Here is a 140560-nt window from a genome sequence, read left to right as displayed (position 1 = left end):
TCCAATCGCAAAAAGAGGGTAAGACATTGGGTTAAAGTCCTGATGCACCATGATGATACGATATTGGGTTCAAGATCCATCAATTTATGACCTAAAACATTTTTATATGGATAAGACATTGAATGTCAGTCTCAATGCACCATATTGATGATATAATAATGACTAAAGAAAAACTAGTGTGTTTTTGATGAGAAGTCATGAAATTTACTGAATTTGCTTCATTACGTAAAGTCAATATGGTTGTAGTGCATAATATGTCTGAAAGAGGACAAGTGATTGAATAATGCACTTAGATATTGAATGAGGTACTAAAGCTATCATTATTTGATATGCTCACATATTTGTGTTTCATTCATGAAGCATGAGAAATTTTGATAAATGGTAAAAATATAAATTCATTCTTTAAAGGGAATGAGGTGTAAGCCACCATGCTAGGCATGAGAAAGATTGCAAAAATATTAGCACAAATAATATGTTACATGCACAATTTTCTTCAGATTAGTTCATTCAATGATGGGATCATGACTCACCTAAAGGGTGAAGTAATTGAGAATAAATAAATCTGAAAATTACTCTTGGAGTAATAAAATTGAAATTTACTCATATAATAGTAAATTGGAAATTTACTAAAGCAAAAGGCGCATGACGTAGTAAACTTGGAGTTTACAAGTACTACTAATTTTATTAGTTGGCATGAATAATTTGATCATTCCAAAGATGTGCATACTGAGTAATGGACATACATTGAAAAACTAGAAGATTCTTCAAGAATTCTTTTGTTGTTTGTTCTCATGACAAGTTGATTGGATCAATTAATGTTGAGATTAAATCTCTAAATTCTGAAAGGTATAATAGGTGAATATGGGCTCATTCACCTATCATGTGATATGATAAAAAGATGCATCAATAAGATAATCACATGTGTGTTTGTTGTCAACTTGCAGTTTGACATTCACAAAATTATTTGTGCAAGATAATTGTAAAAAAAACAAACTTTCAGAATATGAAATCAAGATAATTCATCTTGATAATATTGATAAATATATAAGATGATGTGACATTAAATGTCTCACATAGTGAATCATTGCTTATGAAAATAAAGTTTCATATGTTGATCTGAAATATGATATTACATACAAACATAATTGTATGAATCAAACCATAAGTTATGATCAATTTTTTTTGTTAATTGATTTATGGTCAGGGACCAAATAGTTTTCATCTGATAATTTTGATGTGCAGTATATGATTAATGAATATACTATGATGCACAAAGATAGATTCTCCAAAAGATTGAGATATATGTTAGTTTGTCTAACATAAGGGGGAGATTAGAAGCAACACAAAAGTTGTAAATACTCCTATTGAATGTCCCTTAAGGATAAAGTCTATGACATGCATGAAGCATGATAGACTAATCAATTCTAAATAAAATAATCCTTGAAAAAGGGGGAGGATCAAAGAATCAAAATGATCATAATAAGGAGACAATGTGCTCTTGGAGAGCCTACGACATAACACTTTATGAAACCTCATGAGAGGGTAGCTACCTAAAAATAATGAAGTGATGAGATCTCAATAAGTTTTGTCGTGTTGTGAATCGATACAAAATGGTTTATCGTTGACGATATCTTTAATACAATAGCGCGCGATATTGTAAAAGATTATGAGGATATGAATTTTACATCTATTAAAGCATGCTTGTGTAGAAATCATTATCAAGTGGTAAGCGTAAAGTTTATTTGACTTGCAATCTAGGCACTAAAAGATGTCATACATCTAATATTGAATGTTGTTACTTGACAAAACTAATATGAAAATATCCAATGGGTTCAAAATCTAAAGCATATACATGTTTTTGGAAAACTTATTTATCATCCTCATAAGAATTAAATAGATTCAAAATGCATAGAGCATATACAAGTATTATCATGCAAGTTGATGACTAGAATTGAAACTCTTGGCAATAGATTATTTGCTTAAGAAATTGAAGTAAGTAACTTCCAGAAATCTTTGACCCTGAAGGAAAGATTCATAAAAGCAGATAGAAGAAAACATATTTCATCAAGGTTTTTCTACACTCATGAGCTCCCAAGAATGGTGATATCGACATGCAAGAGGTATGTTCAAATAACATTATTGTTGATTTATTCACCAAGTCTCTATCAACTACAACTTTCAAGAAGATGATGCACAAGCTTGAAAAATGAAGATTCTAGTCTCTAAATTGATGTTCTCATAAAAGGGAGTTAATACACGATGCACTCTTTTTCCCTCACAAGGTTTTGTCCCACTGGATTTTCCTTGTAAGGTTTTTAATGAGGCATCCATAACGTATTATTAGATATGTGTACTCTTTTTCCTTCACTAGATTTTTTTCCCACTGGGTTTTATCTAGTAAGGTTTTAACGAGGCACATAATCTATCGACATTCAAGGGGGAGTGTTATAAACAATTTGTGTTATAGTGAATGTCTAATTATGTGGAGTCCTTGTAGGATATGGTTAGGAGTCCTACTTGGGGACCAAGTAAGGTTTTCCCTATAAATAAAGAGTTTTCCTTCATTGTAAAGAAGATTGGTGAAAGATCAATAAATCCTGAATATACTTCAAGAGAAATAAGAGTCTTTTCTCTTCTCCGTACATTCTTCTTCTTCTAATTTCATATAGTTTCATAACACTTATAACTTATTTTCCAACTCATTTTAATTTATATAAGTATTACATTTCGATTCTGAATATATCGTCCATCATTCGTTTCTTTTTCTAAAAATATATTTTATACTAAAGAAGAATAAATTGTTCACGGAAGAACTAAATATATCTTTCATGTATTTATTTTTGTAAAAATAGCATCATGACTCACTTATATCCTTTTTGACTAATGGCCAAAATTGAATTTTAAGAAAATTTATTTAAAATGTATGTGATATTTTAGTATGGTCCCAATATTAGATTGTGACCCCAATTGAATAACTTCACTTAACCAATTTTTTGAATTATCTAAGACAAACTCTCACATGACTTTTTTTTTTTATTTATGCTTATAAAATTTATTTTTTGTGAAAAAAATTGACCTCCGAAAATCAAAAGAGATCAGTAGAAAAATCTACCTTAAAAGATAGTTCATGAGAAATATTGTTTAAGATTATTTCTAACGTTCGACTTCTATGGGTAGATTATTTTTTGCACCAAGAGCCCCAAAAATATTGCAAATCGACCTCTCAAAGGTAGGGACGTACACCATTTGGATTAAATCAAAAATCAAATCAAATCAAACCGAATTCTAATTAGGATCGATTTTTTGGATTCTTGATTTGGTTTTTGGATTTGTAATTTACTTTGTTTGTTTTTTTGGTTTGATTTCGGTTTTAAAAATTAAAAACCGAAAAATTATATATATATATGTGTGTGTGTGTGTGTATATATATATGTGTGTATATATACACACACATACATATATATATATATATATACCAAACAATTAAAAGGGCATTAGTGAGCTATAAAACATAGCCATAGGAGCAACAAGGCCAAGAATGAGAAACAATATTATCAATTTTGTAGCAAAATTTTTCATTTTCATTTTGAAGGATGCATGCTTGTGACTAAATATAATGCATAGTGTGTATATTAATCTTGGTCAAGCCACTTGGCTTTGATTAATTGTGTTGTTGCCACTTGAGCAACTTTGACACAATTTATAGCCAAAAATTTAAATTAGCATTTAGTGTTGAGGGCTAAAACGTTTGTCCTTGTTGTTATAATAATTGACAATTCAGAATATCATCAAGACATATATGTAATTCAAAGAAAAGTAATGTTTTCATATTTATCACTTGACGTTAGGGATGATCAATTATGACTTGAATAATTTTAATCTAATTTTTAGAATTCAGTTAGAGCTAAAATTCATAATATGCATGACATAAAAAGCAAGATCCATCTCAATTCTTAAACGTACTAGTCCTAGGCGTCCGAAAGAAGGGACGGGGTGAAGAGTCCTGTATAAGGGGCCTCTAAAAGATGAGTATTGTGATATTAATATTTTGAATATGATATGAAAAATTCTCACCTCTCGAGGACTTAACCGATTGAAACCTCCTTCCGCATTTGAAAAAACTATTTTTAGTAATTTGATCTGTAAATGATCTACAAAAATCAATTCTACCACCAAATTTTTAGTCAACTGCTTTCTTTACCTAATCAAGAAAAGTGTTTTCATATTAACTCTAGTTTTATAATTATTAATCAGCCAGAAATGGGCTAAAATCTGAAAGATGACCACATGGTGAGTATTAGCTTAGGTGTGAGAAGCAACTAATTTATGGTTAGGCAAGAAGGCTACTTAAATTATATAATTAGATATATTTCACTAATATATTATTATTATTATTTATACATTCAAATTAAAATCTTTCCGTCATATATTATAGAAAGATACATGTACTTTTATTATCGGATTCACTACCGTTTACAGTTTCTTCTCTCGTTTTATGTAGATATATGCATATGTTTTTAGAAAAATACTTTTTACTTGTAACAAAATTTTCTTTTAAAATAATTTTTTCTTGTTTCTGTTATATTCGATACATAATTAAAAAAATTTAATATACATATCAACACAAAACCAGAAAAATAAATAAATAAATTAGGAGTAGAGCGTTAGAATTACTGGGATAAGATTTTAACTCTTTTTTTAAAAAAAAAATATAAAAAAGAAATTAGAATTAATTCTAGGTATGGAATTAAAAAAACAAAAGGTATAATTTAAATATACTTTTGATACTTTTATCTCTATTTTATAAATTAAACTTAGTAATCAAGTTCCCATTTGCAAATAATAATTTCAGTGTTTTATGAGTGAATTTTCATGATTAAATATTAATTTTTTTAAAAGTAATAATAGAAAACTACTATAACTGACTGACAAACCCATTTTTGCCAATTTCCTCGGTCCAATTAATTGGTCGACATAGTCGTTTAGCGGTTGACAGGTGTGTATCGATCGATTTGGATCGATATTAAAATTTATAATTTTGAATTATTGATATTGTTCGTAATTATAATAATAGTTATTAAATCATTGAAATAGTAATCTTATTGATTATTGATTTATTTATTATTAATTATTATTAATTCAGTTATCAATTAAATTGTTAAGATTTAACATGAAAAAATTTATTAAAATCACTTTAAAATAAAGTGACAAACTAAATAAATTATACACAAGAGTTCACATATTACATCTTGCTTAAAATTGACACATTGTAAAATAATTAAGAGTGTCTGACAGTTAGAAATAAAAATATGATATAAATATAATTTATTAAGAAAAACTTGTATAAATATATTATATTAATAAAATATTTATCATATGTAGCAATAATATTTTTTTTCAATAGACACTTATAATACAATTTTAATGTATATTATAGAGAAAAATTTATAAAATACGATCAATACAAGTTTTATTAATTTATATATAAAATTTAAAATCTTAAATAACCGATAATTCAATAATTTTTTTTTTAAAAAAAAACTATTTTTTATCGAAATAATTAAACCAATAACTCGATATTAGTAAACCAATAGTTTGATTTTGAACAACTCTAAATATTATAATAATAAGTTACTAGAATCATTAAAAGTTATTATCATGTATTAAGTGTTTGTAAAATTAAATTAATCGAACTCCAAAACAATAACGAACGCAAAAAAGAATTGAAAATAAAGTTTCCTCGATGTACGTAGCTGCTTTATAGGCGATTGATCATCGTCGACGTAGTCTTTTCTTTTTGTTTCTCTTTTTGGCCAATGGTGCACGCCCAACACTTGTTTCTTACTAATTTATTTGTATAGAAATAAACAATTCGCCTTTCGAATAATTTACGTGATATATTTTGCTTTTGAAAATATATATTATATAAATTTTAATTAATATTATTTTTGCGCGAGTAACTTATAATAATTTTTGAATATTTAAATTATTTATAACTCGTAATATTAATAAATGTGTCAGATAAATTGAAGGAGAGAACGATAGATTAATTTAATTAATGAATATATGAAAAGTGTGTATTTAATTAATTAGTATATATTTTATTTTATTAGAACACGTAGATTTTTTACCTATATATAGTTTGTTCGAGTGACATATGAAAGAATTGGAGTATTGTGGGGAAAATTAATTTCAGAAGAAAAACATGCATTAGATTTCTTCATGAATAAATCTGTAAGTCCAAACTGATTTCACTATTCTTTTCTCAAGTTTGATTTTGTTGCTCTCGATGACTCGTGAAGTTAGAGTTTTAAGTTTATCGGATATTTAATCTTTTAGTTATTTAAAAATATTTAGTTTCAAAATAAATATAAAGTTTCCGTTAAAAAATTAGAATGTAGAAAACTTCTAGCTCCGATTGTGTAAAAGATTTTGGTTTATTAAGCATATCTGTTGGTTGTTTTTCCGAATCGTCTGTATTGTTTATTGCGATAGTGAAATAAAAAATTTCGTTAGAAATATTCACCTTCGATATCTATAATTATATCATCCTAACACTTAGTATTGGTACACTTTATACTAAAAGGATTTGATTTCATTTTGCAGTAAATATAATATATACGCTCCTAATTTGATTTTTATTGACATTTATATTTTTAAATTTCGGACATGCGCAACTAAACACATCAACATGGATATAAAATTAAATAAATAGACGCAAACTTCCTCAAACTCCCTACCTGACACTTGCGTTTGAACATACATGAAATCTCAGAGACCCAACTTAAACGACATATTTATGTAATTTTGCAATATTACTCTTCACAAAAAAATCATAACAATAATGTGTAGGGTAATCAATTTCAAGTACTCCATTATACAACTTAAAAAGAGGGAAAAATAGGCATATAAGTCACCCTCTAGTAAATATGTCAAAGTAGAGAAGTTAACTTTAATCATCATCCATTAGAAACAAGAACAAGGATGAATAATTATTAGTTTTATTGAAACTAATTTTGCAGGTTCCTCTGGTGCAGAAGCAAGGCTTTTCGACGAATACGACGATAATCACTAGAAGAAATTCAGGGTAACTTTTTGTTGTCCACAAATCATGTGGGGTGCTGGAAGGTCAGACATTTCATTCACTTTTGTGTTTTTCTTGATACTAGCTATCTGTATTGAACATAATGCATATTGTTAGTTAAAAAACATGAAAGAGGTTCACTTTTTGATAGCAAATTTTGTGTGATAATGCTTACATTGTCCTCCAGATGTTTCTTTTCCTCTAGCAGCAGTTTTTCCTGCAATAATTAAAGGGTATCATGGAAAAATTAACATGATACTAAAGATATCTGATAAGAATTGAGAACTAACTATTGATTACAATGCTTCATAGGGCTGTAGAAAGCATGTAATCCTATTAACTCCGTCGACTTTCTAGGAGCAAACCAATTGTATGAGATTTGAGCAAAAGAGAGGACTAGTTTATAAGTCCGGTGGTCAATTAAGTCTTTTAACATACTTTAGACCATCCTATCAAGAAACGGACAAGGACAAGTGGATGTTTTGTGCCCTCCTTTTCCACAATAAGCTAATCGACTATATTAAGATTACATTATCAACATGGTGTGCAAGCTCTAGAGACTAGTCCTCAGTTGAAGTCAAGGATAGTGTGTCCTATAACCCCGGAAAAGAGGAAATGTTTCAACTACAGAGTTTTACATGTTGCTCGGATCCTTCAAAAATTTCTGCCGCGGTTTTTGAAGGACTATCTTTGACGAGTTCGAGCAAACATAGGATGAAAATTGAAATGAAGCTATTTGTTTTCTGATATATGAAGGTTTGAATAAGAAAAACCTAAATCCAATGCACCTAGATCTGAGAGTCAAAGTTCCTGCTGCATAGAGATTTCGCAAGACAAAGATGGATAAATCAAACTCATGACTTCAGGAGAAACTAGCAATGGAAATGAAAATTTACCTTCTCATGAAGAACCTTAGCAGATTCAAGCATCAAATGTGTCTGCACAAAACAAAAGTATTTAGTGTTGCTTCATTCTGAGGTACTAATTTAGAACCAGATTATAATACTGAAGTCGAACATTATTTAGAAAAGAAATGTGAATTCTTGTAGAACACAGAATAAAAGTAAAACAAAAATAAGAGGTGTAGCCAGTGGCGGAGCCAAGATTTCCCGAGTTCCGATTGATGCAATTCCTATAGGGGCGAGGTACAGAGGAAAGTAGATAGACCTTTCTAGCTCTGAGATGTATTAGAGCAGTTTGAAGTTCGTTTTCCAAATGGATAAGGTCAGTCAAAGTGAGACCATCAGCATTTGTTTCCTCGAGTTGCCTATCAAATTGAGACGGAAAATAAGTGGTATAAGCTTTAAGAAACAAAAGTGAAGAATAAGATTAGTACCTTTCTGTTGTTTGTAGCAGTTCTCCCATTGTTGTGAACCCCGACACCTCAAAATGATTGGAAAATTTTCAGTGCAAACAATGTGAGTATGATTGTCCAAGATAATAACGAATAACACCAAAGTTATTAATGTGGATACATTGCACAATATGCAATGAAGCGAGGATAAGTTACTAATCAACCATATTAGCTTAACATGAATGAACAACTATGCACAGCCAGGATTTGACGAAATACTATGCATGTCAGCGTAACTCATTTTAGTCTAGCAACAATGAGATTTTTCTTTTTATAGGTACATTTTAGTTGAACAACAACACGATCTTTGCTGCACTATGATGAGAGTGAGCATTATTATAATTTGGCCTTCCCATTCAGGGAGCTGGAACACCAAAGTAACGTCTATGTATAAAAATTGTATTTGGGCATGATTTTAGGGGCAGATTTTCACAAAAGAAAATAAAACATTGCTTGTTCATGAAATTTAGTTAGTTTCTGAAAATGTCTTCGAGAAAATTTTAAGTTCCAAAAACTGGTCTAGAGCAATTTTTGGATGAAATTTCACTTCCACTTCATAACTTTGATTTTTTAAAAGATAAAATGAATCTTCATATTATTTTAAAGTGAAATGCATGTCCATAAGCAACTTCAAATTCCAAAAACTATTTTTCAACAAACTTCAAAAACTTATTTCTTTCAAGTTTCGACCAAAACTATGGCCAAACACTAGCTTAGAGCCTATTTGGATGGACTTGTTTTAAGTGCTTTTAAGCCAAGATAGTTTTTTTAAGCGCACTTGTTTTTAAGTTAACATAACAAAAATAAGCCAAAAATCACAAGTCAAAGATTCCTAATAGCTTAAATCTATAAACGATAAGTTATAAGACCATCCAAAATGATTCGTAGCAACTTCAGACCTCGGAAATAGTTCTGTCTAGATATTTATAAATCAGGTCTGCTCCCCTTTTTTAAAGGGTGCAAGTTCAAAGTTACTTAACATTAGACGGAGGCTAAGAGTAACCAAATTAATTGAGAACCTAAACATATGGACATACAGAGCACTTATTTCATGTAGCAAGAGAGGATTCTGATTAATTAAAATATATACGTTGACAGCAGTCAACTAATCAAATACCTCTGCGACCTGGATTTCTGCATTGATCTCTTTTTCTGCTCCAACATGGCTTTCATATCGTCGAAGCATCGCTGTCATACTGGAAAAAATATCATCAGATATGCTTGTTAGTTGTTGGTGGGTAAGTACTAGGAAAATATCATGAAGAGCAGATCATGTTGTATAGGTTTAAACTTAAAGAGTGCACCAGAAATTGGAAAACGAACATATTTTATGTTCATTTTCATGGGGTATGTAGGCACTAAACCATGGAAAATTCCTTCTTCATGGATAAATAACAAAAGGGAAGCCCTCTTTTAATTAGTAAGATAAGATATAGATGGCTGGGAGGATTCAAAATAGGTTTCCTAAAATCTGAACTACATGTTAGCGCAATGGCCAAAAAGCCGTTACGGCTTTGTAGGGTCGAAAATCTTTCTTCCGCTTTCAGTGATTTCCTAAAAGCTGAACTGCATGTTAGCACAACGGCCATAAAGCTGTTTCAGCTTGAAGGGTCGAAAATCTTTCTTCCGCTTTCAATACCTGTCTCAAATCGGATTCAATTAGTTTCTCCCTTTGTGCAAGCACTTGGTTCGCCTTGTTTGTGTTACATTTTGTGATCTTTTACTTCAATCTGCATTTTCCGGATAGCGGAGACCCAATTTTGATATTTGATTCGAGTGTAAGCTCTCGTTCATACATTCATATGAGATTTTGTGTCCAACAGCTTGGAACTGTTTGTATATGTAGCTCAAATTAACCCGCAAGAGGAAATCTGTTTTACGCTATTCTTATAAGAATTCGGGTGTTCGATAGGGGTGTGGATTTAGAGATTTGATCCTCTATAATCAAAATTTTAAGAGTGGGGCTTGGAATTAGGCAATAAAACTAAAAATATGCCTAATTTGTGGTGGGCTAATTAGAAGGAAAGCAATGCACAAATATTTAAGAGCAAGTTTGAATATGTAATTATTAAGTACATATGCATCTCCTTGTTTTTGGTGTAGCATGGTCATTGCAAATGATATAGAGGTGATGGTAGACTTCTTGAGTTCATTACACATCACGCAGTGACATTTAACTTGTAAATATCTTTAAAATCACCTTCTGATCGCGAACTTTTAGATATAAATATCTTTTAAGGATAAAAAGAACATATGCCTAAATTATGATTTCACCCCTAGTTTTTTTTTAAAAAAGATAAATTCAGAAGTCATTATATGTCTCGAATTTCTCTATCGATTTTGGTCAAAGTACCCAAAATCTATTGACCACACTTGGTACGAATTCCACGCCCGCATGCATGTCGAATCGACACGTGTACGACACTAAGAATTGGTGCAATTTAGCATTTAATAAACAACTACATATGTTTAGTCCAAAACTAATAATCACAAGCATGAATAACAAATATATGTCCAAAACTAATAATCATAAGCATGAATAACAAATATATGAAAAAAGAAATTGGATAAAAATTTATGTTTAAATGAAATATTAATTGTTTAATGTCGTCTCTTTAGAAGAGGCTCATTGTAATGGAAAAGAATGTCTTAGAACCTTACTGACGACACCAAATTACACATTAGTGAGACAAAGTGATCAACACGTTTTGCGCCTCGCATCGGGTTTTAAGCGCGCCTTTGATAACACTGAAATTAAGGTATTTATAGTAGTAATGTACTATATTCTTATGTCGTATGTTGATGAATTTATTATCTTAGTCGAAGATTATATCACAATATTTGATGGTATTCATCTAAATTCAAGTATAAAAAGAGGTTTATATGTATTATTTTGTTTTATTTTTGTAAGATTTACTATTATTTATTATTAATTATTTCTTACTTATAGCCCAAGTTTACTTGTAATCCAAGTAATACCATAATTAGTATTTAATAAGGAATAGATCTCGTCCGTATATTGGTAACATGATGGACGTATCAGATTAAATCATAACCTCTATAAATTGATCCTCTCTCTACTCATTAGCGTTAATCACATATTCTCTACAATAATTTCATCGCTGACGGTTGTGATAAAATAAAGTTAAGGCAAGAAGGTAGAAACCATTTATGACTAATGCTTCTGTCTTTCTCTGTGATGATGTCTTCCTCATCAAATATGTGCTCCTAACAATTTCTATGTAAGATTATCGTGTTCAAGATCGTGATATTATGTATTCAAGTATTTGATCTATGTGGCATCAAAGCCCGAATTGTTTGAACATATAATCTTTATAAATTATATAACTGCATCAGCCTTGGTAGGGTAAAAAAGAGTAATTACCGCCCCCATTCCTAAATAAATAAATAATTATGTTTTGTTTTAGATTGCATAAATTCTAAATATTTTAGTTTCTCCCATAATGTAATAATTATATTCTCTTTTAGATTGTGTAATAAATTAAATTTATCGTTATATTAAGTAATAAATTATATGTGCGTACTTAGTGCAAATATAGTTTGTTAGTCACCAAAGTGCTAAACTAGAAAATTAATGTTTACACATAATATTTATGTTCACTTGACATATGTGGATTAGTACAATTCATTATTTTTTGGCACCTTCAATATTCTAAGATAAACCAGGTCTGATTTTTCAATTTGATGCATGCATTATGTTTTAATAGTTTGTTAGTCATCAATGTGTCCAAACAAAAATGTTTAAAATTATTCGCATACAAAAAAATTTATGATGTTATGTGTGCTTTGTATTTATATAATTTGCTAGTCACCAAAGTGATCAAACTAGAGAAATTAACGTATACACATATCATGTTTATGATCATTTGATGTATGTATTATGTTTTTATATTTTGTTAGTCACCAAAGTGGCCAAACAAAAAATTTTAAAATTATTCGCATGCACAAAAATTTTATGATGTTATGAGTGCTTTGTATTTCTATAGTTTGTTAGTCACCAAAGTGGTTAAACTATTAGAGAAAATTAACGTCTACACATATCATGTTTATGATCACTGACGCATATATTATGTTTCTATAGTTTGTTAGTCACCAAAGTGGTCAAATTAATGTTTAAAATTATTCACATGCACAAAATTTTATATAAGTTTGTTAGTCACCAAAGTGGTCAAACTAGTATGCTTAAGAAAAATATGCACTCATAAAATTGTCATTTATCTATGAAGGTTAATTAAATGCCTATATTATAAAATAAATAGATAAATTTACTTTCACTATTGTTAGAACTTAAATTTTTTTAACAATGGCGAATCTCTATTCTACGAATAATGAAAAATTATGAGGTAAATTAATATTTTCAATCAAACATATGTTGTATATCCAAAGATGTCGGATATGTTTGCTTAAAATTATATAATTGTCTATTAAAGATTTTTAAAATGACATTTAAATTATGATAGTGTGTCATAGTATATATATCCAAAGGAGAATTACGATGTACTTTTATCGTTTTACTGAATTCACATTATTTTTTATGTGTATATGTCTATTTGCAATTACTCCTTTTCATTCGCATGCTCCACCTGTTACTGTGTTCAACGGATTGAACTTCTCTGAATGTAATGAACAAGTTAAGTTTCACTTAAGTGTGATGAATCTTTGACTTGAGTCTGCTGAATAATAAACCTACTGCAATTACTGATAAGAGCAGTAATAATGATAAATCTTTTCATCAATCATGGAAATGCTCTAATAGATTGAGCCTTATGTTCATGCGAACTGTTGCTAACAACATTAAGAGTATCATTTCACAAACAGAAAGTGTCAGGAAATATCTGAAGTTTGTGGAAGAACGTTTTCGTTATGTTGACAAGTCTCTCGCTGGTACATTAATGGTTGAACTCACGGCCATGAAGTTTGATAGGTCACGTAGTATACAAAATCATACCGAGATGATTAACATTGCATCAAGACCTCGAACCTTGAGGATGAAAGTGGATGACACCTTCTTAGTTCAGTCTATTCTGAATCATTGTCTCTTGAGTATAGACCATTCCAAATAGCTATAACACTATTAAGGATAAGTGGGATGTTAGTGAATTGTCCAATATGTTTACTCAAGAGGAGTCAAGACTTACGACGCAAAGAGGTCATTCCATTAACCTCATAGGTCAATGAGCTTGTAAAGGACTTAAAGTGAAAGCCAACAAGTTTAAGAAAAAGAAAACACTTGCTAAAGTTTCATAGGATGCTTGTAAGGAACTCAAGGTTGATGCATGTCACATCTGTAAAGAAAAAGACAATATAAGAAAGATTGCCTGAAACGTAATGTTTGGTTTGAAAAGAAAGGTACATTTGGTGTTTTTGTATGTTTCGAATCAAATTTAGTAGAAGTTCCTAATAATACTTGGTGACTTGATTCTAGTGCAACTACTCATGTATCCACTATGTTGTAGGAATTTACTACGATCCAAATTTTTTTAAAAAAATCTCTTGTACATGGGAAATTGCATGAAGGCTAAAATTGAAGGTATAAGGACTTATTGACTTATCGTTGATCTTGGGGATTGAACATCGGCTTGATCTATTACAGACTCTCTATGTTCCTTCAATTTTTAGGAATTTGATTTCTCTTTCAAGACTTGATGTTTCTGGATTTAATTTAAGTCTGGACATGGTTGTTTCAATGTTTATATAAGAATACTATTTTTATGGTTCTTGTGTTCTTATTGACAATTTATATAGATTAAAACTCTATAATAATTAGAGTAGTTCACTAAATGAAAGTTCTGCTTATTTGTGGCATAAACATTTGGGTCATGGATCCAAAGAACGATTAAAAAGATTAACAAAGAATGAAGTTCTTGCAAATTTGAATTTTTCTGATCTTTGATATATGTTTGGATTGCATTTAAGGAAAGCAAACCAAACATACCAAGAAAGATGTCACAAGGAGCACTCAGCTTCTTGAAATAATACACACTGATATTTGCGGACTCTTTGATGTTCCATCTTTTGATGGAGAAAAATATTTTATCACCTTTATTGATGATCTTTCATGTTATGAATTTATCTATTTGTTGAATGAAAAGTCTCAAGCGGCGGACACTCTCAAAGTGTATGTTAATGAGGTAAAAGACAATTAGATAGAAAAGTGAAAATCATTAGCTAGACCAGATAGAGGTGATGAATATTATGGAAATTGTAATTAACCAGAACAATGTCTAGGTCTATTTGCAAAATTTCTTGAGAATGATGAAGTTGGTGGGAGTGTTGAACGACAAAGTGTGAAAATTAATGAGGTAAGCGTAAATATTTCATTGCCCATGAATGTACCTACTTCCACACCAATCACAAATGTTGTTCGTGTGAAAATTAATGGGGTAAGCGTAAATATTTCATTGCCCATGAATGTACCTACTTCCACACCAATCACAAATGTTGTTCCTCTTGTTAAAGAACACTTTGACAAGGAAGTATGTAGCTTAAAATTTATGTACAATCGCCATAACTTGCATTAGTACTTTGTTATATTGTGGTATGTATGATGGATATTATAAAAGATATCTATTGTATGCGCAACTAATGCTTATTAAATATTAATGTTATATGGTTATTGGGCCAAGTGGGAGAATGTAAGAATTACTATTATTTATTATTAATTATTTCTTACTTATGACCCAAGTTTACTTGTAATCCAAGTAATACCATAATTAGTGTTTAATAATGAATAGATCTCGTCCATACATTGGTTACTTGATGGACGTACCAAATTAAATCATAACCTCTATTAAATTGGTCCTCCCTCCACCCATTAGGTTTAATCACATATTCTCTACAATAATTCTATCGCAGACGGTTGTGATAACATAAAGTTAGGGCAAGGAGGTAGAAAACAATTTATGAATAACGCTTCCGTTTTTCTTTGTGATGATGTCTTCCTCATCAGGTATATGCTCTTAACAATCTCTATGTGAGATTTTCGTGTTCAAGATCCTAATATTATGTATTCAAGTATTTAATCTTACAATTTTAACCAACCGAATTTGGTATGGCCTTTATTACGATTTGCCTAATATTTTGTTTTTTCTTTTGATGTAGATATGTTGAGGTCGAGGACGAATCCATTTCATCAGTAAAAAAGAATGGTACGATTTTAGAAGGTCAAGAAGAATGTTTACCCATGCTAAAACCAAAAGTATTCACGGATTGTTGCATGTTGAAAAAACTTCAAGATATGGTTAACAGATGTTTAAAGAGTCATATTGAATAATTTTGGGATCTCAATGACTCAGTTGAAGATTGGGTTGGGGGCTCAATGTCCTTCGAAACTCAAGTCTAGTACATTGCACTTTGGCTTTGGTTGTTCCCCCTTGTGATCCTACCAAAGCACCTAAGAGCTACTTGAAAAACCAACATAGGAATATGAGGCACAAACTCGAATAAAATTAACGATCTAATTTGACGCGTCGGGCAATTTATTGAGCAAAGTGCTCCATGTTGGCAAAGTGTTGTAAGTGGATTGAACGTTACGCATACATTAAGCCACATAAATTGAAGCTTCCTAAAATTATCAACTCAGACCCACACCTTGTGAAAAGCTTATCAAGCAAGGGGTGTGCTAGTCTAGCAAAGAGAATAGAATCTTAGTTTAGAAAATTTCATCTTTTTCTTAGAATATTAAGGGTTTATATACATGTTTGCATGTGTGAGAACAAGAGACTCATTTCAGGGAGGAGATAATTAGATTTTGACGATTGAGAAACCCATTAATTCAGAGGTAAGAGAATACTTATGCTCGAATTGAACTTAAGTGTGTACTTATATGACGTGATTCCTTACATTTTACATCTTTATATATTAGGTGTTCTATTATGTTTCTCTTGGATGATTGACTTTATCAGGATAAACACGTGTTTACCAGGTTGTTACTCAAATGTTATGATTAGATTTCGATTGTTCCAGTATTTGAGTTATTTATCTAATCTCACCATATAAAAATTAGGTTATATTAGTTCCTTTAGTTTAGGAGAGTTAGTTGCACTCTTGGGATATTTAGGTGATATATATCATTTAATAAAATCATTCAACTTTTTGCACTCTTGGGATATTTAGGTGATAGATATCATTTAATAAAATCATTCAACTTTTGTTTATATTCTCGTAAGGGTAAGCCTATCGATCATTACTCTTATTAGTAAAAGATCTTTCTTTTTGGTAATATCCATCGAAATGTTATCTTATTGTTTTGAGAAAATGGTCAAAACCACGTCTAAACTATCACTTTTTCTTAAATTTCACACCCTAACTATCAATTGTTCTTTGTTCCTACTTGAACTATCATCATTTATGTCTTAAAACACACTTCAACTATTTGTTGTTCCCTTTACCTACCTGAATGATAATGACAGTTTAGATAGGGAAAGGGCAGATCTGGTAGTTAAAGTGTGTTTTAATGCATAATGGTGATAGTTAAGATAGTAAAAAGTAACACTTGATAGTTGAGGTAAAAGTTTTTTTTAATGACAAGAAAACCTGCAGCCGCTACCCTTTGAATGCGCATAGAGTAAAACCTCCGCTCCTATGCAATAGCTCACAAATCACATAGAAGAGGTAACCCACACTAGGCAAGCCCGGAGCGACGAGCTCGATCCAGAAAGTAAACCTCAACTAAAAACTTTCACACCTTTTATTTGAGGTGTGGAAGTTGTTAAAAGTCTATAATTCTTGTGTTTTTTTGATCATTAACTCTTCTGTTTTTATTAGATGATTAGTTTGAATTCTATTTACATCAAATACTTTACCTCAATCAAAGTCTCTCGTCAATTGTGGCAAACTTAACTACTTTTTGGAGATTGAACCAAAGTTTGTTGCATATAGGATTGTCTTATCATAGATATACATCTTTGAGATACTATTAGAACTAGATATGGCTGAGTACAAATGGATCACCACACCCATATGATCAAGTTCAACATCGAAAGAAATTGGTGGTTTACCCCTACGAATGCAATGTTAAATCGGTGCACACTTGATATATTGCTACTTATCTTCCAACACGTTTTGATATTACATTTGCTCTAAACAAGTTATCCCAATTCATCCGTGTCTCGAGCTTGCAGCATTGAAAGGTGATAAAAGCATTGTTCGAAACTCAAGTCGCCAACAACCTTTTGTCTACAAATACTTCATCATTCTGACATGAACTTATATATGTATGCCGATGTTAACTACGCGATCCAATTGATAGATTCTCCACTTTAATGTGACGTGGTCAATATGCACCTGAGCAAGATGCATCTCAATTCTCATTTTTGATATCCGCCCACCATATTAAATTGCCCATGCACCAACCAAATGTTCAACCCTGAACATAAGAAGGTGTATAGTTCCACATCAGTCCTTAACTTTAAGGGGTGGGTGGTATGTTCAATATAGTTTGGACAATCCTCATCTTTTGAGCTAACTTTGGAGGTTGAGTTAGGCAACCCAAAATCCATTGTTATTAGGATTAGATTTAGTTTGATCATTTGATTTTTTTTTATCTAAGCTTAGTTATCCATAAGATTATATTAGGTTAGTGCCTGTTTGGATTGCCTGATTAAAAGTAATTTACAAAATAAAAATTAAAAGTCTATGAGTAATGCTACCCTACTTTTCATTTTTGACTTATTTTTAAAAAAATTAGCCTAAAAGTAAGTACTTAAAAAACACTTGCTCAAACACCTACAAAAAAAAGTGCACACGCAATAAGTTAATCCAAACAAGCACTAAATTCAAGTGAGTTGGTTACACTCTTCATGTTTTAAAGTGATTAAAACTCATTCAATTGAAGTGAACTGTTGCCCCAACAGTATTATGTTGACATCCTTCATATCACATGCAAAAAAAATAATGTAAACTCTCTTATGCATATCAATAAACATCACTACCAAAAACTGCACCGCTAGTAAATAAACGTGTCAATTCAACAAACTATTCGTCTTCCTAACAGATCAACACGATAATCGAGGGAAAATTGATATGCATATCTAACCTGTTATTGCTGGAGAATTCATGGAGTCTACCACGATTTGAGATGATAACAACAGCAACATCGACATCGCAGAGAATAGAAATTTCTTTAGCTTTCTTCAATAAACCCTTCCTCCGTTTACAGAACGCAACTTGCCTGCAATTTTTATCTTGAATTCGCTTAATTTCTACCTTCCTTCGCCCCATTTTTTCGCCGATTAAAAGCCCTAATCCACAAATTTCATATGTCTAGAAGATTCTCCAATCATCGCCGTTACTCCCAACCCAATCTTTCTCTTTTTTTTTTTTTGTGTGTGTGTGATGTTACAGTTACCATTTTTTGTTCTTTTTCTCTCTGCACTCAAATTAAATCTCTTGGGTCCCTTTCAGTCCTCAATTTCTTTTCCTCTTCTCCTGTTTTTCTTTTTACTTTATATATCAGTTATTACTACTAATTGTGATAATTTGGTGCAAGACAAGGGGAAGATAGATGGCAAATTGACTAGTTCTAATTTTAGCTTGTGATTGAAAAATAGTGAGAAATATCTCTGACATGTTTTTTTTTTTAATTTACGTAAATTTTATAATTAATTATTTAGATATATTCTAGAAATTTTATCAAGTTTTGATGTGATTAGATTGATCACATGTGTCTCGAGATATATCGAGTTAAAATTAGGTGTAATTTATTTTTAAAGATATTGTATTCAGATAGATTTGTATATAGCTGGTATTATATTTTATAAAAAATTTCGGTCTATCGATACATGCATTTAGTGTGGAATATGGACTAATGATATACGTGTATATGAGATATATGACAAATTTCGTTTGTCCCCTCTCTTCGTTTTAGTATATTTAATAGCAAAAGTATATATATCTTTTAAGTGTATCTTTCTCGATATAATATATAAATTATAATTAAAAAATATAATTAATAGTACGATATATAATATTTTAAATATAAGAATTAAGGCATAATACATAAACATGATTCTTAACTTGACGTCAGTTGAAATTATGATTTTTAACTTTGAGTGTATAAAAAAACACCTAAACTTGTATAAATTTTAATAAGTAAACACACATGCCCTACGTGATATAATACATATAAAATATCATGTAGGACATAAAATTGTCATGTATGGTGACAGAATGAAAGTGTCTATTTATTTAATTTTAAATGTCTACTAATATATATCTAAAATTAAATATTAAACAAATTAAAAATTATATTTATATATTATACGAAGAATTAAACATCACCCAAAATGAGTGAATCCGTTCACAAACTTAAAGGATAAGTATGTTAGGGGTGATGTTAGTTTTGTACGATAGAAGAAAAAGATAGTACTTCTCTGAATTTCAGCTCATTGGATGGAATTTGGTCCAGAGAAAATTAAGAACAATGAAATATTAAACAATTCTAATTAATGAGTTTTCATCAGATTATCAAAATGATTTTTAAATCGATAAGTTTATAATTAAATTATTTTTATACAGTAAAGAAAAAAAAGAAAATTGTAAGTTGAAAGGAATATATAATTTTTTATGTGAAGAAAAAAAGGCTTATTATATAAATTTTTCAGGAACTTTACCCTCTAAAAATTTAAGTTTGAACAATTTATTAGTCGTGCTTTTAAAAAATATATATTATAATTTTTTTAAAATATAACTTAAATAATTTTCACATCTCAATCGAATTATTAAAATTAAATTAGATCTGAGTTGATGAATTACTCGTAAGGTCAATCAAAAATAATTAGTTCAACTAGAGCTCATTTCAATTCCTATAAAGCCTTCATCCTCCTCCTTCAAAACAATCATCATTCACTAGCCACCTTTGTCAACTTTTGCTTCATTCTATTATTTTTAAAAAAAATAACTTTAATAAATGCTATAATTTAGTCACACAACATGACAATGACAATATAAATAGGTATAATATATAAATATGTTTTAAATTTGATTTTAAATTATACTTATGCCTTTTAATTTTAAATGTGTGCATAGAGATACTTAAACTTATATAAAGTTGAATAAATAGACACATGTCCTACATTCATCATGCATGTCAATTTTCGTCCGACGTGATGTCCTACGTGTATTATGTTATGTAGGACTCATGTGTTTGTTTATTTAAAAGTTGGATAGTTAAAGTGCATTATTAAAATTGAAGGTCAAAGTTAAAATTTAAAACCAAGTTTAGGGTTCAAATTTTCATTTCGAAAAGACAAAGCTACAATAAAATAAGAATATAGTTATAGTATGTAAAAAATGAAAAAAGAGAAGATATTTAATGAATAAAAATATTTTTTTTAAGTTAGAATTTTATCGTTCTCCATTTCATTTTATTTAACGATACTCTTTTTAAAGAATTATTTATAAGGATTTCATCTAACAAATATTTCTTTTTTTTAATGTAATTACTCATAATTTAACTTTTTTAAAATTATTTAACATTTAATAAGATGATTCATAACGATATACTCGTTAAAATATAGAGTATTACTCTATTTTGTTTTTTTTTAAATAATCAGGATAATATTAAGATTTTTGCACATCGGCATATAATTTGGAAGCATATAAGTATTTTTCCTATACCTCTATGGACCAAACTTTGGCCAATAAACAAATTCAGGGAATTAGTGTCACTTCTGCGGTACTTATCCTTCAAGTCTGTGAATATTTATTTTGATATTTTATTTTTATTTATTAATTTATTAAATAAAAATTAACGTGTTAAAATATTTTTAATAATTTAATTCGCAAGTTAGATATTTAATTTGTTATTTTAAACTAAGTTATGTAATATTTTATCGAATTCATAAAAAATAAATTTAATTATTTTTTGTCTTATTTAACACAAATCTAAAAGTACTTACGTATCTTCAGAGACATAATATACGTCAGCAATTAAACAACAAAATTTGTGTTATAATTATAATAATATAAAATTTTAGCTTCCATTATATTTTAATCATTTGTTTATCGACTACCGATTTAAGCGGCCGCATCATAGCCAGTGTCGCTCTCTCTATTTTTATTGCCACGTATTTAGCTAAATTTTGTAAATTTATCTTCTTTTAACATCTTTATTTGGACGTTTGTTACTTTGTTTGTATTTATATCGTTAATTTAAATATAATTTTTATTTTATTATTATTTAAATTATAATATTTTATTCATTTTATAAAAAATAATCTAGTTTGATTTAACACGAAATTTAAGAGTATAAAAAATAATTTTTAAAATCTTTAGTCATAAATTAAAATTAGATTAAATGTACAAAATTAATTTTTGATCTTGTGATCTTAAACATGTCACATGAATGACTGAAACTAAAATATTACAAAGAAAAAAAGAAATTATCCTTTTTAAAAAAGACTAAAAAGAAAAGTAGATTATTCTTTTTGAAACGGAGGGAGTATATTGAAAACGAATTAATTCTATGCTATTATTTTAATATTTTTTAACTTTATTTATTATTTTTATTTTTTACCGTAGTTTATCATAATAATTCTAGTTCCTCTTTGTATTTGCACCAAAATATGCCAAGTAAAAAACAGAGAGGGAAGACGAAAAGGGACCGAAGAGATTTAATTAGAGTGAAGTGAGTAAAAGAACAAAAATGGTAACTCTGTAACAAGCGCACACACAAAAGAGAAGAGCTGGGTAGGTGTAACGCCGATGATAGAAGAATCTTCTAGACATCTGAAATTTGTGGATTAGGGCTTTTCATCGGCGAAAAAAAAAATGGGGCGAAGGAAGGTAGAAATTAAGCGAATTCAAGATAAAAATTGCAGGCAAGTTGCGTTCTGTAAACGGAGGAAAGGTTTATTGAAGAAAGCTAAAGAAATTTCCGTTCTCTGCGATGTCGATGTTGCTGTTGTTATCATCTCAAATCGAGGCAGGCTCCATGAATTCTCCAGCAATAACAGGTTTTTTTTTTTTTTTTTCTGTTTTAGTATAATTTTGCTTAAGACTTTAATTGTGGTGACGTGTTGAGTTTTTAGGAAGATGAATAGTTTTTTAGGTTGACACGTTTATCGACAATGAGCTGTCTTAGTGGTGTAGATTTTGGTGTTGATCTTAGTGATATGCATAAGAGGGTTTACTTTTCTTTTTTTGCATGTGATATGTACGATGTCAATATTATAAAATTGGGAAAATAATGAGATACCTCATAGAATATAATAAACTCTTTTGGGAGTAACAAGTAATTGATAGGAGTATAAAAGAGCTTGAGAATATGAGCAAATAACCATACCTAATCACTATATCGCGGATGTAGAGAGACTGTTTACGAAAGATCGTAGGCTTAAGTGCAGTAAAACTCCATATAAAGAAGGTGGGAATGAAGAGAATTCAGCAAATAAAGAAAAGTAATAATAGTTGTTAAAGAATGGATCTTGGGTTGCGTAACTCAACGCCCAAAATCTAGCTGAAGAGATGAGGATGTCCAAACCATATTAAAGAGACCACTCGTCTTGTAAAGAATCGATGTGGAACTCTACTCTTCACACCCTTTAATGCCTCGGGCTGAACATCTGGTGCATGGACAATTTAATATGCGGGAACCGTCATCAGAAATGAGAATTGAGATGGGTCTTGCTCTGTTAAAAAAATGGATCTTGTGTCTAGATCAACCTCAAAACCTAACTCAAAGAAGTGAGGATTGCCTAAGCCACATTAAAGTCGAGATTCTATCTTGTGAATCATCCATGGTCAACAATCACATACATATATAAGTTCATGTTAGAATGACAAAAAGTTAGTAGGCACGAGGTTACTAACAATTTTAGATATCGAATAACCTTTTTAATCGCCTTTCGGTGCTAATGCTTGGGAAATGCATGAATTAGGATAGTTCGTTAGGTGCAAATGAGATATCAAGACATGCTGAAAGATGTATATTGCAACATACCAACTGTGCACCGATATAGCATTGCATCGGCGGGGTGAACCATCAACTGTTTTGGATGGTGAACTTGAACATACGGCGTGGTGATCCCTTTGCCTCAATCATATCTAGTTCTGACTGTATCTCAAGGATGAATCCTGACTATGATTAGACAATCCAATGTGGAACATACTTAACCTCAATCTCCAAAAAGTAGTTAAGTTTGCCACAATTGACGAGGGACTTTACCAGAGGTAAAGTTATCTGATTGTGTAATACAGAATCCGTGCTAATCAATTAATAAAAATAAAAGAGATAATATTTTACAAAAAACACTTAAACTACTAGCATTTCTCGGCATTTAGGCCTCAACTATTATTTGTTCCATTTTTCTACCTGAACTATTGCCATTATGCATTAAAATACACCTCAATTATCCGATTTTTCCTTTTCTTACCTAAACTATCACCATCATTCATTAAGGAAAAGGAAACAACTAATAGTAGAGGTGATTTTTAATAAATAGATTCTTGAAAAATTAAAGTAGGATTAGGGAATAATTGAGAGTTCGGTGTGAAACTCAAGAGAAAGTGTTGATTTGGATTTTTTTCTTCTAATCATTATCTCTAAATAATGAGATAGAATTCCAATCGATACTACTGAACATAAAGATTCATTACTTCAATTGGATGTCTGTGGTAATGCGAGTAATTAATAGATAGGCTTAGCCTAAAGAATTTGAGAATATAAGCACACATTATGAATTTTATTCAATGATGTTTATCACCTAAATATTAAGAGAATGTATCTAACTCTACTAAACTTAAGGAACTAGCATAACCTAATCTTTAAGGAGAAAATTAGATGAATACTGGAACAAACTAAATTTACTTGTAGCAATTAAGTAACAACTAAATAAAAACTAATAAACACGAGTTTATCCTAATAAAGCCAACCATCCAGGAGAATTATAAGAAACACAAAATATATAAAGATGTAAAGTGAAAGGATTCATCATTAAAAAAGTACACTTAAGTTCAATTCAAGCAATAAATTTGAAGTGCACTCAAGTTCAATTCAAGCAATAAATATTTTCTTCCCCGGAAAGGGCATCATAATTTTCCATATCTTATCATCTCCTCCCAAATATGAGCCCCCCCCCCCCCCCCCAATATATAACACCCTAATTATTCTAAGAACAAATGAAAATTCTCCAAACTAAATTTCTCCTCTTTGCAGGACTAGCACACCATGTTGGCTTGATAAAATCTCCCCAATGCATCAGGTTGAATTGATAACTCTAGGAAGCTCCACTTTAGGTGGCACAATGTGTGCATTACTTCAAGTTACTCGTCGTGCTTTGCCTACATTCTAGCATGTGCTCAATAAATTTCCCCAGCGCGTCAAGTATCATCGTTAATTCTAGTTAACTTTGGGTTTTGTGTCTCATATCCGTACGTTGTTTTTTCAAGCAGCTCATCGATGCTTCGCGAACGTTGTAGAAGGGAACACCAAGGCCAGTGCAATGTAATAGACTTGAGTTTTTACCCTAAGTCTAGGCAATCGCATGGAGCCCCCTCCCCCAACCCATCTCTAGTTGGGTCGTTGAGATCACAACATCATTTAATATGGCCCTCCAAGCTTCTTTTAACCATATCTTGAAGTCACTTCAACATGCAACAGTCCGTGAATACATTTGATTTTAGCACGAGTCAATATTTTTTTTGTCCATTCTCGGCCTTATGAAATCATATCATTCTTTTATGATGAAAAGGATTCGTCCTCAAGCTTGACATATCTACATCAAAAGAAATATACCAAAACATTAGGCAAATCATACTGAAGGCCAAACAAGAATCCCTTCGTTGAAATAACATGAAATAATACACATAAGCCTTTTTTATACTTAAATTAGATAGTTACCATCAACAACTATAGAGACATAATCGTTATCTAAGATAATTAAGTCATCCACATGCAACATAAGAATATTATACATTACTTCTACAAATATCTTAGACGAGTGTTTTCAAAGGCATGCTTAAGGCCCAAAGTAAGGCTCAAAAAGTGTTGAGCACATTACCGCACTTAGTGTGCGCTTCATTGTCCTCATCAAGATTGTAACACATATTTTTCTCTTCCAATGAGCTTCTTCTGAAAAGACCACTAAATAATTGATATTTCACTTTCTTTGGGAAAAAATTTCAATTTCTTAGTTCATATTATTTGTCATTCATGTCGAAAAATTTAGAACGAATTAATATATTTGTATTTTCCCCCTCTGTGCCTTTTTTCATTAAAATCCACACTTTGTTTGCACGGAAAGCCCAACAATACTTAGAGCTTTTTTGCATTTTTTGCTTTTGATAACACTTCTTAGATGTTCAAGGAATCCAATTCTCATGCATCATAATGAAGAATGAATCATAATGAACCAAAGACATATCAGACTATAATTCGAGGCTTCCAAGTTAACTCCAAGCTTCGTTTCTAGATCGTGCTACGAGTCCAACAATGGTGGAACATGAGATAAAATCCTCCAAAGGCTTATTGAATGCTTCCCACTTCAAAAAAGTAATCCAAAGTGCTTGTAACTTCTTTGCTTGGCTGAAAGTCAATCGTGTTGTAGGTGTAGCAATGTATGTTTATTATCCCCCTTTTAGAAAATTCTTCAATTATACAACAAAATGAGATAAACCGCTAACATCAGACATCACGCACAAGAGAATCATTAGAAAATTTATCTTAATTACGAGCATTATCATTAATGTGTTTAATAGCTTAGAAGGTTCCTTCATCGGTTAAGAGATCGTAGAAGCTTGTTTTTCTTCATCTTTTTGGGAACCATTCACTCAAGTGAACCTAAAATCCAATCTTGAGGTTAAAAAATAATCCTCTTTGTTTGCTTTCTTCGGTATTCATTTTCTCAAGTTGCGGAATAAAGAATGTTAGTGATGGATATTGGGCATACAAGGAGGGATAGGACTAGAAATGAGGATATTTAGGATAAGGTGGGACATGGGAGTAGTTTTGATTGTGCAAAGCAAGAATGAGATGGCTCAACATGTGAAAAGGAGATGAACTGATGAGTGCGGAGGTTTGAGAGGTTGGCTATGGATGGTTTTGAGGATATGTAGGGGTAGACCAAAGAAGTATTGTGATAGGTGATAAGACATGAAAGGATACCATTTGAGTTTGCCGAGAACATGATCTTAGACAAGATAGTATGGAGGTTGCGAAGTAGCAGTGCGTTGTCTTGTTGTTTGTTCACATTAGTAGTCATAGTACTACTTGGTTAGTCTCTTTTCTATCAATTCTTAATCTATTTTTCTTGTATCTCAATTATTGTATTAGTTTTTGTAGTTTTTGTTTTCTAACTATCTACTATTTTTGTTATTGTCGGTTGTTTTTGTACTTCTGTCACTTCATCTATGAGGTTGCGTTGGACTGGTTTTCCTGAGCTAAGGACTCAGAAAAAATCTCGCTACCTCTGAGGTAGGGATAAGGCCTGCATTTTCATGAATTGTCTTCATGGCTTCATTTTTTTCTTGGCATCCAAACTCACAACTTATTGAGACAATGCAAGTAGATAAAAAAGGGTGAACAAATTCAAGTGAAGACATCAATAGAAGATTGAATATACAATGGTAAGGAAACTTAACCAAAGATAAGTGGTCCTCATATGAGCTAAGCTTACCCCTGACCATGGCTCCAGGTGTTACCGAGTGTACCATCGATCACTTCAATTTGTCCATTGATTTGAAGGTAATAAGAAGAATAAACATCAATTTAGTGTCAAGCTTATCCCATAACCTTTTCGAGAAAGAGCTAAGAAACATCCCTATCACTACTAATAGTTCTCTGATCCCATGCAATTTAAGTGGAAAGTTAATGAATAAGTCAAACAACATCAGTAGAATCTAACTTTTATGACATGGTATGAATTGAGTCATCTTAAATATCCATTAGTTACCACAAAAATGCGCTCTCTTCCTTGAGGGGCTTGCATGAATACGGATTCCTGCTAGCGTCTTCTCTTCCTATCACTTCATTTTGCTCTACAAGTTTGATTTCCTCGTCTTATCAAAGGGTAAGGAAAAGATGGGTTTTTTTCTAGATAAATAAAACACGAAATCCATATTTTTTTAATATATAAATTCGCCCCAGGCAAAAGACTACTAATATAGGATTGGGGGCATAAGATACACTAATGTGGGTGGGATCATCTTTTGATAGATATTTTACGTTTGAATATTGTGTTTTAATAGGAAACAATGTGGTCTCTTTGAAGATCTTGCAACGGAATATGGTTACTTGATCTAGTGTAGAAGTAGAATATATCTAGCAATGGTTTATGCCTATAACAACATGTGAGTTATTTCGGATCATAACATTTTCATAAAGAATTGAAATTTGATTATATTGATGCATCCACTGCCCATTTGAACTCTTTGAGAAACTTCTTTACACATGAACTTATAGTCTAATTTATTGCTTAATATTTTGGGTTTGCACTTGATATATTCACTAGATTTTGTTTCTTTTTAACTTTTTCAACATACTAAATTTCCTCCGATAACATCATAGTGCCCGACCTCTATATGATTTGCAATGGTCATGTTACACACAAAGATATCTCATATGAATGAATGAATGAATGAATGAGATGCATATGTACTTAGTAATTGATATTATGGATATCATTTGCAATCGTCATGTTACACCAATAGAATAAAATGATGCATATGTACTTAGCAATCACAGATTTAGACTTCCTCTCTAGATCCACACCTATATTAAACACCAATGTTCTTATAAAAAATACTGTAAAAATACTTCTTATGGGTCGATATGGCCTACATGTAAACCCAACCCAACTCTACATGAGCTTGATTTAGACAAGCCAAAATAGGCTAGGTTAACAAATTGAACAACATATTTTCATGAGTTAGTTTTGTCACTCCTAATTGTCACACACTTGGAAAAAACTGACTAACAACAAGTGTGAGATGTTTAGTTGTGTGATCGTGAAATGAGTTTGTCAAAAAATCTTTAAGAGCTACTAGGGTACTTCAAAGCTATGTTGCTCAGATTCTTCAAAAATGTCGATGGGTGCGTGTTGGGTCCTCCAAAATAGTGTATTTTTGAAGGATCCGACACGGGTGCGATAATATTTTTGGAGAGTCTAACCAACTTAGCTTTGAAGGCTTCTTTTGTCGGGAAAATTCGTAACATGCATCTGCACTCATATGAGTATCAACGGGTTTCCTAAACATACCATTTTTTTATGGTCTTTTATAGAAAATGACAATTCTATTGCTAGATTGTGTCTCCTAATTGCCTGCAAAGTATATTATTTTTCACAAATCTTTGATTTACGATACTACTCAAGTAAATCATTACTTGTTATTGCAACCAAAAGTATGTGTTTGTCATTGTAAATGTATATAAAACAACATAATGATCAACTTTATTGCAAAGAGTGCCAAATTATTGGACACAAGATATCTCATATGGATGAATAAATAAGAGTTATTATTTGTAGAAGGTAGAAGAAAGATAAGACATATTTTGAGTTGAATTGGTTGTTATTCTTTCAAGTTAATGGGATTAGATAGTTGTTACTAAAAAATGAAAATAAGGAAAAAAACAAATATTATATTACACAATCTCCTAACTGCTTAATTATAAGTGAGAGTATGATTGATAGTTGTTTTAGTACCTTTGTGAAGAGAAATGGGAAGATCAACTGATAGGTACTCGATCAAAGTAGAAAGACGTTAGAGCAGGTAATGAGCCACCATGAGCCACCAGGAGTACTTTGCGTACATGTATCAGAGTTATAAACACTAACTAGATTAGCTAGCTTAGAAGGATGTTGAGGTCGTCGGGAATAGACTTTAAGAGATGAAGGTGGACTGGAGGTCGAAATAGTTGGAATTGGAAGCACTTATAATTAGGAGATAATACAAAGAAGTCTCAAAAAAGAAAAACGATAGAGATCAAATACTTATTTGTAGAGGGATCAAAGAATTTATAACCTTTTTATAGATGAAAATACCCGAGGACACATTTAAAAGCCTTATGTTGAAGTTCATCCTTTTTAGGAGTAAGGTTATGAACAAAACAGGTGCAATAAATACATTTAGAAGAAAGGGAAACAAATTTTGGCCTAGATAAAGGATTGAGTTGTGGACTCTTGTACTAGAAAATAGATTAAGGCATCTGATTGATCGAATAACAAGAGGTGATAATGTCGTCACCCCAAAAACACAAAAGAATATGATTCTGAATGAGCAATATCTAATTTGTTTCAATTAGTTGTGTGTTCATTCGCTCAACAACTCCAAATCATTTAGGAGTATGTGCACAAAGACAAGTGTAATATGCCCTGGGATAACATAAAGAATCTTCAGGCATTATCATTGATTAACTTCTAAATGGAAAATACCAAATTGATTGTGAATTACAGCACAAAATTTTTGAAAGATAAGAATAACTTAGATCTAGTTTTCATTAAAAATAGCCGTATGAATCGAGAATATTCATCGATTAAAAATCACAAAATAATGAAATCTTAAGAAAGATTTGATACAACTTGGATTTGTATTTTCGGTAAAGTCAGCCTTTACCTTTTATGATATCAGAGCTGACAAAAGTCCTGAGATCAAATCTCACCGCTACCTATATCAAAAAGAATTTTCACCTGCTTAGAACTTGAAGAAAGGAATCAAGCCCACATGTGGGGGTGGGGGGAGGGGGGGTCTGTTGAGAATACAACTAAATAATAAAAAGTGTGTTCTCTCTAACAACTTATGTTTTTAGATGAGATGGTCACATATTTTAACAATGATTCATTTTTTTTTCCACAAAAGAAGTACGGATGAAGCAAAGAAGTAAAAGTCTCTTAACAGACATGAGAGAGTGATATGTGGGAAGCAAAGAAGTAATGGAAAAGGGCCTAAAATATCCTCAGTATTGGAAATGGTACAAAATTACCCTTCATCCACCTATTGACTCCAAAATACCCTTCTCACCCATCTATTGGCTCCAAAATACCCTTGTCATCCACCTTTTGGTTCAAAATTGACCACTTATTTAACGGTTTTAAATTTAAACTATTTAAATATTTTTTTAAATACGTGGCGCTAAATAAATTCACTATCCACCCATTACTAATTAAACTCCTCCAAATTAATAAACCCGTCACATTATTAATGCAACAACTGAAAATCTATTACCAATTGAGTGTTTTTAAAAATTTGAGGTGAAAATATCGATAGAAGTAAACTATCATACATTCAAGTTTCTAAATAAAAATTATCGATAAACTTAAAAGTCTGACTATGTTCATCTTAACTATCATTACGTCTCAATTATGTGATGTTACTTCATAGGTAAAAAAATTTCAAAATAATATATTAAAAGTTTTAAAAGAAATCATAAATATTTATAAAATTATATTTAAAAAAGGTACATGAATTAATTCGGGGATGTATTAATTCTTTACCTTTAATCATAAATTTCTAATTCAATCTTGAAAGAGAATCCTATTGAAAGTGTCGTCCTAAATAAGCGGCTCAACCTAAATTTAATTGGGGTTTCGATTTGGACTCGAATAATTTTGGATGTCATTTTTAAGAATCTATAATTTCATCGTGTTTTAGTAGTGTTTATGGCGATTTTGATATTATAATTCGATTATTAATTGAGTGGCGTTTAGTTAGTAATGTGTGGATAGTGGGTTGATTTATAAATTATATTAATAAATTAAATTATAACCAATAGTTGAACGCCAAGTATTTTAAGATATTTAAAGAGTTTAATTTTAAAACAATTAAATAAGTGGTCAATTTTGAACTCAAAGGTAGATGACAAGGGTATTTTGGAGCCAATAAGTAGATGACAAGGGTATTTTGGAGTCAATAAGTGGAGTCAATAAGTAGATGACAAGGGTATTTTGAGCCAATAGGTGGATGAGAAGGACATTTTGGAGCCAATAGGTGGATGAAGGGTAATTTTGTACCATTTTCAATACTTCAAGGGTATTTTAGGCCCTTTTCCGAAGAAGTAAAGAACCGGACGTAGGAATGACTTATTTCTCTAGACGAAGATTCAGAAAAAACAAAGAGAACCAACCAATTAACCAAAATAAGAGGAGAAAGAAAATAAAGGAATTTAGATCAAATTTAAATGACAAGAAAAAAGAGAGAAGTGTGACTCGACAATGTTTTGATATGGTTGTTTTAGCAATCAGTTGATCGATCCCCTCCTTTTTTGGTTTCAGCAACTCATATCGAAAAAGAAATGTAACATTCAGAGAGAGGGCCAGAACTCAATGCTCTAATACCATGAGAAATTAGAAGAAGCAAAAGAGGATACACTGGGAAATGAATAATTGACAATTCCATCAAGTTAATAGAGGATATAATAGTAGTTATAGATAATATACACAAGGAAAGAAGCTAATAAATATTACACAATCTCCTAACTTTTTAATTATAGGAATTAGAGAATATTCTCATATCTACACTAACTAATTATATCATATTTAAATATTCTCATAGTTGCATTATCTAATTATACCATATTTAACAAAATGACATTATCAAAATCATGCTTCCGCTATCTGAAAAATGCATAATGAAGTAAAAGATCACAAAATGCAACACAAACAAGGGCGAACCAAGTGCTTGCTTAAATGAGAAACTAATCAAATCCAATTTGAGACACGTATGGAGAAGAGAGATTTCGACCCTACAAGCCCTAAGATGGAACGACTTTTTGGCCGTTGCACTAACATGTAGTTTAGCCATATAGTTGGGTTGCCATTTCTCAAACTTTTCTATAACTTAGGGTATACTTTTAGGAGTCGTTTGGTGTGAGGTATAAGATATAATAATTTTAGTGATAAAATGCATGACTGTTTTATCCTGCGTTTGGTTTGAGGTATTAGGCATTTATGGGATTATTTGTTCCACCATTTGTACCTTATGGGATAAGTTACCTTGTATACATTGGATAATTAACCCAAGATCACTTATTCCCAACCAAACTACCCTTAGAAAGCCTAGTTTTGGATCTCTCTCCCCTCCAACCTATACCTTATTAATTAGAAGGGGGCTTCACATTTGTTATCCATGTAAAAGATATTTTCGATGGCTTAATGCCTAATGCCCAAAGAGATTGGACACTATTAAATATGTTTGGTTTCTGGTGCACTATTAAGTTTAAACCTATACAAATTGATTTGTTCCCGATAATATTTTCCTTACACTTAGCCACTAACAATTATATCTGATAATATCTTTTCCAGTCTGACAGAAATGCTTCAACGATACAAAAGCCACGTCGAAGCAGAAAAAGAGATCTCTACAGAAATCCAGGTGGCAGAGGTAGTTGATTAGTTGACTGCTATCAACTTATATTCTAGTGAACTAGAATCCTCTCTTGATGCATGAAATAACTGCTCTTGTGTGTCCATATATTTAAGTTATCAATTAATTTGGTTACACTTTGCATACTTCTGATGTTAAGTAACTTTGAACTTGCATCGTTGAAAAGAGGGAGCAACCTTGAACTGATCAATATCTAGACGGAACTATTCTGGATAAACTTTGAAATACATGTAGTTCTTGCTTTGTTAAAAGGGCCGTAGATACTAAGAGTTTTATAACTTATGACTCATAAGCGTAAGCCATAAGTTAGGAATCTTAACTTATGATTATTGACTTATTTTTGTTATTTTGTCTAAGAACGAGTGCTTTAAAAGCTATTAAGATAAGTCTATCTAAACAAGCTCTAAATTAGTGATTGTCCATAGATTTCATTTGGAACTTGAAAAGAAATGAGTTCTTAAAGTTTGTTGAAAAATAGTTTTGGAACTTGGATTTGTATTTGGACATAGAAAGATTTGAAGATGCATTTTTATTTTTTTGGGGGGGGAAAATTGAAATTCCGTGAGTGGAAATGAAATGTCACCCAAGAATTGCTCAAGACCAGTTTTTGGAACTTGAATGAAGATAGATTTTCTAAAACTGACCAAATTTCAGGAACAAACAATGTTTGAATTTTTTCTTTTACGAAAATCTACTCCAAAGTATATGGACATAAGGGAGCTATATATACATGTTAGCTTTGATGTGCCACCTCCTGGAATGGAAGGTCCAAATTATAATAATGCTATATGGACATAAGGGAGCTATATATACATGTTAGCTTTGATGTGCCACCTCCTGGAATGGAAGGTCCAAATTATAATAATGCTTACTCTTCATCAAAGTCATGCTGCTGTTCGATTGAAATTTACCTACTAATAACACTCAAATAGTATTTCATCAAATCGTGAAACATGCTCTGACTGGTTGTTCATTGATGTAGCTGATACGGTTGATTAGTAATTTATCATCAATTCATTGCGTATTTTGCAATGTATCGACAATAATCATTTGTGTGTTGTTAATGTTATACCTTGGATAATCATACTTACATCTTTTGTGCTGAAAGTTTTCCAATAATTTTGAGGTGGAAATAGCACTCTAAATACTCAGGGTTCATAACAATGGGAAAACTGCTACAAACAACAGAAAGGTACTTATCTTATTCTTCACTTTTGTTTCTTAAAGCTTATGCTCCATTGATTCTGTGTCTCAATTTAACAGGCAACTCGAGGAAACTAATGATGATGTTCTCACTGTGACTGACCTTATCCATTTGGAGAACGAACTTCAAACTGCTCTAATACAACTCAGATCTAGAAAGGTATTTCTACTTTCCTCTGTACCTCGCCCGGTCGCCCCTGCATCATTTGGAACTCTGGAAAGTTGTCACAACGTCGTGTGTTCTAATGCTTTGTTTCAGGATTTATTTTCTAATCCAAATAGTATGAAACCATAATTAATTGTGAATTCCTCCGGTTATATCCAGGGGCGAAGCAAGCTTGCGCCTATAGTGTTTATCCAAAACCCCCTCTGACAAAAAATTATACTATTTATACATGGTAGATGTGAACCTCCTTTCAGCTAGTTCATGTGTTTACTATCTTTGCTCTGCCACCGGCTATACCTCTTATTTTTGCCTACTTTCGCTTTGTCTTTCATAGGCATTTGCATTTATTTTTAAAACAATTTTCGACTTCAGTATTATAATCTGGTTCTCAGTTAGTACCTCAGAATGAAGCAACTCTTAATAGTTTTATTTTCTGCAGACACATTTGTTGCTTGAATCTGCTAAGGGTCTTCATGAGAAGGTACGTTTTCATTTCCACTGGCATCTTCAGAGCAGCATTGATTCCCTGAACTTCGACTCACATATATCGTTAATATCATGTTAATTTTTCCAATAGACTGAACACGATACCCTTTAATTATCGCAGGAAAAACTGCTGCAAGAGGAAAAGAAACATCTGGAGGACAATGTAAAAATATTACCTCACAGAATCTGGTCTTCAGTTCTTGTTTAGACCTCTTTCTAACTAACAACATGCATTATATGTCCATAATGCAGATAGCTAGTATCAAGAAAAACACAAAAGTGAATGAGATGTCTACGGATTTCGCTGACTTTCCAGCACCCCATTCGATTTCTGGACAACAGAGAATAACCCTGAATTTCCTCTAGTACTTGTCGAATAGCCCCAGGGGAATAACCTGTGAAATGAGCCAGAGTCGAGATGCATCTGGAGATAACTAATATTGTGCAGCTTCTATAGAACTAATTATTGTTTCTATTTTGATGATGAACATTTAGATTTGTACAATCACTTTGTTGGGAACATTTACTTCAAACAAAAATATTGTAAATTGGTTTTGACAAGCCTAATTTTCCATCTTTTTCTGAGTGAAATACTCTTCGATGGCGATCAACGGGTCGGTAGGGAAGGAGTATATCTTGTCTTCAAAGTGAGAAAATATAACAAATGCTCAAGTTTGGCTTTAAAAGTTAAATTTCAGGCAAAAATTGTGTTAAGGTAGAGTTAGCTTGAAGGGTAAAGAAATATTTTCAGGCTTTTTAAAAAATTAAAGAGCAATACTGCAAAATGAATTCAAAATATGAAATACTTCGTATTTTGATACCTGGTCAACTGTAATAGTACTATCGGACTTTTGAGTGTGCGTAGGGGTGCGATTTTATATATTATCGATTTTCGGTTCTTAAATATGCTAACCCAATAACAAATTAATGAGATATTTTTAATCGATTTTTTATCATTATTGATTTGATTTTTGGTTTATCCAATAAAAAATATTCATAAAATATTATATGTCTTTTCACTTCTCTAAAAGTATTGATATAATGAAACAAATACGAAGATTATAATTACGTGTTATTAACAAAATATAGTATGATGAACTAAAATAAACTAGTTCAATAAGACTAAAACTAAAACTAAAATCAAATAGCTATAATTGTGAACCTCTTACTTTAATCTTTAGATTTACACAAATAAAGTGTCTTAGTGTGAAGTTGGTAGAGTACTAATAATTTGATATAGTTATAGTATCTAATTACATATTAAATAATTAAATATTTGATAATTAAAAAGGATAAAATAATAAATTATAACTGTCTTATTGGATTATCGATTTAACGAATAACCTAATAATAAAAATCGATACATAATAAAAAAAATTATAAATAGACTAATAATTCAATAACAATTTTTTCATTTCAATTTATCGATCGATTCAATTTTTACACGCCCTTAAAAATACTCAAAATATAATATGTCATCTAGCAAATCAATATATACGAATACGAGGTAAAAGCACGGGTTACATTTCTTTTTTCTTACTTTTATTAGAAAAAGTCTCTTTTATTATTATTTCATAAAACTTGTTTATCTAGCAAATATTTTTTAAAATAATTTTATCAAATAAACATACGAAAATTAAAAAATCATTCAAAAATTGAAAAATATTTTTTGAAAAATATTTAATAAAATATTTTTCGAAAAATATTTAATACATATCTTAAATTTTGCAAATTGGAAGTAGTGAGCAAGACATCCAAACTGGAGTGGAAACTTTGATAGACGGCCTTATAACCTGAGGCCAAACTACGTGTTCGATCAAAATCAATAATTCTAATCGAAATTTACTTTCAATATATACGATAAATCATTAATTTTGAACTTTAAATTCATAATGAATAAACTTCAAATTTCAACTTTACTTAAAAAATCAATTATTCAGAACAATAAAATTCAAAATTTATTATTAAAAAAAGAGTAAAATGAGTTGGTTAGAACTTACATATAATTTGATGAAGAAATGCAATGCAGCGTTTCTTCTCAAATAATTTTTCCACTAATTTAGACTTTCCTCTCACTGTGGGTTTTCCGTACAAAATACGGGTTTTTTTTCTCATTGAGAAACGATAACACACTTGTTCATGTGCCACATATATAGCTCAAGGTGAAGATTTTTTTACATTAAATAATAATATACTTTTATTATAATGAAAAATATTATATATATATATATATATAAATTAATCATTATTAAATGTAATTTTTTTTTTTAAATAGTTACTCCCACCGTCCATAATTGTTTGTCATGTTAGGCTCATGCACACGCATCAATAAAAATTTAATACAATGTGTAATTTGACTAATATAACCCTATAAAAAAATCAAAGTCTACATTATCATTAAGGGTAAATTTGAAAAAAAGTGATTAATTGTTTCTTGTTATTTAAATTGTCAGTTAATCTTGAACATTTTTATTTAATACACCTGCCAAACAATTGTGGACGAGGGAGTATCAAATATGCTATTTACTTGTCATTTTTACATATAAAAACATCAGTATAGCATATTTATTTATATTTTATTTTCGCATTAAATTATTTTTCAGAAAAGCTAAAACTACATATCAATTAATAAAAATAGTGTGATAAAATAGTCAAATCGAGCATTATTTTCTTAGTGGACTCATTAAATTTAATGTGACTATTCTATTAAATTGTCATTAATCTAAAATTCAATTAAAATATTATGAATTATAATATAAAAATACATATCAAAATTTAAAAATATTAATTTATTTGATTTAAGAGATATGCTCTAGATAGTTCATAAATGCAATAAATAAATGAATAAATTAAGAAAAAAACAAGTTTGGCCTTCGGCGTGCAAAACACCACGTCGCAACTACGTACATCGAGGAAATCTTTTTATTATTATCTTTTATTCATCTATCGTTATTTTTATTAAAGTTTAACTAATAAAATTTACGTAATGAATTTTAAAAATAAAGTAATTTCTTATTAAAAATAAATTTCATATTTTAAAGTTTTGATTTGAAAATTTTACTTTAAAATAAAAAAAATATTTATCACTCAACACACTGTAAGAAAACTGTAAATTATATACAAATTTTTTTGAGAATTAGCATAAAAATTTACAGAAAAACAAATTTTCAATAAATATTCATATTAATTTCCGAAAAAATTCTCATGTAATACACGATTTTTATGTAACGATAACAACTGGTTCGAGATTTCGAATAGTTGAGCACTATAGTATGTGCCACGTAACAACTACGTAGACAAACTGTCAATATTGATTCGTCTATCTGATATAGTAGTTTCCTATTTATTTATTTCTTTAAAAAAAATAAACATATTGTAAGTATTAAAATTAGTATTTGATCATAATTTTACACACAAAACTAGAATAACTATTGCAAATTAAAGCTTGATTACCATGTATATTATTTATAAATACTACTAAACTTTATTATTTGAATGGAATAGAGTTGTTTTGAATCTAAATAAGTCAAATTTGAATGGTTAAATCGTCTGAATTTATTAATTTACTTAAAATGTATTTAGGCCGAGTTAAATTAACTTTTAGATGAGTGATTCGAGGATCGTTAGTGGCGTATTTCTCAAACTGTGCGAAGTATTCGAAATCTTGATCTCTTTATGAAATTTACTAGGGTTTAGGGTTGAGTAGCTTCCAAGAATTCTAATCTGAGTTGATCACAATTTGTAGAGTTCCAACTCGAATCAAACGCATTTCATTGCAAAGTTCCACATAATTTCAATGTCTTCAAATTTATCCTTAATTAGTCTTGATGAATTATAGTTAATTTAAATTTAGTATTATCTTAAATAGCACGAAGCCTATTGGTTGCTACAAATAATTTGTATATGTTTAGACCTTTCAGTTTAACTTATAGTTATGAAAATAAGTATATTTAATCACATTGAATCACTCATATATTAGTTCAGTAAACATGAACTTAGCCTATTTTAACTCATAAAAATATAAAGTAAATATGAAAACCATATTTTACCATAAAACCAACTCAAATTTGTAAAAAAAAATGATACGTTTTTTATTTTGTACCTTTCATACAATCAAATATTTGGTATAATGGAAGGGTCGCATGTAGGGTGGTGTAGCATAATGATATTAATAATACACATCTTAATATATAATAGAGTGTAAAATTATTAATTGCATTAATTATACATAATGTGACTAAATAAAATAGAATTTGGAGTCTAAAGGACAAAAGAAAATTGAAAGAAATTCCAAAGGAGTACATTAAAAAAAATTCTAACCAAAAAGGCAAAATCGCTCCTATAAAAACGATTTATTATATTTTTTGAAATCGCTGTCTCGTAGCAATTTATTTTAACGGCATTAAGTCAAATCGCTCCTTGAATATATTTTTTTCAGCGATTTCTGTTATGTGTTTTTTTTTAACTTTTCTTTTAAATGGAAAAGAATTTATTTTTACGAAATCGCTGTCAAAGCAATGATTTTATTGAGTTTTTTATTTTTTAATTGTGTATTTAAATCGATGTCTTTGCAGCGATTTTAGTGAACTTTTTTTTTTAATTTTGTATTGTAAACCGCTACCTTTGCAGCGATTTTCGAATTTTTTCATTTGATGCATGTTTGCCCAATTAAAGCACTAATCATATGTTGTGAATGTTCCAAATCAGTTTCACTGGTTGTTTCCTAATGCTTTCACCACTTTAAAAATGAAAATTGTTGCCTTAACAGCGATTTCATCTTTACAAAAAGAGAAGAATTTTCATTAAAATCGCTGCAAAGGCAGCGATTTACAATACAATTTTTTTTATAAAAAAAATACGTGTTGGAAAAACGCGGACAAGCACAAAAGTATATATGGTAAAAGTAATGAAAATAAAATGGAAAAACAACGACACCAAGAAGTTTACGTGGAAACCCTTCTGAATAAGGAAAAAAACCACGGGCCAAGAGGAGCAATTGATATTATTATAGTAAGGAATTTTACATTGTGTAGTCACGAATACAACACTCAAAGTGACTACTACACACACAAAAGGAACAACACTCTTTTGGTTTCCGTCTAACTAAAATATCGCTCACACTCTATTTTTCTTCACAGACTATTTTCTTATATAGTCTATGGAATACCTCACTTTGCTCTCAAAATGGTTTTTCTCTCTAACTTGGTGTATTCTACAAATGAGCAAGAATGCTCTATTTATAGAAGGATAAAACCATGCCTATGTCACTAATGACATATGTAAACATAGCAAAGTCAAGAATGGTTGCAAATCTTACCAATTTGCCAACTACCAAATCTTTTCTTTTCAACTCAATTACTATTCCTTTTTAACAATTGCTTGTACCAATTGAATAGCTTAAGTTGACTAAAACAATGGGATGGATTCAACAAATCTCCCCCTCCAGTCCCATTTACTGGAAGAAGGTATCTTCAACTTCTTTAGAGAGAGCTCATACCCACAAGTTCTTTGCATAACTCGAACTTGTCTTTCGGTATCATCTTGGTCAACATATCTGCAGGATTTTCACTTGTGTGAATCTTTTTGACGTGAAATGATTCATTCTCCACTTTCTCACGAATCCAATGATATCTGACGTCAATGTGTTTTGTTCTTGCATGGTATATGGAGTTCTTGCTCAAGTCTATTGCACTCTAGCTGTCACAATAGACAATATACTCCATTTGATTCAAACCAAGCTCTTGAAGAAATCGCTTTAGCCATATCATCTCCTTGCCGGCTTCAGTAGCCGTAATATACTCAGCTTCAGTTGTAGATAGTGCAACACACTTCTGCAACTTTGACTGCCATGATATAGCTCCCCCTGAAAAAGTAAACAAATATCCAGTAGTGGATTTTCTATTATCAAGGTCACCTGCCATATCAGAATCTGTATAGCCTTTCAAAATTGGATTTGATGCTCCAAAACACAAGCATTCATCTGAGCTTCCTCTAAGATACCTGAGTATCCATTTCACAGCTTCCCAATGCTCTTTTCCCGGATTTTCGAGAAATCTACTGACAACACCAACTGCGTGAGCAATATCAGGTCTAGTGCACACCATTGCATACATTAGACTTCCGACAACGGAGGAATATGAAACTTTGGCCATGTTCTCTTTTTCCTCCCTAGCTGCAGGACACATCTTTTTGCTCAACTTCATATGACCAGCAAGAGGTATACTAACAGGCTTAGCATTCTTCATATTGAAGCGCTCCAGTATGCGTTCAATGTACTTCTTCTGGGACAAATAAATCTTCCTTTTATCTCTAAGACGAGTACTTCTCATGCCCAAAATTTGCTTGGCATGACCCAAGTCTTTCATAGAAAAAGACTTACACAAATCTTTCTTTAGCTCGTCAATCTTGGAAGTATTTTTGCCCACAATCAACATATCATTCACATACAACAAAAAGATGATAAAATCATTGTCAGAAAATATTTGTACAAATACGCAATGATCTGAAGAAGTCTTCTTATAACCTTGCTCCCCCATAACATATTCAAACTTTTTGTACCACTGTCTAGGAGATTGTTTTAGGCCATAGAGACTCTTTTTGAGTTTGCATATAAAATTTTCTTTACCATCTACTTTGAAGCCCTCAGGTTGTTCCATATAAATCTCTTCTTCTAGGTCACCGTGAAGGAAAGCCGTCTTCACATCCATCTGCTCAATCTCTAAATTAAGACTAGCAGCCAAACCTAGAACTGTGCGAATCGAGGACATTTTCACAACAGGAGAAAATATTTCGTCAAAATCCATACCTTTCCTTTGACCGAATCCCTTAACAACCAATCTAGCTTTGTACTTGGGCTTCAAGTTGTGTTCTTCAACTTTAACTTTGAACACTCACTTGTTCTTCAAAGCTCTCATGCCCTTGGGCAATTTTACCAACTCATAAGTGTGGTTCTCATGCAAAGACTTCATCTCGTTTTGCATGGCTTCAATCCATTGATTTTTGTGCTCATCTTCCATGGCCTCCTCATAACATTGAGGTTCTTCCCCGTCAGTGAGTAACACATACTCATTGGGTGAATAACGGGAGGAAGGAAACCGCTGTCTTGTGGACCTCCGAAGCGGAATATTTGATTCGTCCACAACTTCATGAACAACAGGATCATCAATAACAATATCATTGTTATTATCAACATCAACATGTTGATTTGATACATGATTCTGGGCGTCACCATGATTATCAAACCCAATAACATCATGCACACTTGTGTGAGGAACTTCATCATGATGAACTATACCATCAAAACTTGAAGATTCTACCTTCTCCGCTTTGTCAATATCTTCAATTATTTGATTCTCCATGAAAATAATATCACGGCTTCTCACAAGTTTCTTTTCAATTGGATCATATAGCCTGTAACCAAATTCATCTAGGCCATATCCAATGAAGATGCATTGCCTTGTCTTGGCATCTAATTTTGACCTCTCATCTTTTGGCACATATACAAAAGCTTTGCAACCAAATACTCTCAAATGGTCATAGGAAACATCCTTTCCATACCAAACACTATTTGGCACATCACTTTGCAAAGTAACAGCAGGAGATAGATTAATAACATGTGCAGCGGTCAATAAAGCCTCACCCCAAAATGAGTTCGGCAACTTTGCTTCAGAAAGCAAACATCTAACTCTTTCCATCAAGGTCCTGTTCATCCTCTCAGTCAAACCATTAAGCTGAGGAGTCTTGGGAGGAGTCTTCTGGTGTCTAATACCTTGATGCTTGCAGTATTCGTCAAATGGTCCACAATATTCACCACCATTATCAATACGAATACATTTCAATTTCTTTCCAGTTTCTCTTTCAACTGAAGCCTGAAATTGCTTAAAGACACCTAACACTTGGTCTTTAGTCTTCAAGACATAGACCCAAAGTTTTCTCGAGCAATCATCAATGAAGGTGACAAAGTAAAGTGCACCACCCAATGTCTTTGTCTTCATTGGACCACATAAATCAGAGTGCTCTAACTCAAGCAACTCTGTCTTTCTCGAAGGAGGGGAGGACTTAAAGGAAACTCTATTTTGTTTACCAGCCAAGCAGTGCTCACATTTTTCTAATTTAGCACTTTGGAAATTTGACAATAATTTCTTCTTGGCTAGAACATTAAGTCCTTTCTCGCTAATGTGGCTAAGCCTCTTGTGCCATAATGTTGAAGAGCTATCGCTCTCAACTACATTCACCATATCAACACAAGCAGAGGCCGTAGTCCAGTATAGACCACGACGTTTGTTACCACGAGCCACAACCAAGGAACCCTTAATGAGCTTCCATTTTCTATCACCGTTGGTACTAACATATCCTTCATCATCTAAAACACCAACAGAAATTAGGTGCAGACGAACATCAGGAGCATGTTTCACATTGTTCAAAACTAGTTTAGTTCCAATACTAGTTTCCAAACAAATTGTACCAATACCAACCACCCTAGAAACAGTCTCATTACCCATACTCAAGGTTCCAAAATCACCAGGAGTGTAGGAAGAGAAAAAATCCTTCTTTGATGTCACATGAGATGCGGCACCAGTGTCCACAACCCAGCTTGACTCATCACAAGCAATATTTATCATGTTTGCATCAAGAACGGTAACAAGATCTTCGGTGGTAACGGTGGCTAGGCAATTTTCATTGCCATCTTGTTTAGTTTCCTCTTTATTGTTCTCCCTCTTCAACTTCCTGCAGAACTTCTTTGTGTGCCCTTTCATGCCACAATGATAGCACTCAATATCCTTAAGTCTGCCTTTGGATTTGCTCCTATTTTGTTCTCTATGCTGAGAACCACGAGTTTTATTTCTCCCCCTGGGGCCAGTTATCAGGACATCCGACGAAGAGGAACTTTGAGTTTTTCTTATCATCTCTTCGTTCAAGACACTACTCTTGGCGGAATCCATAGAGATCACACCATCCGGAGCAGAATTTGACAATGACGTTCTAAATGTTTCCCATGAATCTGGTAGGGAACCAAGTAGAAGCAAGCCTTGAATTTCTTCATCAAATTTGATGCCCATAGCAGATAATTGGTTCATTATCCCTTGAAAATTATTCATATGGTCTGTCATCGGCGAACCATCATGATACTTCAAACTCAACATCTGCTTTATTAAGAACATTTTGTTGTTGCCAGTCTTTCGAGCATACAAACTTTCAAAATGCTCCCATAGGGTTCGAGCATGTGTTTCCCCAGAAATATGGTTCAACACATTATCGTCGACCCATTGCCTAATGAATCCACAAACCTGTTTATGCAACAGATTCCACTCTTCATCTGTTATATTATCAGGCTTTACAGTGGTAAATACTGGTTTATAAAAATTCTTGACATAAAGCAGATCTTCCATTTTCCCCTTTCAAATGGCATAATTAACACCATTCAAAGTAACCATTCTACTTGTGTTGACTTCCATTGTTTTCCCAAAAAATATAGTTATTTCAAATCAAAGTAAATCTTTTCTGATGTGGAAGTTCAGACAGTGCTGCAACCACAGAGCATACTCAGATAAAACCTTGGCTTTGATACCAGTTTGTTGGGAAAACGCGGACAAGCACAAAAGTATATATGGTAAAAGTAATGGAAATAAAATGGGAAAATAACGACACCAAGAAGTTTACGTGGAAACCCTTCTGAATAAGGGAAAAAACCACGGGCCAAGAGGAGCAATTGATATTATTATAGTAAGGAATTTTACACTGTGTAGTCACGAATACAACACTCAAAGTGACTACTACACACTCAAAAGGAACAATACTCTTTTGGTTTCCGTCTTTACTAAAATATCGCTCACACTCTATTTTTCTTCACAGACTATTTTCTTATATAGTCTATGGAATACCTCACTTTGCTCTCAAAATGGTTTTTCTCTCTAACTTGGTGTATTCTACAAGTGAGCAAGAATGCTCTATTTATAGAAGGATAAAACCATGCCTATGTCACTAATGACATATGTAAACATAACAAAGTCAAAAATGGTTGCAAATCTTACCAATTTGCCAACTACCAAATCTTTTCTTTTCAACTCAATTACTATTCCTTTTTAACAATTGCTTGTACCAATTGAATAGCTTAAGTTGACTAAAACAATGGGATGGATTCAACAATACGTTCACTAAAATCGTTGCAAAGGCAGCGATTTAAAGTACACAAAACCCCAATAAAATCGTTTCCAAGGCAGCAATTTTAAAAAAATATAATAAATCGCTCCTCCAAGAGAGATTTTGCTTAACACCGTTTAAATAAATCACTACATGAGTAGTGATTTTGCCCTTTTGGTTAGATTTTTTTTTTATGTACCCTTTTGCATTTTTTTTCAATTTTTTTTGCCCTTTAGGCTCCGCACTCAAATAAAGTATTGCTAATACACGAAATTGATGCATATATTATTTTTGTTAATATATTCTACCAAACAACATCTAAAAAATTAAAGCTTAAATTAAATTCTAAAATTTTCTAATACATATAAAGCCAGTGGCAAGCCACTGAGGGTGTCGACACTCCTTCATCTGAAAATTACACTATTTGTAGCTAGAGTAAAAATGTTTTTTGGTATATATATATTATATATTGACTCCTCTTGATTTCTACATGATTTTACTTCTTTATATTTTAACACCCCTAAACTAGAGTTCTGACTCCACTACGGTATATATATATATATATATATATATATATATATAAAGAACCGAAAGAAAAGAAGTAATTCTAATTATATCCAAAAAAAAACTATTAGTCACTCGTTGTATATACAATGTGTGTATATGTGTTGCATCTTATGTATCAAAATGTATATACACTACTATATATCATATTATATATACTTAAAAAAGATATATATAATGTAGAAATGGAAAAAATTGTACGGTGGCTGGGAGGAAATGGTTTAAAAGGGAAAAGGGTTAGAAATATACTCACACAACTTTGATTGAAATTACTAAAACAATTTTAAATTTTGGGTTACTGCACTATTTAATAGTATACTTTAAAGATATATAGGCACTCACGTAGACATCATTATAAATAATAACTTATCCAGCTAGACATTTATACATCTTTAAAATACACTATTAAATAATGCAAGGATAATAAATCTTGCCCAAAGTTTGATATTATTACAACAATTTCAATCGAAGTTCGAATATATTTCAAACTTTTTCCTAAAAAAATACTATTGAAAGAAATTTTAACTTCCTAAAATTGAGTACAAACATATGTTGTTTAATCTAAATGTAAGTAATTGTAAGACTATGTGATGTGCAAATTGTATGATCGGGTAATGAAGTTGTAATATACCTTTACATTTTATTAATATATAACCTAAATTAAAAAATATTTATGAAGAAATTTTACGTACACCATTGTGCATAACATATATTATGTTTCATATATTATGTTTCTCAACCACTTCATCGTGCATTTATACAAAGAGTCAGAGACATTACCTGATCATGAAACTCCAAGCTTGTGAATTACAATGTATTATGTTTTAACTATCAATTGTTCAGTATTTATAAATACTATTTACATTTTATAGTAATTAAGCATCTCCAGAATATTAATTTCACTCCCAAAATATTGAGCTTATTATTTAAAAATTAAATTAAAGTTAACTACTGTAAATACTACTCTATTATTTACCATCAACATAATTGATATACACACAATGTATACATGGGATGATTATCAATATATTATATATTTGGCTATCTAGTTTATAATATACTACCTATACATTTTATATATGTATTTTTGTAAATTAAATGATTGAACGGTTCAAATTCATATTTAATTAAGTGAAAATTAGAGTCCATATATATATATACCTTTTTAAAAAAAGATATTTTATTATAAAATATTAAAACCTTATATATGTAGAAATATTCAAAAGAAAGTATATCAATTACTTAGTGTTGCGCGCCTAGGAGGGCAGCGCGCTTTGGGATGCGGAGGGGCTATTATCGTCCAGCTCCCTAACCTAAAGCGGCACCGAGTTTGGACCGCAGGGAACCGTAGCATGCATAAAGACATTTTAATCAAAATAGAATATCAAAGTTTCAATCTATATAGCTAGATTTGTACTAATACTAGTTTGTAATTGTATATTTTGGTATTACAATATTCAATATTTTGGTATATTTTTTATTCGTATAAAATGTCATACCGATAATTAAAAATAATAAAAAATATTAATAGTGCTAGTCAATAAATGGAAGACAAACATAGTTCTTATGGAATTCATTATTTTTATATGTTTTTGGACTCATGATAAACATTGTTTTTTATAGTATACTGTGTTCACATTTGCTATTTTGCATTAATGGTGAAGATTTTATTGTAACTCTTTCGGTCTAGAATTATTTGTTATATTACGTTTTTCAAAAGTTAATTTAATTAATTTTTAAAGTTAAATTAGATCACACTAGTTCAATATTTTTTTAAGGAAATTAGATATTTCTAAAACTATATAAAAAGTATTATAAGTTACAATTTTTTACATATTATGATGAAATATAATTTGACTCTAAAAATAAAAATCATGACAAACAATACCGAACGAGAGAATACTAATTATCTAAAGATTTTAGAAATCAAGTATGTCTTTAGGAAAGAAAAGATGAATAAAACTTATTTATATTGGATATGTGTTTAAATTTATAAGTTAATTTACCTGAATATTTACACCAAATCAATACATGCATGTTATATGTTTAAATTTATAAGTCAATTTTCTTTATAAAATCAGGTAATGAAAATTATTTTGACTTGTTGTAAACCAAGTAAATTTTTTCCATTTTATAGTAATTCATTCGAATAAATATTTTTCCTGGTATTGTAATTTGTATGTATTGCTTATTCAAACAACACAAAAGTTAAAACGGAAATTAGAAACATAGTGCCCTCCATAAATAAACAAAGAATCACCTAATAATATTTACTAATAAAAATATATAGTACAAATAAATCAATCAATAGCGATAGTGAATCTAAATCTAAACCATAAATAAAAACGTGAACTCATCAATTCCGGCGAATAAAAAAACGCAAAATATCTCACAGATCAGAGATTTAAAGCATCAAAGCAGCAGCAAACACAGCTACAACAGCAGATCCGGCGACGGCGACTCTGTTCAAGGAAGCAGAGTTTGGAGATTCAGTAGGAGAACTTCCGGGAGCGGCGGCAATGGATGGAGGAGAAGCAGCACCGGAAGGAGACGACGCCGGAGTCTCGGCAGTTGGTGGAGCTGGTGGAGATGCCAATGGAGAAGATGCAGTAGTAGGAGGATTTGCAGGGGCAACGATAGGAGGAGGAGTCGCCACCGGTGGTGATGCTACCGGTGCCGGAGAACTCTTCGGAGAAGATGCCGGAGATGCTCCCGGTGCCTGTGCGAAAGCAGATCCGGCAATAAACGCCAACATTAGAGCAATAATCACTTTTGAGTATGCCATTTTTCGAATAAGAAGAAGCACAAAGAGTTATAATAAGAGGAAAATGTAAATATGAATTGCGAATACTTTTGATTTTTGAAGTAAAGGAGAGAAGAAGAGTGTATTTATAATTAAGGTTTAGATTAGTAGTAAGTAGGTTTATAATTAAAAATTAGTACGCGTAATTAGTAGTTGACAACTCAACGATAAAAGATATGACGGAGTCCAAGCTGGTTACATTTTTGTTTGCGTGTGAAGAGATAAATTATTATAACAAAAAATTGTTTGAATATTTCTCTGTACAATTACTTTTCAAATTTAATTTCTCATAAAATTTTGAATCTAAATTATTAGCAAACAAAAATGGTTTCCCTTATGATTGGTTTTCTTTTTCTTCGAAATTTTACCATTGACAAAGAGGGATAAGATTGTGCATATATTATCTTTTACATATTTTACTTATAAATTGTAAAGTTCAACTTCATAAATACAATTAAATTATATACGTTTTTTAATTTTATATCTATGTTATTTAGAGCGCAAAACACAAATATCACTCATAATGAGTTAACGCGTTTCCTTCAAGAAGAGTTAACATGATGTATATATGTTATGACTTATTAGTGGACGATATAACACTTATTGATGAGACACGAGATCAAATTTATGAAAGGTTGGAGGTTTAAAGATAAATTTTGGAGTCCAAAATATTCCAATTGAGCATGACCAGAATGAAATATGGAGCCGTACAAATTCAATGTTAGGTTGGATGAAGTTGATGAAGAAGCAAGACTTGCCCCTGTCACACCCCTTTTCACGCGGCGGCGTAAGGGTTTTTCCAATTTAAGTGACGTTATTAATTAAGGGATTATTTTGATTTTTTCAGAGTCGTCACTTGGAATTGAGTTATGGTGTTCCAAGTCACCTTTTTTGTTTAATCCCTAATCAAAAGGAAATGACTCTTTGTTTGGTCTGCGAACGAGTTTGGGTAAGGAATTCTGTTGACCGAGGGGAAGTTATTAGGCATCCCTCGTGTCCCGTGGTTCTAGCACGGTCGCTTTATGGACATTTATGACTTAAACTAATTTATGAATATTGTATTATCAAGACAAATGTATTTACCCTCTTTCTTTGATTTATTTAAATATATTAAAAACTACCTTATTTTATTAATCCATGCCCTTTAATTAAAAATATATATATACACATATAAATTAAATCGAGCAAAGCAGAATAAAATAAGATATTCTTTATTATTTTTATTTCTTTTGTTATTATTATTATTTTTTATTTTTTATTTTTTTATTCTATTTTTTACATTTTTTTTTTTACTTTCTTATCTTTTGCTATTATTATTATTTATTGTTATTATTAATTTTTATTCTTTCAAGGTTTCATTTGTTTTGATTTGATTTTTTTTTAATTTCAACTCTTTCTTTTTTTTTTGGACAAAGAAACTTTAAATTAAAAAAATAAATAAAAAAAAAAAGAAATTATTTCCTCTTCAATTGATTTTTTAATATTATTTTTATACTTCTTTTCTATTATTTTTTGTTTTCTCTTTTCCCCTCTTTTTTATTATATTCATTTTCACTGTTTATTTTTTTATTTAAACTTTTCCCTTTTTCTTTTTATTATTATTATTATTATTATTATATTTTTTCTTTCTTCCACTTTTATTCGATCTTTTTTTTTACGTCATTAACATTACACGAAAATTCTACTAACTAAAATTAATATTTACATAATAGCTACACATGTTATTATTATAAACTAAATATTAAAAATAAGAATAGACTTAGACAATAATTTTACTTAGGCATGAAATAAACTATGAATTATTTAATATGATATAAACTACGGTTTGTTATAGCAATTTCACACAAAATAAAACTATATAAAGGATCTAAACTAAACATAAAGTTGATATTAAATATTTGAACAAACTTCATATAAAACATAACGGTTTAACCACATGTGAAACTTGACAACTTTAATATATTGTAATCAGTGCTTGTATAAACATGATATTAAATTATATAAAAAATAATTAAAAAAATTGTACCTCTTGCGAAAATTCCACCAAAAGAAAACAATTCGAATAAAGAACCGCGAAAGTAAACCTCCACTTCAACCTTTGTTTGTGATTTTCAAAAAAAGTAAGAATATGAGAATAATATTTTTTACGTATGTGTTGCCTTCTTTTCTCGATTTTTTCCCTCCCTTTTGTTCTTTTTTTTTTTTACCTCTCTGATCTTTTCTTTTTCGTTCTCTTTTGGATCCTCCCCCCTCTCTTTTTTTCTTTTTCATTGTCTGTATATAGTAGTAGTAGTGTACGTGTGTAGTGTGTACGTGGGGGGGAATGGGGGAATGGGGAGTGGGTCATGGGATCGTGTGTGTGTGTTTCTCTTTTTTTTTTTTTTAATATTAATATTAAATATATATATAAAAAATGATAATTATATAACTATTAATTTTTTGAGTAAATAAATAAATAAAAGCTAAATGGGTAATTAAAACAAAAAATATAATTAAGAAATATTAGTTTATTTAAATAATATATGTTATATATATATATATATATATCTTCTTTTTTTTTTACAATCAAAAACAAACTTTTCTAAATAAAAATTATATTTATGTTGTTTATTTTTATATCTTTTAAATAAAATTAATGAAAATAATAAAAGGTCAAAATATATTTAATTTAGATTGATAAAATTATTTATGCTTTAAATATTAGTGTTAAAATTAAATTCGGTCAAAAATTACGTGTCTACAGTTTGGCCCTCTTTGACTGGAAACACGAAGAGTTTTTCAGACAAAGAAGTAGACAAAGTGACAAGTTTTGACCGAACTCTTGTTTGAAAAACTAAAATTTGTGTGACCGAATCCTTGTTTGGACATCCTACATATCCCGGGTGATAGGGAATCAGACCACTTGTAGTTCGAGGAGATAAAGTGAGGAGTTGGAAGTTAAGTGAGGTTCTATCGAGGCTCCAGATCGCGGCTCTTATCCTTACATATAAATTGAAAACTATTAGTCAAAAGAAAAACAAATGTACAAACTTCCATCCACGCAGATTTTCTTGAATCTTCACTTGAATTTTGACTTTAAGATATCGCCTTGATTTTTGAGTGAATATCTGAACTTAGAATTGGAATGGAGGCTGAACTTGCCACTTAGACGGAACTTTTGACATTCTTCAAAATGACAACTTGAAAAATGCTCTTGAATGAATGCGTGTTTTCTTGATCAAAAGTTGACTAGCAAAAGATGTGTGGAAATCAGACTGCTACATGCATTGAAGAAGCTAATTCTAACCATCATGGAATTGATTATTCTAAGAAATTTGAAACTTTGTTCTTGAATTTCAAATCCAGGTCTCACTTGAGAAAACCTGAGAACCACCACAAACAAAAAATAAATAAAATTTTTGCCCCAGTTTTCAGTGGGAAAATTTTATGAGTTATTAGCAAATATAAATATAAAACATAAACTTCGGCTAGGAAGTGTTTATTTCAGGAGAAAATAAAACTAAAAATCTAGACTAGGAAGTGTTAATCCTATGAGAAAGTAATCTAATTCCATTATTCAGGAGGGTCCTGCTAGTCCCATTATCCAGGAGGGTCCTGCTAGTCCCATTATCCAGGAGGGTCCTGCTAGTCCCATTATCCAGGAGGGTCCTGCTATTCCCATTATCCAGGAGGGTCCTGCTAGTCCCATTATCCAGGAGGGTCCTGCTAGTCCCATTATCCAGGAGGGTCCTGCTAATAAAGTTTTCAACAAACTAATAATACCAACGAAACATTGTGAATGCTATCTTCATTATTTGGAAGTTCCTTCAAGGAGAAAAATAATAATAATAATAATAAATAAAATAAATATTTCAACATTCAAGTAATTGCTATTTTGATATATGTTAGCCAACTTTCATATAATATTCCACAAGTCTTTATTGTAGGGTTTCCATTTCGCTCGCTGCAGACTAGGTTGAAGATCTAGGTTCCTCGAATCCTTAATCTTGAAATAACTTGTGTCCCTGCTTCAACAAAGAAAATTTGTGAATTTGAAAAGGTGGTGGTTGGTTTGTAGTTCCATCTTTCGACAAAGGCGGCTCAAACACTTATGACGCATTGGTTGTTTCCAACGTTCAATACTTCTTACTGATTGATTGTACTTTCATCCACATTTGCTTATTTTGCGACCTAAATCCAATGTCTTCATCTCATAACACTCATTGTTTAGCCTTCATAGGATCATAGAATGTTCGAATTCAACACTTAAAGACAGATTAACTCAGTGGCCTGATGCTTTGTCTAGTACCGATTAGAGACTTGGTAGCGAGTCTTGAAATTCCTTCATAGTTTTTTTTTGTTTTGTTTTTTGACAAAGACTCGACTCAAATACATACCAAAAAAGTGACAAAAAAAAATATAATTAAGTTACGAACTATATGAGAATAAAAGAAAAGATTCGATGAAGACTCTTTTTTTTTTGTAAGAAGAAGAAAGAAAAACTTATCTGAGTGTGGGAGCCGAATCTATTGATCATGCCATGCACTTTGAATTGATTTCCAGACTTGGCTATCCAATCTATTTATCAACCATTATTGATTATTCAATCTTGATGTGGAATCCCAACACTTAATGAAGCCATAAATAATCTGAACCCTTATAGAATTTGTGGTATTAATGAAGGTCTTTGCTGCTAAAACTCAATCATGTTAATTACTCCAACTCACGTCTGCCTTAGGGTGCATGTCAGGATTTTCACCAATAAGACTCTCTTATATTCAATTCCTTTTCGCCTTACGGTGCCCACTTTGGGTTTTCACCAATAAGACTCTCTCATTTTTATTTCTTTTTGCTCACATTTGTCTTATGGTGCCCATTCAGAATTTTTACCTACCTTTAACCAACTTATTCTCGACATATCAAGGGCTGATGCAAAGACTTTTTTTTTTTTTACTTAAGATGATGGGGTTGATTTTGAGCTGTGAGATGAGAGACCGAATAAATAAACAAACGACTTTTGCCCCAGTATACTTCAATATGAATTTTTGGATTTGTATTTGGTTGAACCGAACCCAATATTAGGGCTGCCTACGTATCTTGCCGAAACAAGAATCAGGTCAAACGTAGTTCAGGCAATTTTTTTTTTGTCAAGGACATAGCATAACCAAGAGATCCCATTGAATCAACCCTTGAAATATCAAGCCCAAACGTAAGGGTTTCTAATGTCGAAACTCAATCATATGTAATATCTTTTCACAGCATCAGCATTGACGACCGTTTCTGTCACTTTGCCTTCTATATCTGCTAAGTAAAGAGCACCATTGGGTAATACCCTTTTAACAACGAATGGTCCTCTCCAATTTGGAGAAAATTTGCCTTTGGTTTCAGCATGATGTGGCAAAATGCGTCTCAACACTAATTGACCCTCTTCAAAATGTCTGGGACGCACCTTTTTGTTTTATGCCCGTGCCATTCTTCTCTGATATAATTGTCCATGACATACTGATGTCAGACGCTTCTCATCAATCAAACTTAATTGCTCTAACCGAGTTTTGATCCATTCATCATCGTCAATTTCAGCCTCCACAACGATTCGTAAAGACGGGATCTCAATCTCTGCAGGTATAACTGCCTCAGTCCCATATACTAGTGAATATGGGGTAGTGCCCACTGACGTACGGACTGTAGTGCGATAACCCAACAAAGCAAAAGGCAACTTTTCATGCCATTGTCGAGAACTTTGCACCATCTTACGAAGTATCTTTTTTATATTTTTGTTAGCAGCTTCTACAGCCCCGTTTGCCTTTGGGCGATACGGAGTTGAATTTCGATGCTCAATCTTAAATCGGTGGCATACCTCTTGCATCAAGTGGCTGTTGAGATTTGCAGCGTTGTCAGTTATAATCACCTTTAGAATACCAAACCGACAGATGATGTTAAAATGGATGAAATCCACCACGACCTTCTTGGTCACTGACTTGAAAGTTACTGCTTCCACCCACTTTGTAAAATAATCAATAGCCACTAAGATGAACCTGTGACCATTCGATGCTTTTGGTTCTATCGGTCCAATCACATCTATTCCCCATGCCACGAAAGGCCATGGAGCAGACATTGCATGCAACTCAGAAGGGGGAGAATGTATTAAATCACCATGTATTTGACATTCATGACATTTACGAACAAATCGTATGGAATCCCGCTCCATGGTGAGCCAATAATACCCTGCTCGAAGTATCTTCTTGGCTAGAACATATCCATTCATATGAGGTCCACAAACTCCTGAGTGTACTTCAATCATGATTGTGGAAGCCTCTTGAGCATTTACACACCTTAGAAGACCTAAATCGGGTGTCTTCTTGTACAATATGCCTCCGCTTAAGAAAAAACCCCTTGCTAGTCGTCGAATAGTCTTTTTTTGATTACCAGTTACATCTGACGGACATTCTCCAGACTGAAGATAAGTTTTGATATCATGAAACCAAGGCTTACCATCAAATTCCTCCTCAATCATGTTGCAATAGGCATGTTGATCACGAATTTGTATGTATAAAGGGTCGATATGGGCGTCATCAGGGTGTTGGAGCATCGAAGATAAAGTGGCCAATGCATCTGCAATCTCATTGTGCATTCTGGGAATGTGTCTAAACTTTATCGACACGAATCGTTGACAAAGACCTTGTAAACAATGTTGATATGGTATGAGCTTTGGGTCTCGAGTTTCCCATTCTCCTTGAATTTGATGAACTAGTAAGTCTGAGTCTCCTAACACTAACAATTCTTGGATGCCCATGTCAACAGCTAACCTCAGACCCAAAATGCACGCTTCGTACTCAGACATATTATTAGTACAATAGAATCTAAGTTGGGCAGATATGGGGTAATATTCCCCTGATTCAGACATAAGAACAGCTCCTATTCCAACTCCTTTCCTGTTAGAGGCACCATCAAAGAATAACTTCCAACCTTGATCGTTATCGTGAATAACTTCGTCGATACAAGATATCTCTTCATCTGGAAAATAGGTCTTAAGTGGTTCATATTCTTCATCAATAGGGTTCTCTGCCAAATGATCTGCCAATGCTTGAGCTTTCATTGCGGTCCGCGTTATATAGATAATGTCAAACTCTGTGAGCAATATTTGCCATTTCGCAAGCTTGCCTGTGGGCATGGGCTTTTGAAAAATATATTTCAACGGATCCATACGAGAGATGAGATAAGTAGTGTAAGATGAAAGATAATGTTTCAACTTCTGTGCTACCCAAGTTAGGGCACAACACGTCTTTCAAGAAGGGTGTACTTTGCTTCGTAAACGGTAAACTTCTTACTGAGGTAATAAATGGCCCGCTCTTTCTTCCCAGTGTCATCATGCTGACCCAGTACGCAACCAAAAGAATTATCCACTACTGACATATACAATATCAAAGGTCTTCCCGGCTCGGGAGGAACCAACACAGGGGGATTCGATAGGTAACTCTTAATTTTTTCAAAAGCTTCTCGACATTCTTCGGTCCACTCGACTGTGGCATTCTTTTTCAACAACTTAAAGATAGGCTCACAAGTTGTTGTGAGTTGAGCAATGAATCTGCTGATGTAGTTTAACCTTCCTAGAAGGCTCATAACCTCAGTTTTGTTCTTTGGGGGTGGCAATTCTTGGATTGCTTTAATCTTTGAAGGATCCAACTCGATACCTTTTCGATTGACTATAAACCCCAAAAGCTTCCCCGATGGTACTCCAAATACACATTTTGCAGGATTAAGCTTGAGATTATACCTGCGGAGCCTTTCGAAGAATCTCCTTAAGTCTTTCACATGATCTGACTGTTTTTTAGATTTAATGATAACATCATCTACATAAACTTCGATTTTTCTATGCATCATATCGTGAAACATAGTTGTCATTACTCTCATATAAGTTGCCCCTGCATTTTTTAATCCAAAAGGCATAACACGATAACAATATGTACCCCATGGAGTGATGAAAGATGTTTTTTCTGCATCTTCATCATCCATAATAATCTGATGGTAGCCCGCATAACAATCCACAAAAGATGCAACCTCATGTTTAGCACAATTATCCAATAAAATATGGATGTTAGGCAAAGGAAAATCATCTTTTGGACTTGCCTTATTCAAATCACGATAATCAACGCACATTCGAACTTTGCCGTCTTTCTTCGGGACGGGTACGATATTGGCTAACCAAGAAGGATATTGAGAGACTTGAATGACTTTGGCCTCAAGTTGTTTTGTGATCTCCTCTTTAATTATTACACTCATGTCGGTTTTGAGTTTTCTCAACTTCTGCTTTATCGGAGGAAAATTAGGGTCAATTGGCAACTTGTGAACAACCATGTCCGTGCTTAATCCAGGCATGTCATCATAAGATGACGCAAAAACATCTTTGTAATCAAACAAGGCCTGGATTATATCGTCCTTTTGATGTTGAACATGTACACTTATCTTAGTCTCTTTAATAATTTCCTGATCCCCCAGATTTATCGTCTCAGTTTCACTCATGTTTGGATTTGACTTATTTTCAAAATGATTGAAATCCCTCCTTACTTCTTCAAATACTCTGTCTTCATCATGTTCAATTTCTTGACTTATTATTAAGACAGACTACCAAGACTCGTCTTTAACGGGGAGAGGGGTGGCCTCCCAATTGTTTAGATTGACATAAGGACCAATGAATTGCACATCTTTGTCGCTAGTGCCTTCTCCGAGTTCCACCATATCAACCTCGACAAATAAATCTTGAAAATAGTTGATCATTTCTTCGCTAACTTTCATCACTGGCTCTGGAAAAGATGATTGATAAGATTCTGTTGCACGGGCTTTGATGAAAGATTTGTAGATTGGTTGTATAGGCTTGGTAAGTGACCATACATCTCTCTTCTGCTTCTTTGCATTCATTTTGTCCTCGACTCTAGGTTGGTAGCCTAAGCCAAAAGTACCGATGCTCTTTGGTAGACTCACAGGATAAGCTCTTCCTTGCAAGCAGATTCCTAAGCCTTTACCCGGCTCAAACCCATGTTTTAGCAATTCATTCACCACCATTACAGACGCGATGGACATATTTGGTTTTGGAATGACACTCCCCTCGGGGACATGCTCAATAACCACTACCTCAGAAGCCTGATAAACTAGTGCCTCATTCTCATTATCCGCATTGATAAAAGGGAAGGAAGAGTCTTTGTGGATTGACAAATCCCCCTCACCATGAACAATTACCTCTTGTCGGTCGTGTTCAAACTTAATCATTTGATGCAACGTTGAGGGGACGGCTCCAGCCTTATACACCCATGGCCTCCCTGACAATAGATTGTAGGACGCGTTGATATCCAACACTTGAAAATTCACAGCGAAATCCACAGGCCCTATGGTTAGTACGAGCTCTATCTCACCAATAACATCTGTTTTTGACCCATCAAAAGCTCTAACACATACATTGTTGGGTCGGACCCTTTCAGCACAAACATTCAATTTCTTTAGAGTTGATAAAGGACAAATATTTGCTCCAGATCCTCCATCAATTAGAACTCGAGTGACATATGAAAGCTCACACTTTACAGTGATATGTAGGCCTTGGTTATGTCCTGTGCCTTCTTTGGGTAGTTCATCATCCGAAAAAGTGATGCGGTTTACCTGAAATATTCTCCCAACAATCTTCTCTAACTGACTCACTGTAACTTTACTAGGAACATGTGCTTCATTCAAAATTTTCATTACAGCCTTACGATGTTCATCAGAATGTATTAGCAAAGACAACAAAGAGATTTGGGATGGAGTCTTTCTTAATTGTTCCACCACGGAGTAGTCTGATAATTTCATCTTCGTTAGGAATTCCTCTGCCTCTCCTTCAGTGACCGGACTCTTCATTTGTATTTGGTCATTTTTAGTTTTCCTTAATTCCACCGGGACATAACATCTTCCTGAACGGGTTATTCCTCCTATTTCATCAATTTCTTCATCAATTTCTTTTCCCTTGTATGTCACGACAGTAGGCTCATAATTCCAAGGAACAACTTTGGGGTTAGTCATTGGGAGCTGGGATACTGGCTTGATAATCACCGGAGGAATATAGGCCCCTCGCACGATCAAGATAGGCTTGTTTGGCCCTTTTGGAACAAACGATTTTGCCTTACTCGGATTTGCCCAAACATCTTCAAGGGCTCCTTTCACAGTTAAGATGGGTGTGTTTGATGGACTCAACTTTTCTAACACACTTTCCGCCCCTAAAGGCATCGTTTTTGTTAAATCAACAACATTTGCTGACTTCTCAATGCCATTTCCAACCCTAAGGATTGGCTTATAAGGAGATGCAAACTCTTCATGACCCTTCATCATTTCCAGCATGTTTGTTTCAGGATGCCTCGGCAATGGATTTTGATTGATGTTGGGTCCACTCGGACTTTCAACTATAATTCGATTAGAATCGATCAAATCCTGAATGGCCCTTTTCAAATACCAACATCTCTCTATGTTGTGCCCTGGGGCATTAGAACAATATGCGCAATGTTGAGAATAATCCAAATTTCTCGGGGGAGGATTCGACATCTTTCTCTCAATAGGACTCAAAACATTCAACGTCCTTAATTTTTGAAACAAGCTAGCATACGACTCCCCAATAGGAGTGAACTCACCTTTAACGTCATTTCCCTTTTTGTATTGTGGTCTAGGACGGAAAGGAATTCTAGCAGTGTTTTGATGAACTTGAGGGGGTGGTGGATGATTTTGTGGAGTTGGTGCACGCCATTGTGGATAAGAAGGAGGTGCAATTGGTTGTGCATTAAAAACATGATATGGAGTGTATGGAATAGAATATTGTGGAGCTTGGGAAGGAAAATAGTGTTGTGGGGAATTACCTAGAACATGAGTCCTAGGCGCTGATACAATAGTGGCCACATCCTCCCTTCTCTTCTTCCCTCCAATATTTCCAGAACCATTTTGAAGCACTTGTGTTGTGGCTTTTAGGGCAGCCTGACTTACAATCTTTCCAGACTTGATGCCATTTTCCACCATTTCCCCCACCTTAATAACTTCAGCGAATGTTTTCCCTACGGCAGAAAGCAGATAGTGAAAGTAATCAGGTTCTTGCGCCTGGAGAAAAACGTCAATCATCTCTGACTCCTTTATCGGTGGTTTAACCCTAGCAGCTTGTTCCCTCCATCTGATAGCATATTCACGAAAATTTTCCGTGGTCTTCTTCTTCATGTTAGCTAACGAGGAGCGATCTGGGACAATGTCAATATTATATTGGAATTGCTGTACAAAACATCGAGCCAAGTCATCCCATGTGTGCCAGTTGGTGATATCCTGATCTATGAACCATTCAGATGCAATCCCTACTAAGCTTTCCCCAAAATAGGCCATAAGTAACTCTTCTTTGCCCCCTGCACCCCTCAATTGGTTGCAATATCTCTTTAGATGAGCTATGGGGTCTCCGTGACCATCATATTTTTCAAACTTTGGAGTCTTAAAACCAGCAGGTAAATGGACGTGAGGAAACATACACAAGTCACTGAATGAGATGCCTTTGTGGCCTCCTAGTCCTTGCATATCTCTTATACTCTGTTCCAAACTCTTCATTTTCTTAGTCATTTCTTCATGTTCCTCATTCTTGACCATCCTCTCAATTTCAACAGGGGAACTATATTGATGAATGTGGGGATGAGAACTTGGAATTTTAATGGTCTCTTCAAGAGTGTAACTCTGCTCACGCCGAACTTTGGGCGGAGGATCGCTGTTGGATTTGGGCACCATCGTTGGCTGCGGGATGCTGTCAGTCGGGGCAGTTGACACAAAGAGTGGATTACTTATTACAGGCGTATTCGAAGGGCGCGCCATAGAAGTTCCAGCGACATTGGATGTGTTAGCATAGGGGTCGAATCCAGGGGATATATCGGATCGCTTGTCGACACCTGGATAGGGTGAGACATATTTGTATTAAAATAGTCTCGGATTGAAGATGGTGGAGGTTGTCCACTCATCCAAGCCTCGTACATCTCTGCCATTTGTTGTCTTAACACCCTTATCTCTTCTGTTGTCCCTGTTTCTTGTGAAGTCATCTGGTTTTGGATCTCCTCATCATTGTCCGATTCATTTCCGTCTCTGGGGGCCATTTTCTGTTTCCCTTTCGATCTTGTGTTGTAAGGATGTGATGCCAGTTTAACCACAAACCAACCACCTTTAAGCTAGTATGTCTCTCTCTCTTTCTCTCTCTATCTCTCTCTCTCCCTCTCTCTGAATAGAGTAATAAACCGATTAGTGTTAAGAAATTATGCACATTACATCCACATACATACTTCTAGTATGGAGGACCTCATGTTTCATCCCGGCTTACCTAGGCATTCTTCTCTTCATTAGTTTTTTAATATTTTATTATTATTACTTATTTATTTACTTATTTGTTTATTTATTTATTCTCATTATGATTATCATTTTTTAAGAGAAAGAAGAAAGAAAGAAAAGAAAAGAAAAAAAATAATAATAATGATAATAATTTGGATCGAACCCCCCTGGGTTGCCTACGTATCATGTTTGGCCCATAAATCAGATCTTGCGTAGTTCGAGAAAGATATTAATAATAATTCTTTTTTTGCATGACATATGCACACAAGGTGATCGAAAGTAAATCTTTTTCATTCATTTTCAAATATTTGAAACAATGATTTGGATAAAACAAACAAAAAAAACATAAGTACCTAGGACTTAGATAGATTCTAAATGAAATAAAATAACAAAACGAAAAGAAAGAGAAAAAACTAAAAATAATAATAATAATGAAATAATCACTACTAAGAGAATAGACTCTAAAAGAAGCTGAATCCTCGAATCTCAATCATCTCCAAGGCCCTTATAAATCTTCGCCAACGCTTTCGGTAGATATGGAGCCAAAGCACGGGCCTGTTGGCCCAACCTCTCATCTTTCTGGTGTAAATATCTAGCATAAACATTGTTGAGTTCATCCCTGAGTTGCAGTATTCGGTCTCTAGCTTCATCCATATTGTCATAACAATTCTGTAACCAGTGGTGAGCAGTATTGACTTCATGCGTCAAATTTTCCCTTTGTTCTTGGAGCTCTTCAATTTGAAGGTGGAGTGCATCTCGCTCGGCTATCCTTTGACCTCTCTCAATCTCACAGTCTGCCTGATAAGCACTGAAACGCCTTGCTATTTCTCTTTCTCGTTCCATAGAGGCTTTAACTTGAGTTTGGAGCCTAGACTGTGCGCAGATAAGTTGGGCCTCTTCTTTCTTATACTCTTCTTCCTGTTGCTCCATAGCGCCTGTGGCAATGCCCAAGTCTTCTTGTAAGGTTAGAATGGTCGAGCGGTGTTTTCTAACTCTAACTTCAAATATCGCATCACGTTGGGCCAACTCCTCTTTAGCGTTTTTTAGGTCATTACTTAGGATATCCAGAGTAGACTTGTAGCTTCTTTCGACTTTGAGTCGAGCTTGCTTAATCTTAACCTCAACTTCTGCTTCTCGATCTATAGGTCCTTTTATTGACCCTTCTGGCATAACCTTAGGAAGGGGCTGATCATGAACCCAGTCTAAGTATGCTTGGTCCACCTCGCCTCTTGTGCGATCCTTCACCATATCGTGGGGACTTGAGAGTATGCATCCCCCCAAATCTTAAATATCTCTGATTGCCTTAAAGGTGTCTTGGGATGAAACTCATACATGAATTCACGCATATCTTCATTGGGTGGTATAAACTGGCGTCGCCCAAGTTGTCGCATGACTCTAAGTGGCATGTAAGGTTGGACACCTCGAAGACCCATTAGAACAATGAACGATCGAAAAGTAGACATGTATATCACCTCGGCCGATGGAAACCAATGATAATTCCACACAATATTGTCAGCAGTCAGATTGTTGAGGTGTTGCTTCCAAGCTTCAATACCCTTCGGAAAACTATGATCTTTGATTCTTTCTTTGTGGCCTCCAATATAATCATTCCATTCTACTTTAAAGTCCACTGCATAAGAGTGATGACGAATGTGTTCAATCATCCATAGTTGTAATAAGATATTGCATCCCTCAAAGTAGTCTTTTCCATCCTTGCACATAGTTAACGCACGATAGATGTCTGCCAGAATCATTGGTACGAGGGTGATATTAGGCTTTTTCTCAAAAGCTGTAATGACTGCAGCTAAGTTCATGCTAATCTTTCCTCCCTTTTTTGGAAATACCATGATCCCCAAAAAAGCCACCACGAAGGCATCATAACTGTGTGCTTCCCAGGTCAGACGACACCCATTATTACGGAGTTTCTTTCCATACACTTCGAATCCATCACTTTTGCCATATCTTTTGTACAAAAATTCTAAAGGAACCCATCCATTATCGAGACAACCACCTATATCATTCTCATTTATATGCAGTAATTCTAGAAACCTCCTCCCATTAATATGTTTTGGTATCATAGGCTCTTCTATGTGAAGATGTTTACCCTTTCCAATGAATGCCCCTATCTCCTCAAGGGTTGGGGTGAGTTCACAATCAGAAAAACGGAATACATTTCTTAACGGGTCCCAAAAATGCACTAGTGCTTCTATCAAATCCCGTCGTGGCTCAACATACAAAAGGCTTCGTAGAAATCCCAAGCGTTTGAACACCATTCCTCGTCCATGGTTTGTCATGTTTTCATACCATGTCTTCAAGAGTGTTGGGGCCTTATCCACTATCATGAATCGAGGTGATTGGTCCTCTCTTTGTCTCTTATCTCCCTTTCCATATGGATTCATATTTCCCTATATTAGGATAGTGACAAACTAGGCTTAATAAAATATATATTTTTTAACAACTATAATGGAAAAATCATACACACAAAAAAGTATTTTTTTTATATATGTAATAATATATATATATATATATATATATATATATATATATATATATATATATATATATATATATATATATATATATATATATATATATATATATATTTAAAATAAGAATAAGTAAAAATCATACACACACAAAAGCAAATTTTTTATTTTTTTATTATTATTTTTTAATTTTTATTAAAATGGTTATTAAAGGAAGAAGGAGAAAAATAAAATTATATATATATATATATATATATATATATATATATATATATATATATATATATATATATATAATAACCCTTAAATTTTTTCCAAAATTAAAATATTAGTGTATTCGATTGTATTTTATTTTTGTTGATTAAATTTTCAATCTTTTTTCTTTTATATAAAAAAAAAACTTTGATGGTAATGATAGATTTTTCTATTTGTAAAAGAAATATGAATTTTGATTAAAAAAAAATCATGTTTAATAAGAGGATTACATCAAAACTTTAATTTGATATTTTTCGTTATAATTAATTTTTCATTATGATTCATTCATCTAAAGCCGATCAACATTTGTATAGTCTTCCCCATAATGCAACAAATAACACAAAATAATGTACATGATAGTCTCAAGTAGGGATATTTCTCCTAGACAGGCTCGACCCTTGTGGCGAGCTCCCCATTAATTCAATATTATGCATGATACAGATAAATTGAATCCTATTAGGGATAGTCATTGTTGAGGCTTGTTTTACTAGGAAACAACCTAATAGGGAAGGTGTCTAGACTGGCCATAAAACGAGTGGACTACTCGAGTCGAGAAGGGACAGCTTACCAGTAGCAGGGCTTTCTGGCCTCACTGTTAGTCCTTCCCATCCTAAGACATGTGTTACTATAGAATTCTTCCCAGGAGCGTTGCCGCATCTCTGGTATCTCATGGCTCGGGAGCGTAATCGCATCTCCGAATAAAGTATCTCAGAAGACTCAGATAGATGCGCGAGGAAAGACAATTACACGATAATTAACATACTATTATGAAGGGTAAATAAGCAAACAAATAACATATTGTGCAATTAAACACAATATTCACAAATCGATAAGTACGTAAATACATAATAAAGTCATATAGAAGTCCATGTTTACAAGCTCGAATTCTAAGTCCCCAGCGGAGTCGCCAGAGATGTCACACCCCTTTTTCACGCGGCGGCGTAAGGGTTTTTCCAATTTAAGTGACGTTATTAATTAAGGGATTATTTTGATTTTTTCAGAGTCGCCACTTGGAATTGAGTTATGGTGTTCCAAGTCACCTTTTTTGTTTAATCCCTAATCAAAAGGAAATGACTCTTTGTTTGGTCTGCGAACGAGTTTGGGTAAGGAATTCTGTTGACCGAGGGGAAGGTATTAGGCATCCCTCGTGTCCCGTGGTTCTAGCACGGTCGCTTTATGGACATTTATGACTTAAACTAATTTATGAATATTGTATTATCAAGACAAATGTATTTACCCTCTTTCTTTGATTTATTTAAATATATTAAAAACTACCTTATTTTATTAATCCATGCCCTTTAATTAAAAATATATATATACACATATAAATTAAATCGAGCAAAGCAGAATAAAATAAGATATTCTTTATTATTTTTATTTCTTTTGTTATTATTATTATTTTTTATTTTTTATTTTTTTATTCTATTTTTTACATTTTTTTTTTACTTTCTTATCTTTTGCTATTATTATTATTTATTGTTATTATTAATTTTTATTCTTTCAAGGTTTCATTTGTTTTGATTTGATTTTTTTTTTATTTCAACTCTTTCTTTTTTTTTTGGACAAAGAAACTTTAAATTAAAAAAATAAATAAAAAAAAAAAGAAATTATTTCCTCTTCAATTGATTTTTTAATATTATTTTTATACTTCTTTTCTATTATTTTTTGTTTTCTCTTTTCCCCTCTTTTTTATTATATTCATTTTCACTGTTTATTTTTTTATTTAAACTTTTCCCTTTTTCTTTTTATTATTATTATTATTATTATTATATTTTTTCTTTCTTCCACTTTTATTCGATCTTTTTTTTTACGTCATTAACATTACACGAAAATTCTACTAACTAAAATTAATATTTACATAATAGCTACACATGTTATTATTATAAACTAAATATTAAAAATAAGAATAGACTTAGACAATAATTTTACTTAGGCATGAAATAAACTATGAATTATTTAATATGATATAAACTACGGTTTGTTATAGCAATTTCACACAAAATAAAACTATATAAAGGATCTAAACTAAACATAAAGTTGATATTAAATATTTGAACAAACTTCATATAAAACATAACGGTTTAACCACATGTGAAACTTGACAACTTTAATATATTGTAATCAGTGCTTGTATAAACATGATATTAAATTATATAAAAAATAATTAAAAAAATTGTACCTCTTGCGAAAATTCCACCAAAAGAAAACAATTCGAATAAAGAACCGCGAAAGTAAACCTCCACTTCAACCTTTGTTTGTGATTTTCAAAAAAAGTAAGAATATGAGAATAATATTTTTTACGTATGTGTTGCGGAGTGGAAGAAGGGGGGGATTCTCGAACGCGGAAAAGGATCCAATGAATTCGAAAGAATTGAACGAGGAGCCGTATGAGGTGAAAATCTCATGTACGCTCCCTTTTGTTCTTTTTTTTTTTTACCTCTCTGATCTTTTTTTTTCGTTCTCTTTTGGATCCTCCCCCCTCTCTTTTTTTCTTTTTCATTGTCTGTATATAGTAGTAGTAGTGTACGTGTGTAGTGTGTACGTGGGGGGGAATGGGGGAATGGGGAGTGGGTCATGGGATCGTGTGTGTTTCTCTCTTCTTTTTTTTTTTAATATTAATATTAAATATATATATAAAAAATGATAATTATATAACTATTAATTTTTTGAGTAAATAAATAAATAAAAGCTAAATGGGTAATTAAAACAAAAAATATAATTAAGAAATATTAGTTTATTTAAATAATATATGTTATTTATATATATATATATATATATATATATATATATATATCTTCTTTTTTTTTTTTACAATCAAAAACAAACTTTTCTAAATAAAAATTATATTTATGTTGTTTATTTTTATATCTTTTAAATAAAATTAATGAAAATAATAAAAGGTCAAAATATATTTAATTTAGATTGATAAAATTATTTATGCTTTAAATATTAGTGTTAAAATTAAATTCGGTCAAAAATTACGTGTCTACAGCCCCGTAAACTATTTCAAAGAGAGAAAGTTTAGATATCTTCGATTCATAATTCAAGAAAGAGTAGACATCAATAATGATATTGCACATTGCATTGGAATGACATGAATGAAATGGAGACTTGCCTATGAGGCTTCATAATAAGATACTACCTAAACTTTTACATGGTTAAAGCAATCTTTGGTATAAAGTGAAATGCTTAACTAATCAAGAATTTACATGTTCAGGAGATTCATTGTGGCGGATAGATAAAATTAGAAATACAACTTATGGAAGAAGGTGGACGGACAAGATGCAGAAAGCAAAACTGAAATAAAATAGATATGCAAAGAGAACCAATATGGCGGAGCAAGAGGTTGACGTAGGAGATACACATAGGATTAGAGGTAAACCGGAAAATATATTAAAAAGGAGAATTTAAACAAGACATAATACAAACTTTATATTATTAAAGACGTCTACATAGAAACGAGTAGAAGTAACGTATTAGCATAAAAGGTTATTAGGTAGAGTTTGTTTTGTCATGATGTATTGTCATACTCAATATTGTCTATTATATTTCATTGTTGCAATTTTACTTTATTTTGGTTATATGTTAATAAATTCCTTGTAGCTCAAAGAGGAATAAACAGAGACGACCACACAAAACAAAGTACAGCGAGGAAATCATAATCATATTCATAATGTTCTCCAATAAATAAACAAAGAATTCCGTAATTATATTCAACAATAACAATTTTATAATACAAATAAATCAACTACCCTAACTTCATCAATTTTTCGGCGAATGAAAAAAATGCAAAATATTTCATAGATCAGAGGTTTAGAGCATCAAAGCAGCAGCAAAGACAGCTACAACAGCAGATCCGGCAACGGCGACTCTGTTCAATGAAGCAGAGTTAGGAGATTCAGAAGGAGAACCTCCGGGAGCGGCGGCAATAGACGGAGGAGAAGCAGCACCGGAAGGAGACGACGCCGGAGTCTCGGAAGTTGGTGGAGCCGGAGGAGATGCCAATGGAGAAGATGCAGTAGTAGGAGCATTTGCAGGAGCAGAGATAGGTGATGTTGACGTTGTTGACGGAGGAGTAGCCACCGGTGGTGATGCTACCGGTGCCGGTGAAATCTTCGGAGAAGCTGCCGGAGCTGCTCCCGGTGCCTGTGCGAAAGCAGATCCGGCGATAAACGCCAACATTAGAGCAATTATCACCTTTGAGTATGCCATTTGAGTGAGAAAAGTGGAAGAAGCACAAACAGAGGAAATGAAAATATGAGTTGTGAATACTTTTGATTTTGATAAAAAAAAAAAACAGAGGAGAAGACTGTATTTATAGGTGGGAAAGTGATTTTATAATTGAAAATTACTACTCGTAATTAGTAGTTAACAACTCAACGACAGAAGATGTGACTGAATCCAAGCTGGTTACAGTTTTGTTTGCGTGTGAAGAGATGAATTATTCTAAACAAAAAAATTGTTCGAATATTTCTTTGTACAACTACTTTTCAAATTTGATTTCTTATAAAATTTTGAATCTATATTATAAGCAAGAAAATAAATATGGTTTCCGTTATGATTGTTTTTTTTTCCTTTCAAATTGAAGGAATATTATTTTGTACTTTTTTACTTATAAAATAATATTAAAAGTTGAAAATACACTTATATTATCTGTATTTTTGAGTTTCACACAACTTATGTTTGGATAGTGAGAAACACGTATGAAATATTACTAATAATGAGTTAACGCGATCACTTTAAAAAGAGTTAATATGATGTATATAGTTATTTTTTTTGTCTCGATTTATGTAACACATTTTATTTTTCGAGAGTTAAATAATTTAAATTTGATCAAAATTTTGTTAATGAAATTTATATATTTGTTAACTACAGAAAAAGTTCTATAAATCTCAATAATTGATGATTCAAAATAATTAAAAGATATATGAAAAACTAAGATTAAAAATAGACTTGTTTGAATTTCCAAACTCAAAATGTATATCACATAAATTGAAAGAGAGTATTACTTATTAGAAGACGGTATAACACTTACACTTATTGATAAGACACTAGACAAAGCTTATAATAAGTTGGAAGTTTGGGGACGAATTTTAGACTCCAAAACATTCAAGTTAAGCATAACCAAAATGAAATATGGAGTACAGAATCAGTGTTGCATTAGATGAAGCCGACATAGAAGTAATACTTGCCACACAAACTATTTCTAATGGAGAAAAGTTTTAAGTATCTTGAATTCTAATCCAAAACATTAATAATGATATCACACATTGCATCAAGCGACATGGATGAAATAAAGGTTTGCCTAAGTCTTGTGTCATAATAAGATACTACTTAGATGTAAGTTTAACAGAATAATGGTTGAACGAATTTTTTCGTATAGAGTGAAAATGCTTATCAAGGATTTACATATTTAGAAAATGCATATTGCGGATATAATAATATTAAGATAAATGTATGAACATATTAAGAGGAACAAACTTAGAAATAAGGTTATACGAAAATAGGCGAGAGTAATTTTGAAAAACCTATTGAAAAAAGGTATTTAAACAGAATTTCAAATAAAACAAAGTCTAGAGAGGAAATCATAATCATAATGTTCTCCATAAATAAATAAAGAATTCCGTAATAGTATTCAATAATAACAATATAATACAAATAAATCAACTACACTAACTCCATCAATTTCGGCGAATGAAAAAATTGCAAAATATCTCACATAACAGAGACTCAGAGCATCAAAGCAGAAGCAAAGACGGCCACAACAGCAGATCCGGCAACGGCGATGCTGTTCAACGAAGCAGAGTTAGGAGATTCAGTAGGAGAACCTCCGGGAGCGGCGGCAATAGACGGAGGAGAAGCAGCACCGGAAGGAGACGACGCCGGAGTCTCGGCAGTTGGTGGAGCAGGTGGAGATGCCAATGGAGAATCAGATGGAGGAGATGCAGTAGTAGGAGGATTTGCAGGGGCAACGATAGGTGATGGAGTAGCCACCGGTGGTGATGCTACCGGTGCCGGTGAAATCTTCGGAGAAGCTGCCGGAGATGTTCCCGGTGCCTGTGCGAAAGCAGATCCGGCGATAAATGCCAACATTAACGCAATAATCACCTTTGAGTACGCCATTTTGAAGTAAGAAAGAAGTGAAAAAAAACACAAACACAAACAGAGGAAATTGAAATATGAGTTGATTGTGAAAAAATTGAAAAGGAAAACAATGTATTTATAGGAAGTGAAATATAGAGTCGGTTTAGCAAAAAAAATAAAAATAATAATAAAGTGATTTAATAATAATTAGTTGACAACTCAAGAATGGAGGAAGAAAACAGGAAATGTGACTGAGTTTCCAGCTGGTTATATTTATTTATTTTTCTTAGCGTGTAAGAGATAATTTTTCTAGAAAAATAATAATTTGTTTGAATGTTTCTTTTACAAGTACTCCCACTTTTTAAAACTCTGTTTCCATTTATATTTCCTTTTTTTTTTGGGAGAATCATATATTCGTGAATTAAGTAAAAAGATATTTTAAAATATAATAATTAATAATTATTTTATAAATAATTATAATAAAAAATAAACTTATTTAAATTTGTTTAATCAAAAGAAAAAGAATCTATAGGACAGAATTTTAATTATTGGCAAACATTATGGTTACCGTTATGATTGGCACGTTCTAGTCTGGCTAGCGGCTATTCGTTCATGCGTTGGCCACCTAAAAAGGGCGATGGAAGATGTTCAAAAAGCTAGCTTGTAAAATATATCAAAAATATTTTGATGTATATTTCTAGTTTAATTTTAAGATTTAATTTAATAACGCGCTAAAGATAAATCATATAAATAAAGGAAATATTAATTTATCATGATAAAAGGTTGACGATAAAAATTAGGAAATATTGTTCCTGTATATTCAGTCTTTTGATATTGAACTCACTATACTATTAGGGGTCGTTTGATGTGTGAATAAAAAAAAAATTGAAATAAATATCTAGGTGATTTTTTTAATATTGCAAAGGCTAGAATAACTCATCTCAGGTAGAATAGTAATCCAAATATAACTTATACATAAAGTATGATAAAAATACTTCCTTTTAACTCTATTTTATACACCACTTTCATGTACATTAACATAATTTTTAATAATATTTAGAACAACATTTACAACTTCAATTAGTCATTTATTTTTACACTAATATATTTTTCTATTAAAAATTATGTTAATAAATATGATTTTTATTTATGAATATATTACAAGATAAATTTATTTGCCTAATTCTTATGTTTATTTTTATTTTGATTTCTCTTAGAATATTGACTCCATTACTATATTATATATTTTTAATTAAATACTTTATTAATCACTTAAAAATTATATTTTGTATATCAATTAAAATGTAGATAACCTTAATAATAAAAATCTTTTCTACAAATAAATTTAAAATGAAAATTTTATTTTTAAGCCAAATAAGATGAAAGTTTTATTTTTAAGTTAAATAAGATGAAAATTTTATCTTAAAATTTTAAAAAATGAGAATTTTATTTTCAAACTAAATAAAATGGAAGTTCTACTTTAAAGTTAAACAAGATGAAAATTTAATTTTAAAAAACACATGGCACAATCATGGACATGGAAATGCATACACAAAAAGATTTAAACTATAGGATGAAAAAATAATAATTTAAGAATGAATGAATAAAATTTTCAAAAAAAAGAATATATATAAAAAACTAAATAACATGGAGAGTGTTTTTTTTTTTATAAACTAACAACTTATTCTTAGAAATTATATAATAAATACAAGTATAAATATGACAAATCAAACAAAGAAATAAAAACCAATACCAACCCAACTTACTATTCCAAGCATAACTTGTATTTAAACCGAAAACCCTTCTAACATTATAGATGGTCCATGTCTATTATTTTGTTAATTATAATAATTTTTTTACGTAATTGAAAGTTATGGTTTTTAAATCCCTGCATGATTATCTATGGTTTATCAAAACATGCGAATCAAGCTATATAAAAATTGTTCCCGTAAACATAATATTTGAACCAAAAGTTCATATATTTCTCATCGAACCAAAAGTGAGAGTGCGGCCTAATTTCATAAAGTCATTCCATCGAAAATAAATGTTATATGTTTTTTATTTTCAAAATAGAAATACAGAATTAGATAACTCTCGATAGGTAAAATAAAAAAAAATCCCGTAATTATATTTAACAATAAAAATATATAGTACAAATAAATCAACCGCGAAACTCAAAACTCAAAAAAGAATTGGTAAACAAAAACGTGGAAAACAAACCCTAACTAATCAATTCAGGCGAATGAAAATGGCCAAACATCTCACAGATCAGAGATTTAGAGCATCAAAGCAGCAGCAAACACAGCTGCAACGGCAGATCCGGCGACGGCGACCCTGTTCAAGGAAGCAGAGTTAGGAGATGCGGTAGGAGAATCTCCGGGAGTGGCGGCGATGGTTGGAGGAGAAGCAGCACCGGAAGGAGATGATGACGGAGTCTCGGCAGTTGGTGGAGCTGGTGGAGAAGCTAATGGAGAGTCAGATGGAGAAGATGCAGTAGTAGGAGGATTTGCAGGGGCAACGATAGGTGGTGTTGATGTAGTAGGAGGAGGAGTCGCCACCGGTGGCGATGCCACCGGTGCCGGAGAACTCTTCGGAGAAGATGCTGGAGATGCTCCCGGTGCCTGTGCGAAAGCAGATCCGGCGATAAACGCCAACATTAGAGCAATAATCACCTTTGAGTATGCCATTATAACTTTTAAGAGAAAGTGGAAGAAGCACAAAGAGGAAATGGAATTATGAGTTGTGATTACTTTTGATTTTGAATAATAGACGAGGAAAAGAGTGTATTTATAGGAATAAAATGTGGGAAATATATTTTTTATTTTTTATTTCAGTGAAGTCAGTTTAAACCAAATGACGGAGCGATAAATATTTTTTCTTCCTTAATTAGAGATCAAGTTAAAAAAGTCGATTTAAACTAAGTGATAAAGTGATAAATATTTTTTCTTCCTTAGTTAGAAATCTTATATCCCAAGTCCTTAAGAATACAAGATCACTTCTATCACGGAAAATTTACCTTCTAATACGAAACATTTCGAAATTAATTCAGATAATATAAATATTAGATATTATACGAAAAAAGTAAAAAATTAATTTAACAATAAAAATGAATATTAATTTTGAAATAAGAGTGTTGACTAGCAACAATTAGTTGGCAACTCAACAACTGAATAATAAGAAAAGAGGGGATATGACTGAGTCCAGAGTCCCAGCTGGTTTGATTACTTTTGTTTGAATGTTTCTCAGTATAATTATATTCTTTTTCTCTCATTATTTTATTTAATTTAATATGATATAATTTAGAAAATATAAAAGATTATAATATAAAATGGAGACAGAATTTTAATTATTGGAAAACACTATGGTTACCGTTATGATTGGCACGTTCTGGTCTAGCTACTGTGGATTTAAAAATTCGTTTATGTGTTGGTTGGCCACCTAAAAAGAAAAGGTACCCTGGATTTTAGAGAATGGAAAATATTTATTCATTTTCTAATTTTTATTTATTTAATTTTGACTCAGTGTAAAGTTTATTGAATCATGTAATCTAAAAAATACATATTATTTTTAACTTTATTAAGTTTAAATATGTCACGTGAAAAGTTAGAATTTAAGAATTATTAATGAAATTTTTTTTTTAGATAAATTACAAAGAAAAGTAAGAAAAATAAATTAAAACCAAGAGTAAGATATGTGTTTGCACTTAATTATACTATCTTCGTTTCATAATAAATGGTATTTTTAATTTGAACATTTTAAAGAAATTACTCATTCCTAAAAAGTTAGAAGTATCTTCAATAATGTAAAATTCATAAACTAAAACAAGAATGATTTTGAAAAAAATAAAATTAATTCCTTCTTGAAAACTTAAAATACCATTTATCTCGAAATAAAAGGTAAAAGATTAAAATACCACCACTTATTTCAGATTAGAGGAAGTATCAATTTATTCCTCAGTCGTTCCATATTAATTATCCTTTTTAAAAAAAAAATTCACATGCTTTTTAAAAAATTATATAAAAATATTTTAACTAATTTATCCTTAATGCTATCAATATTATTTACTTTTAAACAATTAATTTTAAAGGTTAATTTTTTTTTAAAAAAATAATTATTACTATTTTAAATTTTATAAATTGATAAGTATTTCAAAATAAACATTTCGAATAGAGTTAACAATAAATATGTGACAAAATATATATTATTTTTACTTTTTTTCTTTTTAAAATTTAATTAATATTTATATATTTCCGCTACATTAATATGAAGAATCACACTTATAATATTTTTCATATAATTGTGGAATATTTAAGTTTTTTCTTAATTTGAGAAAGAGACTCACTCCCACCAATGATGACTTCCAACGGGAAACTACAGAACATTGATTTATGTGTTGTATAAATTAATTTTTTTTATTAAATCTAATTATTATGATAACCTATTTTTAAAATGTAATTAATAATTACTTGTGTTGTGGGGTTGTTCTAGCTTTGCTTTTCAAATTCAAGTGACATGTTAAGACTCTTCAATTGTTGAACAGCTAAAATAGGTTGTAATTTTGATTGAAAATTATCTTTTTATCGTACGTGAAATATAATTTGTTCTAACAAGATCAGTTAAATAATATTCTATATATATATTCATGCTTGAAAGTAAGAGGTGAATTTAGTTTTTAAAATTGCAATTCATCGTTCAAATAATTTATTATGATTACGATTTGTTCTAAATATTTAACTTGGATAAGTGTTTTCGTAAATTAAAATACAAGTATCAAATCTTAAATGGTAAGAAAACTGTAAATAAAAATATAAATAGTAAAATTATATTTACTCAACTTCATAAATACTTCAAATTATACTCCTCATCACATGGCCAGAGAAGAAAATTTATTGGGTTTACATTATTTTATTTTTTTTGCCTAATTTTTTCATTTTCTTTCTGTCTTTCATTTTTCCCTTAATATAAAAAAAATTAAAAAAAATTGTCCATATTTAGGGAGCTAGTGAACTGATCATTTTCTTTTAAAAAAAATGAAATAAAGCGTAAGAAATTTTGTTTTTGGTCGATAGTATTACATACTTTATACAATAGACGTTTCTATTTATGTTATATTATTTAATTTAATTTAAAAATTTTAAAAGTAATTTATATTTTAAATTTTATGACTAAAGCAAATTATAAAATATTTATGTAATTATAAATAATCTCATACAACAAATAAACACTTGTAGATTGACATTGTCAGGTTCACAGTACCAAACATTTTGTCTTTACTTCTCTCTTATTATAAGCTCATTTACATGTGTGATTGATTATAAAAGTTGCATACAAAGTCTTATGTTTCCGTTGTACAAATATAATATTTTAAAAATTTATTAGTACGATGTAATTTAACTATTTAACGTTTAAATTATTATCTTTTTAAACTTTTGTGATAAGTCTTAAGGCTTGTTTGGTGAAATGGAGAAAAAGGAGTTAATTTTAAGAAAAATTTTAAATATTTTTATTTTTTTGTTCAGTTGTAAAATTTTGTGATAAATTATTTTAATATTATGAATTAGTATCCGGATAAGTTATTCGTCACATTGGGTGGCATAGTAATCACAGGATAACTTAATCGGGGATAAAATAGGTCAATGGCAAATATATCCTTTAAACTTTTTTTATACATCATTTTTTAGATTTATGTATATTTACCTTACCTTTAATATTATTCACTATTTCTTATTTTTACGATAGTTATTCATATTTTTCTATTAAAAATTACACAATACAAATTTTATTATGACTTTATTTGACCGATTCTTATGTTTGTTTATATTTCGATTTCTCGTATAAAAATTTTTGTTTAACAAATTTAGAGAGGACGATCTATTTTAAAACTAAATAAGGAAAAAAGTATTTTTAAATACTAATACATAAACAACATATTTAAGCTAAATAAAATTAAATTTTAATTTTTTAAAATAATGACTAAAGCTTGCAAAGAGAACATAAAAAGATTAAATAAAATGAAGATAAACTTTGTGAACAAACAACTTGTTCTTAAAATATATCAATATATTCATAAAAAAATCTCATAAATACAAGTAAAAAAGTAATGTTGAAAAGAACATATAAGAGTGTGTTTATTTTAATAATAAAATAAAATAAAATTATTTCCCTATTCGAAATTGTAAGTAAACCAATTAATTTAAATTTATACCTCGTATGATAATTAAAAAAGAATTTTTAATATAATTTAAATAAATATTATGTGAGGTGGGGTGGGAGGTAGACATGGAACGTAGACACAATTAATATGGAATGTAATTAATGAAAGTTGTTTTTACTACCTTTGATAAGTTATTTTCTTTAAAAAAAATTCAGTGAAAAATATTTTCAAAATATGTAACCATATGGAAAAATATTATATTTAATTTAATATTTTAAAATTGTATGGCTAGAATATCAAAATGTAAAGACGTGCTTCCATGAGTTATAAGAAAACGCGGATTAAGACAAATTTCAATATCTAAATATTCAAATATTGAATTTTGAATTTAACAAATTCAACATATAACTAAGTTTGGTTAACAAACGTCATACGCGGCATGGGGTCCAATGTGTTATTAGATCGGTTGACAATTATTAATTTCTCGATCAAGATTCAATTTTCCATCTTATAATCAGTTTTCATTTTTTCTAATCTTATGCTAGTTTGTTTTTTATTAGGCTTACATCTATGGATTTAATTTGAATTTGAGGTTTATCGGTTTCACTTATTATTTATCAGTTTGTAGACATGCCAACATGTTATGGAACCATTAAGATACTGACTTATCGGTCATTGATTTACTTGTTATTTATTCCTATCGCTTCGGTATCTTAACCGTTAAGATTTGATTAAAAAGAAAAATCATTGAAATTCACTTACAAACCAAATGAATTGAGAGATTGCATTTTGCTAAAAATGATAAATATGGTCACGTTGTAGAATAACATAGAGTTTGTGACAAGTAGAACTAAAAGTATGAAACTAAACTATAAGTCGAGGGCATTATATACAAAATTGTATAAATATAATTATTTAATAACGACTAGCTAATTATTGGTTAACTCGTTAAGAATAAAACTTCAAACCATCAAAAAACAATAACTCGATCACAAAAAAAAATGAAAATCGTTAATGAAAGGAGAGATGGTTGGCATATCCTCCCTCGACAGGGACGGGAATAACCTTCGGGCTTAATTACCAGTTATCAGACACATCCAGCTAAGGCTATCCACTTCGGTGGATCTTACCCAAATTTTGTAATTTTTAAAAAATCGTTATTGAAACTGCTAAATTAATCATAACTTATTATATCGATAAATCAATAACTTTTTTTCCAATTCAAGTTATTAATTTCGGTTCGATTATGAACAAACTCATTTTTATTAATGGACCAACAATAAACTCTATTAGTAGTTTCTGAATCCTTTTTATTATTTATAAGATTTTTCAATATACAAACACAAAATATATATAAAAGTTACTGAATTCGTGAGAACCTATAATAGGGATCCGCCCTAACTACCTTCTAATATTGATATTTTTTTTTTGGTAAAAAAGGTCAATTCTTTGAAGAAACCCTTTTTCTACTACTTCAAGTTTGAACATTTCCCCAATTTTCACACGGAAGTCGAAACACAACTAAGCAAGCTTCATTCAACTTTTTTGGCTTGACTTGTATTTGCTTTCCCTTTACTTGTAAGGTTTCCTCAACTCAGAGAACCTATCTCTCGTATAAAGTTAAACAAGTAAATATACACGTCCTACATGATAATACGTGTGTGAGATATATATAAAATAATTTGTATTATGTCATGTAGGACGTGTGCATATATTTGTTCAATTTTATACAAGTTAAAGTGTCTCTATTTATAAATGCCAACCGAAGTCAAGTTGAAGAGCAGGAAGTAAGAACATCAATATGCTGGAAATTTTTGCTTCAGTATCGAAAAAATGTACATGAGTGGAGGGCGAAAAATCTCCTTTATTTACCTCAAAATATTCCCAAGTTGTGATCAAAACAACAGAAAGGACTCTATATAGTCGATGAACCATCAACAATTAGCATGCTTGAAAAAGAATATATTTCAAATTCCATAATACACCTGAGAAATATCACTATTTAACTGAATAAAATGCCGAGGCTGCAGAGGCGTCAGCGATTAAATAAACAGGTTGACGAGCCTGCAGGCAAGCACCTATCTCGAAAGGGCGTAGTTCAGATCCATCATATAAAAGATTAGCACCAGGGTGAATCAATTCTTTACTGTCAGTATCATCTTGATCAACTTTAGTAGTGTTTGAAGGCGATTCCTCTGCCTCGTAGATAGAAGGCAGGGCGTATGATCTGCAAGTTCATTTTAGAAACCATAAACTTCCTGAGATAATAACTATTAGCTGAATGACTAAATAAGAAATCAACTTTTGAAAGTCACGGTCGACACTACAGTAATAATATAATCTATAAGTTATTCAAGTCGAGCTAGCCTGTTGTCTCCCAAAAGGCTAGCTCGACTTGACTAAAGACACGTGAATTGGGAGGGAGGTAGCAATTAGCAAAGAAAACTTGTTTCTGTGAAAATGTGAAAGAGTTTACTCAGGACATACCTCAGAATGTTGCCATCAAAACTGAGAACTTCTGTACGACATCTTTGTCGATTAGCAAGTTTCAGCCTCTGGCTTTTGTTAGTGGGACAAGAAATGGGAGAAGAAGGATTAGCCAGGGGGTTCCATATTCTGCTCGCATAGGTCATAAGATGCCGGGATGCTGCATCTTTAGACTGTTCTTTCTGGTAAAGGAGTTTCGCGGTTGGACCATTGGCTTGATACTCAGCACAAACGTCTCGTAGTCTCCTTCTTAAGTCTTGCATTTCATTATGATGCTCTGTGAGTAAGTCTGTTTGGAGTAGCTGCGACGAGACTACTCTCTTACATATATTATTGCACAGCTTTGGACTAAACAGTGGGATACCGAATTCTACGCTTAGTGGAACCCATTCATACATCTCATGATCATCTGGTGCAAGGTTTTCCATGAGTCTACCTTTGTGAAGTCTTAATAGACGAATATAACCAACGGTCCAAAAGCTCATTTTGTTCCCTAAACCAGATAATAGTGAGTTCAAATTCAACATCTCTTTGTTGGGCAATCCTAATTCCTCCCCTATCTGAGGCGTTGAACCGTCCGAGTTTTTCAAGGGCAAAGGGACATCCAAAGTAACAACTCTTCCAGCCTCATCAAGATCATATCTGCTAAGTGGCTGTACAAGAACAGCTGAATGATTGAGAAGTGAATTTACACAATGTAAAAGTATACTTCCTTTCACTAAGTTCCCTTCCGCCATCTTCCCTGAACCTCCAATAGAAGATCCATCCCATGACCAGACAAGTGCTTTCTCACAACCAGCTAACGGCGCAGGAAGCATTCTTAAACATTGGCCTTTCATTAGAACAACAGAGAGAGGTCCACTAGTCATAGCAGAATATAGCACCAACTTCATCCAAGGCGTCATAGACAAGGGTGAGGGCGGTCCAAAATGAGCAGGGCCTTTTGCTCCTGGCAAAACAGAAGGAGGAATGGGAACCATGGATACGACAATATCATAGTCACGCTGAAATAGACGATCTAAAGTAGCCGGTGATAGAGCAGCCAAGCTTTCAATACGGAGAATATCCACACGATGATTCTTCTGTTTCTTTAAGCCTTTCGCAGTGTCTAAATCTTCAGTACATACCGACTTCTCATCAGTCTTAGAATATATATTATCACTGGAAGAATTACCAGATAGATGTTTCCTCTCATCAGTGCATTCTTTGGGTGTTCCAGAATGTACTGAATTATCATCATTTATCTCAAACTCATTCGTAGCAGAATCTCCCGAGTTTTCAGTAACAGAAATATCCATCAAGGAAGTAGTATCATCACTTGGACGAGAAATAATAGTGGTCTTTTCGACTTCTTCAGCTTGAACCCCTCCAGATGTTAGACATTCCAGGACACGCCGAAGGCTAAATGCATGATTGGCAAACTCCTGCAGTTCGCCTTCGAATACTGCACCCTCTAGTGTGCTCAAATCATTACAAAGATCTGCAATGCTAGCATGACCAAGTTTTCCAGCTTCATATAACGTCACTGCGTGAGATTTCAGACCTGAAGAAGAAAAGGGATGCTTCAAAGCACTACTGGGAAAGGATCAGATAATATCCTTACAGCTGAATGGGATACGCGGTATAACATGATATTTAGTAAGTCTTAATGTTCATTTGGTAGTGGATATGAAAAATTTAGAAGAAGAAGAAGCTATACCTGGTGATACAGATCCCATCATAAGATACGAAGTAATATTAGCATCAACAAGGAAAGCAATTCGACCATAACCAGACCCCGAGATATTATTTTCTGCCCATGGAATTTCTCCATGCTGAAAAGCATTGCCATCAGTGGATGCATTTGCAAAGACCAAGCTAGCATTTGAACCATCTTCTTCGTCGCTGAGGATACATTTAGGTGATCCCGGGACATTAGAATCTTGAAGAATAGCAGATGGATCGATTAGTTTGATAGCCCATCCTAATCGGCAAGCAAAAGAAGCAGCTGCTTGCAATTGAGAAAGATCAGCTTGTAATGTTGTCGATAACTCAGCAACAGTTGAATGCTCACTTGAAACCACAAAAACAGCATACAGCAACCTGGATAATGAGGTTTACAAATTATATCTTGACCACAATCGATACAAGAAAAGGGAATACCAGTGAACTAAGCTCCCGCTATGCACAGGGTCCGGGGAAGGGTAGGACCACAAGGGTCTACCGTACGCAGTCTTACCCTGCATTTCTACAAGAGACTGTTTCCATAGGTCTAACCCGTGATCTCCTAGTCACATGACAGTAACTTTACCAGTTACCCCGAGACTCCCTTCTATTGACCACAATCGATATATAAAGAAATATGATAACTCTTTTGTTTAAGAGAAATGCCTTACTCCTCAATGGGATCTTCATAAGACTGCTCTCGGTTTGAAACGAATCCTTCAAGCCTGGAAACTGTAATAGACTAATAGTGTGTATCAACACCCTAATGTCTCAAATAAAAATTTTTTTAACAGAAAGCATAAGTGTGCAATAAGGCCAGAAATCTTTTTGATGTATGTATAGTCAAGACAATTTTTACATTAGCTACTAGATGATGATAATCAATTATGATTACCAGCTTTCATTGAAATGAAAATGAACATCGTCAAGCCAAGAATGACTAATCGAGAAAAGAAAAACAAGTAACAAAAACACTTCTAAACCAAATCTGAATTTACGAATTACCTTTAAAGCGATCATCAGCATAGACAGGAACATCAAAGTACACTAGTCCATGTCGATGTAGACCTCTTATAATTTCCGGATTAAAAAGAACAAAAGAATTTGCTTCCTCACAGATTTTATCTATTGTTGCCATTTCTTCTTCTGTCAATTTCTGTAAGAAGAAGAACAGATAAGCCTCACATATCAATCACAAAGGAAGCGGAATGTTACGTTTTATGGAGGAATGGAATGTCTATGTCAACTTGCCTTAAATTCTTCCATAGTAAAGTTGACTAGACAAACTGCCCACCATGGCTCAATAACAAAGTCCACTGGCTGCGTAGGCAACAGTTCTTTCGCTATTGATTTGTTCAGTTTCCACATAAATTTCTGCCAAGCTCCAAAAATTATGAAAATTAAGTTAGACAAACAACAAAAGAATTCACTCGTCTCAACATGAGCAATCGAGCTTAGCATGCTGATATCGATAAATTCATTTCTTCCAACTCCACTTACCATGACCAAAGAGTTGCACAAACTATTATCTTCTATATACCATAAAATGTATTACAACAGTGTAGCAGTTAGCCATAACTTTTTTTTTCTGTACAATACCTTAGACTTGCACTTATTCATGATATCGATAAATTCATTTCTTCCAACTCCAGTGAGCCGTAAGGCATCAGCAGCACTAAAATTCGGGATGCTGTCATAAGGTTGCTCTGCATTCAAAATTCAGAGAAGAAAGAAAGAAATGATACACTCTAAACTTTAAGTTAAGAACATTAGAAACACAATCCACTCAAGCGATAGTATCAGAACTATCTGTGCTACGACTTTTCTGTTTCAATAAAAGGAAAAACATGGCCTATTACCATTTTTCATGACCTCAAATAACATGTCGCAGTAGTATTTGAAAGGAGACATCCTCATGACACGGCAAAAATAATCCGCTAGGTGATATGGGAAGAGCTGCAGTCACAAATCAAACATAGTACGTTATGAACTGAATTTTGTAACTTGTAGGATAACAATTCTCAGAGAATAATTTATCTACATAGAAATCTTAAGTAAATAAGCAATATATTAGTTGATTCTTTCATCCTTGTCAATATTTTTTTTAACATAACTGCATAATTGTAAGCAAATTGCAGATAAAAACATATGCATTACAAAATATGAGAAATGATTTTCAAGCAATACACACCGCTAAATTCCTTCGTAGATAACGCAACATTTCTTCATAGTATTCACCTTCTTTGCAAACTTTACTTGCAAAACTAGTGTTCCACTGAAGTCTCTTTTTTATGCAATGTTCAATTATCCTGCATAAACACTAGTTACCTAGTAAATCTTTAGTGGTAGAATGAATAATCATGAGAGGAAAAAAAGATTCATGATGCAATGTTATGATAGCAGTGCATTTTTGGAGGAACCGATATGAGTGCAACGACATAAATCACAATCATGATACCGATCGAGGACATGACACTTGGACACGAGGGTGTGGAGGTCGAGTATGAGGGTAGAGGGTTAGTATGTTGCCGAATTTGTACTTTTTTCTATCCATACTACATGTTAGTTTCTTTCATTTCGTTTATCTTATCATCTTAAGGTCTGAGTGACGCTCTACCCTCCAGACCTCACCTGTTGATATTATACTGAGTATGTTATTATTATTTGACATTATACAATAACTCAACTATTCCACAAATGGTATTTTACTAAAACAAAACAAAACAAACCTTTTATGCCATTCTTCTTTGGAATTTAGAGCGGCTTGAAGCCTCTTTGAGAGATCCTCCCAGTTGCATTCTTCTTTGATTGATTTTACGATCAGCTGTTCTTCGACACTCGCCAATACGTGCATCATTTTAATTCCTACTACTACTACTACCTGCAACATATATTCAACTGAATCTCCTTCGTCGAAAAATTAACTGTAATATGCAATAACATCTTTTTTTAAATTATGTATGAATTGTTGAATCCCTTCCGAGACATAGGAAAAATACTAATGTAGTGATCATAATAGAATAAATTTCTGATTTCACCACTGATTAATTGAAGACAGTGTAAAACTTACTTATCAACAAAGACAGTATAAATTTCTGATTCCGCCACAAAAATGCATCAAATTATAGTCAAAGATTATGATTATATTCAGAAATTTTAATTTTGGTTTAGAGAATTCTGTGAAATTAAAATTGAAAAATAAAATAAAATAAACAATAAAGATCCGAGATTGATGGTGGCAGAGAAGGAGGGAAGCTTTGAATTTACCAAAGTGGGACTCATTCTTTTCCTTTTTGCTCCATGTGGTCGTTAGTTGCCGTTAAATTATAACGATAAAATGCAATTAGATGAACGTTGGGTGATATTTTAAGTAGGAAATTAATAGTTAAAAAGTAGAAAAGTCGCCTGTTTTATCTTTAATTTAGTTACGAAACTCCAAAAATAATTACTATACATCTTTTTTAAAAACCTTTTTGTTAGCTGCAAATGCAACAATTTACGTGACGCAATTAAGATTTCGATTACCATTCTTTTTTATTTTAATTAAAATTTCATGACTTTGTAAACAATATATAGATATCTGAACTAATTTTTACTATGTTAGTTGAATTTTCAGACTTACCAAAATAATTATCTGGACATCTTTTTTATAGGCATAATACATAAATATGCCTTTTAACTTGGTCTCATTTCGCATTTATGTCCTCCAACTTTTTGTGTGTACGAATAGACACTTAAACTTGTTTAAAACTGAACAAATAGACACAAACGTCCTATATGACATTATTGAGGAGTATGCCAAAAGTATTGCTAAGAGTTGATTAATTAGTGAAGTTGATAAGTTAGTTATTATTAATTAACCAGCTGTCAGCTTCCTATTGGTCCATTAGTTAGTTAGTTGCTGCTATCTTAGTTGTATATATATGAAATTGAGCGTTGTAAATTGCATTGAATTCATTCACAGTAAAAGGATGAAGAATATCATTTTCCTGTAGCAACACTCTTTTTCCTTTCTCTCAGTCTTCCATTCTCTTTACTCATTCAATCGATAGCTTAATAGGCATTTTATATGGAAATTTGTGTCCTTACGTGTATTGTGACACGTAGAACTCATACATATATTTGTTCAATTTTATATAAGTTTAAGTGTCTATTTATACTAACTCAAAGTCTTAGGACATAAATATAAAATAAAATAAAATTAAAGGATATATTTATATATTATGTTTTTTTTTATATATCACTACGGAATACATTGAAGATGAGTTTGAAATGTTAAGTTAATTACATGAGACTAAGGGCTGGTGGATCTAAAAAAGGTTCAATTTTGAATATATAACATGCTGTATTCCTACCCTGAAATTTGATAGAATCGATATAATTACACTAAATATTTTTATTATATTTATTAATTTTTTTAATAATTTGAAATAATTGTATATATTTTATTTAATTATTCGATAATTTTATATTTGATAAATCAGATCTAATTACACACATATTTTTGTCACTAGATACAGTAAAATAGGGAGAGGAGAGCGAGAAGAAAGGGGGATGAGTTAGATTTGTCTATGTATCACATACATATGTAAATCCACTTGATACAGATATATTTGGTGTGATTCATATGCATACACAATTGAGATATGAGAGTGACGAGCGAGATAAGATGAAGCGAGCCCAAATGACACATACATGTGAATCCATTTAAATACAATGTACTTAAAATAAATTACACAGTTTTAATTTTAGGTATCCAGAGATACATGTACTTAGACACATTTGGATGCACCAAAATATGATAAGATTCATAATACTCAAATTAATGTGTATCTAAGTAATTTACTCCTAAATTAGTGAAAATTCTGTAAGTTATCCCTGAAATTTTATTTATAAAAGTTCGAATATCATAACGTAATTGTCCTGAAATTCAAATTCTGACCAACAAGGGTTGTGGTAGAGTGGTAAATACTCCTTCATTCTTAACCAGAGATCTCGGGTTAGAGTTCCCTTCGCCTTTGTCAAGGATTACTTTATCCCCAATATGAGACTTTCCGACACAAATTCAAATTTATTTGGATTTCAATATGAATATCAAACACCGAATAGATTTAAATACTAAACCTTGCCATTTTACTTGAAGTGAAATTTTGAAATACTATTTCCACTTGTAATTTATTGACATTTTTCATTCATATGATAACAACTTTCACATATAGCAAACAAAAATTTTATATTTGTATGCTATAGCAAACTTTGCATAATTGTGCTCCATAGCAAACATAAAACTGTATAATTTGCTATACATATACAATTGTATAATTCGCTGGCCTAAATTGTATAATTCGCTGGCCTATTTCGCTGCAATTGTATAATTTGTTTTGTATACAGTTGAATCGAATTAAAATGTATGTATATTGCACAATTATAAGTGTATAGCAAGAAGATATATGTTTTTCTCGCTTTATACCAAAACATAAACACAATATATACATTTCTGTTGTATAAAACTAGAGAAAATTGTATTTCACTACAATTGTATAATTCGCAATTGTATAATTCGTTGGCCTTTTTCTCTGCAATATTTGAAGTAAAATGTTTGTAAATTGTATAATTTAGTGTATAACACGAAGATATACATTTTTGCATGTGTATATACAATTTTCTCTCGCTTTATACAAAACAGAAACAGAATTATACACTTCTGTGTATAAAGCGAGAGAGGCGAGCGAGAATGGAGAGTGGCGAGTGAGATTTTTGGGAGAGAGACGCTGGCAAATTTTAGCTAATGTTTGCTATGGAGCACAATTAAATCAAACCCTAGCTATTCCATTTAATTTAGGTTATTAATTTACTATTATATACAATTTTCCCAAAAATAAATTCCATAGCAAATAATTTACAACTCAAAACAAAAAGTTATTTTTCTTTCAATTTCATAGCAAATAATTTTTAAAATTTCCCTCATCAAAGCAATAAAGCAATTTCGTTGCTATTTCTTTGTGTATTGGCTTTATTGACTGCTTTGCCAACTTTGAAGGGTGACAAAGTTTAGTGGTTGAATGAGTTGCCGTTGTTGGGAGAGGAGGGCGCCACCTTATTTTTGCTTACTTTCATATATTTGTCATCTTCTAAAATATTTTTTAAAAATAAAGTCAATGAACATATCTTAGAGAATATTTAAAAAGGAAATTAGTTATTTTAAAACGTTTTATTTAAAATTTAAACTAAATTTGTTAAAAATAAGGTATTTGAATCTTTTTAGAGAAGTTTCTCATTTGGCATTTGATATCTATATTGAAATTTAACTAAATTTGAATTCGCATATTATAAAACTCATTTTTAGGTGCGGCACTTAGTACATGACTTTGAAATTTCTAATAATTAAGATGGTGGAATTTTAATCGTCCAGCGATCCTATAATTTTAAAATGGAAAATATATAAGAAATATGAAATTAATTGTTAAGGTCCAAAGTCATACTCACCGTCAAATTTCACCTACTATTTATTTGCCTTATTTTTTTTTTCTCCACAAAATCTTGAAGTAGAAGTATTTAATACTAATAACATAGGATATAAACTGTGTATATCTATATCTATATCTATATATATTTACCATTTCATTAAAAGTTGATTAGCATATATGTATATAGTGTAAACAAAAAGTATGTTATTCTCTTTATCATTAGACTGTGCTTCAAGTTTCTATAGAAATTTAACTAATTACATATGTGGATACTGTAAAAAGTCTCTACTAATAGTGTAGTTTGATTAATAATCTAGGGATAATGCCTAAGTACACCCTCAACCTATGTCCGAAATCTCAGAGACACACTTATACTATACTAAGGTCCTATTACCCTCTGAACTTATTTTATTAATAATTTTTTACCCCTTTTTAGCTTATGTGGCACTTTCTTGTGGGCCTAATGATGGTTGACTTTTTTTTGAACTAGTGCCACATAGGCTAAAAAGAGATAGAAAATTACATATAAAATAAGTTCAGGGGGTAATAGGACCTTAGTATAGTATAAGTGTGTCTCTGGAATTTCGGGCATAGGTTAAGGGGGTACTTGGGTATTTTTCCAATAATCTACTAAAAACATAATTATTAGTTTTATCATATTATTTATTATTTAACTTATGTGCACTGATAATGTGAAAGAAGTTTTACACCACTAATATATTTTAATTTTGTGTAGTAAGTAATTTACCTTATTTTATATTGTTAATTCTATATAATTATTATTATGGACATTTACATCTACTTATATTTTAGGAGGTAATATTCACAAATAGTAGTAACAAACTTTGCAATTCTAATAATGTAAAAAATATTCAATATGATGAAATTTATCCCTTGAACACATACAAAATGAATAGTTTAGATCTTTTATGAGTAAAAATAAAAAGTACAGCTACATAATTTGAAACTCCACAATAATGAAAATTTCAATTATCAAATTGAAAAATGACTAGCCCATAACATAATAATTTTTCAATCTATAATTATTCGTAAAAATAGTCAATATCATGAAATTTATCTCTTGAACACTTACGAAATGATCAGATCTCTTACGCATAAAATTAAAAAGTGTATCTACATAATTTGAAACTCCACAACAATAAAGTTTTTAATTGTCGAACTGAAAATTACTAGCCCGTACTACAATAACTTTTTCAATATATAACTACTCATTTAAGTAATTTGATAATATACATAAATATTTTTTTTATATATATATTATCATGACATATATCAAAATTATATAAGTCATAACCTAATTATGTAAATAATTTTGCACCTACAAACCCACTTATTCCTACTTAGACCACTTTTCTTGCCTACCAAAAATATTGACCATTCTATTTTTAATTTCAATTTTCTATCTCTTTATTTTGGGGCCACCTTTCCAAATCTCAACAAATGACAACTCGTCAAAAAAAAAGTCATTTAATAATACATTTTAATTTTTCATATTAATACGAAACACACAATGAAACTCACATGAAATATCAACGAAACCACCATGCATGTTAAATATTTCATTCTATATATATATATACACACACATCTCCATAATCCCTCTCAAAAATTACTAATGGAAAACAAATGGAGAATTTTCAAAAATCAACAAATCAACAAAGCAAAAAAGCCTAAAACAATTATCATATGCAAAAAACATTCAAAACACCAACAATCACCCGGAGTTTGTTCTATTTGTCTAAGTGAAAAGCTCTCTAAGCTTTCGAAAACATCGCGTATTATAAATACAACTTCTTCTTGTTCTTCTTCATCGTCGTTGTCTTCATTATCATCTTCATCTTCTTCTGATGTATCATCATGTTCTTCCCCCGCGTATCGAAGGATGAAGACTATGGCTACCTTGAGAAATGGTGGTGGTGGTGGTGGTAATATTAATGTGCTTACAAAGAGTAGGTCACTTGTTTTTGTTACATCTAGTGAGGGGAAAGGGAATAATAATAAGGATAAGAAAAGAGGACTTCTTTCTAAATTGCTTCATCCAAGGAAAAACAAGAACTAGTGAAGATGAGACAGAGACGGATTCCAGATTTAAATTTTATTGATTTCAGTTTATGATTAATTGTATCATAATTTATTTCATTTATTGGGTTCGAAAATTGATTATTTATACTTATGTAGTGAATATTTTCAATGCTTATACAAAGTCTACCCATAAGAAAGGGTGACAACTTAAATTGTTGAACATGAGATTCATAAGGTTTTTTTTTTTTTAGATTGTGATTTTATAACGTAATACATAATATAATTTCGAAATATATTATGTATGAGTTATAATTTTTATTAAGGAAATTGTGATGTGGCTATTTATAATATTCTTAGTTCAAGATATGCTTGAGACAAAGAGATCAACTTGCATATTCTACAAATATTAAAGTTCATAATTATTTACATGTTATATTATAACCGTTCAAAATTAAGTTTGGGATTTTATTAATCCATTGTTTGGTTATTGGGGTACTATAAAAAAAAATTAGATTTATCGATATAAAAAATTTATAGCTATACAATAAAATTCGTTTCTAATCTTACTTAGCAACAAATTCGCGGTAGATTTTCATTAGCTACGAATAAAATAGTGACGAACCAATGACTAAATTCATAGCTATATTAGCTAATAACGGTATATATTTAATTTTATACGACAAAAATGTTGCTATTATGTATTATCTTTCACATATAGAAGGTAGGATTAATTTGAAACAAAGGGATATGATTCAAATATTTTTGTGTATAACATTATATATCATTGTATTATGTATGTACATCCCAAATATAAGAGCATACAACGCAATGTACAAATTAAAATTATTATGTGTAGTTTTTTTAATTGATGAATCTTGAAAAATACATTCGAGTAACAAAAGGTCTATCAAAAATAAATTTTTTATATCATAACATAGAGATAAAATCAGCGTATATTTTATTATTCATAAAAATTGGATTGAGTATGATATGACAACTTTTGAGATCTATATAATATATTTATGCCTTTGTTATTACGTACGTTGTAGAAGCATCTTTTTAGTACTTTTGTACGGAATGATGAGACAAATATAATTATAATTCTGAGATCTAAACACCACAACATAGATGTACTGTCTCTAGGTTGTTGTCATGCTGGTGAACAGATCAAGTGTCGATAATGACTCTCCAAGAAACTTCATTTGATAGCCACACGTTTATCAGTTGGATATTCGAATTTAGATTTGTGTCGAAACGTTATATTGTGAAAATATTAGAATGAACGAGTACTTACTATTTCTCTATACCTTTATTGATTCGGTATGAATAATTTATGTTTCTTTTGTTTCAATTTATTTGAAGTTTTTTATTATTGTGATTGAAAAAGATTGGCACATTTCAATATTTTTTTGATGGGAAATATTTTGTAGCTTAAATGTTTTGATTAGTTTAAAATCACAAGTTTCAAAAGTTTTATAATAGCATAATACATATATTAGATCTTAAACTTGACTTTAAATTTTAATTTTGACTTTTCAACTTTCATAATGCACAAACAGACACTTTAACTATCCAATTTTTAAATAAATAAACACATGAGTCCTACATGGCACAATACACGTAGGACACCATGTAAGAAAAAAAATGACATGTGTGTCTATTTGTTCAACTTTATATAAATTTAAGTGTCTATTTGTGCAAATCCAAAGTTGATGAATATAAATGTGATTTGAAGCCAAGTTAAAGTGCATATTTATGTATTATGCCTTTTATAATAATGTACTTCTTCCCATTTATATTACTTGACCCCTATATTAAGTATAGATGTTTTATCTACCAATTTAAAAAATTAAGAGATGTTTATCATTTTCTTTCAATATTACTTCTATAGTTAAATATCTACATAAAATATCAATAGTGAAATTTAGATTTCTAAAGCATTAATAAGGCTAGTTTAATAAAATAGACCCCTATGTAAATATTTCATTTCATTTTACTTGGCCCTATATCAAAAATATATGGTTCATTTTAGTTGTTTATTTTAGCAAATCAAGGAAGTTGTATTGTTTTTTTCTTTTTTGGATGAGCTATCTAATTAATCAAACAATTCTAGCATATTTACTAATTCTCTCTATAATTTGAAATAGTTATATATATCATGTCTTACTAACTAGTGATTTCATACCAAATTTCAAATCATATACACCTTATGCATTTTTTTTGCTACCAAATACACTAAAATTGAGAAAAAAGCGAAAACAATAGTTTATGTCTCATATATATATTCAAATCATACTAGATACATGTATTTGCGATATTTGATACATTCTGAAATATAGATACATAGGAAAAGAGGTGAGTGAGAGAGGAGAGTGACGAGCGAGATAGGGAAGAGGCAAGTGAGAGAGTCGTATGCATGTAAATCTACTCGGATATAGTCATCTAAAACAAATTACTCCTAATTTTGACTTCACATATCCGAGATACATGTATTTGATATCAAAATTCTGATAAAATTAGTAATATTGATATCTTGCGTGAATCTAAATAATTAGCTCCTAAACACGTATTACTTCGTCTCATATATAAAGTAATTGTAGTCAAATTTAGAGTTCCAAAATATCATTATTAAGGTTGGTTTAGTAATACACTTGTAACTAACAAAAACTTTGCCTAGTCATATACTAGGACTTTTAAGTATTTCATGATTTGCTTTTTCTGCAGAAATTAAACTTATTTATATATGAAATGTTCAACATTTTCCATGCATGCTTAGAATAAATTTTCAATTATAATTATGGTAAGTTCTCAGCAATTTCCTATAAGATCTATTAAAGTTGAGTACTTCTGCACGCCTACAAAAAGAAACAAGAAGAAAATCATGATTTCAATCACGCAGAAAATGAAATTGTTTACTAGTACTAATTAATTAACGGTAACTCTATAATTTTCTTTTTATTTAAAAATAAATGAGTATATTTTTTATTTTTTTAATTAAAAAAATAAAAATATGTAAAAGATAAAATGACATAGTGTGAAATATGTTATTCTATAATTCTGATCAAATTTAATTTCTCGCCAAAAGATTTTTTCTTTAATTAAGTACTATTTATTCTACAATGTCTTCTATAATCCAAACCACGTGTTCTGTTTTTCAAAATTAATTAATTATGTAGGAACATTTCTTATGGAGATTATTTTTTCATAAAAGTTGTGTATTGTCATAACAAATAATATAATTGTTTTTAATGTATATATTTATTAGGCGTGAAAACAAAGTCTACTATAAAATTTAAAAATAGTGTGACTTTGAAAATGTATGAATGTGAATAAAAAAGTGAGAGTGTTAAAAATAAATAACTCTCATTTAATAAAATTGTTTATTCTATCATTACGGATAGTAATAAAATTTGTATAATACTCTATTTTTTATTTTACATATCAGTTAGTAGAATTTCATCGACTATGCTATAACAGTAAAGAAACAAAGAAGAAAGGGTACAAGAATTAGACTAATAATTTATTGTTATAAATTCTTTGTGGCACTCTTACTTTACATTTGAAAATAATTTATGAGACAAAAAAACATATTGGGTTATTCTTAATGATGTGAGATTAAAGTACATCCATAGTAAATTAAAAATATTGAAAATAATATTAGGGAAATAGTCCCACGATTTAAAGTTTACTTGTTCCAACAGAAAAGGATCTAAACTTGACCAGCAACCTTGGTAGGCTACCTCCTTTTGCTTTTGTTTCTCTCTAAGTTGTGTTTTCTTTACATTTGGTATTCTAACTAATTTTCGTTGTCTCAATTTATACGATAATTTTCATTTTTCGAAAGCTGAATAGTTTAAGTTTGATAGGAAATTTGCGCATAGATAAGGGAGTTCCCATCTTTCATAGTTGGGCCTAGGTTGATCATCTTCACAAATATAACGTAAGTTATTCCTGCCTAAGCTTAACAAACTTATGTAAAATGATCGAGACACTTTTATTGGTTAACTCGATAACTAAATCATTAACAATTGATAATTAATTACTCGATATCCGATTTGATAATCAAAGTTGTATCAATTTGATTATCAGTTTTTCATGCTACAAACCTAATCATCATGTTCAGATCGAATCGATCGATAAGCATCTTGGTGGTGTCATATAAATCCAATTTGTTAAGTTTATTGATGGCATAGGTAAGAATAACTTGTTTTTAACAGTAAGAATAAAGTCAAACAATAAAACAAAATTGAGTGTAATTTTGATCCTTTTTCCCTGTATTTTTCACAACCATAATGCTGAATTCCATCTGAAAAACTTGTCTTTTTTAATCATCTCTATCTACCTAATAAATTCACCGAAAAAATAGAACTTTTTAAAGTTACATTTAACATATACTTCCTCCGTCTCATTTTATGTCATCTCTTTCTATAGATAGCTGGACTACAATAAGTATAGTCCACTATACAAAACACCTCATATTATAAGTATAGTCCAAGGAAGAGCCGAACCCATTACTCATTGATCCACACAAAGACAACTTTACGTTGCTCCAAGGCTCTCCGTCAAGAGGAAGATGAACAGTGTAATGATTAAAAAAACAAAAGGATTTATTGATTATGATTCTCTAAGAGAACATTTGAAGTGATGATTAACAAGTATAAGAGTTTAGTAAAGAAATTTATATTCTAAGTTTAATCACAAGTAAGGACTCTAAACAATTAACTCATTTATCAGGTTACACTAATTCCATCAGAAACGTAAAACTTTATTGATCACAATTTGTTCACATAGAACTCTCCCTTTTCATTTGAGAGTTCAGATGCATTAGAGTTGGAACCAAAATATGCAGTTTACAGTGGTCCTGGAAAGGTGCCATTCTCCCTCTGCTCATTCCATCTATCAATCTGCAGCCACGATTAAGGCAAAGCATGTTATCGTCAAAAGGAAAGACCAAAAGAAGCTGAAAAACATGAGGAGATTGTCATGAGCGTGTAAAGAAACACATTATCTCCTTATGTCTACGCCACCTCTTGTGGAGGGATGTGACTTTTGAGGTCAAATATCATCAAACTTGCCAACAACTCATTTGCCCCTTCAAAATAATGATACACGCTTTCACTTGATGTTTATTTTTAAAATAGGCACATACGCTCCATCCGTTGCTTCCCCTACTCATACAGAGATTCATATCTTCTAACTACTGGTGGCGTTCACTTGTTTAGTCTAAAAAATTATATCAGAGCAGGGATTTTAACCACACGGCTTGCTAAGTCATATCTAACTCAAGCGCAGCCCAAGTATGGGTGATGCAAAAGCTTCTAACTCATCTGCAATAACTTTGCCATGCAGTTGGAGCACCACTATGCTAAAATCCTCAACCCTTAAGCAAATTACAATCAAAATACTAATACCAATACAAAGCTCTAGAAGTGATACCAAGACTTCTCTTAGACCAACTAAACTCACCATTATAGACCACCTTTAAACAATACTCGACTGCACAGAAGTCAATACCCAATTGGTCTCTTTAACTCTCCAAATTTCACCTTTCTACTTCCACCATCTGAAAAGCGTTTCAAATCCTTTTGATCAATGTTTTTGTATAAAGGGTTTGGTGTCGCATTTTGGGATTGAACTATTATCAAGAAACAGCATCGAGAATCTTTATTGCTTACTCGCAAAATGCTAATAAAGCAACTTTTGGATTCAGAATACTTTCAAGAGTAAATTATCAAAAACACACCAAACTATTCTTTTTTTCACGAGTTTCATACCTCAAACTATCCACGGTTCCATTAAACTACCTAAACTATCACTCCCTTTGTATTAGAACAAACCTAGATACTAAGTTGGCCTACACGCACCTGTTATCGATTGGAAATAAATATTTGGTCAATTCAATATTGAGGTATGTTTAGTTTGGATAGGTAAAGGGAACAATTAATAGTTGAGGTATGAAACTCTCGAACAAGTGATAGCTTAGGAGGGGGGCGTTGACCATTAACTCTACTTTTAAACCAATCAACAAATTAACATTTCAAAATTTAGTGATTTTTATCTCAATTTTAATCAAATTTAAAATCAAGACCATTACTCCACTTCCGAGCCTCAAAGCTTCCGTCCAATCAAATCCAATAGAGAATTAACATTATAAGTGAATTGGTGACTTCTACTTGTCCCATATTTTCCCAACATTAGTTGAACATCGGAATTACGGCACACGTACAACCAAAAGCATATACATACATATACACACACATTACGTAATATACTACATATTAATATGTACATGGTCATACACATACATACATCATCCAATCTTGCAAATGCAAAATACAAAACAAAACATACCCATTCACCAGGGCAAAGGGATCGATAATACTTGGCGAACTTGTCACATTCAGGAGCACCTTCACCCTTTGCAGCTATGCATCTGAAATATAAACAAACCAAATATAGTTGGTATTTCATGGATAGATTACAAAATTAGATACAAAGGCAGTACAGTTATGTCTACTGACCGGTGGTATTCAACATATCTAGTGAAGCAGTGCCTTGTTTGATTTGTAGTAGGGAAGCGGAAGTCAGCAGGCGCAGTCTCAAGCTAGTTCGACAATCGTGACAAAAACCACACACAATCAATGGATAAGATATAAACCATAACCAAAAATCAAAACTGATTGCCCAGTCAATCTAACCTTAATCTCAGGGGTCTCATCAGCGGATTCATGATTTTCACTCTCAGCCTCTACAGGAGGAGAAGCTTCATTAATTTCCGGTGACGTTGAGTCAGAGGCTCCACTGCTTTCTTCAGATGTGGCAGGCACAGCTTCACTACTCTCAACTACTGGGGTTTCCTCAGTTTTTGGAGTATCTTCCTCAGATGGAGCAGTTGAAGAGGCCTTAACCTCAGTTTCTTCCACTGGATTAGCCACTGTGGTGGATTTCTCTTCTTTCTCTTTCAGTAAATATTGCTGAGTTACAACAAAAAATTGTCATTTTCGATCAAAAATGAAAGAAAATCTCACTGGAACAAACTAAAAATAAATCAACTCTGGCGTCAATCCAATTTAGTGAGATCCAATATATGAATACGCTACAATCTACCTTTCCATTAAAAAATCAACTCAGAGATGAATCATCGACTATCAAACGCAAAAAAATACCAAATTGAACGACCAAAATTCAATATAAGATAATGAATAAGGAAGTACCTCAGATAAAGATGGAGATTTTGAGTTGTCTACTTCGGCCATTAACGAAGGAAAATAGCTGATGGCCTTAAGCTTATTCGTAGAAAGTTAGGAGTAAAACTGAGTGTGTAGAAGCTACGGAGGCAAGAAACCGGCAGGCTATATCAGTGGTTAAACACGTTGGAGATATCCAAACTGTGGCCTATGGGCTTTACTGGTTCCGTCGACAATGGGCTTTTTAGTTTTTTCTTTTAAGTGGGCTTATTGATGAAAATATGAGCAACTTTCAGCATACACAAAAATCATATTCATATGTTATAACTATAGTTTGTATAGTTACACTTTATAACAAACTTTGCCTATTTCGCTAATACATATATACAAAAGAAGCAATTTATTTCGATTTGCATATCAAAAGAATCAATTGTATAATCTTTGTTTGCATAAAGTGAGAAAGACAAAAAAAAATTGGACAGGGAAAGATCGTATTATGTATAAGATGAAAAATATATGCATTTGTATTTTTGTGTATACAATTTTCTCCCACTTTATATAAACACAAACCCCATGTATGTATACATTTGTGTTTGTATGAAGTGAGAGTGGCGAGCGAGATCTGAGAGAGTAATTTTTTTTCTCTGCTAGGAGTTCAAATTATACACACTACGTTAACTAATAGACCATACCTATGTATCATATAACCAAAATTAAGGAAAAAGAACAAAAGAAAGGAACAAATATAACAAGAAAGGTTGATTGAAACCCGGTTGCTGAGTATCACTTGGATGTACCATTTTATATATCCAGTTCACAAATACAACTGAAATGCTTTCATAGAAACTAAGCACCAGCAAGAACCACATTAAAGTACAGATGAAACAATTGAACATCAATATTCAAAGTTGTTCGTTGCCACGGATAAAAAGGGAAACCCGAAAGACAGGAGAAAGGAAATAAAAAAGAAGCAGCTTCTCCCAATAAAAACAGCCAGGAAGAAAGAAGCCAAATGATAATCTGAGGACCAGTTCCCTCACTGTTGTTCATTGTCGGGTTTCGTTTCCTTAATTTCATCAGCACCATCATCCTGCAATCGAGACATGTTAGTCAAACACGTGAGTTCGAGTAATACAACTGATAGGATTACAAGGAAACAACATAAATCAAAAAGCTATTTAGAACAACAACTGAGTTATTTACCTGCATATCAGAGGTCCAGAGAGTGAGATTGTCACGAAGAAGTTGCATGATCAAAGTGCTATCCTTGTAAGATTCTTCTCCCAGTGTGTCCAACTCGGCAATTGCTTCATCAAATGCCTGGCCACGCAAAAGATAACAAATGAAAATGAAGTTACTTTTTCACAGTCGAGATGAAAAAAAAAGAGGTATGGAATTATCTATGCCTAATGAAACGTGACACGCCCTTGTTTGAACTGAAAAACATAATTTGTAACTAAGAAATGACTGCCATATGAAGAAATTCTTACTTGTTTAGCAAGATTGCAAGCACGGTCAGGAGAGTTCAAAATCTCATAATAAAACACAGAGAAGTTGAGAGCCAGTCCAAGTCGGATTGGATGTGTTGGGGCAAGTTCAGTATTTGCAATATCCTGCAGGCATTGAGACCAAAATAAGGACACAGAAAGATCAACAACATTTAACATCCTGGCTATTTTTTCGCAAAAGAATAACAGTAACTTGTCAAGTAAGATAGAGTGAAACAAACAAGTCGCGTGAACTTAAAGGAGAAAAACAAGAGGTATAAAGCTTAAATTTATATATAATACTACTACTTAAAACAAGTACTTGTCATAATTCATAGTACTACTAATTATCTGAGGATCGCCTCTGACCTTTTGAAATTCCATCAACGATTATCTCATTTGGCCTTCGTTTAGAGGTAAAAAAGTGTTCTTTATCCAATTCAACAGGGGATATTATCTCTCTGATCCAAAAGCTTGAGGGAATCGAATTAACATACTCTTAATTCAAACCTAAATTCTAAACTCAATTAACATCAGATCTCTGGGAACATGGAAACAATAATATGGTCTGATCTAGAAAGACATATATTCAATACTACTGCTTAAAATGTTTACGACTACTTAATCGAGGATCATTTGTGACCTTTTGATAATTCAGTATCCAATTTTAAATGTTCAGAGAATTAAGCCAATTTACTCTTAATTCAAGACATATCAACATCAAATTTCTGATAAATATATGACAAACATATATTCCCTTCGTCTCAAATTATAAGGACACGCCCCTAAAGATACGTATCATTTGTTAGACATATTCAGCTTATGTATCAAAAAAATATAGTAAACAACCTCTCTACGTCCAAATTAACACGGAAGACCATCATGAATGGAAAATTTGAAAAAATCAATTGTGAGTTGTGTCTGCTCAAAACAGGAAGTTGTTTCCATAGTCTTCTCTACCTACAATCTCACCTAATTTACATGTACAATTTATTCAAAAATTTAGATAAAAATCATATTCTGCAGATATTATTAACAGATCCATGAATCTTCATCATTTAATCTAATAGATCAAACACATAAAAATTAATATGATATACCTGAGCAGCTTTGTAGGCGGAGAGTGTGCTCTCAGCAGCTTCCTTACGTTCAGCTCCGGTCTTAAATTCAGCCAAATAACGATGATAATCACCCTTCATTTTAAGGTAAAACACCTTAGAATCGCCATTAGAAGCTGAAGGAATGAGATTAGAATCAAGGAGCTTGAGAATTCCATCACAAATATCCGAAAGTTCAGATTCAATCTTAGATCTATACTCCTTTATACATTTAACATGTTCCTCATTTCCCCTCGACTCCTCCTTCTGTTCAATTGAAGAGATAATACGCCACGAGGCTCTACGAGCCCCGATAACGTTTTTGTAAGCAACGGAAAGAAGATTCCGTTCCTCAACAGTAAGTTCCTCTGAGCCTAATGAAGTTGAAACTTTCTCCATGAACTGCACCATTTCTTCGTATCTTTCAGCTTGCTCAGCAAGCTTCGCCATGTACACATTCTCCTCACGAGCCATAATGGATTCAATATTTTGGGATCTCTTTTCTTTTTTATGAAAATGCAATTTTTTTTTTTTTGAGATCTGAGAAAAGTTTGTGTGTGTTTGAGAGGATTTAAAACTATGTGAGAACAACAAGGGAATTTGTTGTATGGAATTTTTTATTGGTGTTGAAATTTAGGGAATGAGAGAGATTCTAGGATTTACAAAAATAAGGGAACAAGGTCAAATATGTTCCTAAATTATCTGAAAAGGTCAGAATATATCATTCGTTTAAAGTTTGGTTCACTGATGTCTCGTCATTCAACTTTTGATCCAAATATGCCTTTATGGGCGTTAGTTGTCATATTGGACATATCCAATTCATTTTTCATTTCTTTAGATGCCACATGGAATTGCCATGTCATTTTGACCTTACCACATAACATTTATATGAAAATGGAAAGATATTCGGACTGATAAGCACCTAATCCGACCCATAAATCAACTCCTTTTAAATAAATTATCCGACCAATTTTTAATAATTTTGTTTAATTTTTATTTTTTCGATAAATTTCGAAATGAGAAAACATGAAAAAAAAAAAAGTATAAAATTAATGCCAAAAATTCACAAATAATTATGTGGTAAGGTCAAAATGACATGACAATTCCACGTGACATTTTAAAAAAATGAAAAATGAGTTGAATATGTCCAACATAGCAACTAACCCGCATAAAGACATATTTGGATAAAAAATTGGACAGTAATGTCATGAGTGAACCAAATTTTAAACAAAAAGTATATCTGACCTTTTCAAATAGTTTGAGACATATTTAACCCTAAACCCAAAACATAAAATAAAATTGGGAAGATTAATATGAGCTGTCGGATTATGGAATTTTTGGCAACAAGGTAATTGCCAGTTGGATTTTGGAAGATGTGAGTGTACGGATATGGGCAAAAGAGATAATTGGGTCGAAATCGATTACGTGGGTTATCACGTCCGGCCAGTCGTTTGACCAATCTAGGTGTGTTTTCAGGACGAAAAACTAATTAATATAATAATAATATTGATTAATATTTTATAATTTATACTTTACATTATATTTATATTAAGAAAATGATATTTATAGTACTTTTAGTGTAATTTTTAAATATTAAAATTTTTTATTTATATAATTTAATTTAACTTTAAAAATTAATTAAATTGACTATCGAAAAACGTAACATAACAATTAAAAATGAACAGATAGAGCAATATACTTTTATTACATGTATTTTTAAAATACTATGAATCTCTTCGTAAATTAAATTTTTTAAATATATATGTTATTTTATTTTATTTTTGCTATCAAATATACTAAATTGAGAGAGAGGTATGTTAGATAGTAACAAAAGTTAGTGAGATTTGTTATATATGTAATTGATATGATTCACATGTATATATAATTTATTTTTCTATAAATTTACATATATATTCTAAAAAAATCCTCAGATGATTCATTCAATAATAACTAAATATTGAGTGACCAACAAAAATTTATTATAACTAAAATACATATGAATCTACTTGTTTAATTGCTATGTGATTTTTTGGTTTAGGAAAAGTTACATTCTTTTTGTTTGTAAGGTGGCCTTTGTGATGTAGACCAGTTGGTATTTATTTGGGTTATAGGAGAATGAAAATAGAAATCGGATGCTAGACAAGAGCTACGAATGATGGTTAAAAGGCATAAATATAATTTGAAATTAAATTAAAAATATATATTTATATATTATATCTTACTTTTATTATGGTGTAATTTTTATACATGTATCACTTTGCGTGTAAGAGTTAGACCACTTGTCATGAAGTCATCACTTTTTATAACTGTAAGTACTACTCATCTATTCTGAATGAACAAACATTTTGCCTAATTTTATAAATCTCACGTTTTCATCAATTCTCTTTCTTATGGTTACTTTAATTAATTATTTTGGTTTTATTATTTTATATCCTTTAATAACTTGTTGATGTTAATTAATTTGGTAATTTATATATTTTCTATTTAAGATAGCAAAGTGCTTGTATAATCCTAAGGAAATATTTTATACCGTTGAAATAATTTTTTAGGACACTACTCAGCACGACTCAAATATTTATCAATTTTATGCACTAATATTTATAGATTATTGTAGTAATATTTATCTATTTTCAGGACTACTATTTTGTTAAAGTATAAAGTTATTTTATTATTATTATTATCATTATTATTATTATGAAATTTCAATTATTTTCCCAATAATCTAAGAAATTATGGCAAATAATATGTGTCCTAAAACTATTGGTGATATTGATGTTAATATATACTGATTGATAATGTACAAGTCATTTTGCCGGAGGCTACGGTAAAGAAAATTACAAGTATGTAAATAGTCATGTTTACAAGTCGATAGCTAATAATAAAACCTTGATGAGAAATGCACCTCAATGCAAAAGAATATTGAAAAGAAATGAAAATCTCTTTAAGCTAAAAATAAATTTGACTGAAAAGGATGATATGATTATTGCGGTCATTTCGGAAATGAATGTTATGGCCAATGTGAGAAATGAGTGATAGACTCTGGTTTTACTAGGCACATTTTGTATAAACAAATATGATTTTCTGTCATATACCCAAGCTGAAAAGGGGGGAGAAATTGTTTATTTTGGTGACTCAAGAACAATTAAAATTCTTGAAAAAGAAAAAGTTCTTCTCAAGCTCACATCCCATTGTGTAGATATATTCATAATCCCAATAATTAACATTTGTTTGCATTGAATAGACTGATGAAATATTTGAGAGGAACCATGAGTTATGGTATTATGTATAGTGGATATCCTTCTTCTTTAGAAGGGTGTTGTGATGCCGCCTGAATTTTTTATTCAGACGAGACAAAATCCAAATGGACATGTGTTCACTTTAGATGTTCGTGCAGTATCCTTAAATTAGCTAAACAGATGATCATTGCTAGATAGATTATGAAGTCAGAGTTTGTAGTTTTGGAGCTGGCTAGTCTGAGGATGAATTGTTAAGAAAATTCTTGGAAAATATCCTTTTAATAAAGGATGAATTGTCAGTTAATCCCTTTGATGAAGGATGACTATTAATCTCTTTGATTAAGGATGAATTATTGATCCCTTAGATGTATAATGAATTGTTGATCCCTTCAACAAAAAAATGAATTGTCAATCTCTTTAATAAATGATGAATTACCAAATGATCCCTTTAATAAGGATGAATTGTCTCATGTGTTTATACATTGACTTGTAAAGCCGCAATTGATATTGCGAAAAATAGATCTTACAGTTCTAAATTGAGGCATAATGTCGTTAAGCAGTTGTTGAAAGATGAATAGTTGCAATTGATTATGTGAAATCAGAATTGAATTTGATCGATTAACTGACTAAACCTAGGGTAGAAAATTAATTCTCTAGACCTTAATAGAAATAGGTTTAAGGCCAATTGATAGTCAATATGGTAACCCAACCTGTGTGATTGAAGATCTCATGAAATAACTTCATATGTGTAATAACAAATCGATATTAACTCTGTACACTAACTAAAAGTGTTTGAACTGCTATTAAAAATGAGGGATGAATTATTAACTCACATGGCAAAAGAGTTGTGTTGGGGTGAATTGGATCATTATATATCTTTGCGAATAAAAAGAATAGACACACATTTTTAATGTGGAACACGCTCCGGCTCAGAGATTAAAAAAAATATTTAAAAATCACAATGGAAAGGATTTAACCTAAACTTCACTAAAACAAATTAGAGTCAAATTCAAATTACAATTTTGTAGTCTAAGAGATTGACAAGGACAATAAATAGAAAATTCATGAAGTAGCAAGTTATTTAAAATCTTTTTAATAATCAATAAGTAGCGTTGACTTCAATAGATTTACGATAGCAATTTTCACCAGCAATCTTTTAGTGTCCCACCCACTCAAGGTAGTCCCCTACCCCCACCATATCAATATGCTGGTCCTATTTCAAAATTGGAACCACCACTACAATAGAAAGTAAATTTTAGACATTATCAACCATAAAAATGAAACCTTTGATAAAGAAACATATGACAATAATTTGATTTGGTGCTCAACATGTCTGTATGGACCAATTCTTTTCGTTTGAATGGAGATTCAAAATTGTTATTAATATTGTGCCAGAAAAAGGATATGCCTGAACTGTTCTGCAATATTTAAAAAAAAAGTGGAGCATATATAGAATTTAATTTGTTGCTTGAACTAAAGAAATATTGAAATTCTACGCCAAAAATGATTGGTAACTAACTAATAATGAAAATACTTATTATAGTTTTAAGGACAATTTATCCTCTTAGCAAATGTCCCTAAAGCCTATAGCGATTGTAGACATCAAAAATTTATTAGAGTTTACAGGTTGTGTTCAATTCCAATTAGGGTTCTTTGATGCTATTCAGCCATAAAGCATAGTTCATGCCTATATAATGGATCTTATGTTTCCTTGAAAAGACATCTCAAAATATCACATGAACTCTAGTACCTAATATTATAGCTTTGCCTTCGATGATATGTGTGTATATATATAGTCCGGAGTCAAAAAGATAAAAAAAATTGTCGAAAATTCTAAAAGGGAATATCAATTTTTTTTAACCAAAAGGGTAAAATCTCTCCTGTTAAAATTGATATCGTAACTTTTTTTTAATAACGCTGCATGTGCAGCGTCTTTAAAAAAAATAAAAAATAAATTGAAATCGCTGCAATATTTCTTTTTCCTATCTTTGCAGCAAGCAAGCAATGGAGGCTAGCAGCTTTGTTTGCCTCTTTGTAAAAAACTTTTTTGACAAAATCGCTGCCATATGACAACGATTTTAAGAATATTTTTTTTTGGAACAACGATTTTGGTGTTTTTTTTAAAACAAATTAACACGTCAATTTTGTCAGAAGAAAATCACTCCGTCGAAAATAATTTTGCCCTTTTGATTAAAAAAAGTTTGATATACCCTTTTAGAATTTTTGACAATTTATATATATATATAAATATAAATATATATATATATATATATATATATATGCACAAATATATATTCACCTATTGTAAGGTAGGTAAAATTAAGACCCTCGTAAATAAAGGGTAAAATATAGAAAAATATCCTAATTATTTTTTTAAACTCACTTATTTTGAATAATAAAAAAATCTCAACAATTAAATTAATATGAACTTGAGAGAGTAAATAAGTTGTTGAATTTCCATGACATAAGATCCTTTCATTTTTTTTTTAATACATGGCTTCGCGAATATAAATACATATTCAATCGACCACATCTCTTAAAAAGTAACGCAAAATAAACATTGATTTGTGATCGAAAATAAATGTCTTACAAAAACCCAACGACCCAAACTCTTACACGTACTACTAATATATTATTTAACATAAAATTCTGCATACGTCACTGACTACACGAGAAAGAAGCAACATTATTATTACTTAATTAAACTTGGTCTGGCAGGGTAGCATGTTTGTCTTTTGTAACCTTGTTGGTTATGCTTTCTTTATATTCTCCATAGAAATAAGAAGCAAAACCCCAAAGACACATAGCTAAAGCCATCCACTTATCAGAATTGAAACTCTCAGGCAAGAACATAACAGCAAATATTTGTTGTATTGGAACAAGAAGTGCATTTACTATCCCTAACAATAGTGCTGAGGAGCAGAAAATCATCCCAAGATTTCCAATAATCATAATTTGTAGAGATATTGCTGTTAATCCTAATATCATATAGTACTTTCTTTGCCCTAATCCAAATTCTTCAGCTTCTCTAGTGATGGCCTGCATATATATACTTTTAAAATGATTTTTTTACGTTGTCAGGTCATTCAAAAGATACTAAAAATAAGTGAAGATATTTGTAATCTTACAAGCAAATAAGAGAGGTTACCTGCTATCATATGTGAAGAAGATTTGATGGTATCGTGTACATATTATTTACATGGACAACGTATATATATTAAACTCTAGTACTTCTTTCGTGTTAACTTAAGCGTCTTAGTTTAACTATGCATTAGGTTGAAGAAAACTAAAAGAAATTTTTGAATTTTATGATTTTAAAATGAGAATGTACATATATGTAATGTTTTTAAAGTGACCGTTATGTAGTGTTAATGACATATTTAATACCATAATTTTCAGAAATCTTCATTTAAAATAAAATAAAATTCATGCTTAATTCATACCATAATCCTATAAATCGGAATGATAGGATAACATTACTTTATATAGTGTTTACACGGCTTTTATGAATTTAAATTCTTTTAACTATTAAAATTTTTTATTATAATATGATGATTTCTTTGCCATACTAATTAATTCCCAATGTAAGATAAATAATTTAACTTTTATTAGATCACTAAATAATGACTACGCATAAAAAAAGGTAGGTCCTTTCTAACCGTTTTAAAATTTTGATTGAGACGATTACCTGAAAATCTTTGTTGATAATCATTGCGATGATACAAAACAAAGCTGAGAACATGGATATAATAAACTGCATTTGCATGACAAAATCAAACGTGACAACAACTCCAGCTTTAACATGACTATACTCCACTCCTGCATTTACAAATCCATGAAGAGCCGCACCAACAAGTGTCATCACAAACCCTAATGCGTATGGTCGATTCGATTCACCTATCGGACGATCTCCATTCATATGTAGCCCTAATATTATCGAACCTAGCATCATCAAGACCACCGCGTTCACGGAATAATCTGTGAATTTATGTTTCACCATGAAATACGCGAAAATCGCGGTGAATGCTAGGGACGTTGAAGATAGGAGAGAGGAGATCGAGACAGGAAGATAGGACATGCCAAAAGTGTAGAGGTAGCTACAAATACCAAGAAGAAGGCCTAAAATAGCACTAAACATTGCTAATTTAGGTGTGACAAAAAATCTAATATTATTATTAATATTGGTAATTTTTTTTCTTTTTTTCAGATAAGAAATTGAAATTGGTAGAATCAAGATTGGGAATCCTGCTGTTAGCAAAAATGCTTGCAACCACTTTTTTTTTCCACCATGTAAGTAATAAATTCTAACAAGTAATACACCTGATATTTGACCAACTGAAATGAAGATAAAATTTATGAAAATAAGAAGTGTTTTAATTGACATGAAATTCTTGAGTTTCTTAGGCTTATCATAGTTGCCCTCTTTCTCCCTTTGCATGTGCATATTTTTTTTGTGTGATGTGTTTGAGAGGTATTTGTGGGGGTATATTTAATTATAGTAGTAGCACTAGGTAGCAAGTTGCAAGAAATGAGACTCTCATTTGATGAAATTATAGTAGTGGTCTCGTGGGCCAAACACGTGAAAGTTCTTTTCAAAGTGATAGTACTGAGATTGAATCTCAGGATCTCTGCTTGCTCAAATTATGGCTGAAGCAACAAGCACAATAAAAGCAGTGGCGTGGGCTGAAGTTCCCGGCATACTTAGGTTTTTTCTTTTTCTTTTCTAAGTGTGGGGTTTTTTTTTTTTTGTATGGCCCTAATACCATGTAAAGAGAACCTCAACTCTACATTCATTAATCATATAAGAGATATTTATACAAGAGTTGATACATATACAATTACAAAATGACCCTTAATAGAGATTTTAACTAATATATGTATTAATTTGACTTTATATGAGGTGTATTTGTCTTTTGAAGGAAAATTTCTTTAGAGAAAATGTTTTCATTAACAAAATTTCAGGTGAAAACTCGAGATTATTAATTTACGAATAGTGAAATTTTATCTATCTCACCACACTCTGAAATAATAATAGAGTGTGTATATATATATATATATATATATATAAAAAGCTAAATCCACGCGGATATCAATAAGATTTGAACGTCCAAAAAGATGATGATTATTGTCCAATAGATAGAGTAGTTGTTGCACAAGTTGCTCAAGTCACTAACGTTGTATAAAGGAAAGAAAAGTAGAGTATCCAAATCATAGTCCTAGTAATAAGGCACTATATAACATCACATGATCTATTTTGTGATTTATATAACATCTTTCATAAAAGTCATTCAAACTATGCTTATGAATATTCAATATTTTGATAAACAAAAGCATTCTAAATAATTCATTTTGAATTTAATGAAAGATAAAAGTGTTTAAAGTTGAATCTACCTTTGTTGTCAAAATTAAAAGTGTTTATTATTGTGATACTTTAGTATTTAAATAAACTTATATTTGGATTTATTTATTTTTTATATTTCTTTTACACTATTATGTTTGGATCATTTTCAAACATATGAAAAAGGTGATGTTTCCTTGATTGTGATTTTAAGCTTAACTACTCCTTTAATTTGATAGTGGCATGACCTCATTCATTCATAAATGTTTATTATATTCCACATAAGTACTTCTAGTTTTTTAATATCATTTTCAGGAATCAGCCCATGTAGTCTCTTTTTTATTTATTTTATTGCGGAAGAAAAAATAAAAAAGAGAATTATAAGATGGAGAATCGAATTTTTATCAATTATGTGAAAGTTTAAATAGTCAATTCATCATAAGCGTGCCGACATTGATATCACATAAATTTGGTTATACACTATATGTACATTATCAATACATTATATATACATTACATATATATACGACCGTTGTTATTAAATATTTGTTGTGATCACCTGTATAAAAAAAAAAGCTACATTTTAGACGGATTGAATTATTATTCATTCACTAATTTAATTCGTTTTGACTTGTTCTAGGTTTGGCCTAACTCATTTATTTGTCACCATACTTTTATAGACTATAATTATCATAGATTTAAAGTATGAAACCTAGCTAAGGTTATGAGAGAGAAAAAGTAGGTTTCATTTGTTCCTTTTAGTATTGAAAATTCTATTTTTTATGTGAATTAGGCATAGATTCATGTCATTACCTTTGGTGGAAAAAGGATCCCACAAAGGAGCACTCAACTTCAATTATTAATTACTCTCTCTAAATCTTTACTTGTCTATTATATTAAGGGAAAACTAAATAAATATTCCATAAAAGTAAAATAATTGTAAATATATACCTCTTTATATTTATATTTGTAATTATTTTATTTTTATGGAGTATTTGCTTAATTTCTCTTTAAGAAAATAATTCGTGCTGTAGGTATTTTATCAAATTATCCCTTATTAAATGATGTCTTGAAAAATGATTTGGAAAATAAGTATTTATTGTTGAGGATAACACATGGAAAAAATTATAAAAATAACACTATACACACATTTAAGATGTTAAATATCAAGTTATAAACAAATTTTTTAATAATAAACTACTTATAACATATTATTATCAAGTTATAGCATATCAAGAAATAATATATTATTCTCATTAATTTTTTAAAATAATAATTAACTTATTTAAATAATTCAATTACCATATTTAAACCAATGTAGTTAATTACACTTATTATTTTAAGTTACCTTTTTTAAACAAAACTCTTAATTAAAGTAATTTAAATTAAATATTATTTAGTTACCTTTTTTAAGATAACTATAAAATTATAGGGATTTTATCAAAATCTAAAACAATTACAGTTTTATGTTTAAAACTGTAAAACGTTATCTTAAAAAAAAAAATTTATATTCCCCAAATTTTTGTTCTTCCCCATCACTTTTCAAAATCATTACATCTGCACGCCTATCAAAACTTTTCACCATTTTCGCACGCCTAAACTTTTCTCCATTTTCGGACGACTAACTTTTCACCATTTTCATCTCTCTTAACAGTCTTCTTCAAGAATTCTCAAATATTTGCATTCAAATCTTCAAATCTTGCGATAAACAAACCGCACAATGTCTAAAAGAGGCAACGAAACACCGAGAAAAAGTAGAAGATTGAATGAAGAAGCAAGTTCAAATGATTTTCATGCTCCATCTTTCAAAATTTTATCACAAACACAATCTCAACCTTCATCTGTTAAAGTTAAATCTAGATCAGTGAAATCAACAACAGGAAAAAAAACAAACAAACATCCAAAGGAAAATGAGAAGAAGAGAAAAGGGAAAGAAAAGAAAAAAGAAGATGAATCTGAGAAAACGACGAAAGAAAGAGGAATGAAAAGGAAAGGAAAAGAAATCGAGGAATCATAAGAGTCTGAATCTGATTTTGTGGAAGAATTGATAAAATCAAAATCCAAAAAACCAAGAGCATCTGAAATCGATACTTCACATTTACAAGAAGAAGAAGAAACAGTTAAACCCAAAAAATGTTCAAAGGTTAGTAAAAGTTAATTTTTTAATTTTTTTTTATGTTCTGTTATTTTTATTTTCTGTTATTTGGGTATAAAATAGTTAAAATACAATTTTTGTGTAAAATAAATAATGTATGAATTGTATATGATTCCATGTATGAAATTTCTGTTTAAATAAATAATGTATTTTTTATGTATGATTCACTGTATGAATTGTGTATGATAACTGTATGAATTGTGTATGATTCATTGTATGGATTTTGTATGACTCACTGTATGATTCACTATATGGATTTTGTATGACTCATTGTATGATTCACTGTATATATAAAATGTGTATGAATTTTTTTTAATCAAGTTTTTGGGTACTGTTTACTAGTAATATCCATAATTAGTTATACTTTATATTTTGATTTGTATTTTTTGGTGTTCAATATATTGTGTATGAAAGAATGTTGTAAGTTTGTTTGAAATGTGTATGATTATATTGTATTATGTTTTGTATACTATGTGTATGAATTATGTATTTTTCAACATTATGTTGTAAGTTTGTTTGAATTGTGTATCATACACAACATTATATTTTGCACACAATTTGTATGAATTATGTATTTTTCAATATTATGTTGTAAGTTTATTTGAATTGTGTATGATTCACTGCATTAGTTTTGTATTACATGTATATGAATATGTGTATGATTAATGTATTTAATTTTTACAATTTTTTTAGGAGGAGAAGACACAAACACATCTGTCTTCATGTATTAACATGAATGTGTTTGCGGATTTGTTGACATTTTTAGGTCAAGATAAGTTTCAACAATTTCTAGATGAAACAACTTTTGGATTTATTTATAATTTGCATCACATTAAAATCCAATGTCAATTGTTGAGACACTTATTTATAATGGGGAATGAAAATGTTAGGGATGACATGTTTGTCATTAAAGTAAATGGTAAAGAGTTAAATTTTGGGCAAAAAGCGTTTGTTGCTATAACTGGTTTGAAATGTGGACCTGTTTCTGATTTTGTATCAGATCCATATGTTCAAAACGAACTCATTGCTGAAAATTTTGGAGATTTTAATAAAGTATCCAAGTCTGATTTTTATTACAAGTTTAAATTGCAAAATTTTTGGGAAGAAGATGATAAACTAAAAATCGGGATCCTGTACTTTATTTCTTCATTTCTGACTGCATCAGACCCTTCAAAGACAACAATTCCAAAATTGTATTTTGATTTGGTAGAGTCTGGATAGTATGCCACTTTCCCTTGGGCAAATGAGTGTTTTAATTTAACAGTCAAAGCTTGCAATAAAAAATTCAAAAAAAATCCATCGTCATTCAAATTCAGCCAGTTCCACATAGCACTGCAGATATGGTTTTATGAGTGTTGTCATCCATTTGACAACACAATTGCTATACGTGTTTCAAATCGCACACCGAGAATCCTGAACTGGAAGACACCGAATGACGTCATTTTTTTTTTTGACGATTTGAAGAAAACAATTTTCAGAACACATGGGAATCATGTATTTTTCTTACAATGTTATTACATTCAATATAATTCATTATACATTATACATTTATTTTTGATGCATCATAAATTCAGAAATATTGTCTTCTCGGAAGAAGAGTTAAACCTAATGGACGAAACCATTATAAATCAATCCAGCAGCCACCATGAATCAGAAAATCCAAGATCATTGAAAAATCGTGCTGTTGACAGTGAACATAAAGTTAAAGAATTGAGAGCTGATATTGCAGAGGTACAAGTAAAATATTCAAATAAACATTATTTTTTTTGAAATTACAATACACATATCAAATACTTATTTTTTTAATTAACAGGTTAAGGCAGAGTTGAAAGAACTCAAAATCACTGTTAGTTCCAACATATTTTTATATAATTAATATAATGACTTTATAAACTATTAATGTATAAATCTTTTTATGTTCACCGATAAGGTTCACAAGCACATGACTGATATAAAGATGTATGTTGATAACTCCACCAAAATGATAATTGATGAGATTCGATTGTCAAGAGGAGAACAAATACCTGAAGAACAACCAGAGGTATATATATCTGTGTATACTTTATGTATGAATTTTGTTTGAAAAATATATAAATTCTGTTATTTTTATTTTCTGTTATTTGGATATAAAATATTTAATATATAAATTTTGTGTAATTAAATATTGTATGAATTGTGTTTGATTCACTGTATGAAATTACAGATTTCTTCATATTACAATATCAATTGCTGAAACATGTATTTTTTATGTATGATTCACTATATGAATTGTGTATGATTAACTGTATGAAATGTGTTTGATCCACTGTATGAATTGTGTATGATTCAATATAATATCACTGTATATATAAAGTATGTATGAAATGTGTATGCATTATGTATAAATTTTTTTGTATCAAGTTTTCTGATTCTGGTGAATAGTAATATCCATAATTAGTTATACTTTATGTTTTGATTTGTATATTTGGTATTGAATATATTGTGTATGAAAGATTATTGTAAGTTTGTTTGAAATGTGTATGATTATATTTTATTATGTTTTGTATACTATCTGTATGTATTATGTATTTTTCAATAATATGTTGTAAGTTTATTAGAATTGTGTATGATTCCCTGCATTAGTTTTATATTACATGTGTATGAATACATGTTTCAGGAAAACGTCAACCATCATGCTGCACAATCTGATCCAACAGATATGCCTACAGAGACAATTCCACAACAAGTCCAAAGTTCAAATACAGCTGGTACGATATATTCATTTTTATCACATAAATTCAAATTTTAGAATTTTTTTTTATTTAACATTTTTTCATGTATATGCAGCTCAAAAATTAACGGATGATTGTTTAAATGTTGATGCATCTGCAACGTCAAAATCAAAACCACCAACATTGGACGATTATCCTGATTTTACCATGACACAAATAATTGCCCTTGATCCGATTTTTAATGCCATCACGACTCCAAATCTAAGAACAAGAAACAAGAATGTGGGTAAATACGATTCTTCTCCTTATATCAGAATGTCGGAAGGAGAAAGCAGTTCAAATAGAGTACCTACATTCTTTCAAATCAAACATCCATTCCAAAATCACAATGGGTTTGATGTACCAGATGAAATGATTGAGGAGTTCAATAAATGGATTTTCAAAGATGTGTCGAGCAGACGTGACAGGTAATTTGTACGATGATAAAAATTATTTTATTTAATTTCTAAACTACTAAATTAATATAACACTTTTTTAAACATATACAGAAAAGCAGCATATTCCAAGATTAAAAACACATTTCATCCTCAAATGGACTTTGGCGCTGTCAAAATCGGAGAGAAAGATTTTTTTCACATAATGAGTCAACCGGGCAGACCTTGGGAGGACGGGGTAAGACCTTTTTTCAACTAAATATTATGTTTTTGAGTTGCAGTGATATATGTATGTTTTCTGTATGTATATTTTCTGTATGAAATATGTGTGAACAGTGAATGAATTAGATATGTATTTTTTTTTTGTTAAAACAGCATATTAATACAATAATGTATTATCTCTGAAAGAAGGCAAAATACTCCCAAACTTCTTACAGTACTGCTGCAGTGATATATGTATGTTTTCTGTATGTATATTTTCTGTATGAAATATGTGTGATATCTGAATGTTTTCTGTATGCATATTTTCTGTATGAAATATGTGTGAACAGTGAATGAATCAGATATGTATTTTTTTTGTTAAAAAAACATATTAATACAATAATGTATTATCTCCGAAAGAAGGCAAAATACTCCCAAACAGTCACTTCTTACAGTACTGTTGATTGTTGGTTTATGGCATGGTTGATAACATTTAGAAACAGTGGAGACAATCACAATGTGACATGGGATGCATATCACCGGACCATGATGTTGGACAATTCATTAGAGGATATAAGCTGCTTGCCAACATTCCGTGGGATAGGGTTGATGAAGTAATCATCCCAGTCAACATCAATGACAAATTCCATTGGTTTCTTGTTGTATTCCGAATCAAAAGTAGATGTCTATATGTATATGATTTGATGATGGGAGGATATGTTCATTCAAGGAAAGACAAAGAAGCTGTTGATAAGCTTGCAACCATGATTCCTTTATTTTTGACGAGCACAGGATTTTATGGCAAAAGGCTTGATTTGTATGCGAATAATTGTCACGACCCAAATCGGGCCGCGACTGGCACCCACACTTACCCTCCTATGTGAGCGAACCAACCAATCTAAACCTTAACATTTCAATATAATATCAACAGAAAGTAATGCGGAAGACTTAAACTCATTAATAAAATCAATAACTATTATTATCCCCAAAATCTGGAAGTCATCATCACAAGAACATCTATGATAAAATTACTAAACTAAGAGTATTCTGAAAGCTAAAACAAGTAAAAGCTAGTCCATGCCGGAACTTCAAGGCATCAAGACATAAGGAAGAAGATCCAGTCCAAGCTAGAAGCATTAGCTCACCCTGATATCCGGAATAATGAAGACTGGCTAGAGTTGCGGTTGAGTTGAAGACGATGGCACGTTTGCTGCACTCCACAAATAACAAAGGAGAAAACATAAAAGTAGGGGGGTCAGTACAAACACAAGTACTGAGTAGATATCATCGGCCAACTCAAAATAGAAATCAATATATACCAAGTAATATCATAAAATCAACTATGATACTCAACATGTAGCTACAACAAGTACTATATCATTAATAATTACCGTCAAGTTCGCACATGAGGACTCAAGCCTCAATACCATACTCATTTGGGAATCATGTTCATTAGATTGAGTATATTAACATCTTTCAAGATTCATTATCTTTATTTCTCTTGTGTCGGTACGTGACACTCCGCTCCCTCATATTCATTAATTCTCTTGTGTCGGTATGTGACACTCCGATCCCCTTAATCTACGTGTCGGTTCGTGACACCCGATCCCCTAAATCTACGTGTCGGTTCGTGACACCCGATCCCCTAATTCTACGTGTCGATTCGTGACACCCGATCCCCTAATTCTAGGTGTCGGTTCGTGACACCCGATCCCCTAATTCTACGTGTCGGTTCGTGACACCCGATCCCCTAATTCTACGTGTCGGTTCGTGACACCCGATCCCCTAAATCTACGTGTCAGTTCGTGACACCCGATCCCTTAATACTACGTGTCGGTTCGTGACACCCGATCCCCTAATACTACGTGTCGGTTCGTGACACCCGATCCCCTAATCTCCTTCTATCAATTCATCAAGCCTTCTTTCTTACCAAGGCATCATCAATCCCATTATTTTAGTTCATCACGCCTTCTTTTATACCAAAGCCTCATTATTAATAAAGAGATTAGGATTTTGCAAGATTTGGGATTCAATAACTTCATCATGCTTATATAATCACAATTATATAATTACATTCATACAAGCATACAATTGAGCACATAGCAGGGTTTACAATATTATCAATACATATCATTCGCTATTAAGAGTTTACTACGAATATCGTAAGAGAAACCATAACCTACCTCCACCGAAGATTAGTGATCAAGCAAGCAACTTTCCCAAAGCTTTGTGTTTTTCCCCTTCTCGAGCGTCTCTCTCTATCGATTCCCTTCTCTCTTTCTTTTTGTTCTTTCTATTTTTCTTATTCAAACCCTCTTTCTTTTACCCTAATTAACATGTAATTAAGTGTAAAAGATGACAATAATAACCCACAATTTAACTCAAGGTTACCTCTTTTATCCCCCAAGAAATTGAGCTATTAATATAAACCCACGAAATATGTAATTATAGCAGGAATAGTCCAAAATGCCCCTTTAAAACTTAACCAGAAATCCGACTCCGACTGGGATTACGCAACCTGTGACGGGCCGTCGTGCCTACGACGGTCCGTCCTGCTGCTCCGTCACAGAGTTCAGGGACTGAAATTCTCTAAAGAGTCTGTGACGGTCCGTCACGCCTGTGACGGTCCGTCCTGCACTTTCGTCACGAAGTTCAGAGAGTCGATTTCAGTACCCAAATTTCAGAATTTCTAAGTGTTTTGAAATGAGACCCCTCGACGGTCCGTGGTGCCCATGATGATCCGTCGTGGGTTCCGTCGTCTCAGCCTGTTTTTCCAGAAATAAAATCTGCTGCTCAAAACGACTAAACAGGTCGTTACATTAGATACCAATTTATCCATCGTTCGTCCCCGAACGATCACAAGCAGGAAAACAAGGGCGATAAGGAGTACCTGAATCTTTACAGATGTGGGTATCTTTCTTGCATATCTGCCTCCTTCTCCCAAGTGGTTTCTTCAACCGGTCGATTCTTCCATTGCACCTTGATGGATGCAATCTCCCTTGATCTCAACTTGCGAATTTCTCTATCTAAAATAGCAACAGGCTCCTCCTCATAAGACAAATTCTCATCCAGCAAAACTGAATCCCAACGAATAATATAGTTTCCATCCCATGGTATCTTTTCAACATAGACACATGAAATACCGGATGTACTCCGGACAGCCCTGGAGGCAAGTCTAACTCATAAGCCACCTCCCCTACTCGCTTAAGTACTTCAAATGGTCCAATATACCTTGGACTTAGCTTACCCCTTTTACCAAACCGCATCACCCCTTTCATGGGTGAAACCTTCAGCAAGACTTGTTCACCCTCCATGAACTCTAAGTCTCTAACCTTTCGATCTGCATATTCTTTTTGCCTACTTTGCGCCGCTAAAAGCTTTTCTTGAATAGATTTCACTTTCTCTATCGAATCCCTCAAAAGATCAGTACCCCAAGGTCTAACCTCGAAAGCATCAAACCAACCAATCGGGGACCTACATCTCCTACCATACAATGCTTCAAATGGAGCCATATCAATGCTTGAGTGATAGCTATTATTGTATGAAAATTCCGCTAAGGGTAAGAAGCTATCCCAATGGCCACCAAACTCTATCACACATGCGCGAAGCATATCCTCCAACACTTGAATCGTTCCCTCAGACTGACCATCGGTCTGAGGATGGAACGCGGTACTAAGGTCCAACCTAGTACCCAATTCCGCATGCAATGTCTTCCAAAACTTAGAAGTAAACTGCGTACCTCTATCTGATATGATGGATAGTGGAACCCCATGTAACCGAACAATTTCTGAGATATGATTTTGGCTAACTTCTCTGCATTGTAAGTCACCTTGACCGGGATGAAATGAGCAGACTTAGTTAACCTATCAACAATCACCCAAATAGAGTCATACTTACCCAATGTCTTTGGAAGACCAACCACGAAGTCCATTGCAATTCTCTCCCACTTCCATTCAGGAATGGGCATTCTCTGAAGTGTTCCTCCGGGTCTCTGGTGTTCATACTTTACTTGTTGACAGTTTGGACATTTGGCAATAAAGTCCACAATATCACGCTTCATTCTACTCCACCAAAAGTGTTGCTTTAGGTCACGGTACATCTTGGTTGCACCCGGATGTATCGAATACCTTGAACTATGAGCCTCTGTCAGAATAGTGTTGATCAAATCATCGACACGGGGTACACATACCCTTCCCTTAATCCTCAAAACTCCTTCCTCATCGATTGTCGCTTCTTTAGCCTCCCCTTGCAATACCTTATCTTGGATTCTGCGCAGTTTCTCATCATCAAACTGTCTTCCCTTAATCTTGTCAAGAAAGGAAGATCTTGCCTCCACATAAGCCAACAATCCTCCCTTCTCATTTACTTCTAATCTCATCAAGTCGTTAGCTAGAGTCTGAACCTCTCTAGCCAATGGACGCCTGGAAACTTGCAAGTGAGCTAGGCTCCCCATGCTCCCTGCCTTTCTACTTAAGGCGTCTGCCACAACATTAGCCTTTCCCAGATGGTACAAGATAGTGATATCGTAGTCATTCAGTAGTTCCATCCATCTCCTCCGTCTCAAATTCAAATCTTTTTGAGTAAAAACATACTGTAGGCTACGATAATCCGTGTATACTTCACACTTAACCCCATATAAATAGTGTCTCCATTGCTTTAATGCAAACACTACCGCGGCCAATTCCAAATCATGAGTTGGATAGTTACATTCATGCACTTAATTGTCTTGAAGCATAAGCAATCACATTCTTCTCTTGCATTAGCACTGCACCCAAACCCGAATAGGATGCATCACAATAGACAATGAAATTCTTACCTTCCACTGGCAAGGTGAGAATTGGTGCAGTAGTCAACAGGGTCTTGAGCTTCTAAAAGCTTTCCTCACACTCATCCGACCATATAAATGGAACATTTTGCTTAGTCAAGTTCGTCAGTTGGGAAGCAATGGAAGAGAATCCCTTGACAAATCGGCGGTAGTAGCTAGCTAACCCAATAAAGCTCCTTATTTCTGACACATTAGTAGGTCTTACCCAATTCTTCACTGTCTCAATCTTAGAAGGATCCACCATCACTCAATCCTTAGAAACCACGTGCCCCAAGAAGGACACTGCATCTAGCCAAAACTCACACTTAGAGAACTTGGCATAAAGCTTTTTCTCCCTCAACATTTACAATACCATTCTCAAATGCTCCTCATGTTCCTCCTTACTTTTAGAGTATATCAGTATATCATCAATAAATACGATCACAAAGAGATCCAGATATGGCTTGAAAATCCCGTTCATCAAGCTCATGAACGCAGCAGGGGCATTCGTAAGGCCAAAAGACATCACTACAAATTCGTAATGCCCATACCTGGTTCTAAAAGCAGTCTTTGGCACATCCGTTGCCCGTATCTTCAATTGATGATAACCGGATCTCAAGTCAATCTTAGAGAAGACACAAGCACCTTGTAACTGATCAAACAAATCATCAATGCGAGGAAGAGGATACTTGTTCTTAATCGTTACCTTATTTAGTTGTCTGTAGTCGATGCACATTTGAAAACTCCCATCCTTCTTCTTCACAAACAAAACCGGAGCACCCCAAGGAGATGCACTTGGTCTAATGAAGCCTTTGTTCAACAACTCTTGAAGTTGGGCTTTTAACTCTCTTAACTCCGCAGGAGCCATTCTATAAGGGGGTATAGAAATGGGGCGAGTACCCGGTTCAAGGTCAATACAGAAGTCAATATCCCTATCTGGTGGCAACCAGGAAGATCTGCAGGGAACACATCCAGAAACTCACGGACCACCGAAACCGACTCAATCGAAGGTACTTGGGTAGTGTCATCCTTTAGATGTGCCGAGAAAGCTAAACACCCTTTACTAACCATTTTCTTAGCACGAAGAAAGGAGATTATACGCACCGGATTGGAAGTGTAGTCACCCTCCCACACTAACAGATCTGTCCCAGGCTTGGCTAACGTCACCGTTTTAGCATTACAATCCAAAATCGCAAATTGCGGAGAAAGCCAAGTCATACCCAAAATTACATCGAAGTCAACCATTTCTTGAAAGGATTTTGCCGTAGCCACTACCTGTAAGGCCGAAATCCGTAATTCTGACCTCAACCCCTTCACAAAACGGCGAATCTGCTCTTGTGGACTGAAACAAAGTTGGGTGGCATACCTTGATAATGCACGAAACTTAGCCTCATATGCAGTAACCGACATCCTACCTTGCTCTAGGCTCAAGAACTCATCTCTTTTCCTATCCCTCAAAGTCCGGGGGATATACTTCTCCATAAACAAGCTAGAGAATGAGGCCCAAGTCATAGGTGGTGCCTCTGTTGGTTGACACTCAACATGTGACCGCAACCACATTTTGGCGTTCCCTTGAAACTGATAACTCACGAACTCAACACCAAACCGTTCTACTATACCCATCTTGTGTAGTAGCTCATGAAAGTCAACCAGAAAATCGTAAGCATCCTCCGATTCAGCACCCTTGAAGACTGGAGGTTTCAATTTCAAGAACTTACTGAAAAGTTCATGCTGATCATTTGTCATTATAGGCCCAGTAGTCAGACGTGGAAACGTGCCTATGTCCAATGAGGCATCCATACGAGGAGCCATAGTGGTTGCATGTTGTACCTCTAAAACCGGAGGTGTTGGTGCAGAAAACACTGGAGGTGTCTGGCCTTGATCAGATAACCCGCTAAGATAAGCAAGAACCTGATTGATCATTTCTGGGGTAGGTTGGGGTGGCAATTCCTCATTCTGCACTTGTTCAGTTTCCCCTTCCTCACCCTCTCTTACTACTTCCTCAGTCGGTGGAGGAGTCACCGCCCTAGTACCAGATGGGCTAGGTGCTCGTCCTCTTCTCCTAGAGGACGTCCTCCCACGACCTCTTCCACGGCCTCTTGCCTCTACTCTTCCTTGAGCTACAGCCCCAGTGGCTGGCTCAGACGCTTCTTGTCTTACCGATGTTGGTGTTGGCGCAGTCGTTGCTCTAGTTCTAACCATCCGCGAAATAGAGTGAAGATGGTCAGATACCAATTTGTATCACCAAGATACCAATTGGATCCAAGTAATAGCACGAAAGAAAGAAAGAATGGAATTTTCCTAAAGTCTTATAGCCTCTCAAAGAAAAGTAAAGGCGTCCCCCTACCGTTCCTTAAGACTCTACTAGACTCGTTCTTGTGTGATGAGACCAACAAACCTAATGCTCTGATACCAAGTTTGTCACGACCCAAATCGGGCCGCGACTGGCACCCACACTTACCCTCCTATGTGAGCGAACCAACCAATCTAAACCTTAACATTTCAATATAATATCAACAGAAAGTAATGCGGAAGACTTAAACTCATTAATAAAATCAATAACTATTATTATCCCCAAAATTAGGAAGTCATCATCACAAGAACATCTATGATCAAATTACTAAACTAAGAGTATTCTGAAAGCTAAAACAAGTAAAAGCTAGTCCATGCCGGAACTTCAAGGCATCAAGACATAAGGAAGAAGATCCAGTCCAAGCTAGAAGCATTAGCTCACCCTGATATCCGGAATAATGAAGACTGGCTAGAGTTGCGGTTGAGTTGAAGACGATGGCACGTTTGCTGCACTCCACAAATAACAAAGGAGAAATCATAAATTAGGGGGGTCAGTACAAACACAAGTACTGAGTAGATATCATCGGCCAACTCAAAATAGAAATCAATATATACCAAGTAATATCATAAAATCAACTATGATACTCAACATGTAGCAACAACAAGTACTATATCATTAACAATTACCGTCAAATTCGCACATGAGGACTCAAGCCTCAATACCATACTCATTTGGGAATCATGTTCATTAGATTGAGTATATTAACATCTTTCAAGATTCATTATCTTTATTTCTCTTGTGTCGGTACGTGAAACTCCGCTCCCTCATATTCATTAATTCTCTTGTGTCGGTACGTGACACTCCGATCCCCTTAATCTACGTGTCGGTTCGTGACACCCGATCCCCTAAATCTACGTGTCGATTCGTGACACCCGATCTCCTAATTCTACGTGTCGGTTCGTGACACCCGATTCCCTAATTCTACGTGTCGGTTCGTGACACTCGATCCCCTAATTCTACGTGTCGGTTCGTGACACCCGATCCCCTAATTCTACGTGTTGGTTCGTGACACCCGATCCCCTAAATCTACGTGTCGGTTCATGACACCCGATCCCTTAATACTACGTGTCGGTTCGTGACACCCGATCCCCTAATACTACGTGTCGGTTCGTGACACCCGATCCCCTAATCTCCTTCTATCAATTCATCAAGCCTTCTTTCTTACCAAGGCATCATCAATCCCATTATTTTAGTTCATCACGCCTTCTTTTATACCAAGGCCTCATTATTAACAAAGAGATTAGGATTTTGCAAGATTTGGGATTCAATAACTTCATCATGCTTATATAATCACAATTATATAATTACATTCATGCAAGCATACAATTGAGCACATAGCAGGGTTTACAATATTATCAATACATATCATTCGCTATTAAGGGTTTACTACGAATATCATAAGAGAAACCATAACCTACCTCCACCGAAGATTAGTGATCAAGCAAGCAACTTTCCCAAAGCTTTGTGTTTTTCCCCTTCTCGAGCGTCTCTCTCTATCGATTCCCTTCTCTCTTTCTTTTTGTTCTTTCTATTTTTCTTATTCAAACCCTCTTTCTTTTACCCTAATTAACATGTAATTAAGTGTAAAAGATGACAATAATAACCCACAATTTAACTCAAGGTTACCTCTTTTATCCCCCAAGAAATTGAGTTATTAATATAAACCCACGAAATATGTAATTATAGCAGGAATAGTCCAAAATGCCCCTTTAAAACTTAACCAGAAATCCGACTCTGACTGGGATTACGCAACCTGTGACGGGCCGTCGTGCCTGCGACGGTCCGTCCTGCTGCTCCGTCACAGAGTTTAGGGACTGAAATTCTCTGAAGAGTCTATGACGGTCCGTCACGCCTGTGACGGTCCGTCACGCCTGTGACGGTCCGTCACGCCTGTGACGGTCCGTCACGCCTGTGACGGTCCGTCCTACACTTTCGTCACGAAGTTCAGAGAGTCGATTTCAGTACCCAAATTTCAGAATTTCTAAGTGTTTTGGAACGAGACCCCTCGACGGTCCGTCGTGCCCATGACGATCCGTCGTGCCCATGACGATCCGTCGTGGGTTCCATCGTCTCAGCCTGTTTTTCCAGAAATAAAATCTGCTGCTCAAAACGACTAAGCAGGTCGTTACAATAATCTCCCTGATTATCAACAGAAGTCTCACTCTGAACCTCTAAGCATCAAGAATGTTACACATGTTCCTCAACAAGAAGAAAGTTCAAAGTATGTATATTTCTTACATTATTTTTTATTCATTTCAAATTAAAATTGCTATATATTCTGAAGGAACCTTACCCAGAACAAGAACCAGGTTCTTGTAAGTTGCTTTTAAGTAAAGACACAAACACGTATTGAATTAAAAACCTTCCTCACTCAAGGACGGAAAAACCTCATTTTATTAATTCAACTATAAGATTTTGTGATTACAACTCAATAATCAAAAGTCTTATCTCTACCACCTCTCTCGATTGACTCCAATCGATCTCTCCAAAAGGCCAAACCCACCTTTTGTTACAATTCTCATTAACACTCAACCCTACAAAGAGCCAAACCCACCCTTTGTACAATAAACTGTAAATTACAATCAAAACGAAAAAACAAGACAAATAGTTCTACACTATAATACCTTCTCACTCAAGAATGTTTTAAATGTAGCAATCCTATCAACTTTGAAGACTTCAGTTTGATGAATAATTCTCCCTTGTTCCCTGCGTGAAGTCGTGCCTTTCTTCCTCTGCCTCGTGCTCTTCTTATAGAGTTTATTTTGCCTTGTACAATCCTTATCTGATAAGGTATGAAAGTTATTGTTAAACAAGGATTCCTTTTTTAAAGTACAATCCTTATTATATACAACTTCCTTCCTTAATAATATATTTAAGGTTTTCCTTATTTGTATCAACTTGTACCTTTAATATATTATTTTTGGCTTTGTACAAATAACTCCGTTTTACTCGATCTTGGACTCTAGCTTGGCTTCTTTTCCTGCGTATATTTGCTACTGTTCTTTGCGCGTATTGTCTATCATCAAAACATGAATTATCGATTCTATCATATTCTATCATATTCCCCCTTTTTGATGAAGACAAACAAATCTTTCTGTGTGATGCATGCAAATACTCTTCAAATACTCTTCCCCCTTTTGACAAATCAAAAAGAGTCCAACAGCGGCTGATCAAAACCAAATATCATCCATAGCAACAATTGAAGCTTAGCCAGTTGAGCATAACACATAGTTTAAACAACTAAGAGAACCAGGTTCACACAAGATGCTTTTTCAATTTGAAGGTTGTCCAGGCTTGGTTGAGCAGAAGCCAGCATATCCAGAACTCTGTCAACTCTTGCATTGTTAGCAAGTTGCTGCTGCACTAACTGATCCTTCAACCTGTGAATTTCAGCATTTGAAGTGTGGAGTTCAGCACGTAACTTCTGGTTTTCTGACTCAAGAGTTGCATATTTTTCTTCAGCTACTTTGAGTTCCCTGAGTAACTGAGCAACAGGACCAGATGTACGTGGAGAAGCATTTGCAACCTGCTCCGACTCCATGGAATACCACACTCAGCAAGAATGGTTTGACTGAACATATCTGCACGAGTTAAAATTGTGCCTTCTCCCAATGGTACTTCAAATGCATCAAACACTTCCAAAAACTTCAATTCTTTGTCATCCATCAAAACTACAAACTTCATGTTTTCTCATTCCCCAAGAATTTCCCCCTTTTTGATGATGACAAACTATGCATATGTCTATCCACATTATATAATTTCCCCCTTTTTGGCATCATTGAAAACCAATAACCAAAGAACTCGAATAACATTCAATGAGTGCAATATCAATTTTAACTCATAGCCACTTGGGCAACACTTTCAAGTACACTTCTGCTAACACAATGGTTAGTTAATCTGAAGATATTAGTCATCTTAAACTCATACACAATTAAGATCTTCAATGAGAAACAAAATAAACAAATATGTACCAGTTTATGCCCTTAATCAAAAACATATAATATCATGAGTATGAGACAAACATAAGCACATCAAAGAGTCAAAAGAGTATAAAATTTGAGGATAAGGATTGGGACAAAGATTACTAAAGTGAGGAAGAAAGGGATGTTTACTGCCATTGATAATTTTTTCAGTATGCCCATTGTGCACCAGCTTCTTTATTCTGATCAGTTTTCTTTGAATGTGAAATTTCATCATGAGATACATCATCACCTTTTTTTTAAACTCTACTCCGTAACATTTTCATTCCTCCATGATTTTTTTTTGATAGCCTTTTTCTTGATGACAAATTTGAAGGAGTACCAACTACCAGTAAGAGATTCATCACATTTTGGTGCACAAAGAGATGTGTTTATCAATAATGAAAGCAAACAACAATTTATTTCTGTGAGAATTGTTCCCCCTGAGAGATAGACAAGTTATACACTTGGAATGGATGAAATATCAATTTGGAGTTTGTGAACCTGGTTCAGATGTGGGTGGTAAAGCAAGGTTCTCCCTAAATTAAAGCATGAGTGACTTCAATACTGAGATTTTCATCATTTGAGCAGTTTGAGATTGAACGATGCTTATTGTCAAAGAGGGTTCTTGGTGATCTTTAAGAAAGTTGAATTTTTGATGATCGACCAGGTTCATTAGTGCTTATGTTTGACCCAAACTCAGGAAATTAATGCATTGAAAAAGGACGGTACATACCTGAGTATTACAGAGAAACCAGGTTCCCCCTTTTTCTTCTATTTTTGTGTTTCTTCATGATTTACTTAATGGTGTTAGTAAAGAGAAGAGATAACATCCACAAACTTTCTAAGCATTGTTTGAGATGTGACTTGAGTGTGTACTTGTTACAGTATGAGGTTGAGTTAGCAGATATTCATTGTATAATTACTCAAGCGTAAGATTATTCTTTTACTAGCCAATTATTAAAGGAAATCATGATAATGCATCAACTTGTCTCGATAACACCATGCTTTGACTGATTTTTCTCAAGTTCTTCATATTCAAGGCCTTCACAAGAATGTCGCATCATCATATTCTCCCAGATCAAATGAATCTCAAGCTGATTCACAGAGAACCAACCCTTGTCAATTTTTAATACCTTCCAATGAACAACGAGGACCATGTTCACACAACAATGTTCCCCCAAAGGTGTGCCATACTCTTACTGTCTCGATTGCTCTAATATTCCCCCAATCTCCAGAACCATAGATAAGTAGTAATTCATGTTGTAGGTGCATCAATGATTGTTAGCTGCGAACCAGGTTCATATGCAGTGTTCCCTAAATTTGCATCATCAAAGATGTTTGATATCATGTCACTTTCTTCAACCTTTTTTTTCATTTTTCTCATCATTTTCAAGGAATAAACTGCCTCCTTGAAAATCAAAAAGCGAGAGGAAATTTTCTACCATTTTTAGCACCATTTTGGAGCATGCACTATTCATGTACCAAGTTGGTCTTTTCCCTCTCACCTTCACCTGAAACACTAGTCAAAGATTAGTCTTGGGAACCCAGATTAGCTTGGGACCCTTTATATGAGTAAAAGGATGAATTCTAGCCCATAAAGGCAAATAAGAAAACCTTTTATTTGGAGCAATTTTATTTTGAACCAGGTTCTTAGCCGTATCAGTCTTTTCCTTTTTGGTGAACTCAACATTTTTCTGAAAAGCCTCAAATAAAGCTTTACATTGATTCTGTAAATGACCTGAGTTTCCACAATGAGTGCATAAACTTTTGGACATATGAATAGTGTGTGACACAAGATTATTCTGTTTTTTAAAACCTATCCCACTTCGACTAGTGGTTTGCTTTTCTTGAATCTGAGTTAAAATTTCAAAGGACCTGGTCCATCTAAGATTTCTTTCCAGATCCAGTTTGGTATGATCAAGATTTTCTTGTAACAACCTATTCCTTTCTGTTAAAGCTTGATATTTTATGGTTAACAATTTTAGTTTTTCTTCTAGAGCTAATTGAAGTTCACTAGCAGAGTTTTTGCCCTTGTGACTTAACTCTGAGATTTTAATCTGTTCTTTTAATTTATTTTGAAGAAAGTGATTGTGTTTCTCAAGATTGTCATAAAGATGCATAGTTTTCCATCACTTGTTCTCTTTCAGAATTGACAGACTGATATGCATCTATAAGAGTACTCAATAAGGACTCTACTTCCTTTTTAGAATATGATTCAATATTTACTTTGATGTGATGAAAACTTACCTTGCTTTGATTGTCATCTTCTTCCTCTTATTCAGAATCTGATCCATCCATGAGTGCTAGTATGGTTTCTTGTGATCTGCAGGTTTCCTTTTCTTCCTTGGTTTCCACTGCTACAAGGGCAAAAAAGTCATAATTATCTTCTTGTTCTAGTGCAAGAAGAGACTGGTTTTCTGTCTCATCACCCTCAAACTCTTCATCAGATGAATTCCCTATTGCTGCAAAGGCCCTCTTCATTGACATATCTGCCTCTTGAGTTGTCATTCTTCTGTTTGAGGTGACAAACTTATCCTTTTTGATGTCTTTGCCCTTCTCAAATTTTGCCTTTTTCTGCTCTAAGGCCCAAAATGGACAGAATTTGATGAAGTGATTTGGGCTCCCACACTTATGACAAACCTGGTCTTTAGTGCTTTCAGATGGTTTTTGAGAGGCTTTCTTTTGAAAGGTCTGCCCTCTCTTTAGCATTCTGGTGAACCTTTTGGTTATGAGGGCAATATTTTCCTCTTCAAAATCATCTGATGTAGTAGCTTTTAGAACCAGGTTCCTTTCCTTTCTTTTTCCTCCAATTTCCTTTTCTTGGTTTTTCTTGAGTTCGTATGTGATGAGATTATCAATTAACTCATCCATGGCCAGTGAGTCTAGGTCGCGGGCTTCAGTAATAGCCTCGACTTTGCTTTCCCAAGTTTCAGGAAGGACACTCAAGAGTTTCCTTACTGCCTTTCCATTAGGCACTATCTCTCCTAAAGAGTACATCTCATTAATGATGGAGGTGAACCTGGTGTGCATGCTTGAATAGTCTCCCCTTCTGCCATCCTGAACAGCTCATATTGCCTGTTCAAGTTATCAATTTTAGACTTCTTGACTTGCGTTGTTCCCTCATGAGAGGTTTGTAGTGTTTCCCATATGGCTTTGGCATCTTGACAAGACGAGATTCGATTGTATTCGTCTGGTCCTATGCCACATATCAGAATTTTCTTGGCTTTGGCATTGTTTTGAATTGCAAGCTTGTCTTCAGCATTCCATTCTTTTCTTTCCTTTGGGATTTTGGTGATTCCATCAGTTGCGGTTTTCATAGGTATGGTTGGGCCATCTAGAATTACTCCCCATAGATCAGGATTTTCGCCAATAAGATGGTCCATCATACGATTTTTCCACCATCCATAATATTTGCCATTGAACAGTGGTGGTCGTGTTTGTGAAGCTCCTTCTTGTGTGTAGGTGGTGCTGCCATTGAGTCTTTTCAAGGTGTGAATCTTTTATCGAAAAGACCTGCTCTGATACCAATTGAAGGAACCTTACCCCAGAACAAGAACCAGGTTCTTGTAAGTTGCTTTTAAGTAAAGACACAAACACGTATTGAATTAAAAACCTTCCTCACTCAAGGAGGGAAACACCTCATTTTATTAATTCAACTTAAGATTTTGTGATTACAACTCAATAATCAAAAGTATTATCTCTACCACCTCTCTCGATTGACTCCAATCGATCTCTCCAAAAGGCCAAACCCACCTTTTGTTACAACTCTCACTAACACTCAACCCTACAAAGAGCCAAACCCACCCTTTATACAATAAACTGTAAATTACAATCAAAACGAAAAAACAAGACAAATAGTTCTACACGATAAAACCTTCTCACTCAAGAATGTTTTAAACGTAGCAATCCTATCAACTTTGAAGACTTTAGTTTGATGAATAATTCTCTCTTGTTCCCTGCGTGAAGTCGTGCCTTTCTTCCTCTGCCTCGTGCTCTTCTTATAGAGTTTATTTTGCCTTGTACAATCCTTATCTGATAAGGTAAGGAAGTTATTGTTAAATAAGGATTCCTTTTTTAAAGTACAATCCTTATTATATACAACTTCCTTCCTTAATAATATATTTAAGGTTTTCCTTATTTGTATCAACTTGTACCTTTAATATATTATTTTTGGCTTTGTACAAATAACTCCGTTTTACTCGATCTTGGACTCTAGCTTGGCTTCTTTTGCTGCGTATATTTGCTACTGTTCTTTGCGTGTCTTGTCTATCATCAAAACATGAATTATCGATTCTATCATATTCTATCATATTCATTACTATTTTTTTTTCAATTTGATTACAGTGATTGTGGTTTATACACATCTCTATTTTCCGAATACATGAGCAATGGTGTTTTTGATATGTCACATATTGATATTGATTCAACATATCATCGTCAAAGATATGCTACATTACTTTGGCATTATGGAAAATCAAAGAATGATGAAGGCGCAATCAGTGAAAGTGAAGTTACAGGAACAGTTGCTAGCAAGAAGGGTGGACCTCGAACTCATAAAGAACACGTTATGGACACCACCAATTATCCTATTCTAAAATTTCGTATCAGGAAGTAGAAATCTTCATGGCACATAGTACATTTATTTGAAAGACTTTTTTTTTAACTTATGAACAATTTATGTATTTTCCCAGTTTTTTTATTATGAATACTCTGATGGTTTTATATAAATTATTACTAATTATTACTAAATGTGTCTCAATTTAACATATATGAACACTGTATGAATCATGTATGAAAATCATATGAATTATGAATGTCATATGAAAATTTGATATATAGTACATAGTAATGTTGAAATTTATTTTGCTTGAATACTATACACTTTCAAAATACAAACAGAAACATATATTAATTATATTACTGGTATGAATACTGTATTAATTATATCATACAATTATACATTAATAAATGTGTATCACCATCTTGCATACATTATTCATACCAGTAATATACATACAATTTGTTTCTATTTGTATTTTTATTATGACTACTGATGGTTTTATATAAATTATTACTGATTATTACTAAATGTGTATCAATTTAACATATATGAAACTGTATGAATCATGTATGAAAATCATATGAATTATGAATGTCATATTAAAATTTGATATATAGTACATAGTAATGTTAAATTATTCCATAAATTTGTTTTGCATGAATACTATACACTTTCAAATACAAACAGAAACAGATATTAATTATATTACAGGTATGAATACTGTATGAAAAAATATATGAATTATGACAAATTATAAAATATATTTTTCAAAATACAAACAGAAACAAATTGTATGTATATTACTGGTATGAATAATGTATGAAAACTGTATGAATACTGTATGACATTTGTATGAATAGTAATATTATTCAATAAAAAATATTTTATAACAATGTAATGCCTCAAAAACACAGATTTAACATTACGACATCATTGTTTTTGTACAGGATAATTTGAACAAGTCTTCCTATTGTGTCCAACCTGATGGCATCTACTGCATGTGCTTTTTGTCTTCTTGAATTTCACATCTGCGAATCCTTTCCACCATTCAAGTTTGGGTCTTTCTGCTGCTCTTTTTGGACCAGGCGGCATCAATTTAGGATCTAAAATATAACTTGGTATATCCCATGTACTCTCGCACGGGATAGGCTCGACAGGAATGGCATAAGCATCTTTGAAATTCTTGAGGCTATAAAAAGCAGAACAGAAATCTGCTTCATGTAACTTCCTGTACCGGAGAACAACAATTGCATGACCACATGGTATCTCATAATGTTGAAATCTTCCGCAACTACACATCCTTGTGTTCAAATTTACTATGTATTTCTTTGCTCCTTCAGCTACAGCATGCAGATCAACAGTTGAAGGTATCACCTGTGTAAAAAAAATATATTTTCTACATGCTGAAGATTAGTATGAATTAAAAACACAATACAGTGAAAAACATACTTCATATTGCACGACAACGTAATACTTTTCTGTAGATAAACATCATATTTTTTTGTCAAATTAGATGTAGTCTTATCAGCCTCCTCATTATGCTTGTAAATCGACCTCTGAATTGTCACCCTCATAAACTCAAGAAGTGAAATCACCGGTAACCTCCGTGCTAATCTGTTAACATTATTCAATGACTCCGCGATGTTTGAAGTCATGGTCCATGTGCACTTACAATTCGAGTAAGCTTTTGACCATTTGCTATAACCAATATCAAACAAGTATGGTCGTATTCGCGTATCTATCTGATCTATTCTTCCCATAATTGTCTCAAACTGTTGTTTTGTATAAGCTTTTGCCAATGAAAAGAACAACATCTTCAAATCTTCAGTATTTCTGTTGAAATTCTTCAAAACATTGACTGATAAATGTCATATGCATGCATAATATTCTGATTCAGGATATACATTTGTTGTCCCTTTCCATATGCTTTCATTTCTGTCTAACATAAAACACATATTTTGTCTAACTCCATATGCTTCTCTAAATTGCTCAAAGAACCATGTCCATGAAGCATCATTTTCAGAATCTACTATCGCATACGCCAACGTAAGTATATGACCTGCTCATTAATTTAAAAAAAAAATATCACACAAATCAAAAATATAATTCATATATTTTTTCATTATATTATATAATTAGAAAATAATATAGGCTAATATTTTACCTCCCGGATCCAATGTGCTTGCAGTTAACATTGTACACCATATGAACATTTTAATGCAGCACCATCAACAACTACAATTGGCCTACAATATTCCCAGCCCCTAATACATGCTTCTAAAGCAACAAATGCATATAAGAATGTATCATCTTCATTCCTTTTTATTTTCAAAATAGATCCTGGATATGTTTGCTCCAAAATGTAAAAATAACCTGAAAATAACATAACAACCCAATTCATACATAAAAAATACATAGTTTATACATAAAAAATACACATAACTGTTACTGTATAAATTTATCATTATTTTCCAAATTATCTGAAAATAACAGCCCAATTCATACATAAAAAATACATATTTTATATATAAATAATACACGAAACTGTTAATACACAACAAAATAAATAAATGTTTAAATTTATCATTATATTCGAAATTACCAGGTAATCTTGCATAAGATTCTGCTGGATCTCCTCGCACCAACTTTACTGCTTTTTCTTTAGCTCTCCATGCCTGTATGTATGTCAATGAAACACCATGCAATTTCAACATATCATCAGCTACATCTTTTGAAGTATATACCTTAGATGGATCAATATAATTATCCATTATCAAGACAGCTACAACGTCAGTTATCCCTTGACGTCTGGCATAAACTCTTTCTCTAACACAGCATGTATGCTGAGCAATATACTTTCGAACTTTGAATAAACTAGATTTATTCAAACTAGATGCCCTCATCATCCAAGAACAACTCTTAGAAATACAATTCAGACGATAACTGTTACAAAATTTAATAAAATATACATTACAATATATATACATTGTAACAAAACAAAAAAAAATATATAAAATAAATTTAAACTTACTTAGATGCATTACAACGTGCAACCCGAAAGCTGAACTTCTCAACAAGTCCAACATGCCTCATAACCTCCTTAAGGGTTTCTTTATTATTATAAATCTGATTTTCAGCTACAAATAAATTAGAATGATCACATATTATATCATTATCTACTTCACTATTATTATTGACAACTCCGTCTAAATCCATTCCGATCAAACGGATAGAATTGTTGGAGTATAGTATGTTATTCTGTGATAATCTAACATCAGAATTTATTATATCATTAACTATAACTCTATGACATTCGTTATACTGCCCACAATCTTTCAAAGTAATGCATAGTGGATATTTTGTAAAAAAATCCAAATTCACCCTCATCTGATCTAGATAAACCTTTACCCCAACATCATTATGAATTTTTATAGGTGGACACATTTCGCTAACTATATACTTTATCTCAACAGAATTTAGATTTTCTTCTATGTTTAGCTGAGTTACTATAGAATTAACTAAACCAGTATAAAGAGTAGAAGTATCGTATAGGATGCCCTCCATTTTGAAAGTCGACGTATTTCCCTGTTTCACAACATTAAAATTACATTCAGTGCATCCCATAGTAAAATTAAAAATATATTCGTACATAATTAACACACATTTCATACACAATTTATATACAAGTCACTGTTTACCACACAATTCATACACTTCGTACAAAAATAATACACACTTCATACAAAATTAATACACAAATCATACACTTTTTACCACACATTTCATACAGTTTGTACAAAAAATAATACACACTTTATACATATTTTAATACACAATTACCACACTGTTTATACACTATTATAATTAATACACAATTAATACATTGGTTACTACAAAAATCAATACACAAATCACACAAAATTATATACAAGTCACTTATATATACAATAACAGAATTTTAAATTAATACAAAATTAAAACAATTTTTATACATACTGCATACTACACAACTAAATACTACATACAATCTAAAATACAATTTCATACTCAATTTATCCAATTTAATATAAAAAATAATATACAGTTAATTCAATTTTTATATAGAATTCATATATATATATATATATATATATATATATATATATATATATATATATATATATATATATATATATTACAAATCAATAATAGCTACGTACAACTATAAACATTGATTTTCGTATATATTGTTCATACACTATTTATATGCATTAAAATACAAAATGTATACATTATTAATACAAAATGTCAGATATTTGTTCTAATGTTTCAAAAACAAAAAATTTGCTAAATTTATCAAAAACTTTAAAATTTATGATTAACCAGTAATCACATTTACCATCATTCTTTGTTTTAATTACACATGAAAATACATTTAATATTACGAAATTTTTATTAGTAGAAACACTGAATTAATGTTTCACAAAAAAAATTATATCAATTTAACATTGCAATATAACAAGGGAAAAAAATAAAACATTACTAAAATATTAAAAAAAAAAACTAACCTGATGAATTCCATTTGCCACCATGTTTAATTAAAATTGACACTATTTTCTCCATCAAATCAAATATAAACCTTTTCAACCTTCAATTTTAATTGTTTTTTTAAAAGAAAAAAACGATACAATATGACAGAATTCGAATATATAAATATTAGTTCAATTTCTGGAAAAAAAAATGAAACACGTTTATGGAAAGATAGATAACAGAATAGAATTTTTTTAGGATAAAAATCAATAAAAGTTACCTTTAAAAACAGATTGAGATAATTAAGGAGCATATCTATAATTAATATATTTTAATTCCCTTAAAAGAGGCACATTTGGTTATCAGTTAAAAATAGTAACTACATTCACGGATTATCCAATTTTAATTACTCATTTTTTGTTATCAGTTAAAAACAGTAACTACATTCACGGATTATCCAATTTTAATTACTCATTTTTTAATTTTTTTTCTTCCTAATTTAACTGAATAAATATTTACATATTTTTAATTTAAAGAAATGCTATAAGTTGATATATAATATGTTATAGAATGAAAATCAAAATCTTGTGCCATAACTTGAGAATATAACTACATAATATGCTATATACCTAATTTGCACAAAAAAATTATTGTCATTTCCTTATATGTCAAAAGTGATAACTAAAAATGAAAATCTATTTTAAAAATAAGTGACAAGTAAAAGTGAATGGAGATAATTTTATATGCAAAACATTGAATTTAATATACTCAAAAGGTAATAGAGTAATATTACTCCTATAATATTCTTAAGATGTGCGTCAGGCTAATAGCGGACAACTCTTACAAATTGCATAGGTGTGTCAATTTTTATTTTTACTAAAATGGTCACATGACTGTTATAATGTATCAATATTATATAAATAGTGTATAATTATATACCTTTAATGTATAACTATGTATATAAAAAAATATATTATATATACAATACTTAATATGTCAATCATTCTTTTTCTTTTTGTTTTCCTATTATTTTTGTTGAATGAACTTAAATCTCTTATCTTAGGGATACTTGCTTTTTGAGGAATCAAAAGAAGACCAAATTTAAATTTCCTTGGCATAAGATTTTATGTTCTGAAAATTTTTTTGACTTCGTCACTGTTACAGTATATACATACTCAAAATGCTGACATTACTTGAGAAAAAATATAAGAAAAAAACATCAATTTATGAATAAAATAAAATAAACATCTTAAAAGAACTCCACGACCCAAACTCCCACACTGACAAAGTTATAACACTAATAAATTACTTTGTATAAAATTCGGCGTACATCACTGGCTAAAATTATAACATTAATATCACTCAAACTTAGTCTGGCAGGGTAGCATGTTTGTTTTTTGTAACCTTGTTGGTCATACTATCTTTATATTCTCCATAGAAATAAGAAGCAAAACCCCAAAGACACATAGCTAAAGCCATCCACTTATCAGAATTGAAACTCTCAGGCAAGAACATAACAGCAAATATTTGTTGTATTGGAACAAGAAGTGCATTTACTATCCCTAACAATAGTGCTGAGGAGCAGAAAATCATCCCAAGATTTCCAATAATCATAATTTGTAGAGATATTGCTGTTAATCCTAATATCATATAGTATTTTCTTTGCCCTAATCCAAATTCTTCAGCTTCTCTAGTGATGGCCTGCATATTTTTAAGAAATCGTCAGGTTATTCAAATGATATTTATAAGTGAATATCCATAATATGTGGGATAGATGCAATTTTATAAATAACACAAGTTACCAGCTATAACAAATATGAAAAGGACTTGATAATATAAATATTCAATACATTGACGACGTATACATATATACATTGATCGTATGCATAATTAATGCTTGTACTATTAATACTGTCTATTTCTATGAATTAGTAGTAGTGCAATGGGTTCTAATGCATGCATTAACATTATAAAAGATACAATTATCCTCGAAAACTTTTTTTACATCCTTTCCATTATATTCGTGGAGGATATTTTCGTAAACAAATATTTTTTCAAAAAATATTATGCAATGCATAATAATTTTTAGTATACCAAAACAAATATTACATAAAAAAGTTTTCATCATAAATAATGCAAACGTTAATAATACGTTATATTTTTACATTATTCTTATACACTCTACTAAACGACTCTTAAGTGTCTTAGAGTTTAAAAAAATTAAATGTTTTTGAATCTTATGATCTTAAAAAGCCATGTAAAATATTGGTATATTACAGATATCCTAGTATAGAAAAGGAACGATATTTTTTTAAAATGAACTTAAAAAAAAGTAAAATGCTATGATTGAATATATCCCCTTGATTCTCTTTAAAATTAATTAAATAAAAGTTATTTTTAACTCTTTAATTCTTTTTTTATGTTGCTCTAAATAATATTTCCACTAGAGATGCCACTATTTCTGCTTTACTATACTATTGATACTGCTTGATCATACTTTAAAAAGGAAGCCTTTTTTCTTACCCCACACACACAAAAAAAAAAAAAACTTTTTTAAGTGATCACTCTTATAAATTAAATTAAGTAATGTGATAGCTCATCATAACATGTTATAATATATTAAATTTCACTTTATCATTATACAAAATTTATATTTTCTTCTAAGTTATATAAGTAATTAAATGCTAAAATACAATTGGATATCGTACGTAATTATTATGATTTATGACTATCTACATGCATAATTATTTAAAAGAGAACTTAATAAAAAAAAAAAAGTCATCCTTACCAATGCTTAAATTTTTAAATGAGACGGTTACCTGAAAATCTTTGTTAATTATCATTGCGACGATACAAAACAATGATGAGAACATGGATATAAGAAACTGCATTTGCATGATAAGATCAAACGTGACAACAACTCCAGCTTTAACATGACTATACTCCACTCCTGCATTTACAAATCCATGAAGAGCCGCACCAACAAGTGTCATCACAAACCCTAATGTGTATGCTCGATTCGATTCACCTATCGGACGATCTCCATTTATATGTAACCCTAATATTATCGAACCTAGCATCATCAAGACCACCGCGTTCATGGAATAATCTGTGAATTTATGTTTCACCATGAAATACGCGAAAATCGCGGTGAATGCTAGGGACGTTGAAGACAGGAGAGAGGAGATCGAGACAGGAAGATAGGACATGCCAAAAGTGTAGAGGTAGCTACAAATACCAAGAAGAATGCCTAAAATAGCACTAAACATTGCTAATTTAGGTGTGACAAAAAGTCTAATATTATTATTAATATTGGTATTTTTTTTTTCTTTTTTTCAGATAAGAAATTGAAATTGGCAGAATCAAGATTGGGAATCCTGCTGTTAGCAAAAATGCTTGCAACCACTTTCTTTTTCCACCATGTAAATAATAAATTCTAACAAGTAATATACCTGATATTTGGCCAACAGAAAGGAAGATACAATAAATGAGAATAAGAATTGTTTTAATTGACATCAAATTCTTTAGTTTCTTAGGCTTATTGTTGTTGCCTTCTTGCTCAATTTCCATGTCCATATTTTTTTTGTGAATTGTGTTTGAGAGATATTAATTTGTGGGGGTATATTTATTAGTGGTACATATAAGCCAAAGAGGAAATTAAAGTGACTTTAGATTGAGGTGTATATTTGTCTTTAGAGGGAAAATGTTTTTAAAAGAAATTGTTTTCTAATACTCGGTAGAAGAGAATCATTTTTTATATGGAAGTTTAATTTTCGAAGAAAGGCATTGTTGAAGAAGAAGGAAGCCGACGATTGGAGCAGGTTCAATGCAGCTGAATGACTTGTCTGCATCAAATGTTGATGAAGAAGGAAACTGAGGATTGAAACATGTATTTGAATTGGTACAACATTACCCTCTATCCACCTATCAACTCTAAAATACTCCTGAAGTCCATCTTTCAGCTCAAAAATATCCTTGAAGAAATTAAAGTGACTTTAGATTGTGGTGTATTTTTCTTTTTGAGGGAAAATGTTTTTTAATAGAAAAAGTTTTCTAGTATTTGGTACGATGAGATTTTTTTTCCTTTTTTATGAAAATCTAATTTATGATAACTATTTCAAATTTTAACAACATAACACTTAAACGAATCAATATGAGTTAGTGGTCAGTGATGAGAACTGTTCCATATTTAAATATAGGTCTTAGGTAAGTTCTCTCTAGCTTCTCCCGATCGTCGAGCCTGATCGACTCGACTCTTTTCCCTGCCCTCGGCCTCTCACTTCGTTTCGTTCTTCTTCTTGCATAAACTTTTCCATTTTTAGACTCAAATTTGAGATTATTAATTAAGAATAGCGAATAACAAGGTGAAATAAGATCCTCCAATTCAACACCTTTAATTAAGAGTAGAATATATTATATTCATTTCACCACCATCGTTGATAATATAATATATGTATAAATTAAATCAACGAGGATGTCAATATTGGAAGTCTAAAAGGATTATTGTTATTATTATTGTAGAATAGAGATTCTAGTTGTTGCACAAGCCACTACTAACATTATATTATTGTATAGGAAAAAAAGTAGTGTATACCCTAGGTAGTCCTAGAGTAATAAGGTACTATAACATCATGTGATTGTGTGACTTAATCTTTAATAAAAGTTATTCAAACTATACTTACGAATTCTATATTGATATACAAAAGCATAATTGATTCTTGAAATTAATTAAGGTAGAAGTGTTTAAAGATGAATCTACTTTGTCAAAAGCAAAAATGAAGCCAATAATGCTTGTTGCTATTATTGTTATGATAGTTTGGGTTGCCCTATATTTTAAAACTTATATTTGGATTACTATTTTGTCAATTGTGAAGAAAGTGGACAAGCACTAAGGTGCCATACGAAAAAGAAATTTTGGTGGAAAAATCGAACCGATTGATAAACAGAATCGAAAAAGTATTATTGGTTTGGATTAACGAGTTTTTAATGTTTTTATTAAAAAAAAAGTTATTGCATTACTTGTTTGATATTGATTTTTAATATTGGGTTATTGGTAATTTACTATATTACTTGTTTATAAATATTAAATATCAATTTCAATATCTTACTAGTTACTTTTTATCCTTTAGACTGCAATACGCACTTTATAGTGACTAATACATTACTTAACATAAAATTCCGCATATGTAATGATGGCCTACATATTGTAAAAAAAAGCTTTTCTTACATTGTTAGATTATTCAAAGAATATTTTTAGCCATGCAGATATCCTTAAAATATGAAATTTGTAATCTTGCATGCAAATAAAACAGGTTATCTGTTATAGCAGATGAAGATGTATATTACATGAACGACATATTTATCTTAAATTCTTAAAGAAAAAGTACTTTCTTGATGTTAAGTTAACGTTGTAGTTTGACTATACATGAAGTTTTAGAAAATGAAAAAGAGATCTTTTTAATTTTGTGATCTTAAATTGAAGATGCATGCATATATGTAATATATCAAAAATATCCAATAAACTTATGATTTTTTTTTAAAAAGTTGTGTAAATTATTGGTATTAATTAAAAAATTTATTAAATATATTAAAAAGAAAGATAAATCGCTCATGATTGAACATATCCCCTTTATCATCTTTGAAAATAATTACTTAAAATTTCTTTTTCACTCTATAAATAAAAAGTTCATGTCATTGACACTGCTTTTTTATCTTTTGAAAAGGAAGCTTTTTTTCTTACCAATTTCTTTTTTTTAAGTTATCACTCTTATAAAGAGAAAGAAAGTTCATGTCATTGTTAACTCTAATTCTTTCTTCTTTTTTCCTTTTAGCAATCTTCATTTCTTTGGTAAGTGTCGTTATCGTGGTCAATTTAAACTATATCACATAAAACAGAACGAAACAATTGTATTACTTTATATAGTGTTTTCACGACTTCATGAGTTTAAATTCTTTTAACTATTTTTAAAATTGTAATATAATGTTTCCTTTGCTAGACTATTTAATTTCTCATTTAAGATAGATAAATAACATGTTATAGTAGATTAAATTACACTTGTAATATAAAATTTATATATACTTCTAATTCACTAGTTTATATAAGTAAAATGCTAAAATAAAATGGATATCGTACGTTACTATATATGGCTATCTACATGCCTAAAAGTAATTCTTTTCTTAAACTTTTGAAAGAGACGATTACCTGAAAATCTTTGTTGATAATTATTGCGACGATACAAAACAAAGGTGAGAACATTGATATAAGAAATTGCATTTGCATGACAAGATCAAAGGTGACAACAAATCCAACTTTAACATGACTATACTCAACTCCTGCGTTTGTAAATCCATGAAGAGCCGCACCAATAATTGTCATCACAAACTCTAATATTATTATTAGTAGTAGTAATAGTAATTTTTTTTACATAAAAAATTGAAATTTGTAAAATTAAGATTGGCAATCATGCTGTTAGCAAAAAAGATTGCAACCATTTTCTTTTTCCACTATGTAAGAAGTAAATTCTAACAAGTAATGCACCTGATATTTGGCCATTTGAAAAGAAGATGGAATAAATGAGAATAAGAAGTGATTTAATTGATATGAAATTTTTTAGTTTCTTAGGCTTATCATAATTGCCATTTTGCTCTATTTCTATGTCCATATTTTTTGTGATGTGTTTAAGAGGTATTTGTGGGGGGTATTTATTTAATATATTAGTAGCTCTAGGTAGAGCTAGTTGCAAGAAATGAGAGACTCTCATTTGATGAGGTTATTGAATGTGATAAATATAAGTCAAAAGAGGAAATCTACTGATCAATCTGTTTAAAAGAAAATGACTTACTTTTTATTTATTTGTTTATAAAAGAAATTTTTTTTAGCAATATTTAGTTTCAACTTTCACGTGACTTGTTTAATATCACAAAATTAAAGAATTTTAACATAACTTTAATTTAAGACCATAAATTGAATTTTTTTTTCATTAAATTTTATATCAAATTAAAATAGATCTTCTTTTTTAAAATGGAGGAGATATTATTTTGACTTTATATAGGGATTATTTGATTTTTGAGGGAAATTTCTTTATTTGTAATTGTATCCTAGCTAACACACAATATTTCCACAACAAACTTTATATATAGTACTTACTTTAACTAACAGACATATACTTATCAAATTACACAAGTAATTATTTCATAAAAAGTATATTAGTAATGACAATAATATAATTCTTTATGTGATAAGTATATACTTTTAAGTTTTCTTCTTCATATTTGGTTACTATCAATTAATTTTGTTTTAAGATCTATTAAACTGGAAAAGCGCTTGCTATCAAAAATCTTTTCATTTTTAGAAGAAAAAAAAAGATGCTTGCATACATATTAAATTTGCAAACTCGAGATTGAGACTATTATGTAAAAATGATGATATTTTATCTATATATTAAGTTAAATCCACGAGGATTTCAATAAGATTTTGAAGTTCACAAGATGATGATTATTGTAGATTAGAGTAACTAATTATTGCACAAGCCACTAATTACATTGTAAAGGAAGTAAAGTAGAGTAATAAGGCAATGCATGTAATTAACATCATATGATCCTATGACTTAGCCTCTTTTAACACTCTCCCCGTTTCTATTTATCTGTGATCATTTTAAATTGCATACTTCTAACGAAATTAGCGTTCTCTTAAAGTTAAGTTTTCAATCAATAAATATGAATTAAATTATTTTGATTAATTAATTTGATCAATGGACATGAATTATTTATTTAATTTTTCTATGTTGATCAAATATATATTTTCAAGACTAATAAAATAAAATAAAAAGAATAAAACCATTTATGCATTGAATTTTATGAAACTACAAAAACGAACAGAAGGAATAAAAGTTTTTCAAACTATACTGATGAATTCAATATTGATATGCAAAAGTATTATTAATTTATTGATTCTTGAATTTAATGAAAGCTAAAAGCGTTTAAAGTTAAATGTACTTTATGTCAAAATTAAAATGAAGTCAATAATGCTTATAATTGTTATTATTATGATTTATGATATTTAATTGAATTACCCTATTTTCTTCCCTTTTTAAAACTATTTTAGGATTTTTTTTTGTCAACTGTGAAAAAGTGGACAAGCATTAAGGTGCCATATAAAAAGAAAATTTACACTCTTATGGATCGTTTTCAAACATATGAAAAAAGTGATTGTTTACTTGATTCTGATTATAAATAAGTGATGTATTTCTCATTTTAAATAAGTGATGAAAATGGTCATATAGTATACACAATTCGTACAATATATATATATATATATATCTTAATGTATTTGATCACTCTCAAGGCAACATCCCAGTGTGACAATACCCCTTTTAG

The 140560-nt window shown here is 31.7% G+C and overlaps 16 protein-coding genes, 2 long non-coding RNA genes, 1 other non-coding gene and 1 pseudogene across 19 annotated transcripts; 3 read left to right on the top strand and 17 right to left on the bottom strand.

Moving 5' to 3' along the window:
- Positions 1-6796: 6796 nt before the first annotated feature.
- Positions 6797-18859, bottom strand: LOC101247413 (MADS-box transcription factor). Its single transcript, NM_001365683.1, has 7 exons — positions 18496-18859; positions 9556-9634; positions 8421-8467; positions 8252-8351; positions 7981-8022; positions 7260-7301; positions 6797-7173 (listed from the first exon to the last, which is right to left on the bottom strand). The coding sequence occupies exons 1-7, from the start codon at positions 18678-18680 to the stop codon at positions 7072-7074; spliced, it is 597 nt and encodes a 198-aa protein (NP_001352612.1). The 5' UTR covers positions 18681-18859; the 3' UTR covers positions 6797-7071.
- LOC138340754 (uncharacterized) lies at positions 15303-15722 on the top strand. The gene is made up of 2 exons (XR_011213536.1): positions 15303-15408; positions 15561-15722. It is a non-coding gene; the product is annotated as an uncharacterized lncRNA (long non-coding RNA).
- A 3205-nt stretch (positions 18860-22064) lies between the features above and the next one.
- Positions 22065-35220, top strand: MBP15 (MADS-box transcription factor MBP15). Its single transcript, NM_001365682.1, has 7 exons — positions 22065-22414; positions 32693-32771; positions 33911-33966; positions 34038-34137; positions 34583-34624; positions 34751-34792; positions 34882-35220. Exons 1-7 carry the CDS (start codon positions 22230-22232, stop codon positions 34993-34995), a joined length of 618 nt encoding a protein of 205 aa, NP_001352611.1. The 5' UTR covers positions 22065-22229; the 3' UTR covers positions 34996-35220.
- Positions 35221-39400: 4180 nt separating this feature from the next.
- Positions 39401-44818, bottom strand: LOC138340657 (uncharacterized). Its single transcript, XR_011213377.1, has 2 exons — positions 44634-44818; positions 39401-39971 (listed from the first exon to the last, which is right to left on the bottom strand). It is a non-coding gene; the product is annotated as an uncharacterized lncRNA (long non-coding RNA).
- A 2760-nt stretch (positions 44819-47578) lies between these two features.
- On the bottom strand, positions 47579-50386 carry LOC101246809 (classical arabinogalactan protein 5). The gene has a single exon (XM_004252662.5). The coding sequence runs from the start codon at positions 48116-48118 to the stop codon at positions 47738-47740; it is 381 nt and encodes a 126-aa protein (XP_004252710.1). The 5' UTR covers positions 48119-50386; the 3' UTR covers positions 47579-47737.
- Positions 50387-56737: 6351 nt separating this feature from the next.
- On the bottom strand, positions 56738-60240 carry LOC112940995 (uncharacterized). The gene is made up of 2 exons (XM_026029774.2): positions 60105-60240; positions 56738-60039 (listed from the first exon to the last, which is right to left on the bottom strand). The coding sequence occupies exons 1-2, from the start codon at positions 60238-60240 to the stop codon at positions 56738-56740; spliced, it is 3438 nt and encodes a 1145-aa protein (XP_025885559.2).
- Positions 60241-60955: 715 nt separating this feature from the next.
- Positions 60956-61639, bottom strand: LOC138340527 (uncharacterized). The gene has a single exon (XM_069292255.1). It carries the CDS (start codon positions 61637-61639, stop codon positions 60956-60958), a length of 684 nt encoding a protein of 227 aa, XP_069148356.1.
- A 71-nt stretch (positions 61640-61710) lies between these two features.
- On the bottom strand, positions 61711-62868 carry LOC138340526 (protein MAINTENANCE OF MERISTEMS-like). The gene has a single exon (XM_069292254.1). It carries the CDS (start codon positions 62866-62868, stop codon positions 61711-61713), a length of 1158 nt encoding a protein of 385 aa, XP_069148355.1.
- Positions 62869-66853: 3985 nt separating this feature from the next.
- Positions 66854-67422, bottom strand: LOC101246031 (classical arabinogalactan protein 5). The gene has a single exon (XM_004252477.5). The coding sequence runs from the start codon at positions 67420-67422 to the stop codon at positions 67024-67026; it is 399 nt and encodes a 132-aa protein (XP_004252525.1). The 3' UTR covers positions 66854-67023.
- A 1398-nt stretch (positions 67423-68820) lies between these two features.
- On the bottom strand, positions 68821-70093 carry LOC101246324 (classical arabinogalactan protein 5). The gene has a single exon (XM_004252478.5). The coding sequence runs from the start codon at positions 69331-69333 to the stop codon at positions 68941-68943; it is 393 nt and encodes a 130-aa protein (XP_004252526.1). The 5' UTR covers positions 69334-70093; the 3' UTR covers positions 68821-68940.
- A 1303-nt stretch (positions 70094-71396) lies between these two features.
- On the bottom strand, positions 71397-72511 carry LOC101246605 (classical arabinogalactan protein 5-like). The gene has a single exon (XM_004252479.5). It carries the CDS (start codon positions 71979-71981, stop codon positions 71571-71573), a length of 411 nt encoding a protein of 136 aa, XP_004252527.1. The 5' UTR covers positions 71982-72511; the 3' UTR covers positions 71397-71570.
- Positions 72512-76455: 3944 nt separating this feature from the next.
- Positions 76456-76589, top strand: LOC112940578 (U6atac minor spliceosomal RNA). The gene has a single exon (XR_003244916.1). It is a non-coding gene; the product is annotated as a U6atac minor spliceosomal RNA (small nuclear RNA).
- Positions 76590-77294: 705 nt separating this feature from the next.
- LOC101252855 (uncharacterized) lies at positions 77295-82841 on the bottom strand. Its single transcript, XM_019211338.3, has 11 exons — positions 82710-82841; positions 82369-82520; positions 81831-81948; positions 81499-81595; positions 81239-81345; positions 80891-81013; positions 80645-80795; positions 80311-80371; positions 79635-80017; positions 77936-79478; positions 77295-77675 (listed from the first exon to the last, which is right to left on the bottom strand). Exons 2-11 carry the CDS (start codon positions 82494-82496, stop codon positions 77447-77449), a joined length of 2940 nt encoding a protein of 979 aa, XP_019066883.2. The 5' UTR covers positions 82497-82520; positions 82710-82841; the 3' UTR covers positions 77295-77446.
- Positions 82842-92738: 9897 nt separating this feature from the next.
- Positions 92739-95838, bottom strand: LOC101246900 (cytochrome c oxidase subunit 6b-1). Its single transcript, XM_004252480.5, has 5 exons — positions 95364-95838; positions 94848-95123; positions 94671-94753; positions 94501-94582; positions 92739-93053 (listed from the first exon to the last, which is right to left on the bottom strand). The coding sequence occupies exons 1-5, from the start codon at positions 95403-95405 to the stop codon at positions 93000-93002; spliced, it is 537 nt and encodes a 178-aa protein (XP_004252528.2). The 5' UTR covers positions 95406-95838; the 3' UTR covers positions 92739-92999.
- A 336-nt stretch (positions 95839-96174) lies between these two features.
- On the bottom strand, positions 96175-98528 carry LOC101247195 (14-3-3 protein 2-like). The gene is given in 4 exon segments (NM_001309370.1): positions 96175-96426; positions 96540-96656; positions 96827-96949; positions 97924-98528. Coding segments are annotated over 4 exon segments (765 nt in total). The 5' UTR covers positions 98395-98528; the 3' UTR covers positions 96175-96372.
- A 5057-nt stretch (positions 98529-103585) lies between these two features.
- On the bottom strand, positions 103586-106183 carry LOC101247503 (purine permease 1-like). The gene is made up of 2 exons (XM_004252482.5): positions 104845-106183; positions 103586-104195 (listed from the first exon to the last, which is right to left on the bottom strand). The coding sequence occupies exons 1-2, from the start codon at positions 105598-105600 to the stop codon at positions 103857-103859; spliced, it is 1095 nt and encodes a 364-aa protein (XP_004252530.2). The 5' UTR covers positions 105601-106183; the 3' UTR covers positions 103586-103856.
- A 19205-nt stretch (positions 106184-125388) lies between these two features.
- LOC138340525 (uncharacterized) lies at positions 125389-126497 on the bottom strand. Its single transcript, XM_069292253.1, has 2 exons — positions 126222-126497; positions 125389-126171 (listed from the first exon to the last, which is right to left on the bottom strand). The coding sequence occupies exons 1-2, from the start codon at positions 126495-126497 to the stop codon at positions 125389-125391; spliced, it is 1059 nt and encodes a 352-aa protein (XP_069148354.1).
- Positions 126498-128605: 2108 nt separating this feature from the next.
- Positions 128606-129435, bottom strand: LOC138340524 (uncharacterized). Its single transcript, XM_069292252.1, has 2 exons — positions 129166-129435; positions 128606-129049 (listed from the first exon to the last, which is right to left on the bottom strand). Exons 1-2 carry the CDS (start codon positions 129433-129435, stop codon positions 128606-128608), a joined length of 714 nt encoding a protein of 237 aa, XP_069148353.1.
- Positions 129436-129474: 39 nt separating this feature from the next.
- On the bottom strand, positions 129475-132358 carry LOC109119177 (uncharacterized). The gene is made up of 5 exons (XM_069292863.1): positions 132223-132358; positions 130707-131260; positions 130278-130618; positions 129840-130048; positions 129475-129734 (listed from the first exon to the last, which is right to left on the bottom strand). The coding sequence occupies exons 1-4, from the start codon at positions 132244-132246 to the stop codon at positions 129864-129866; spliced, it is 1104 nt and encodes a 367-aa protein (XP_069148964.1). The 5' UTR covers positions 132247-132358; the 3' UTR covers positions 129475-129734; positions 129840-129863.
- A 926-nt stretch (positions 132359-133284) lies between these two features.
- On the bottom strand, positions 133285-136298 carry LOC101247797 (purine permease 1-like; annotated as a pseudogene).
- Between the last annotated feature and the right edge of the window lie 4262 nt (positions 136299-140560).

The sequence above is a fragment of the Solanum lycopersicum genome, chromosome 12 (genome assembly GCF_036512215.1).
Source record: "Solanum lycopersicum chromosome 12, SLM_r2.1".
Lineage (NCBI taxonomy): Eukaryota > Viridiplantae > Streptophyta > Magnoliopsida > Solanales > Solanaceae > Solanum > Solanum lycopersicum.
The sequence above is the reverse complement of the archived record's forward strand: the minus strand, read 5'-3'. Positions and strand labels throughout refer to the sequence as shown.

Excerpts from the sequence above, each read along its gene's own strand:
- LOC101247413 (NM_001365683.1), bottom strand. The coding sequence starts at position 18,680 with ATGGGGCGAAGGAAGGTAGAAATTAAGCGAATTCAAGATAAAAATTGC. Across the intron at positions 9,635-18,495 it reads GAATTCTCCAGCAATAACAG|TATGACAGCGATGCTTCGAC; the intron begins GTTAGATATGCA and ends TATTTTTTCCAG. Across the intron at positions 7,174-7,259 it reads AGAAACATCTGGAGGACAAT|ATAGCTAGTATCAAGAAAAA; the intron begins GTAAGCATTATC and ends TGTTCAATACAG.
- MBP15 (NM_001365682.1), top strand. The coding sequence starts at position 22,230 with ATGGGGCGAAGGAAGGTAGAAATTAAGCGAATTCAAGATAAAAATTGC. Across the intron at positions 32,772-33,910 it reads CAGAAATCCAGGTGGCAGAG|CACTCTAAATACTCAGGGTT; the intron begins GTAGTTGATTAG and ends AGGTGGAAATAG. Across the intron at positions 33,967-34,037 it reads CTGCTACAAACAACAGAAAG|GCAACTCGAGGAAACTAATG; the intron begins GTACTTATCTTA and ends TCAATTTAACAG.
- LOC101246809 (XM_004252662.5), bottom strand. The coding sequence starts at position 48,118 with ATGGCATACTCAAAAGTGATTATTGCTCTAATGTTGGCGTTTATTGCC.
- LOC112940995 (XM_026029774.2), bottom strand. The coding sequence starts at position 60,240 with ATGGCCCCCAGAGACGGAAATGAATCGGACAATGATGAGGAGATCCAA. Across the intron at positions 60,040-60,104 it reads GATGTACGAGGCTTGGATGA|GTGTCGACAAGCGATCCGAT; the intron begins GTGGACAACCTC and ends CACCCTATCCAG.
- LOC138340527 (XM_069292255.1), bottom strand. The coding sequence starts at position 61,639 with ATGCCAGAAGGGTCAATAAAAGGACCTATAGATCGAGAAGCAGAAGTT.
- LOC138340526 (XM_069292254.1), bottom strand. The coding sequence starts at position 62,868 with ATGAATCCATATGGAAAGGGAGATAAGAGACAAAGAGAGGACCAATCA.
- LOC101246031 (XM_004252477.5), bottom strand. The coding sequence starts at position 67,422 with ATGGCATACTCAAAGGTGATAATTGCTCTAATGTTGGCGTTTATCGCC.
- LOC101246324 (XM_004252478.5), bottom strand. The coding sequence starts at position 69,333 with ATGGCGTACTCAAAGGTGATTATTGCGTTAATGTTGGCATTTATCGCC.
- LOC101246605 (XM_004252479.5), bottom strand. The coding sequence starts at position 71,981 with ATGGCATACTCAAAGGTGATTATTGCTCTAATGTTGGCGTTTATCGCC.
- LOC101252855 (XM_019211338.3), bottom strand. The coding sequence starts at position 82,496 with ATGATGCACGTATTGGCGAGTGTCGAAGAACAGCTGATCGTAAAATCA. Across the intron at positions 81,014-81,238 it reads TGAATAAGTGCAAGTCTAAG|AAATTTATGTGGAAACTGAA; the intron begins GTATTGTACAGA and ends GGAGCTTGGCAG. Across the intron at positions 77,676-77,935 it reads TTTGATGGCAACATTCTGAG|ATCATACGCCCTGCCTTCTA; the intron begins GTATGTCCTGAG and ends ATGAACTTGCAG.
- LOC101246900 (XM_004252480.5), bottom strand. The coding sequence starts at position 95,405 with ATGGCCGAAGTAGACAACTCAAAATCTCCATCTTTATCTGAG. Across the intron at positions 95,124-95,363 it reads AATCTCCATCTTTATCTGAG|CAATATTTACTGAAAGAGAA; the intron begins GTACTTCCTTAT and ends GTTGTAACTCAG. Across the intron at positions 94,754-94,847 it reads ATGAGACCCCTGAGATTAAG|CTTGAGACTGCGCCTGCTGA; the intron begins GTTAGATTGACT and ends TTGTCGAACTAG.
- LOC101247503 (XM_004252482.5), bottom strand. The coding sequence starts at position 105,600 with ATGCACATGCAAAGGGAGAAAGAGGGCAACTATGATAAGCCTAAGAAA. Across the intron at positions 104,196-104,844 it reads TTATCAACAAAGATTTTCAG|GCCATCACTAGAGAAGCTGA; the intron begins GTAATCGTCTCA and ends ATATATATGCAG.
- LOC138340525 (XM_069292253.1), bottom strand. The coding sequence starts at position 126,497 with ATGGACCATCTTATTGGCGAAAATCCTGATCTATGGGGAGTAATTCTA. Across the intron at positions 126,172-126,221 it reads CTCATGAGGGAACAACGCAA|GATGGCAGAAGGGGAGACTA; the intron begins GTCAAGAAGTCT and ends TGAGCTGTTCAG.
- LOC138340524 (XM_069292252.1), bottom strand. The coding sequence starts at position 129,435 with ATGGGAAGAATAGATCAGATAGATACGCGAATACGACCATACTTGTTT. Across the intron at positions 129,050-129,165 it reads ATTTGACAAAAAAATATGAT|GTGATACCTTCAACTGTTGA; the intron begins GTTTATCTACAG and ends TTTTTTACACAG.
- LOC109119177 (XM_069292863.1), bottom strand. The coding sequence starts at position 132,246 with ATGGTGGCAAATGGAATTCATCAG. Across the intron at positions 130,619-130,706 it reads GCACGTTGTAATGCATCTAA|TTATCGTCTGAATTGTATTT; the intron begins GTAAGTTTAAAT and ends ATTTTGTAACAG. Across the intron at positions 130,049-130,277 it reads ATCTTATGCAAGATTACCTG|GTTATTTTTACATTTTGGAG; the intron begins GTAATTTCGAAT and ends TGTTATTTTCAG.